Source organism: Apium graveolens, chromosome 6 (assembly GCF_009905375.1).
Source record: "Apium graveolens cultivar Ventura chromosome 6, ASM990537v1, whole genome shotgun sequence".
Classification (NCBI taxonomy): Eukaryota; Viridiplantae; Streptophyta; class Magnoliopsida; order Apiales; family Apiaceae; genus Apium; species Apium graveolens.
The window spans coordinates 11698119-11820014 of record NC_133652.1 but is presented as its reverse complement, the minus strand read 5'-3'; the positions used below and the strand labels follow the sequence as shown (position 1 = coordinate 11820014).

Sequence of the window (121896 nt, the reverse complement as noted above, 5' to 3'; positions counted from 1 at the left end):
GAATTTCGAGATTTTTGTTTTGATACCTGAATAAAGTTAGTGGCCGGATAGGATAATAAAATGAAGGGAAATAATAGAGAAAAAATGAATAAACAGAGCAAAAGAGATAAGAAATAACTGTAAATTCGAGATAGGAGTCAACTGTGTGTGCCTGAAAAAAGAAAAGAATTAAACGCAATGCTTTCTTGTCTTGTTGCTGTTCTCTTTCTCTCTCTTCTCTTTTCCCTTTTTTTTTGAAGACATATATATCCGTTCATGTGCGTTTTTGAATTTGTTTTTACAGGTTTCTTTGCAGATTGGCGGACTAACCTCTTCGGCTTCCTCCCAGGATACCTAAAAGGCGTTTGTTGTACGTCCTTGGTTCACATTGTAAGTTATCCTCTCTCTCTCCCTTCTTTTTCCTTTTTTATCTGCGGGTCGGTCGTGTTTGTCTATAGTTTACGAATTTAGAATGGCAGATTTTCCTTCATCGTCGTCATCGCATAATGCCTCCAATCGAGACCCCGTGAAGCGACCATTAGAGGAGGGTGATGAAGAGTCTGTTTTAAACTTGGATAATCTAGAGATCCCGGATCTAGGTCAGTGTGGACCTTTTGAATTCTTAGGGAGCGATGAGTTTTTGAAGGGGATTCCTACCGGACCTTTGCCTTCTCCTCCCCTAAGCCCTCGTACCCTGGAATTCAGAAACATAACGGTCGAGGAAAGTCTTCGGTTAGGTAGGATCGAATTTGAGAGCAAACCTAGTCTAAATTATCTTAGTTACTATATCACCGTCGACCCCCCCGTGAGTAAGTTGGAGAGTTACATCGACTTATCTAACGGTTACCGGTATCGAGTGCCGACCGCAGATGAGAGGGTTTGGATGATGCCCGAGTTCGGGATGTATGGGGTTGCGATGATTATGTTTCAGTTTGGTCTTTGTTTGCTGATGCATCCTTTCTTCCTGACGATGTATGAGGCTATCGGTTGTGGCCTAGGGCAGTTGACACTGAATTCCATTGCTCAATTAAGTGGTTTTGTGGTGTTGTGCTGTGATAAGGGTCGATCGCCGACTCTGAAATTGTTTTTCTCTATTTATGGTGTGCGGTATTATGGTGGTCAAGTATATTTCGACTCACGACATAGAAGGATGAAGATTGTTAGCGTTAGTTCATCGAACTCCGGTTACCACTCCCAATGGCTGTTCGTTGGGGGTCCTGATTTGGAATTTGTAAAGCCTTGCGGGAAAGTTAGTCAGGGCATGATTGATTATTTAAATAACTTGGAGAAGCACGATACTGCTTATCTCGATGAGTTTCATGGGTCGAGGACGTGGTATACGCATTTAGATTTGAAGGACTCTGGTTTTTTAGAGATGCACGATCGTAAGGGGGATGTTTTATTTGTTATTGCCCTTATTTTGTTTATGTACTTAATTTTTGTAGCTGTCATTGTTGACTCTTGTCTATCTATTTTCGTATGTGTCTATATATAGGGTGACTGACTTGTTATTTTTTTTATCTTTGTGTTGTAGTGGGAGGCGCTTCTCTGAAAAAGGTTTTAGACGACGGGGTTCGAAGAAGGATGGATAAGGCAATGATGCTGCTGTTGCAACGTGCCTCGAGGAAGCCTTCCGATGCGGCCAGGCCTGGACCGTCGGGGGTCCCTCATTCGATTTCAATTGAGTTGCTCGATGATCAGGGGAACAAGGTGATTGAAGACAATGAGAGGGTTGGGTCAGACCTCGTCCGCGTGGAAGGTAACCCTCGAAAGCGACTTCGGAGGGAAGATGATGAGGTAGTTGTTGGTGGACGTGAGGCTGATGTCGAGGGAGTGAACAAGACTGTGACCGTTGCTGAGAATAGGGTTTATATGGGAAACACTATCGACCCTCGTTCTAAGAAAGAGGTGGTGAGGGTTGAGATTCAGCCTACGGAGCGATGGACGGGGGGATCCACCGTGCCCTTGAGAGCACTTAATCTTTTTAATCTACCTCAGGATTTAGTTGCTTATGATGGTCGGAGGCGTGAGGATCTTGTTGACCGATGTAAAAGCCGTGTTGGGCGAGTATGTGCATTCCCTTCTCTCTCTTTTCTATGTGCATATATTTTTGCCTTCATGTTCATTCATCGTCATTCATTCACCCCCCCTTTTTTTTGAAGTTTCTTTCCGATTTTATGCACATATTGGAGGATTACAAGGCTGATGTCGATGGTGAGGCTTGTTCTAAGCTCGAAGCTGAGGTTGCTGCCCTGAAGGGGGAAAAGAAGAAAATTGCGGCGGGTTTTGCAGAACTCGAGCATAGGGTGGGTGATTTGGCTAAGGCAAATTCTGCGTTTTCAAGGAAGATTGCTGAGATGGAAGTTGCTGAGAAGGCATCGAGTGGCAGGGTGCAGGAACTCGAGGGTCGACTTCTCGAGGTTGAAAAAGAGCTTGATGAGGAGAAGAGCAAGCGACAAGGCTTGGATCGACAGGTTGAGGGAATGGATAGCTCTTACAAGTTGATAGTGAAGGAAAATGAAGACTTGAAAAAAGAAGTAGAGAAAGCTGTTGAAGATATCGCTGATGCTTTGGGCGATGGTTACGGACGATGTCTCCGAAGGATGGAAGAGGCTGGTTTTGCCGTCGAGGGTCATGCCTTCGACGACTATCTTCGGGATCTATCGTCGAAGGGTGATAATGCATGAAGGCGGGGTATGCCCTGTGGATCTTTGTAACTGGATTTGAATGTTTCTATGTACTTAAGAATTTTATTGATAACACCGGATGATGGATTTGTAGCAAGTTTTGGATACGCGATCCATGGTTAAGTTTACTTCCATATTTTAAGTAGTTGCATATTGGCTGGTTTTATCATCTACTTGTCTCGAGTCTAAAATATTAAGCCGTTTATTAAGTTTGTGGTCGAGTGTTTACACTATGAGAGAGATTTTATAGCCCAGCTCGTCGACGTGATGAGGCTGTATAAATATTTGCCTAGAGATGAATGGTTTCGAGTCTCCGATTGTTTGTTTGGGTATTTTCAGATTAATCTGTGAGCCAAAGCTTATTTTTAATCTCTTTTTTGAAATGTTTATGTCGATGAAAGTTTTCGAAGGTTATCCTTTTGTTTTTGCCGATTATGTAAGGAATGAAGAAAGCGAAAGTCTATGTTCCTTACTTGGACTAAATTAAAGAAATTTGTTCATCATAACTTGATCACCCCTCGATGGGGGTCTCATAACGACCCTCATTGCATCGAGGGTTTGTCTTTGGTATGGCATTTGCTGCCTCAAGATAACAGGTTACAACTGAGATCAAATTACTGATAGAACTTTTTGAGATGAATCCCATTCCAGGCATTTTTGATGGGTTTCCCGTCGAGGTGTGCAAGCTCATAGGTCCCCGTACTTACAAGTCTCGAGATCCGATAAGGGCCTTCCCATGCTGGTTTGAATTTTCCTGAAACAGTGGGTTACGATGCCGCGGAATCTCTTAAGACGAGGTCATTGACCTTGAAGTTTTTGGGTTTGACCTTTTTGTTGAAGTACCTTGCGGTTTTCTCTTGCTGGGTGATCATCCGCATTCGGGCTTCTTCCCTTGTTTCTTCTAACAAATCATTGTGAAGACGAAGGCCTTTGAGAGAAAGAGCAGTATCAAATACATCGACACGTGGTAAAGTGAGACTTATCTCAACAGATATGACAACATCAACCCCATAAGCCAGACGAAAAGGAGTTTCACCCGTCGCGCTTCGGGGGAGTCGTCCTATATGACCACAACACGTTTGGGAGTTCATCGACCCAGCACCGGGGTATTTCTTCAATTCTTTTCTTCAAGCCTTGTAGGATGGTTCTATTTGTTACTTCTGCTAGACCATTAGCTTGGGGGTATGCTACAGATGCTTTGATGTGCTGGACTTTTAATTCAAGCAGGGTTTTCTCAAACCGTTTTCCTACGAACTGAGTGCCGTTATCAGAAACTAAGATTCTGGGGATCCCAAAGTGAAAGACGATGTATTCCATAAAGAATTTTGTCATCTCTTTTTCTTGAATTTTAGCAAGGGGTTTTGCTTCGACCCATTTGGTTGCGTAATCCACGGCGACTACGATGTATTGGCACTGATTCTTGGATTTTGGAAAGGGACCCACAATATCTATTCCCCATTGGAAAAAGGGGCACGGGCTGAGAATAGAGTTTAGCTCAGTCGTGGGTCGACGGTTTACATTTCCATGAAGGTGACATGCTTGACATTTTTTGACGTAATCTTCACAATCCTTTCGAATTGTGGGCCAGAATAGACCTTGTCGGATAATTTTGAGGGCTAAGGTTTTCCCTCCTAGATGCTCACCACAGATTCCCGTATGTATTTCCACGATCGCTTGGAGGGCCTCTTCTGGAGACAAGCAACGGAGTAGAGGCTCAGAGAGGGCACGTCGATATAACTCCGAACCCACAACACAGTAGTTCCTGGCTTTGAACATAAGAGTGCGGGCTTCGGACTTATGCTCAGGCAACTTGTTGTCGATAATGTATTCAAGGAAGGGTTGGCGCCAATCGATCCTAGCCTGGATTTGATTAACTGACACTTCGTCGATGGAGGGGGTCTCCAAAATGTCGACGTATGTTGGGCTGAGATTAGTAGGGAGGTTGGAAGAGGCCAGTTTGGCTAGAGAGTCGGCCCACTGGTTCTCCTCCCTGTCGACGTTTGACATTTTCCATGAAGGAAATTTACTAAGAAGCTCTTGTGTTCTTGTTAAATATCGGGCCATCCTTTCATTATGCGTCTTAAATTCGCCACTTATCTGTTTGGAAACCAACTGAGAATCCCCAAATATGTCAATGACCTCTGCCTCGAGATCGAATGCGAACTTTAGTCCGGCGATGAGTGCCTCGTACTCGGCCACGTTGTTTGTGGCAGAGAACCCGAACTTGAGAGCCTGTTGGATTTTGAATCCTCCCGGACTGATTAGTATGACCCCTGCTCCTTCAGAGTTGGATGTCGAGGAGCCATCAACAAACAAAAGCCACGAGCGAGACCGGTCATCTTCAGGTTTATGTGTCTTGGACTTGAACTGACATTCAGCGACGAAATCCGAGAGAACTTGGGCCTTGATCGCCGTTCGAGGTTTGTACTCGATGTAGAACTGGCTTAACTCGATGGTCCAAGCTGCGAGCCTGCCTGTTATGTCGGGCTTGTACAGGATTCTTTTCAGAGGTAGATTGGTGAGAACATGGATTTCTCTCGCTTGAAAATAATGACGGAGCTTACGACTCGCGACAACGAGAGCGTATACGAGTTTCTCGACTTGTGGGTATCTTGTTTCCGCATCTCGGAGTGAGTGGCTGATGTAATATACAAGGACATCTTTTCCCTCATCGACACGAACCAACACTACCGCGACGGTTTCATCGGAAGCTGAGAGATATACTCGTAGCGGTTCGCCTGTCAAGGGCCGAGTTAAAACTGGAGGATTTGTCAAAAATATCTTTAACTCCGTGAATTTTTTTTCACAATCTTCGTTCCATTCAAACTGTGATGATTTGGAAGCTTTCTTCATTGCAGAAGTAAAATGGGAGGCACCTCTTTGAAGATTGAGGAATGAACCTTCGAAGATCAGCTATACACCCTGTGAGCTTTTGTAAGTCTTTAATGGATCTTGGTTTGCTCATTTCTAGAATAGCTTTTGTCTGAGCTGGATCGGCCTCGATGTCTTTCTGGGTGACCAGGAACCCCAAGAATTTACCTGCAGTAAGGCCGAATGAGCACTTTGCAGGGTTCAGTCGCATGTTATTTGCCCTTGCGTTGGTGAACGTTTCTCGAAGGTCTATCACATGGTCGGAGGCAACTTTTGACTTTGTAATCATGTCATCGACGTATATTAGCATGTTTCTTCCTATCTGCGAGGAGAATATTTTATCCATCGTCTGCTGAAAAGTAGCGCCCGCATTGATTAATCCGAAGGACATTACTTTGTAACCAAAGACTCCCCTGTGTGTGATGAAAGCGGTTTGTTGCCAGTCATGGGAATCCATTTTAATTTGATTATACCCCGAAAAGGCGTCCATAAAGGACAGGAGTTCATTTCCCGCTGTGGCGTCGATGAGTTGGTCGATATTGGGCAAAGGGTAAAATCTTTGGGGCACGCCCTATTAACATCTGAATAATCAATGCACATTCTCCACTTCCCATTGCTTTTCTTAACCATAACCACGTTCGATATCCATGTGGGGAATTGCACAGGCTCGATGAAGCCGGCATCGAGGAGTCTGTCGACCTCTTGGTCGATGGCTGCTCTTTTCTCGGCCGAGAATATGCGTTGTTTCTGTCGCACAGGCCTGGTGTCCTTACTGATGTGCAGCGAATGTCGAGCAATGGCCTCTGGGATGCCGTGCATGTCCCTCGGGACCCAAGCAAAAATATCGGAGAATTCCTGGACGAGGTTCGTGATTTCTTTTTTGAGATCTGATGAGAGATTCTTGCCAATTCTTGTTGTTTTATCGGGGTTTCCTTCAAATACTTCTATATCTTCTGTTTCCTCGAGAGGGGAGCATGAATTGCTTGTGGATGTGTCGATCAATTCTCTTGGGTCGATGTCAAATACTTGATTGACTTCTAACTCTTCATCTGTCTTTTTCCTTGGAGAAACAGTGGTTAGGTAACACTGCCTAGCCGTCGCTTGATCACCAATCATTTCTCCTACACCAAAGTCTGTGGGGAACTTCATTTTCAAATGGGAGATGGAAGTAATGGCCCGAAGGGCGGTGATCGTTGTTCGTCCCAATATGGCGTTGAAACTCGAAGATGCACTGATCACATGAAACTTGACCATCTTCCAAATCTGACATGGGGGAGAACCAAAAAGCACCGGCATGTCGACTGTCCCCACTACATGTACCTCGTTCCCAGTAAAACCATACAGAGGCGTTCGGGCATTCTCCAGGCGTCGATCTCCGAGGTCCATTCGGGAGAAGGCATGATGGTAAAGGACGTCGACGGAGCTGCCATTGTCGACCAGCATTTTTTTTACCGTGTTGTTTCCCACCCGGGTCGTGATGACAAGGGCGTCCTGATGGCCTTCGATGAGACCAGGGCGGTAGTCATCATCTGAGAAGGAAATGACAAGGGACGGATTTGTCCGGGTGCGTTTGTATGTCGGTGGGTTGACATTAAAAACCTCACGAGCATAACTTTTTCGGGAGTTATGAGAGAGTCCCCCGGCTGCCACACCACCAAAAATAACGTCAATTACCCGATCTTCTTCAACTCGTCTATGGCGTCGAGGAGAATCCTCCCGCTGTACATAATGCACTAGCTGTCCTCGGTGAATTTTGCCCTCGATGAGGTTGCTTAGTTGAAAGCATTGTTCAATTGTGTGGCATGTATCCTCATGGTAATCGCAGTATCTAGAGCTTGGAGGACGACCCGGTTTCATGGGTCTTGGAGGACGATAGTCCGGCTCTGTCTTTAGGACCGCTAAGATGGTCGTTTTCTCGGTGTTAAGCTTAGTAAATTCTTTTTCTGGACGACTGCGGGGTTGTCAGTCTCTCTCTCTTCTGTCCCTTGGTTGATGCTCGACGGTATGACTAGGCGGTGAACGACGACGTTCTTGACGTCTGTCACGCGCGGGAGATCACGGACTGTAGCTGCGTCGTCGTTCATACCTGGAGGAGCGTTTGGGGGATTGTATGCAGCTTACTGCCTCTTGGAGCATCATGCGATGTTCTATAATTTGGAATGCTGCTTGTAAGGTTTTGGGTCTTTTCTCAAAGATCTCCTCTAAGAGCAAACCATGGCGAGATTTATCAATGCCTGCTGTCAGAAAATTGACTGCCATTTGCTCGATTAAATCCGGAATCTCTGCTATTTCTTCTCTGAATCGTGTTAGAAAACTTCGGAGACTTTCTCCTGAGCGTTGGTGCATTGTCATAAGGGAAGCTGTGACCTTTATTCCTTTGTAGTTACTGGAAAAACGAGCTTGAAACTTGCTTTTTAGGGCCGCCCATGAGTCGATAGACCGGGGGGGCAAGTTGTTGTACCATCGAAGGGCGGTACCCTGGAGGCAAGTAGAGAAGAATTGACATCGAGCGACCTCTGAGTGGACTTTTAGCCTTTCTTTCCTTTAGCCTTTCTTTCCTTTCCAAATGTAGTCGAATGTCGCTCGAGAGGACTTTCTTTCCTTTAGATGTTTGAACTCTAAAACGCTGATCTGAAATAGTTTTTCTTTTTCTGTCCCTTTGAAGTGTGTCTTTCAAGCCCAGAGATTGATCTTCCGGAGGAGCCTCGGGGGGAGGAAACAAACACTTCGGCTTCAAGGCCGGTAGTTTAGGAAGCTCGCGATCGCCGTGGGTCGAGGGGTCGGCGGCAACTTCTGCCGTCAACTCCTTTACCTGAGTCGGTCCGGCGGTTCCCGGATCAAGCTCTTCTACAATCATCTTCTGGTTGGATCTTGTTAAAGCAAAGCTCCTAATAGCGCCAAATGATGATCCAATAATATTATTAGACTCTAATTTTAGGAGATTGTCTCTTTACTATAATTTGTCAACCCCTTCAAATGGGATTGTTGTCTTTTATTTATACTAAGTCCCAAATGAGCTTTTTTTCTTACAAAGTGAGCATTTTTGGGCTTTACATAATGTGTTATAATTATTCTAACTATAATTCTTTTGGGCCGTTTTGTACTGGTCCAACGGAACAGATCCCAGGGATCATCGATTATTAACGGACGCCTTGATTCTCTTGGATCCAGTAAACCAAATGTCTGTGTTATTAAGGATACGAAATTGCATCATATTCCCAAATGAAAGGAAAGGCCTCTAGGTTTCACAATTCTGGAATGCTGATGATTGTTATTGTTCTTTATGATGCATGCTATGATCAGATCTTTTTACTTTCGAACAATTATAAATTGCTTATCTTGCAGCAGACCAACTGAATGTAAGGCACTGAGATGGCAATGCTATGGAGATCAATCATTGAGTTTTGATTTGAGCTACTGGGACTTGACTGCAATTCTAGAAATCTAAAAGCCTAATCCTTCAGCTAAGAGATGTAAAATATAGACTCTAATCTATACAAAAGATGTAAAGATGACACTATCTTTGGAATAATTTTTTTATAGGACTTCTACACAAGTGTAGCTGAATAGGTCATGTTGATTGTTTTCTTGTTATTCCATTATCTTTTATTTTTGGACCATTTCCTTTTATGATTCCTTTTCTACCAGGAAAACAGATGCACCAGGTTGTGCTGGGCATTTTTCTTGGCGTGTGCACTATTTTGTGAGTAAGGAATCTTCTCCACATATTTGATCAAACACAAAATATACATCAATTTTACGACCAAATTCAATATTCAGATGCTCAGACCTGCATACCTCCACCAGAACCCGTGCACTCGATCTTTTGTTGGCTTGTTGCAGAGATGAAGAATATCCGCTAGGCTAGAACCAGGGATTGTACATCAAGTATCTTGCTTTTTATGCAATCTACTTCCAAGGATTATCCATATGCGCAATAATTCATTAGATTGATTACACTTTCTGGTAAACATCTATGTTGTTACCATCCATCAAATCTTGTTTTAGTTGCATCAAGCCAATTATGTACTGCATATTTTGGAGGGTGAAGATGCACCAGAGTAATCTATGAGACATAAGTTGCAAATTAGGCTACATGGATTGGATTATTCATTTACTTTTCTTTTTTGTAAAGTAGTTCTAGATAACATGAATAAGGCAAGTTTGTCCTAAAATCTATTGTTGGATTCTTTGATTCCTCCATCCCTACAAACAACAAAAAGAATCTGCCAATCCCACCACACCCTGCTCAAAGAGAAGGCATTTCAAAAATTGAAGCTTAAATGAAAAATAATGCATGTTTGGCTATACCTTTCAATTTTCAAAAAGAAATATCCACTAAAGCATCCCCCACTATTATAATCTTTTCCCATCAAAGACTTCTCACAGTTCAGAAAGTTGATCCCATTATACATCATGGTAGGGCTGGCTTATTCATCAGGAATCAAACACATATATGCATACATTCATATACATTTTTATGTGTGTGCATTGAGAGAGGAGGGTGGGGATAGCAGAACAGGAGGATACAAACAAACCATACACTTTTTTCCTCATTTCTCTCCTTTTGAGACTCAAATTCAAGTGTGTTGCTTTTACTGTTTTTGCTACATCACAGATTCTCTTCACTCTCTCCTCTTAAGTCAAAGATCAGAAACAAATTTTATAAAACTGAAAGAAAATGTGATATACATTGTGAGAAAAGTATATTAAAAAAATTAGCCACAGCTAATAGCATATATTCCAATCCAAACATAACCCCACTCATGTTTCCAGATATGGTGGTGAGAACATAGGACATTCCAACAACTCCCATTTATAAAGAGAACTCCAGCTGCCAACACCAACTCACCTCATAATTTTATGAACCATTAACTCAAAAAAGATATCTCCTTGCATTTTCATTATCCACATAAAAGAAACACAATGGCTCTACAGAATATGCAACAAGATCAAGACATGAACTTGGTTTTATCAAGTGATGCAAAGCCCAGGCTCAAATGGAATCCAGAACTTCACCAAAAGTTTGTCCATGCTGTGGCTCAGCTCGGTGGCGCAGACAGTAAGTATCACTAATTCTGTAAATCAAGTCAATCATACGTAAGACATTATGCATGTCAGTGATCAACTGTGTTACTGATTAATTTTCTTGATTCTATCTTGATTGGCCAGAGGCAACTCCAAAATCTTTGATGAGGGTGATGGGAATTCGTGGACTTACTTTGTACCACCTAAAGAGTCACTTACAGGCATTTCTCTTTTTAGGTTCCAAGTATACTCTCTTGATCATATATACAAATATAGTAACTGGAAAAGAATCAAACTTATTTTCGATATTCTTTGCTGCAGAAATATAGACTCGGTAAAAGTCAACAATCACAACCTTGCGTGGACAATGATCAAGCCGGTGAGTAGTCATCACATAATGCACATTGATGATGAAACTAATAGAACTATCCGTGAAATTTCAAATTTGGACTAATTGACAATTCATCGATGCAGAGTATGAAGAGAGGCAGATAAGTCACCCCAGTAGGGAGTATCACGATGGAACCCCGAACCAAATTGATGAGTAAGAGTACTTGAAAATTTAATTGTTGTTTGTATATGTTGATTAGGTATAAATAGATCATTGTTAATAGAGATTATGTTTCATTCAGGAGCTTGCAAATAGCTCAGACTCTACAGATGCAAATCGAGGCGCAGAGTAAACTTCACGAGCAGATTGAAGTAAAAACTTTTTGTGATCATGACATTCTCTTTTTAATTTCATTCTTATGGTGATCAAAATAATCTTATCAACAACTCTCATCTAGGTACAGAGGCATTTGCAACTGCGGATTGAGGCGCAAGGAAAGTACTTACATTCTGTGTTAAAGAAAGCACAGGACACACTCTCTGGATGTAATGCATCTTCTGCAGAAGTGGAACTTGCTAAAACTGAACTTTCTCAATTAGTATCAATGGTTGACAATAGACGTCCTAGTTCTTCATTGTCTATGTTAACAGAAATTCAAGGCTCTGTCTTAAAAGATAGTGAGAACAAGCCATCAAGGGAAACTAGAAGTTCTCTAGAAAGTTCTTTAACATCATCTGAAAGCTCTGGTAGAAAGGAAGATCATTGTCAAAAACACGAAACTGTTGACATTACAGACAACAGAAATGCAAATTCTGTAGTGCTTTCTCTAATGGAAATGCATTCTCATGAAAACAGTGGTTCAGTAGAGCAAGTGAATGCAAGAAAAAGAAGTAAATGCACTCTTTCTGAAGGTGACAGTGTCGAACAACCATTATGGAAAAGATCAAAAGCTATGAGAAGTAATGATCAGTTGAGAAAGTTTAATTTTCTGGATGCATTAGATTTGAACATCCGTTATTCTGGTCCGAAGGAAATAGATTTGAACTCCAAGGAAGTCGAGCAATTCAGCGAAATTTATAGTTCATTTTGACATGCTTCCTATGGTATATGAATATCTTATATCTATAATAAAAATGCTTCAAATAGAAAATATGAATGTTGCTCTGTATGGACCATCCTCAGAGAATTTATCAATGTGCACATATCAATACTCTTATCTAAATAGGAATAGTTCATTGTAATTTATACCAATTCAACACTCACCATTGAAGCATAGAGAATGATTATGGAACCTGTCTATACGACAAAGTAAAATCACATACTATGAACAAACTGCAGGGCACAGTGCACACATATCTACACCAGTACACCACAAGTACAAAACATAGTTGGAAGCAAAACTCATTGGCTATGGCATTTTGCAATGGAAGTGGTAGACAGAACAAGAAGTACCATTGAGTAAAGCATGCGCACTAGGAATATTGGCATGAACTTTCTTTATCTGTTACAGTTGCTGATTCTTTAAATCAAGTATTATGGTGCATATACTATACATTCAGATTGCGATCACCTGGAAAGGTACATAACATCATACCACTAAAAAAGCATAAACAAGGATATACCTATACCTATATAAATCTTATAACTATAATTTCAAAGGAGAAAATTTTGTTATCCTACATTGAATCTTATCATGTTAATAGGGGTAGTTCTTTACCAATTCAAGGCACACCATTGAAGCCACCAGTATCATAGAAGCTAGTGCCGGCTAAAACCCTTACTAGATCAGCTGGCGAAGTGGCAAATGCTGCCCCAGGCTCAAAAACAACATATTTTGTAGGAGCGGATCCAGAAAGGGGCTCAAGGTCAAGTGGCTTAGCCCATCTCTGACCTTTATAGAGTTTTATTTTAATTACCCTCTAATTTCTTGGATCCGCCACCGAGTGTTTTATATTTCTCTGCTACAATGTGTTTATCAAAAACAAGTTCATGATCGCCAAAATGCGACAACATAAACCCGTATACGCACACGGAGCTACACCAGTACACCACAAAGTACAAAAGAAGCAAAACTCATTGGCTGTGGCATTTGCAAATTGCAATGGCAGAGTGGTAGACAGAACCAAAAGTACCAGCATGCGCACTAGGAATAAGCAAGGCCTTTTTTCTCAAAAGTTGATAATTCTTCAAACCAAGTCTTATAATGTCTACTACACATCCAGTTTATTAGCATCTTGTCAGAAAAAGACATATCATACCACTCAAAAGGAACAAACAACTATATACACAAACCAAATTAAATTAAATTAATTATAATAAACATAAATTTAAAAAAACTTAAATATACTAATTATCTAACTAATCTAATCCTTGCATCTCACTATCATGTCCATCATGTCCATGTCCATGTCCATCAGAATCATTTGTAGCCATTTGATTTGGGTCCCCCACAAATGTACCAACACTATACCAAAGCTCACTTCTCCTTCTCTCTTCACTCTCAAACACATTCTTGTGATTCAAATCATTATCATCTTCCACAGGCATCTTATATCTACAAACAGGACAAGAACCATTGATTTTCAACCACTTTTCAACACACTCTCCATGAAACTTATGCTTACAAGGCATCTCTTTAGCCAATCCACCCAAAAATTCATCCAAACATATCACACACTCATCATTCTCTTTGGTTTCCACACTAGGCATAGCTTCAATTGATGCTTTAGAGGCTGGTGGTGGGCCATCAGGAGAACTAATTAGCTCATTCACCAGTCTGTTCACACCCCACGCGCTGCCTTCGATGACCAACACGCGCCGGGACAAAGGGTTCATAATGATGATCCGATCACGTGGGTCGGATCTTTCTGGTGAATCTTGATCTGGGTCGGTGTTGGTTTGTGAATCCGTGGACTCTGTTGTGATGGGTGGAGACTCGGTTCTTGAATCATTAATGTTCTCATCCACAGTTATCTGGGGCATCTCTGTTTGATTCAAAGCAGGTGGGTCGGATCCATTTGATGAATCTTGATCTGGGTTGGTGATGTTTTGCGAGTCTGAGTAAAATTGAAATCGAGAAATACCTCTGCTTCTTAAAATGGACACAAAGTCATGAAGTGTCATCTCACCTCGATCAGAAGCCATGGATTATAATTATGATTGATGAGACTGGAGAGGTGGAGAGATATTTATGTATGCATACAATTGATTTGTATGTATAGGATAAGGATAGTAAAAGCTGCGAGATTGGGGGTTTAAAAAGGTGAGAAAGGTGGAAGAAAAGTGTGGAAGGGTCTGGAAGCATCTGGGGAGGGTTGTTAACTTGATGAAGAAGTATTAAATTTGTAATTGAATAGGGATAGAGATAAAGAGTGGTTGGTAGATTAGTGTTGTGGATGTGTTGTCGGCAGTAGCTGGACATAATAGCTGATGGATTCAGTTGTTAGCCAGCACCAGCATGGACTTGAGCTCAAGTAGGAGCCAAATGTGCCGTCTTGTGGGCGTTATGGTTTTCGCCTACCATTTTTTCCGACCCGGCTTACAATAGTTCATAAATTGAACAAAAATATTTGATTTTTTTAATAATTTATTAATAAATTATTTGATTTTTAAAAAACTTAATGATAAATCGCGAATAGATATTTTAATCGATTAATTTTGAATTTTTGAAAGTTGTAATCATAAAATTAATATATATTTTTATTCTGTTACTTTTTTCTCATTATATTAATAAACATTACGGGGTCTAAAATTTAAATAATTGTAATTTTCGTTGAGAACTAAGCATATATATATATATGAAAATTATATAGAAATACTTAATAAACTGATATAAAAATTGAGAAAACAAATTGCTATAATCTAAAAATTCATAAAAATAATTTTTTTAGTTTTAATTATTTACAAAGACTTTTACTCTTTTAGGATGTAACAATCTGTAACCATTTGAAAAAGTTAATATTATCATTTTGAAATAAATATTAGTTATTTTTTTCTAATTTTGTAATTTATTGTTGAGAATTTAGAATTTAGAAATAAATCAATACTGTAATTTGTGATGCATTGCTATTGCTAGTTTAGATAGGGTACCGCGTTATGCCCCTTTAATATTCATGGGCCATAATTGGGATTTTTATAATTCACTTAGGAGTAATTTTCAAGTTTTAAGTTATAGGTGTTTTTAATTTTCAAGTCAATTATAACTTACTAGTAGGAGTAGGGATGACAAAATAATCCGATCCGACGGATACGCGATCCGAAACCCGGATTTTTGGATTTATCGAACCCGATTTTTTGAATTTAGATTTGGATTTGGATATGGATTTAATTTTTAAACCCGAAAATTTATGGATTTGGATTTGGATATTAGGTATACCGATATGAAACCCGATCCGAAATCCGAAACTCTATCTGAACCCGAAATCCGAAAAAAACCCGAATTATTATTTATATATATAATATTAGAATTTTATATATTACAAATTATAATATTGTATATATATATTTTATTTTATATAATATACATTATACATATTATTATATAATTTTTAGAACATATATTTTTATATTTATGTTAAAAAATAAATAATTATAAAGTTCAATGAAATATAATTATTCAATCATTTAAACCGGTGATAAGGTTTATAAGGTTAACAAAACATCTTCTAATGATAAATCTAAAAAATTGGGTATCAATTTAGTTGATTTTTTAAATATTTAATAATACAATTAATGATGTGGTGAAGTGGTTGAAAATGACATGGTAAAACTCTTTCTCTGTAAGTCGCATGTTTGATCTCAAACACGTGCAATATCAATAATTATACAAATTTTCAGATTTCGGGTTCGAGTTTGGGTTTCGGGTTCGGGTATGAATATCTAATTCAAAAAAATTCCGGGTGTCGGGTATACCCGAATCCGATCCGAAATCCAATGGATCGGGTATTCATTTTTGGGTATTTTTCGGGTTCGGGTTGAGTTCGGGTATGGATTAAAATTTTCGGGTTTGGATATGGATTCTGTAATATCCGACCCGATTGTCATCCCTAAGTAGGAGGTAAACATGCCCTAGAGTTTAAGGACCGCATTACTTGTAAAGTGTTTATTTATTATAAATTATATCTTATATATAATTAGTGTAAGACACTTAAAATAGTACGGTCAAATGGTTTCGTTAGGGTTAATCATAAGTTCAATGTACATTAAGAAAAACTAATGATTTTTTTTTAAAAATAGTTTTCCTAATGAACTCATATAATAAATATGTAGTTTTTTTTTAAATAAACTCATTCTAATCATTTATAATATGTAATTATTTTAGATAAAAACCTTACATAAATATCAAAAAGCTATAGAACCAAATGAACAAATAAAAAACAAATATATAAACAAAAAAATCTAAAAAAAAGTAAAAATAAATTACGTTAAATATTTAATACATAAGATATTTACAACAAACAAATATTCAATTAAAAGAAAACCAAATTAAAAAAATCATAATAGGTATGAAAATACTACCAAATGAACAAATACACAAACAAAAAACCTAAAAAATATAAAAATGAATTACAATAATTATTTAATACATTAGAACATTCAATTAAAAATTAAAAAGAAAAAGCAAAAAACCAATTTAAAAAAATCGTAATAGGTGTGAAAACACTATAGCAAAATTTTATATTATTTACATAAGACATGACATGTTAAAATATATTTTGCATTGTATTAATATAAAATTAAGTTTTATGAAAATTATATCATATTGAAGGTTACGCGTGAAATTTTTATATTATAAATTTTAGAACACATATGTTCTTAATATTTATATTAAAATATTAATCAAAAATCAAAATATCTAACAAAATCATATAAAATGTATATTTTTAGATATATTCAAATCATTATTTTGGTAAAAGTCATAAATGAAATAATTTAGTTGTAAATAAGTTTAAAAATAGTTTATTTAGAAAAAATAAAAGAATTATCATGTGTAATATACCACTATATTGAGTAAAATAATAAAAATTTAATATTTGTTAATTATAAATTACTAACAAGAACGAGATGTCTAATAAATACAATACAAGTTAAAATAATAAAAAAACCAATACTTAAATATATAACATCATTAGAAATTATTTTCATTATAGTATTACTAATACTAAAATTAAATTATTAAATCATAATGCTAACTTAAAAAATATAACTTTTTTTAAAAAAAAGTTTAAAATTTCAAAAAGAATTATATATATAATTTTTATAAATTAGCCTCGTGCATCGCACGGGTACAAAGCTAGTTTGTAATAACTTATTGATGAGTTCTTAACCCAACTTATAAGTTAAATATTTAATTTATAAGTTAAAATTTTAAAATTTTAACTTATAAGTGGATAACTTAAATGTTAGTAACGACATATTTTTTCAATTTATTTTGATATTTCTCCCTTTTATTAACTTTAATTTTAAAATACATATTTTTAAATGTTAATATAATTTAAATTTCATGAATTAAAATAATTATATTCGAAAATTATTTATTTTATTTTATTTAAATAAAAAATTCTAACCTTATTAGTAAAATTATCTAAACACTTATATAACTTATAAATCACGTATTCATTATTTTAAGGATAAGTTATATTTACCAGAAGGACACTAAGTGCCCATTGAAGAAATCTTAAAATAAATAACTTATGACTTAAAATGAATAAGTGTCTTATAAGCGATAAGTAGATAAATGCTTATAAATTATATAAGTGTTTGGATAAAAGTCAGAATTTTCTACTTAATTGAACAAAAATAAATAAATTATAAATATAGTTATTATAATTCGTTATTATTATATTTGAAAATTAGTTTAGAAAAGATTTTTTGAAACTAAAGTTAATAAAAAAAACAAAAATTCAAAATAAGTTGAGAAAAAGTATGTTGTTACCAACATTTAACTTATCGGTTTATAAGCTATAAATTCAACTTATAAGTTTGGTCGACAAACACTCCGACATAAGTCATTATGAACTTATAAGCTATAAGTAACTTGTAAGTTGGTACATGCCAAGTGCTTTGACAAATTTCAAAATAAGTAACTTATAATCTATATAATGTTAAAGGCTATTATTGACCATATAAGATTTACCCATAAAATTTACCCATGACCCATTTTAATTTTTTACATATAAAACTTTATATTATACACATATCCATGAATCTTTCACATTTACATTAATTATAATCCATTTTAGAAACTACTCTAATATACACTTAACTCACTCCTTGATTGTAGCAACTGAATCGTACGTTTGAATTTTTTTTGAATTGTTTCTCTCAGGCTGCTGCATAACTCCATCCTCCTCTTATCTTTTCATTCGTTCAAAGCTCCGTTGATCTGTTGTTAATCATGGATCCACGCTCTCTAACAACCTTTTCAAGGACTTCATTTATAGGTTTGTTTTCATCATGAAGTCCTGTTAATCATTATGCACGTTCAATATTATCTGATTTGGTTGGTTTGTGTCTTTATCCATAGGTTTGAAATGTTTGATTCGTAGTCGAGATTCATCAAATGAGGATACAAATCAATCTTCTGTGTTGCAGCCCATCCCGAGTTTGAATGTTCCTGACTTTTCCGGTATTGTATCTTTGTTTATCTTTCTGTTCGTATGTAGATTTGAATATAAATCATGTTCTTATATTCGTTTCATGAACTTAGTTGTGAAGCGTAGAATTATTTGTGTTGGCCAAGAAAAACTCAATCCCAATGTTACAGTTTCAAATCAACAGACAACAGGTTCTGTAGTATCGTCTGGTAAGTTTTCCATATCATACATATCTTATATGTTACATAAATTAATTTTGAAACTCATGTGTAGCATATGCATTTTGTAGTGGAAATTAGGTCTACTTTACGGCCTTTATCAAATGAGACAAATGTTTTGCGTGATTGCCCCCCCACAAACCTTCTAACTTTGTTGTTGATGTATCGTCCAATAGAAGTAGCAGATATTCCTTCACAGGTATGTGTAGTTTTTTTTTTAAAATGTTCTGTGCAGATGTTCACTTTCTTGGCCAATGTTCCTTGCAGATGTATGTTGTTGTGTATAATTTTATTGTATGTGATATTTGTTGATTGCTAGATTTGAAACGTATGAGCAGAAGTGTGGGATTGAGACCTGTTGGTGGATCAAATAACACTCCTTGCAGTGTAGCAATTTCACCTATTTCGGGTATTACACTTGAAAAAAATAACACTCCAACAACCAAGAACATGGAAGGAGCTGCTGCATTGTCAGATATTTCCAATGCGTCGTGTACGTTATATTATAACTTGATATTGAAATTACGAAGTTTGTATGTTCTGTTGCCTTTGCTATATGTTTAACATTATATTGTATTATTGGTTGCAGCTGTGAAACGTAGAATACGTGGTCGCAATATTGAGAAGATTTATACAAACCCCATATGTATGTTGTCTTTTAATAATTCTATTTTAAATAAGTTGTTATGATTTCATATTTCATTATTGCCCCTAATCAGTTACTTCCATTACTAAAAATGTATATTAATAAATCTGTATTTTATTTTTATTTTTGTTCATCAATCATCTTTATCGGGAATTACAGGTGTAGAAAATAATAATGTAGCGGTGAAGAACACAAAACCATCTTCCACGCCTTCAGACATGAACAGTACCATGTGTGCGTTACCTATTAATAAAATTGTAAGATTTTATGTTTGTTTTGATGGGAAAACAATTAATTTCATTGTTGTATTCTGTTGCAGATAAGAAATGTAGAGTACGTGGTCCTAATATTGAGAAGATGTATACAAATGCCATGAGTATGTTTTTTTTAGAATATGTTGTTTTCAAAATTTTTTTAAAACTTTACAGAATGTAAATGATTAATCCCACTTTCTCCAACAACGGAGATGTGTAGTCAAGTATTTGTTTGCTATGCGGCTGTGAAACGTAAAGGACTTGGTAATACCTCTGTGAATAGCGGTGACGCATCTTCAAACTCTAATCCCATCTTCGAACATGGGCGAATGAGCCAACCTGGGACGTCTCATTTACGTAGAAGTTTTCATAATCCCCATGAACGAAAGTTAAGAAACAGTGCATGAAAGAATAAATGTCAAGCATCTCCTGAGAAAAGGAATTTGATTTCAGATTTTGAAAATATGGTTGAAATTGACAATTCAGAGTCCAGTGATTCAGATGTTGGAATTGATGATATGTACCATGATGACCTGGATGGTGTGATTTTGAATCACAATTTGTGGCGTGGATATATGGATCTTGGTCCTCCGTCAAAGTTGTGCAATAAATGTGGTGCTACTATGTGGAACAAAGAGCGTAATAATAAATCATGTCCGCGTAAAGAGCCCACATTTTCTATGTGCTGTCGGAATGGTCAGATACATTTGCCAAAAGAAAGACCGCCACCAGAACCACTAGCTTCTTTGTTACTTGGTGGTGAGAAATCGAGGCATTTTAAACAGTACATAAGAGTGTACAACTGCATGTTCCAATTCACTTCCACCGGTGGTAAGATTAATAACTCAATAAACAGAGGTAGCTCACCATATTGTTTTTGCTTACAAGGTCAAAACTATCATTTGGTTGGGAGTTTAGTACCGCTGGATGGATCTTCCCCCAAAATTTTCCAACTCTACACATACGACATGCAGAATGAGGTTGAGAATATAATCAATGCAATGGGAGGTGCTTCTGACAATGTTGATCCAGATATTGTCGAGGAACTTTAGGTATGTTAGACAAGAACAATGAGTTAGTCAAAGCTTTTCGGATGGCTCAGAATCGGTTTGAAAATGAAGATCTGGATGAGTTTAAGCTAGTCCTCATATCATCTCAATCTTCTAGCGGTAGACCAAACCATATTACTCCATCTGATGAAGTTGTTGCTTTCATTGTTAGTGATGATACGGATACCGGTGGTTCAAGAGACACGGTTGTGAATTCCAAACAAGAAGGATTGAAGAGAAAATATGAAACAGATCCACATTTCATGTAGTTGCAATATCCACTACTGTTTCCTTAGGGAACCGATGGTTATCATAAACGTATACCTCTGATAAGCAATAAATACTCTGAAATAGAGAATTTAGATGATGGAAACCTTGATCCTGACTCAACACAGAGGCGACATGTTTCACTAAGAGAGTATTATTGTTACAAGATTATGATACGCACCTCGAAGATATTTATTAGAAGTAAGCAATGTGATTAGAATATAAAATGTGTAATGAGTTAGTGCATATTCTCACCATCGTCTCATTAATTTCAAGTTTAACGCCACACCTTGCTGGACGTTTGTGGCAACAATACGTTGTGGATCAGTTTGCTGCCATTGAACAATATAGATTAGACTGGGTTCAACGCATCAATCTACCATCATGCTGATTTGTATAATTATGTGCGTGATGCTCTCAGTAAAGGAGACCAAGCTCCAATGCATGTTGGAAAAGCTGTTATACTGCCTGCTTCATTCACTGGATCTCAACGATACATGTCTCAATACTTTAAGGATTCCTTGGCGATATGTCGTGCAATTGGTCATCCATCCTTATTTCTCACCATGACTTGCAACTCAAAGTGGCCAGAGATACAAGAAATACTTAAATTGTTGCCCAATGTTGATCCTGTTGATGCACCAGATATTATTTCTCGCGTGTTTAAACTGAAGCTTGATCAGCTATTAGATTTGATTAAAAAGAAGAACTACTTTGGAAAGTGTACAGGAGGTAAATTTATTCTATTGGACACCGACAATTTTACATTTAATTTTTGAATCATATCTACACATATGCATAGATTTAATATTTTCTTTACTTATGTTTTGCACAGTTATGCATGTAATTGAATTCCAGAAGCGTGGTTTGCCACACGTGCATATGCTAATCTGGCTGAGCCCTGAAAGCAGACCTAATTTTATTGAAAAGGTTGACCAGTTGGTTTCTGCTGAAATACCAGATAAGAATTATGATCCAATAGCATATGAAGCTATTAAAAATTATATGATGCATGGACCCTGTAGTAAAGACTTATACACATGAAAGGCATATGTCATAGCCTATTTGTTTATTCAAGGATTTAACTCAACTCAAATAAGAATGTAATAAGTAAATAGTGGATCTATCGTCAGAGAAATCTCACAGAGTAACATATGTCAAAGGATTAAGTAACATTGTTCTTCTACAAACTTGATGACTTAATTCACTGGAAGAAACTCAAGCAATTGATCAAGCCTCAGTGATATAAATCAAGATTGTGGATTTAATCAAGTGACAGAGATCTCGTCAGGGTATCAATTAATTACAAGGATTTAGTCTGAAGAAAATCAAGAGTATCAAGGTCAAGGCATGAAAAAATGTCACGGAAGTTAGTCACTCATGAACCAGACAGTACATCGAGTGTCAACATTGAAGTGGTGGAATTGATTCATAATTTTCAGTGATTTTCAGAAGATATTCAGAAGAATGGTTGCTGCTCAAGATCAGTATTAATTCTCTATTAATTAATTAAGTCATATAATTTAATTAAGAAAATAAATTATATCTGCAAAGATTAATTTATTGATTAATTGAATTAATTGATTAATTAATTCAGAATTAATATTAAGGATTTTCAGAATTTAAATTGGATTAAAATCTATTTAAATTCAACAAGACAATCTGATTGTACTAATATGACAATCGGTATGACAATTGATAGTCCTACCGAAAGTCATGCTAGTACAAACAATGGTCTTGCCGAAAGTTCTACTGGAAATTTGATAGTCCTACCGAAAGTCTTTCTAGTTCAAATGGATTGTCTTGCTGAGCTAATTGGATTGTCATTGCAGTTCATTCTATTCGGCTGTTTGATAAAAAGAAGCAGAAGCAACATAATTCATTATCAGAGCATAGCATTGAATATCTTTTAGCAGAACACGGAACAAAAGAAACCTGCAGAGAAATTATTGCAAATTCACAGATCATTTATTTCTAGTATTTATTGTTAAATCCAATCCACTAGAAATACTTTTCTTGTTCTTGTGTAACTATCTAGCGGATCGAAATCCCTAGAACTTAATCTCAAATCGCTTTTAGCATTTGATCTTTTTATTGCAAAAATAGAAAAAGTTCATGTCGAATTTATTCAAGATTTGTAATAATTGATTTGAGATTAATTCCTTGTAAACGATACCGTTGTTGTAACACCTTTCAAGTTTAATAATAATTTTATTTAACTTGAATTTTGTTTCACCTTTTTTATTCCGTATTTTATTCGATTAAACGGTATTGTTTGTATTCAATCCCCCTTCTACAAACATATTGAGACCTAACAATTGGTATCAGAGCCTTCTGATTAACGTACAAATCAAGATCCTAGACTTTTGTGTTTCTTTCACTCCTTGAATTTTTTATTCACTTAAAAATTCATAATGACTACACAAAAAGTTGGAACCGTTAAAATTCCATTATTCGAGAAAGAAAATTATGTTATGTGGAAGAAGAAGATGCTATTGTTTTTATAAGTTGCAAATTCCAAATATCTGGAAGTGTTAAAGAAGGGTCCTAAAATTCCGATGGTTATTGAACCAGAGGTAATAGAAAATGATGTGGTGATTACCAAAGCAAGAACTTATGTGAAAGATCCTGAGGATTTTTCTCCTGCTGAAAAAGAAGAAGCCTCCCTGGATGCTAGCCTTCAATTAATTTTAGTAGATTTCCTTGATCCCTTGATGAATAGACATGTGATGAACTGTAAAGATTTCAAACATATCTGGGAAACTATTGAGGTTATTAATGAAGGCACAGAGGAAGTTAGGGAGAACAAGTTAGAAATACTAACCTCTGAGTATGAATACTTTAAATCCAATCCAGGAGAAGGAATCACTGAAGTGTTTGAGAGGTACAATGCATTGATCAACAACCTGAACATTAATGGTAAATACTATTCCATCAGGGAGGTCAACAAAAAGTTCCTTTTAACACTACCAACTCATCTCGAACATAGAATCACTGCCATAAGAGAAGCAAGAGATCTGAGTGAGATTTCTTTGGAAAGGCTCTATGGTGTGTTAAAGACTTATGAGTTGGAGCAGATTCAGCAGAAGGAAGTTTACGGGAAAGGAAGAGTGGTCAGCACGTCTACTGCTCTAGTAGCTGATGAACAACAACAACAACCACAATATCAACAACAATCTCAACAGTCAGAAAGAATGGTACAGTCTTCCAAGGTTGAAGAAAATGTGATAGTAGCAGAATTTGATCCTCCTACTACAAATCAATCAGGAGATGATTTTTATTCCTTGGAAGAACTGGAGCAATTGGAGGATGAGTCAATGGCCCTGATTGTCAAGAGATTCTCAAATGTCAGATTCAAAAGGAATCCCAAGTTCAAGTACAAGTCCAACTACAACAGATTCCAGAAAGGTGGATCTTCATCCTCTAACACCAGCAGTGGTGGGTACAAAACAGGGATGGTTGATCGAAGCACCATTCGATGCTTCAACTGCAATGAGTTGGGACACTTTGCCACAGAATGCAGGAAGCCAAAACAAGTTAGGAAGAACTCTTACGATTCTAATCAGAAGAGTAAATCTGAAAGGGCTTACCTGGCAAAGGGAAGAAGCTGGGATGATACTGACAGTGAAGATGAAGAAGTTGGGAATCTTGCTCTCATGGCTAGTGATGCAAACACCTCATCGTCAAGAAAAGAGGTAAAATTTACTGATGCTGAATTAGTTTATCATCTAGGAGGTTCCTTAGATTGTGCTCGTCGTGATAATGAATTGTTAAATCAACAAATCAAAGACCTTGAGAAAGAGGTCAATGAATTAAGACTTGTGCACATTAATCAAGATAAATTAAAAGAAAAAGTATCTTTTCTAGAGAATAGAGTTGACTGTTATAGACAACTCGAAACTATTCTCAAAGACAAGATCACCGGTCTTGAGGCTAAGGTTAAAGCTTACTTTAATTCTTGTTCGAAGTCCAAAGAGTTTTATAATAAGCAAGCTGTTAATCAAACATCTGGAATAGGTTATGATTATAATGTTGCTATTGGAAAATTAGGCATAAACTCCCCTCCTCATGTCTGTGCTAAAGGTAGGGAAGTACCACATGTGCTTAAGGGTGTTGATGAACTTCTCTATAAAGAATCAATTGTTGAACCATTTGATGAGACCTCATTTATTATTCAAGAAGAAATTCGTGCTGAAGATCATGCTAATGAGAAAGCTGTCTCCAAGTCAAGTGTGTCAAAGGTTCCAGTCAAAGTTGTGAAAGCAACTGAGACTAACTCAGACACGCATGAGTTGGATAACACAAATGCCATGTCTACCATGCATAAGTTGCCTATTGTTAATCCCTCTCATAAAGCATGTGGTGTTCCTGATTGTATGTCTTGTGCTTTTAATTTGATGTATGCTTATTTTAATGGTAAGCATGTTTCTAATGATAAGACTACTCCTCGTCAGCATGTGAATAATAGAAAGCATAATAGGTCTAAGACTGCTAGTCCTCCTAAAGCTAGAAAGGAGACATTCGTGCCTAAGCCTAAACAGAAATTTGTCAAGGATGTTCACAAGGTCAATTGTCCAGTCATTGAGAAAGTTGAGAACATTAAAATTAAGAATGTTGTTTTGCCTGATAAAGGCCAATTTTACAAGTATGTCGGGCCCAACCAAGCTTGGGTTCCGAAGAAGGTCTAATCCATTTATATTACAGGGCATTAAACAGGTACAACCGGTAGTGTGGATTCTTGACAGCGGATCGTCAAGACATATGACCGGAGATAGAGCCCTGCTATCAAATGTGGTTGAGAAAGCTGGCCCAGTGGTTACCTTTGGAGATAACAGCAAAGGTTTAACGGAGGGATATGGCTGTTTGATAGCTGAAAATGTTATCATTGAAAATGTGTATGTTGTGCAAGGACTTGAACACAATCTGCTTAGCATTAGTCAGTTCTGTGACAACGGCTACAATGTTTTATTCGACAAGCTGAAGTGTTAGATTCTGCACAAGAAAAATGAAAAACCCTTCTTGATGGGAATCCGGAAAGGAAATCTGTTCGTAGCTGACATGAACTCTGGAAGCAATCCTGAAGTCAATTGTTTCTATGCAAAGGCATCGTCAGATGAGAGTTGGCTATAGCACAAGAGACTTTCTCATCTCAATTTCAAAATAATGAATTCTATTGTCAAAAGAGAATTGGTCAAAGGTCTGCCTCAGCTGGAATTATCCCCAGAAGGACTATGTAAGGCTTGCCAGAAAGGAAAGTCAAAGAAAGCAAGTCACAGAGGCACTGACACATCTTCCATAACTGGTGTTCTGCAATTATTGCACATGGATTTATTTGGACCAGTTAATGTCCTTTCGATGTCAAAGAAGTGTTACTGTCTAGTGATAGTTGATGACTATTCCAAGTATACGTGGGTTTTATTCCTTCACTCTAAGGATGAAACACCACAGGTTGTGATTGATCATATCAAGTTGATCGAGTTAGATTCTAATGTCCCTGTTAGAGCAATAAGGTCAGATAATGGAACAGAATTCAAGAATTCACTTCTCAATGGATTTTGTACAGACAAAGGGATTACCATACAATTTTCAGCTCCTAGTATCCCTCAGCAAAATGGAGTGGTAGAAAGGAAGAATCGTACATTGATTGAAGCTGCAAGAACGATGTTAAGTGAATCAGGTCTTCCAATGTACTTTTGGGCTGAAGCTGTCAATACTGCATGTTATACTCAGAATCGAACTATAATCAACAAAGACTTCATGAAAACTCCTTATGAGATTTTGAATGAACAGAAACCTTTTATCAAATACTTTCATGTATTTGGTGCCAGATGCTTCGTGCTCAAGGATGGAGATGATCGTCGTGGTAAATTCGAGGCAAAGGCATATGAGGGTATTTTTGTTGGATATGGAAGAAGATCATACAGAGTGTATATCATTGATCAACACAAAGTAACAGAAAGTGTCAATGTTACATTTGATGACACTAAACTCCCTAGTATCCAAACTGAAGATCCTTCTGAGAAACTGAAGTTTGATGATATGTCAGATTCAGAATCAGAACATGGTCAAGAACCTGAGGTTGTTGCTGGTGAAGAACCTGTTAATGATGATGATACTCAAGGTAATGGTGATGGAAACTTTGGCAACAATGGAGATACCACTGCTACTGACGGAGAATCTTCAAGTCAACATGGCAACAACTCAGGGGGAGATGCTGAAGGATCAACTAGTAGGACACAACATCCCAATAAATTTCAAGGCGAATCATCAAGATCAAATCTTCCAAGACAGACTGTCTAGAATAAAGCTCATCCTTTTGAGTTGATTATTGGTGATCCAGATGTTGGAGTCAGAACTAGACGTGCTACTCAAAATGAGTGTCTGTTCTCAGGATTTCTTTCTGAGATGGAACCTAAGAAAATTGAGGAAGCACTGACTGATCCAGATTGGGTGATTGCTATGCAAGATGAACTCAATCAGTTTGAACATCAACAAGTCTGGAAACTGGTACCTAGACCTATACACAAGAAAGTTGTTGGTACTAGGTGGGTATTCAGGAATAAACTAGATGAAGATGGTGTGGTTACAAGAAATAAAGCAAGACTGGTAGGTAAAGGGTATTCTCAAGCTGAAGGCATTGATTATGATAAAACCTATGCTCCAGTGGCAAGACCAGAGGCCATCAGGATATTTCTGGCATTTGCAGCATTCTCTAACTTTAAAGTTTATCAAATGGATGTCAAGAGTGCCTTTCTGAATGGAAAGCTGGATGAAGAGGTATTTGTAGAGCAACCTCCTGGTTTTGAAGATCCAGATCATTTGGATTTTGTCTACTTTCTGTTCAAGGCTATCTATGGACTCAAACAGTCTCTGAGAAAATGGTATGACACTCTTTCTGAATTTCTTATTGAAAATAGCTTTATTAGAGGTGTCATAGACAAAACTCTCTTTTCTAAAAGGCATAAAAATGATACTATATTAGTCCAAGTCTATGTGGATGATATAATATTTGGGTCTACTAATGATAATCTCTGTAAGAGATTTGCTAAGTTAATGCACAACAAATTTGAAATGAGCATGATGGGAGAGCTGAAGTTCTTTCTTGGATTACAAGTAAATCAAAGGTTAGATGGAACTTTTATTTGTCAATCCAAGTATCTCAAAGAACTCCTCAAAAAGTACAATCTAGAGGAGGACTCCGTCAACTACAGCTGTCAAGCTTGGACTATGTGAAAACTCCATTAAGGTAGATGTCACAAGCTACAGAGGTATGATTGGCTCGTTACTCTATCTTACTACAAGTAGACCAGATATTATGTATGCTACATGCTTATGTGCAAGGTTCCAAGCGGGTCCTAGAGATATTCATCTCGTTGCTGTTAAACGAATCTTAAGATATCTTAAGGGAACACCAAATCTAGGTATTTGGTACCCTAAAGAATCTGGTTTTAACCTCGTTGGATATACAGATTTAGATTACGCAGGAAGTGTTGTTGATAGGAAAAGCACCTCAGGGAGTTGTCAATTCCTAGGTAGCAGACTAGTCTCATGGTACAGCAAGAAACAACAAACAGTTTCAAATTCATCGGCCGAGGCTGAATATATTGTTGCGGGAAGCTGCTGTGCTCAGATCTTGTGGATTAGGAATCAACTACGGGACTATGGCTCTATATTGAACAAAATACCTATTCTATGTGACAATACAAGTGCAATAGCCATCACCAACAACCCTGTGCAGCATACAAGGACCAAGCACATTGACATCAGGTATCATTTTATTAGAGAGCACGTCATGAATGGTACTGTTGAACTATTTTTTATTCCAACTGAAGAACAAATAGCAGATTTTTTCACTAAACCTCTTGATGAATCCACATTTACCAAATTAGTTGGTAAATTGGGTATGTTGAATAGCTTTAGTGATTAAACTTGTGAATATCTGAAATATGTTCTTGAGTGAATTTACAAATGAATTTTTCATAAATGAAAAATTCATTTGCAAAAATTCATTTTATCAGTTTCCAAAATTTCTTGCTTATTTCTATGTAATTTTTATTATCTTATCTTATTTATTTACTCAACTTGTTAATTTTAATGTCTCAGAATATTTTATTTTCTCTAAAAATATTTTTCTATGAATTTTATTTGCTAAAATTCAAAAGAAATCTATTTTTGGACTGAAAATATTATTATCTCTGAAATATTTTATTTATATAAATATTTTCTGCCATATTCATTTCAGTTTTCTGTAATTATAATATTTTCTATATTCTGTTTTTTTATGTGTTTTTAACAGTTTTTATGTTAATTATTTAGTATATTTAAATACTTAATTTATTTTATACTAGAATGACAATCTGCAAGACAATTGAAATTGTCTTGCTGAAAGTCATTCTAGTACAAATACATGTTTATTTTTAAGTCAGTTTAATTTTATAACTGGCAAGACAATCGGTATGACTATTGATTGTCATGCCAGTAATAAAATTAATATCAGATATATTATGTTTTATTTTGTACTGGTATGACAATCGGTATGACTATCAGAGTGTCATACCAGTTATATATATTATTATTTGTTTTGTTTGTTTGTTTTGTTTTTTGTTTTCTCAAATTTGCCTTGTATGATTATCGGTATGACAATCGGTAAGACTATCCCGAATTGTCATACCAGTTGTCTACTTAACAGTTTTTGTTTGTCTTGTTTTATAATTCATTCACTTCAGTTTTTTCTTTCAAATTCTATCAGTTTTTTCTCTCGTTTTTCTCTCTCTCTCTCTCTACTCGATCTTAATCAAACTGCCTCCATTGTCTTATTGCTCGAGTTTTTACTCAGCTTCTCAAAAAATCATCACTCCTGTGATATATATACATAACGTATATACATACAGAAGTGCTGTCGATTTTTTGTTAAAAAAAAAATCAGTTTGTGATTGTTTGATTTTGGGTATTTTTATTTTAATTTCTGTTTTGTGTCTTGTGGTTTTTCAAATCTGCTTTTGTGAGTTAAGAATTTTAACGAGATACATTTCTTTCTAAATTTTTCGATTATAATTGATTTAATTCGAATTATTAAATTAATTTAATTAATTCGAATTTCCTTAATATTATTCTTAAAATTCTAAAAGTGTGTGTCTTATCATTATTTTTAAATGGCTCTCAATTTCCAAATTGTTTCGCATAATCTTGTTGGTTATTTTAATCCAGATAAATGTGATGTAGAAAAATTTAAGCCGTGGATTAGATTTTTAAATGACCATTCGATTGTTAGCTCTGCTATTAAATCAAATGTGATTTTAAATGTTGATCTGCTAAGACTGATTTGCACAACCTCTACTGTGGCCGATGATTTTAAATCTTTTTCATTCACCGTGGCAAACACACAGTATGTGGTTGATGAAACAGTCGTCAATCGAGCTTTAAATTTTCCTATGGACAATTTCTGTAATTTGCCCTCTGAAAATGATATTTCAAACTTTTTCCATGCTATTCACTATCAGGGGGTAATTAATTTAACCAAGTTATCAAAATCCAATTTGGTGTCTGAATGGGACATTTTCTTCGATATACTTTCTAAAGTGTTTGCCAACTGCACTAAATCCAACTTTCACAACATCACTTCCACTCTGCAGTATATTGGTCTTGCGGTTGTTTTCAATCAAAGAATCAATTTTGGCAAACTACTTTTACCCATTCTTTTGAGACGTCTCACTACTGCTTTACGTGATCATTCTACAAATCGTAGGGTCTCGTGTTACTATGCTCGTTTTCTCATGCTCATAGCAGAATATATTCTCTCACCTGAGCATAAAACCCTTTTTGCTAACTCCGCAGTAACCGAACCCCCTCCTGTAAGCAAAAAGATTTACACCCGCCAAAACACAACTTTCAAATTCATGCAAGTTCCAGTACTTGTATCTGCTTTCATGGCCACTTATATTCCCTTACCTATCTTCAATCTTCCCGGTCATGAACAGCAAGCTCAACCTCCAGTGGTTCAAACCACCCAGGCTCAAGCATCAGATGCTCTTCCTCTACAGGTAATAGTTCCTCAAACTCAACCTATTCCTACTTCTGTTGAAAGACCCCCAGTGGTTGATAGGACTGACCATGAAGTTGTAGAACCACAGTTTTAATCCCAGGTCATAGAGCCAAACACAGAGTCACAACATATCTCAACCTCTCCCCCACTGTCTAAAATGTTGCCTAGAAGGTTAATAGGAAGTAGTTTGTTGGTGGATGTGAATGAATCCTCAGCTCTGCCTCCTCCGAAGAAAAGAAGAACATTTACTGAGGCATCTGAAAGCCCATCCTTGTCCTCCCAACAGGACATGGACTTTGAAATGGCCACTGAACAGTTACTAGAAAAATTCTCTCAACAGGATGAATCTATTGAAATTCGCCATAGGGCCATGGCATCCTGTACTGAGTCAAGCACAATTCCATTACTCACAATGGAAGCATACAGACCAGTAGATGATACTCAGGACACGGAGCGAGGAGTGCACATAGAGTCGGTTACAGTGCCTGCCATAGTTACGGCAGAAGAGCAGTCACATGTTTCTGAGGGAAAATCTGACTCTCAGCCACCTTTAATAGAGTCATTTTCTCCCCTCCCAGATCCAACACCTCTGGCTCCCTCACGGGATTCTCCACTCGCAGATTTATCTGGAGAAAGTGGAGGGCAACTCGGTCAATCTATCCCTGAAACAATTCAGACATCTATTTCACATGAAATGATAGGTTTGACTGAGGATCGGGACTCGCGAATTCCCATTGCACCACCACTGACCTCTCTTGAAGAGACTAGGGTGATTTTAAATGCAGGTACAGAAGATCAGCCTCAGGAAGACTCCTCACGAGCAATTATATTGAGAGATACACATGCACGTGAGTTGAGTGAATTAAACAGGAGAGATATTCAGGTGAGTGCACACACAGACACAAACACTGAAAATCTGTTAGCTCAAATTGCTGATCTCAAGGAACAACTTGCAAAAAGTCAGGCTGAAGCTCAATCATTCAAAGCACAAGTGGTTGAACGGTCTTCTTCTTCCACCTCTGTTAATAATCAGCTGGCTCTTATCAGGACTGAAATATCAGATTTGAAGACATCTGTTGTACCGAAGCTAAACTCAATCCAGGCATCTCCAACGTTATCAGCTGACGACATTTTAAACTTCTGCTCTCTACATACAAGAATGACTTCTCTTGAAGACTTGGTTGAAATGAATCATTCACCGGATTCCTCCAGATTTCTGAAGATAGAGACGGGTATGGAACATCTGAATGAAGGGATGAAGCACCTGTACTACATGATCAAAAATTCTCACTGTCCCAATGAAGAACAAAGGACTTTCTTTGAAAGGCCTTCTGGTGGAGGCTCAGGCTCGGGAGGTGATGGAAGTCATGAAGGATCTAAGGGAAAGTCTGTAGAGGATTCATCAACTAAGGGGGAGAAGAAAGGGAGAAGTGAAAAGGGAAAAGAAAAAGAGTCGTCTGCTGGAGGCACAGGGAAGCCTGATGATATCTACTATAGTGGAGAACAGGATGACTTTGATATTTGTGTCCCACTGAACCAGTCTTGGAAGATAAAGATAGTTTCTTTGAAGCTGAGGAGGAAAGTGATTTTGGAGAATGGGAAGAGGAAGCTCCAGTGGATCCTCTGTCTGAGAAAGAGTTTCAGCAGCAGTAGTCAGAGATGAAAAGAAAAGAAGCTGAACTCAAAAAGGTATCCCAGATCATTGACATGAGGAAAGACATAAAAATAACAGAAACTCTTCAAAAGCAACGTCTTCATGACATTAAGGCTCAAGAAAGGAGAAGAGATTTCAGACTGAAGATGGGTGAAAAATGGGATGAAGCTAGGAGAGTACTTGATATGCCTCAGCTGAGCACAAACAATGATAGACAGTTTCTACATCTTCTGGACAAGCTGGAGATCTCTAATCCAAACAATGACATGTACATGAATGCTATAAAGACTGAAGTCTCAAGGATCACAGCTGCCTTTGACAGATCACTAAATGAGATGAGCATATTTGTATATTGTCAGAGCGAAGGATCTTTCAAGGTGTCACTTCATCTGTTTGAGAATCGTTCTTTGTCAGAGATTTGGGTTCTTCTCAACAAAGTCAAAAGAAGCTCAGAATTGAATGAAGTTCTTAGAGAAAGACTCAAAGAGTTTGCCAGCAGGGCTAGTCCTCAAGTGGTCAACAATCCTCATCAGGTAAGATTCTTTAAGTCTGACTGTCTTCAAATCTGCCAGCTCGATTCACAATCTCTTAAAGACTACTCAGCTAAGCATCTGGTCTGGATGGAACATCACCTAAGAACTGCTGGATATTCATCCATGTTGAAAACTCAAGCAGCTGATTTGATTCAAGCTTATTGTGAAAAGAATATTAAAAGGTACAATCAACTCAAGAATAAACTAAAGACAGTTGGAGTTCAACCAGTAAGGCCAGACATCTTCACTTCAGAAAATGATCGTGTCTTTGACAAGGAGTTGCTTCAAGATTTGGAAGAAGGTGATGAGTTGGAAGAAGGTGAAGTCGGAAGAGAAGACAACTGAATTCAATTAGCTCAAAACTCAATGTAATATGATTAGAGCTTTATGAATCAAGATAGACTAATGTAGTTACATGTTCAGGCTAGAGGAACATCTATCTTGTATTCACTTGTAAATTTCGTTTGGAATCTGGAAAATGTTAAATATAATCCAGAACTTTTCTGCTATTTACTTTGCATTACTGTTTATATCTTTTTCTTATTTGTTAGTTGAGTTATCCTCTAGGTATTTGTTGTTATTGTCTAACAAACAAATAGGGGGAGATTGAAAGGCATATGTCATAGCCTATTTGTTTATTCGAGGATTTAACTCAACTCAAATAAGAATATAATAAGTAAATAGTGGATCTATCATCAGAGAGATCTCACAGAGTAACATATGTCAAAGGATTAAGTAACATTGTTCTTCTACAGACTTGATGACTTAATTCACTGGAAGAAGCTCAAGCAATTGATCAAGCCTCAGTGATATAAATCAAGATTGTGGATTTAATCAAGTGACGGAGATCTCGTCAGGGTATCAATTAATTACAAGGATTTAGTCTGAAGAAAATCAAGAGTATCAAGGTCAAGGCATGAAGAAACGTCACGGAAGTTAGTCACTCATGAACCAGACAGTACATCGAGTGTCAACATTGAAGTGGTGGAATTGATTCATAATTTTCAGTGATTTTCAAAAGATATTCAGAAGAATGGTTGCTGCTCAAGATCAGTATTAATTCTCTATTAATTAATTAAGTCATATAATTTAATTAAGAAAATAAATTATATATGCAAAGATTAATTTATTGATTAATTGAATTAATTGATTAATTAATTCAGAAATAATATTAAGGATTTTCAGAATTTAAATTGGATTAAAATCTATTTAAATTCAACAAGATAATCTGATTGTACTAATATGACAATCGGTATGACAATTGATAGTCCTACCGAAAGTCATGCTAGTACAAATAATGGTCTTGCCGAAAGTTCTACTGGAAATTTGATAGTCCTACCGAAAGTCTTTCTAGTTCAAATGGATTGTCTTGCTGAGCTAATTGGATTGTCATTGCAGTTCATTCTATTCGGCTGTTTGATAAAAAGAAGCAGAAGCAACATAATTCATTATCAGAGCATAGCATTGAATATCTTTCAGCAGAACACAGAACAAAAGAAACCTGCAGAGAAATTATTGTAAATTCACAGATCATTTATTTCTAGTATTTATTGTTAAATCCAATCCACTAGAAATACTTTTCTTGTTCTTGTGTAACTATCTAGCGGATCGAAATCCCTAGAACTTAATCTCAAATCGCTTTTAGCATTTGATCTTTTTATTACAACAATAGAAAAAGTTCATGTCAAATTTATTCTAGATTTGTAATAATTGATTTGAGATTAATCCCTTGTAAACGATACCGTTGTTGTAACACCTTTCAAGTTTAATAATAATTTTATTTAACTTGAATTTTGTTTCACCTTTTTTATTCCGTATTTTATTCGATTAAACGGTATTGTTTATATTCAACCCCCCTTCTACAAACATATTGAGACCTAACAACACATCTCTATGTATGGTGAAAGGAAAATGCATGCGTCATTTTCCAAAGAGGTGTGAATAAATAGAATGATACATATGTTCCGTAATAAGTCTATTTTATTAATAATGTCGACGCATGTAATTTTTTATTTTGCAGGTTTAATGGTAATACCTATTTTGACGATTGTGGTTTTCCTGTTTATTGGAGGCGTAACACTGGTAGAGTTATCAACAAAAAAGGGATCAACCTTGACAATCAATATGTAGTTCCATACAATCGAGATCTTTTGTTGCGGTTTCAGTGTCATATAAATCTGGAAATTTGCAACAGTTCAAGATCGTTGAAATATCTCTTCAAGTACTGTTTGAAGAGTCATGACACTGCTATAATGTTGTTGAAGAAGAAAATTAACAAATCAGGGAATGAACAAACTGCAAGATCCGTGAAGAATTTGGATGAGGTAAAGAATTTTCTTGATGGTAGATATGTTTGTGCATCTGAGGCATCCTGGAGGATATTGGGTTTGACTTTCACCATCGTTCCCCAAGTGTTGAACGCTTACCAATACATTTGCCCGGTCAGAAGTACTTGAATTTTCAGATTTCCGCAGATTTGGAGAATGTGTGCAATAACGCGACTTCCAAAAAAAGTAAACTAGAGGCTTGGTTTGTAGCTAACAGTGAATTTCCATAAGCTCGAAATTTTACGTATTCTGACTTTCCCACCCATTTTACATGGATAAAGAAAACTGCTAAATGGAAGATTAGACAAAGAGGTGATGTGGTTGGGAGGTCAGCAGAGGTTCATGTAACAACTGGGGAATTATTGTATCTTCGAATGCCGTTACTTAGATATAAAGGTGCTTTATCTTTCACTCAGTTGCGCACTATTGATAGAACTACATATGATACATTTAAGGAATCATGTGGTGCTCTTGGTCTGTTGAATAATGACTAGTAGTGGCATGATGCTTTGGAAGAAAATGCATTCTCAGCTATGCCAACCAAAATTCGGGCTATGTTTGTTAACATACTGGCAAATTATTTTGTGTCTGGTCCGCTTGCGCTATGGGAAAAATACTGACCAGCATTGTCAGACGATATTCTTTATATTAGGCGCAAGATTTCAGATAACATTCATTTAACATTGTCCGAGTATGAAATCCAGAACTATGCTTTAGCAGGTGTGTGATCAGTATTAAATACATGATACGTTTATTACTTTGTAGTATTATATTTATTGTTTTTAATTAGATGTCGGAACATTTACCAATGTTTTTTTTGTGCAGAGATTGAAAAGTTATTAAATGATGTTGGTAAGTCCTTAAGAGATTTTCATATGATATCATTTCCTGACGAACGATTTTCCACACTTTTGTCAATCGTCTCATTGTTGAGGAAACTAGCTACAATATAGAAGAATTGAGACTTAATCATGAAAAAGCTCATAAAAATCTGAACTCAAGGCAGCTGGATGTATATAATGCAGTTGTTGATAATGTAAACAAACATAAAGGTGGAATGTTTTTTTATTTACGGAAGCGGTGGATGCGGTAAAACGTTTATTTGGTAAACTCTATGTTCACGTTTTCGATCAGAAGGAAAGATTGTTCTTCCTGTTGCAGGCTCATGAATTGCTGCTACACTTCTTCCTAGTGGCCGAATAGCTCATTATAGGTTTAAAATACCGCTTAATTAGATCAGAGTTTTATTGCTGGAATAAAACATGGTACATACATTGCAGAGTTGATGCAGCACACAAGTCTTATAATATGGGATGAAGCTCCAATGCAGCATCGCTATGCATTTGAAGCCATGGACAGAAGCTTGTGAGACATAATGGATGTCGTTGATGTAGAACGAGGAAAAAGACCCTTTGGTGGTATTATAGTTGTTTTTTGTGGCGATTTTTGACAGATATTACCTGTTCTGCCTAAGGCTGGAAGGGCTGAAATAGTGAATGCACCATTTAACAAATACTGGCTTTGGAAATCTTGCAAGGTCTTTCTTCTCAGTCAGAACATGAGATTACATTCAGGTAATTCTGAACCTAGAAATAAAGTAATAGCTGACTTTAGTAAATGGCAACTTGAGATTGGAGACGGAAGGGTTGAATGTATTGTTACTCATCGTGCAGATGTTGAAACTGAGTTTGTAACCCTGATGAATATGTTGTCAAGAGTCCCTTGAAAAATACCATTAAAACCCTAATTGACATTATATATCCAGATTTTCAGAATAACTTGCATTCACATGAGTATCTGAGACCGAGATCTATTTTGACTCCAACAAACGTTGTAGTTGATGACATCAATGCGCAGATTCTTGAAAGAGTTCCGGGTAATGTGCATACTTATCTCAGCCAAGATTCAATTGAAGATAGGGGTGTTGACGATAATGACTTTGATTCGTCATTTCCAGTTGAGTATCTGAACTCCATAAATATGCCATGTATGCCTAAACATGAGTTGAAAGTAAAGGTTGGAGCTGTTGTTTGTTGATGAGGAATTTAAATCAGATTATGGGTCTATGCAATGGTACAAGGATGATAGCTATTGGCTGCAAAAAAAACAGTAGAGAATGTCAAATTCTATGTGGATCTCAAGTTGGTACGAAACATCTAATTCCAAGAATCGATATGGTCCCAACAGACACGAATTGGCCATTTAAATTTAAAAGAACACAATTTTCTCTCCAAATATGTTTTACCATGATTGTGAACAAGAGCCAAGGTCAATCATTGGACACAGTTGGATTGTATCTTCCTCGGCCCGTATTCTCTCATGGTCAGTTATAATTTACAATATCACGTGTTACATCTCCAGAAGGACTACATATTCTTATTGATGACGATAATGGGAAAAGCACAAATATAACATCAAATGTTGTGTTTGAAGAAGTTTTCTACAACCTTCCTAAATTGTAATCATATTTGATTTAACTAACTTATTGTAATTGTTTGACCATGAATATTTTGTACTTGAAGTCCTTATTTCGTGGTATGTGATTTGTTTAACAGTTGAATGTTTTTTTATTATTATAATTTTATGTCATTGAGTTTCGTTTGGAAAAACAATTTATAGTATTTAAAATAATAAAAAAAGAATGGCATGTATATAACAAAGCTGTATAATTAGTTCCCACTAATCCATCTAACTAATTTGATGCTGAGCCAATCACATTATCCTCATCGTATCAAATAATAATTCATTCAATCAAAGGATATGTTTATGATTCAGTTAAAGGCTGATTGGATTATCCTTTTACAGGCCTTATGTCACGTATTAAAAGGGAAAGATCAAGTCCGCAATATATGTTTGTCGTGCACTTCATTCAACAGCATGTCATCAATTATCATTCCCGTTAATGTAGGGTGATGGACTACAAAAAGACCACCACATCGGTGTGATATTCTAAGTTCAATACCTCCATTAAGAATAGAACATGTAAGCTCTCTCAAGAGTTGTGACTTTTAAATTCTAATAATAGATCATCCTGTTTAATTTAAATTACAAATTATTTTCACAGAATCTTGCAGAGATGGAAGCCCTCATGTTTGAACACATTTTAAGTCTTGACAAATCTAGGTCAGATTGGAAGATCAAGGCAAGAGTTACAAGAATGTGGCCTACTGTGTCTTCTGAATCAGGAATAACGAAAGGCTGGAATCTCATTCTTCTTGATGATGATGTAACTACCTAATCTGTTGATTTCGTTTTATATTGATTATGTTTACATTTTTAGAATGGAAATTTATAATTATACTTTGCCACTTTATACTATGTGCAGAATACTCATATTCATGCATTTGCTTTTACTGATACTTGGAAATTGATTGGGAAGAATTTTGTTGAAGGAGTTGTTTATATTATTGACACGTTTATGGTTAGGAGTTGTATTAATTTTTAATTCATCATTTTTTAGTTTGAAAATATATCAAAAAAAATTTAGGCATGTTTACATACGTTGAATTTCAAAAATTAATATTTTCATTAAAATCAACTTTAATATTAACAATAATAATGTAAATTTTTCATTCGGACTTCAGTTATGTATTTTTTATCTTTTTAAATTGAGTAAGTTAATTGTAAGTTAGTAGTGAACTCAGTAATAATATAAAGCAGTACATATAGTTTATTTAAGTAAAATTCAAGATTTGGGTCAACTCTGTATTCAACATATATGTTAATTTTTAGTTTTTTATTTGTAAACATACTAACGGCATTCTACAAATTAAATTTAATCGTTTCGTTTTAAACGTACACTTACTAGCCTGTTTATATTCATTCATTAAATATAAAATAACAGGTAAGAAAAATATAATATAATAATAGTTGAGGGGATATTCATTCCTAAAAATGAGTAAGCATTCGAAGCTCCTAATGTAATATATAGAGGGGGACATTGAGTTTGTTGGAGAGAAATTTTATCTCCATTTCTTCAAAATTTGACTCGAGAACCTATATAAGGATATTGTTGGAGTTGCTCTACATATATTATAATTGCATAATGCATAAAAAAAATCTAGAAAATGACTCGTGCCTCGCACGGGTTATTAGGCTAGTAATGATTATACATGTACATAAATCAGATATTTAGCATATAAATAATTGAAACCATCGTAATTTCCTAAGAAATTTAACATACGATAATTCACATGCTAACATAGACACATATAACCTAATCTTATTTTGTTAAGAGTGGTGTAAAAATACTAACATTTTTCCAAACATACATACGTTAAATTACAAAAACTAACATTTTTCATTAAAATCAACTTTAATATTAACAGTAGTGTAAATTTTATATTATTTTATATTATGATTGCAAGTAATTCTGAATTCAGTTATTCATTTTTTATCTTTTTAAATTGAGTAAGTTAATTGTAAGTTAGTAGAGAACTCAGTAATAATATATACCAGTTATATAGTTTATTTAAATAAAATTCAAAAATTTTGGTCAACTTTGTATTCAACATATATGTTAATTTTTAACTTTTTCTTTGTAAACATATCAACGACATTCTACATATTAAGTTTATTTGTTTCATTTTAAACGTACACTGACTACCCTGTTTATATTCATTCATTAAATACAATTATACAACACAAACAAGAATATATAAATTTTTCTTCATGAGCTATATTGGAAACGTTGTTTAATTTAGTAATGTCTTGTACGAAAATGGTACACAGATAAATACGTTAGAGATTATACAACATTTACAAATAAGAATATAACTAAAAATATTATAATTGCATGCATAAAAAACTCTAGAAAATAACCCGTGCCTCGCACGGGTTATTATGCTAGTTATTAATTAATAAGGAAATAATCTTTTAAGGGATACTTTGGTGTCACCTTTTTTCGGTTTTACAAACTTTTGGTTTCACCCTTTTTTTAAATCTTGCTATAACTCTAAATATACCATTTTTATTCTTTTTTATTCATATATGACTTATAATTCTATATGTGATACTTTACCCGTTTTTTGATTCTTATATACCACACATTTATATTGTTTTTATATAAACAAAATCGTATATACATTGTAATTTCTAGATTCATACTATAAAATGCTATTTTAGCACCAAATACAAACTAGCCTAATAACCCGTGCGAGGCACGGGTCATTTTCTAGAATTTTTTTATGCATCATGCAATTATAATATATGTAGAGCAACTCCAACAATATCCTTATATAGACTCTTGAGTCAAATTTTGAAGAAATGGAGATAAAATTTCTCTCCAACAAGCTCTATGTCCCCCTCTATATATAACATTAAGAGTTTCGAATGCTTCCTCATTTTTAGGAGTGAATATTCCCTCAACTATTATTATATTATATTTTTTTTCTTACCCGTTATTTTATATCTAATGAAAGAAAATAAACAGGATAATAAATGTACGTTTTAAACGAAACGATTAAATTTAATCTGTAGAATGCTGTTAGTATGTTTATAAATAAAAAACTAAAAATTAATATATATGTTGAATACAGAGTTGACCAAAATCTTGAATTTTATTTAAATAAACTATATGTACTGCTTTATATTATTACTGAGTTCACTACTAACTTACAATTAACTTACTCAATTTAAAAAGATAAAAAATACATAACTGAAGTCCGAATGAAAAATTTGCATTATTATTGTTAATATTAAAGTTGATTTTAATGAAAAATATTAATTTTTGAAATTTAACGTATGTATGTATGGGAAAATGTTAGTTTTTTATTTACACCACTGTTAATAAAGTAATATTAAGTTATATGTATATGTGTGTGTTAGCATGTAAATTATTGTATGTTACATCTCTTAGTAAATTATGATGGTTTCAATTATTTATATGTTAAATATCTGATTTATGTACATGTATAATCATTATTAACATCTAGTGATAATTGATTACTTAAATAACATGCATTTATAATTATTCAAAAATTAAAATTATGTAATAAATAAATTACTATTATTTATATATGGTATTCACATTATCACTAGCAAACAATCCATATCTATTTTTTACACAGCTGGGTATCAATCATGGTTGTAACATAAAAATGATTTATATATTTTTAAGACTAATTATTGATATTCATGATTTTTTTCAAGATTTTGAAAGAAAATTTGTATTTATATCGTTATTTAAACTGTTTTTAAGTGTCTTTCATTACGACTCTAATATTTATTCATATAATAATTTGATAACATTTTATACTATTTTTCTAAAATTAAAAATTTTCAGTTTGACAAAGTTTTATAAATATCAGTTGAAATGGTTAATTCCTTCAAATTATTGAACAATATATGTTTTTTTCTTAAATAATATAAAAATGCATTGAATCAAATGCTACAATATAGTATAGATATAACTTTTATTTGAATAATTTAAAATAAATAATTTAAAATATTTGTACAATATTATCTTGATCAATGAATAATACTGATCTAAAAGAATTCTTTTTAAAAATTTAGTTTTTTTAAAGTGAAAAATGAAAAATAAATCGATTTAATATATCATCATAGTTTTAACAAATCTCATGAGACCCCATTTCAAATTTCAAATATTCTTAAAATTCGGACAAATCCCAAGAATAATAATGCCTTACCAGTGTAGTTAGTTATTTTAATATAAATAATCAATTGACTTGATCATATAAAGACCTCAAACACATTAATTTATATTAATATAAGATATTAAAAAAATTCACATTATTGGTAAGATAGTCTCGCCGAGCTTGTAATTGAAATTTACTAAACGTAGAATGTGACAATATTTTTCGGCCGGGTCATGTAGTCAAATTTTGAGTATTTTTTGAACAATGGGTCAAGTTCTAAAATACATTGACCCATTATAATTCGAACTTATCTAAATATGTAATACCAATATAAATTATTTATATATAAGCGATTCTATTTTCAATATTTTTTTAAAAATTATATATGTACATTTTAATTACTTTTTATAAAAAAAATATGTTAAAAATATATGAGATATATTTTCAAACTAAAAAATGATTAATAAATAAGATAATAATCCATTTATGTACTATGCCTAATTTTATTTCTGGAATTCAAATCTTTAAAATTAACTGTACAAATATTCAACTAACTATCTTTTTTTGCGAAATTCAAGTAAGTGTCTTTAAAGTTAAATAAAATATTCATTTAGGACACTTACAGTGTATGATAAAAAGAACATGTAATAATGTGGTGTAATGGCAAGAGGCTGTATAGTTGAATGAAATAACTTGAGTTTGATTACCAATAAACACATCTTTTATATAAATATTAAAAACAAGCGTAATTTAGCGTTTTCAATAAGACTTTTTAATTTTATGATATTATACATTTGTTCATCTATTATATATAGAAGAGATTTATACATATATAATGAATATTTTATCAGAAAAAATTATGCAATCACAAACTATATAAAAACACAAATTCAGCTAACAATAAGAAATTTAATATGCAATTACTTAGTGATGTTGATTTAATTTTTTGTTAAATTATCCATCAATCGTGTCGCGACTAAAGTTTTGATGTAAAATATTAGTTATGTCTTTTGAACAATAGATACACAATAACGTTGAGTTTGTTGTTATAATAAGATTTGAATTAATGAAAGTTACATATAATTTAAAAATGAAAATTGCAATAATCGTACAATTTTATTTATTATATATTTTAATAAAAAAATTAAAATAAATTTTTATAATCATTATTAAATATTGATATTTTGATCTCGGTAAATTTCTGGTACAATCTTGCCCCTAGCTCTTTGAATACAATGTGACATATATAGTAGATTAATGGCACACACACAAAGACAGCCATGGTGTACCACACGAGTTCTGCAGCTGAACACTAAAATGATGGAGTCTCGACGTTTTAAAATGTTGGAAACTGAATCTGTGATTCACACTTCCCACGAGGAAATATCGGACACTCGATAAGGTCAGAGCCAGAGGTGTCAACACACATATAAACTTCATACAATTGACTATTACCCCACGCATTGACATTGCACTCAATGTGAGGAGTATATCCAGTCCCTTGTTTAATAGCCCCCTTTATGCTTTCTAAGCTGTAGAACTCACCATCTGGATATATTCCCGCATATGCAAGGTTCTGCAGAAGGTTTACTTGACTCTTGAGGCTAAGTGTTGTAGCAAAGTAGTTGTGCTGATCTAGAACAGACTCGGAGCAAGTTCCATGTGTATTCCATTCATGACCCCAAATGTTCAAGCCATCGTTACCTGGGCATGAAAGCGTCGTCCACTCCTTTTGCATATTGCTCCTCAAGTCTGTAATCTATGTGGATCAAAAATTAAAAAACATTCATTTATTAGTAGGAACATGGGAGAGTTGTCAAGTACCACTGCTGATTTACCTGTGATCTCAGCTGATTATGTTTTCATTTGTAAATGACTTGATTGTTAGCCAATTCCTTATTGCCCGGATCATCATTATTACAAACAAAAGTGAGATGCATGCATTGTCTTAATTTCTTTTCTTAGTGTACCTATATTGACTTTTATTCTCCAAAGGACAAATATTTTGGAGTTCCAAAAATATTTTAAAAATATTTTGGTGAACCAGACAGTTCTACATGACTGCAATAGTTGATAAATATATGATCCGCAAAGTTATATCGATGATTATTTAAATTATGGGATGATTCTCCTTGAATTCTGAATCTTCGGGTTTTTATCAATTTTTTGCGAAGGAATAAACTGATTGTAAAATTTCATGAGAACTCTCTTTCTCATTTCACCTGAATGTTGAAAATGTTCTTTTGCTTGTCTATTCGGCGCACATTGAGCTAAAATAAAAACCCAAAATCCAACTATTTTAGAACTAACATCATCGGAGATGATTTTAAAACATGTGACTATGATTTCACCAAGTAACATACGTTGTTATCGTCTTAGGTAATACATAATGACAATTTAGTCTTTAAATACTAGTACTAATCTAACTCGCAAATGTAAACAGTTCATGTGCAAAGATAATTTATGTTTACACAGGCATTTTTAAAAGATGAGAAGAGCTTCCTCTGGTTATACGAAAAATTCTGGCACAATTCTTGCCCCTGGCTCTTTTAATACAATGTTACATAGCAGATTAGTGGTACACACACAGACAGCCTGAGCCATAGTGTACCACACGAGTTCTGCAAATGAATTTGACAGATTTATTAGAATGCAAAGACACTGACACCCTTACTTTCTTACCCCTTGTGCAAAGACTAATATTCTTATTCAAATTGCACTAAGAAATGAGGGAGTCTCGACGTTTGAAAAACTTGGAAACTGAATCTGTGATTTACACCTCTCACGAGGAAATATCGGACACTTAATAAGGTTGGAGCCAGAGGTGTCAACACACATATAAACTTCATACAATTGACTATTACCCCACGCATTGACATTGCACTCGATGTGAGGAGTATATCCAGTCCCTTGTTTAATAGCCCCCTTTATGCTTTCTAAGCTGTAGAACTCACCATCTGGATATATTCCCGCATTTGCAAGGGTCTGCAGAAGGTTTACTTGACTCTTCAGGTTAAGTGTCGTCGCAAAGTAGTCGTGCTGATCTAGAACAGACTCAGAGCAAGTTCCATGTTTCTTCCATTCATGACCCCAGAATTCTGTGCCATTGGCACTTGGGCATGAAAGTGTTGGCCACTCCTTTTGCATTTTGCTCCTCAAATCCGAAATCTATGTAAATCAAAAATTAAAAAACATTCATGTATGACTTGATTTACTGGTGATCTCAGCTGATTATGTTTTCATTTGTAATGACTTGATTGTTAGCCAATCCTTAATGCTCAAATCATCATACTTTATCACAAACAAATATGAGATGCATTGTCTAAATAACTTTTCTTCGTGTACCTATATTAACTTATTATTCTCACTAGGACAAATATTTGGAGTTTTAAAAAAAAATTGGTGAACCGGACAGTTCTGCATATACTAGTATAAGAGTCTGTGGATGTAGTATATATCATCTGCATATTTTATAAAAGGTTTTGGATATACCATGGATTCATTGAAGGAGGAATCAGGATCGCAGTTAGAGGGGTAAGAGCCGTCGATATAATTAGGCCATAATCCATGAATCCCAAAATCTGAAGCTGGCTTCCCTGTGCTCGGATAACAACAACTTCGCTTCAAATCACAATATGATCCAGGCCACTGCATTTATTTATTTTTTAAAATAACAAGAACTTGGTTAGTAACTAAATTGTTGCCAACTAGAATCCCAAATATTTTCAGAAGAGAAGAGCTAGTAAAGATAAAAAGAGAAATTCTTGGCAAGTAAAATACCTGCAGAGAAAAGTAAAAGAAATCAAACTCCTGAGCAAAGCACACAACAGCCAGGCATTGAATTATGAGGACTCTGATAATCAAGTTCTTGCTATGCATGGATTTCATAGAGAGGAACTTTAGGATGATTATATATGTGAAATGAGGGTGATGGATTAACATTAGTGTCAACGAACATCTTTATATAGGCATAAGAATAATTCTTAGTAAACAATGCTTCTTGTAGCATACATTTAATTTGCTAATAATTGCCTAATATTATATGCATAATGAGAATTTATTCTTCATATAAATTTAACTCACCCCCCTTGAGGAAAAATGTAAACAAGTTTAAGCTTGGTTTGGTTATGTCCTAAAATAAATGTATTAAAACATTTTAAACTTTTCTATGTAATAATAAATATTTAGCAACTACTAATTACTTATTGACTAACTTTATACACGTGCAATGCAGGGAAATTTTTAATAATATTTTTAATGTGTTTGTTACATATTTATTTTATTATTATATTTTGTTTTGAATTTTTATTTAAATTTTTATATAAATTTTCATTACACAAATATTATTTTTTTTGTCATAAATGGTGTTATGTATTACTTATATAAATTATCTTTGCCTGTATTTACTATATAGTAGCATAAATCTCGTGCATCGCACGAGTTTTCATTAATATTTTAAATCTTTATTTATCAAGTTATATTATATTTTTAAAATATTTATATAAATATATAATGATTATAAATTTATAATAAAAATAATAGAATAACATGTGGTCGTAATTTATTAGAATAAATAGACTATTTCTAGTATTTTAACAATAGATAAGTTGTATTCGTAGTTTAGTAGGATAAGTATACTATATTTAGTAGTAGTTTAATAATTTAGTAGTTTATTAGATATATAACACTATTTATCTATTTTTGTAACAACCAAAATTAGTATCGTTGATTCAAACCGTTGAACCAAATTATGCTATTATAATATAGTATAGATTTTATTGAATATAGTGTTATTATTTCTTTATGTTAATTGATTAGAGGCACATGTTGGTGACACTCCTATCACCACCGCACCAATTTTTTAAATTGTTGTCTAACTTTTATACAAATTTATAGTTACAATTCTATTTACATGAAATTTAATGAAATTTAATTATGTGCTTGTATTATTATCCAATTTTCATATACATATAAAAATAAAGTCATATAATTTATATTGGTGTAACTTTTATGTATTCCATATTTAATATAAATAGTATTATTATTTTAATTTTTAAAATTGTTTGCCAACTTTTATATAAATTTCTAGTTGCATTTCTATTTACATGAAATTTGATTATGTGCTATTTCTTTTACTTGTATTATAATCCCAATTTTCATACACATATAAAAATAAAGTCATATAATTTATATTGTTGTAACTTTTATGTATTTCAAATGATGTCCTTTTTTTATTTTTTTAAATTTAATAAAAAATTCTTTCTTTGTTTTTATTTATACAAAATATATCTTCCTATTATTTTTCCTTTATTATAAAAATTTCTAGTTACATTTCTATTTACATGAAATTTAATTATGTGCTATTTGTTTTACTTGTATTATTATCCCAATTTTCATACACATATAAAAATAAAGTCATATAATTTATATTGTTGTAAGTTTTATGTATTCCATATTTAATATAAATAGTATTATTATTTCAATTTTTAAAATTGTTTGCCAACTTTTATATAAATTTCTAATTGCATTTTTGTTTACATGAAATTTGATTATGTGCTATTTTTTTACTTGTATTATAATCCCTATTTCCATACACATATAAAATAAAGTCATATAATTTATATTGTTGTAACTTTTATGTATTATTATTTTTTAAAAGAGAAATTCTTGGCAAGTAAAATACCTGCTGAGAAAAGTAAAAGAAATCAAAATCCTGAGCAAAGCACACAACAGCCAGGCATTGTATTATGAGGACTCTGATAATCAACTTCTTGCTATGCATGGATTTCATAGAGAGGAACTTTAGGATGATTATATATGTGAAATGAGGGTGATGGATTAACATTAGTGTCAATGAACACCTTTATATAGGCATAAGAATAATTCTTAGTAAACAATGCTTCTTGTAGCATACATTTAATTTGCTAATAATTGCCTAATATTATATGCATAATGAGAATTTAGTCTTCATATAAATTTAACTCACCCCCTTGAGGAAAAATGTAAACAAGTTTAAGCTTGGTTTGGTTATGTCCTAAAATAAATGTATTAAAACATTTTAAACTTTTCTATGTAATAATAAATATTCAGCAACTACTAATTACTTATTGACTAACTTTATACACCACGGGAAATTTTTAATAATATTTTTAATGTGTTTGTTACATATTTATTTTATTATTATATTTTGTTTTGAATTTTTATTTAAATTTTTATATAAATTTTCATTACACAAATATTATTTTTGTCATAAATGGTGTTATGTATTACTTATATAAATTATCTTTGCCTGTATTTACTATATACTAGCATAAATTCTGTGCATCGCACGGTTTTTATTAATATTTTAAATCTTTATTTATCAAGTTATATTATATTTTTAAAATATTTATATAAATATATAATGATTATAAATTTATAATAAAAATAATAGAATAACATGTGCTCGTAATTTAGTAGAATAAATAGACTATTTCTAGAATTTTAACAATTTAGTAGTATCTTTTAATAATATGATAAGTTGTATTCGTAGTTTAGTAGGATAAGTATAAAGCACACTGGTTACGGCTAATGCAGCTAATCTAACAATATAGGTAAACACTGGCATCTAGGCAATACCTTGGACGATAAAACTTGTTATCTCACTTCCAAGCTCTTGTAGTAATTTAATAATTTAGTAGTTTATTAGATATATAACACTATTTATCTATTTTTATAATAACCAAAATTAGTATAGTTGAATCAAACCGTTGAACAAATTATGTTATTATAATATAATATAGATTTTATTGAATATAGTGTTATTATTTCTTTATGTTAATTGATTACAGGCACATGTTGGTGACACTCCTATCACCACCGCACCAATTTTTTAAATTGTTGTCTAACTTTTATACAAATTTCTAGTTACAATTCTATTTACATGAAATTTAATTATGTGTTATTTGTTTTACTTGTATTATTATCACAATTTTCATATACATATAAAAATAAAGTCATATAATTTATATTGGTGTAACTTTTATGTATTCCATATTTAATATAAATAGTATTATTATTTCAATTTTTAAAATTTTTTGCCAACTTTTATATAAATTTCTAGTTGCATTTCTATTTACATGAAATTTGATTATATGTTATTTCTTTTAGTTGTATTATAATCCCAATTTTCATACACATATAAAAATAAAGTCATATAATTTATATTGTTGTAACTTTTATGTATTTCAAGTGATGTCCTTTTTTTCATTTTTTTAAATTTAATAAAAAATTCTTTCCTAGTTTTTATTTATACAAAATATATCTTTTTATTATTTTTCCTTTATTATAAAAATTTCTAGTTACATTTCTATTTACATGAAATTTAATTATGTGCTATTTGTTTTACTTGTATTATTATCCCAATTTTCATACACATATAAAAATAAAGTCATATAATTTATATTGTTGTAAGTTCTATGTATTCCATATTTAATATAAATAGTATTATTATTTCAATTTTTTAAATTGTTTGCCAACTTTTATATAAATTTCTAATTGCATTTCTGTTTACATGAAATTTGATTATGTGCTATTTTTTTACTTGTATTATAATCCATATTTCCATACACATATAAAATAAAGTCATATAATTTATATTGTTGTAACTTTTATGTATTTCAAGTGATGTCCTTTTTTCATTTTTTTAATTTAATAAAAAATTCTTTCTTTGTTTTTATTTATACAAAATATATCTTCCTATTATTTTTCCTTTATTATAAAAATTTCTAGTTACATTTCTATTTACATGAAATTTAATTATGTGCTATTTGTTTTACTTGTATTATTATCCTAATTTTCATGCACATATAAAAATAAAGTCATATAATTTGTATTATTGTATCTTTTATGTATTCCATATCTAATATAAATAGTATTATTATTTCAATTTTTAAAATTATTTGCCAACTTTTATATAAATATCTAGTTGCATTTCTATTTACATGAAATTTGATCATGTGTTATTTCTTTTACTTGTATTATAATACCAATTTCCATACACATATAAAATAAAGTCATATAATTTATATTGTTGTAACTTTATGTATTTCAAGTGGTGTCCTTTTTTTCATTTTTTTAAATTTAATAAAAAATTCTTTCTTTATTTTTATTTATACAAAATATATCTTCCTATTATTTTTCCTTTATAACCAAATATTAAAAAACACCCTTGACCAAATTATAACTTTTATCTAAGTTGTTATATTATAATTATTATTATTTCAATTTTTAAAATTGTTTGCCAACTTTTATATAAATTTCTAGTTGCATTTCTATTTACATGAAATTTGATTATGTGCTATTTCTTTATACTTGTATTATAATCCCAATTTCCATACACATATAATTTATATTGTTGTATCTTTTATGTATTTCAAGTGATGTCTTTTTTTTCAATTTTTTAAATTTAATAAAAAATTATCTTCCTATTATTTTTCCTTTATTATACAAATTTCTAGTTAGAATTATATTTACATGAAATTTAATTATGTGCTATTTGTTTTACTTGTATTATTATCCCAATTTTCATACACATATAAAAATAAAGTCATATAATTTATATTGTTGTAACTTTTATGTATTCCATATCTAATATAAATAGTATTATTATTTCAATTTTTAAAATTGTTTGCCAACTTTTATATAAATTTCTAGTTGCATTTCTATTTACATGAAATTTGATTATGTGCTATTTCTTTTACTTACAATCTCAATTTTTATACACATATAAAAATAAAATCATATAATTTATATTGTTGTAACTTTTATGTATTTCAAGTGGTGTCCTTTTTTTTCATTTTTTTAAATTTAATAAAAAATTCTTTCTTTATTTTTATTTATACAAAATATATCTTCCTATTATTTTTCCTTTATAACCAAATATTAAAAAAATACCCTTGACCAAATTATAACTTTTATCTAAGTTGTTATATTATAATTTTTCGTATAAGTTAATTGCATACATTAAACATATTAGGGAATTAGTTTTATTATTTTAAAAGAGTGTTAATAAATTTATAAAAATTTAAAGATACATGTGGTGAGTCTTTCCTAGATGTTAGATAAGTTTAGTTGTTTAGTTAATGTGAGACTGTGAGACTTTGACGACCAAACCATCACACACTGTACCATATGATCACCTTTACTCTAATTATATATAAGAATATAATTACCAAATTTTTGAAACTTATTAGCACAAAATAATTCCTTGGCATGAGTAGTGTTGGGGGTATTTTTATACACATTAGTATGTAAGTTTCTAATAATGCATAATAGCATATTCTCAAATTTTCTATATATGTAATATAATTGTTAGTAAAGCATTGTTGTAAAGCTATATTGAGACAAACATTTGTATTTTATGCTAGTGAAATATTTTTTATTTTTTATTATAACACTTGAATTTATGTGGCCTTATATTTAAACATGTGGCCATTTATTTAAACTGATAATTTGCCTTGACATTCATGGATAGTGGATACAGATTTGATATCACACACTATCTCATTGTTTAGGATTAAAATGAACCTCATGTCTCACGGGCTTTAAATTAAATGTGAGTATTGCATTGCCTGACAGCTGCAAGATTCCAATGAATAATTAAAATTCATTTATGATTGTAATATGCCTGTAATCTTTAACGTAAAAAGATTGAGTATCCCAAAACAATCCAATGTATGTGGATTGTGAACAACGGCATGCTAGAACTAGAAGATTAACACTACTATACATCCACTAGACAGAAAAAAATTAAAATTTTTGCAGAGACTCATGAAGGAAGACTCCCGTTCCTTTCTTGAATGTTCAATCTGTATAAACAAGTAAAATTTATACACATTCGAGAAACAGATGTTTATATATGATGATCACCGGCACGGGTTTAATCAAAACATCAATTAGCTAGCTAATAGAAGGTTTTGTGCTCTCCTGGAGATCTGCACTGATCATGTAATATCTTCCGAGATGTACTCTCCTCAACTTATTTCACAGTTCTCCTGCATGTTATTCACCGCAAAATTGTCAAAAAGCGGAATAATTGGCAAATAAAATATGATTTGCATACCAGTAAGCAAGCCTTGAAATCAACATGAGTTCATTAAATGTTCATACTTGACTACATAATGCTTCACCGCTATCTTTAGTTTTTTTTCCCTGAGGAAAGACCAAGAAATATAGTATATCTAACCAAAAAAATTCACCCAGCAAAATTTCTTGTTAAGTGATGTGTTTTAATAAAAACCAAGACACTATGAGACTATCTTGTTGGGGTTTCGGTGATTGGTGAATCAACCTTATCTTCTCTTAAATTTAGTTACCGATCCGGTGAACAGATTGTTGAAGTGCAGAGGTTTGGCTCCAAATTGGAGTTTTTAATTTTTAACTCAAAAATTTTGCATAAAAAAATTCTCCTTCTAACTGCAACTTTCACCCAGCGGGAGCTGGGCAAGCTTCCCTTTAGATCCGCCTCTGCACGTACGACGATAATTTATCACAGTAATAATCATTTGTCCTGATCACCTGCCTCACAAAAAAAGTTTTGATCTAGCATTTGATGGATTAATGAGCTATACCCATTGAACTTGGTATCAGCTGCAATTAAATCTTTCAAAGTCAACTCCTCGTAGTAAAAAATTTAATTACAAGTTCAATTATGTCAAAGAGAGTTTTGTCAAAAAAAGGGTTAAATATTAAAGTGATTACTCAACTAAAATCATATATCAATTTCATCATCAAATTTAACGGAATATTAACTGAATCACTAAAATCATATATCAATTTCATCATCAAATTTAACGGAATATTAACTGAATCACTAAAATCATTATAAACTAGATTAGTCCCCAAGTAGCTGTCAAAAAAAATCAAAAAATCCGATATTCGTCCAAAAAATTAGCATTTGTATCCGAAATAAAGCGGATATTATCCATATCCGAAACAAAGCGGATATTATCCGTATTCGAATTCGACGATTGCGGATACGGATACATGCATATCCGTATTCCATAGCATCCGTATATATGTATTCGATAATATCCGTATCTGAATAAATATATTTTTTATTTTTAAATATTTAAATAATTTAAAAATATATTATATTAAATTTATAGTGTGTTTATGTGTCGTAAATACGGATATATTATGTTTATAAAATTTTATAGACATTTAGAAAAAAAATCATTTGAGTTCAACAATTTAAAGATAACGATTATATTGAAAAGATAAATAAAATTATTTTTTTGAAAAATTAAAAAATGATTAAATCACTTTATCTCTTATTTTAATTTTTTAAAATGAATTTTTAATTTTTATTATTTTTTTAATAATTTTTCATTTTTTTTTAATTTTTAATATAAAATAAAAAATCTGATTGAAAATCGGATTCAGATCCGGATATTATCCATATCCGGATAGTATCCGTCGGATTCGGATTCCGATATTATTCTTTATATATTTTCGGATTCAGATACGGATATGGATTATCGGATTCGGATCCGGATACGGATATAGAAAGATCTGTATCCGAATTATCCGTTTGACAGCCCTATCCCCAAGTAAATGCCAGTTAATATATAATTTTTTTGAAATGAACGTGTTAGTTTAGTAAAAAATTATTTTAAGTATATATTTAAAAAGTTATATATTAACATTTTTATAATATTGTAAAAATAATTTCATGTTTATGTTATACAAAGATCATAGAAAGATTTTATTTTGTAAATTTTACTTAAAATTTTATAATATTGTGAATCAGTCAAAAAATAAAAAAAAATGTGTGAGTAATTAGAATTAGAGGGGATGAAAAATGGGGAAGAAAAGCTCGCAAGGGTTGTCTTAGTTGGTTAAAGAGGGGATAATTATCCTCTTGATCACGAGTTCGAATCCTACGAAAGGAGAATTTATGATTATGCCTCGTGAGTCATGTCGCTTAAATACGGTTTACCTTGGTTCATGTGGTTTGCTGGCTATTGTACGCATCCAAAGGAAAAAAACGAGGAGGAGAGAGAATTCGTGGAGATTGATGAGTGAAAAATGAAGGATGAGAATTAATGAATAGAGAGAATTAGAGAATATGAAATAAGAGATTTTAAAGCAAAATAAAAAATGAGATTAACTAAGAAATTATAGCATAATAACTTGACACATTAGTTAGGATGACATCAGCTCTAATTTGTTTTAGTGTATTGTAGATATCAAACGGATACCTCAAAATAGGTGCTCAAGAATTAAAAATTATTTTATGGAGTTTTAAACATATTTCTTGAATTCTATTACAACTAGATAAACAATTATGAATTCCTATTATTTTAGATGATAAAGTAAGATTTTTGAAAATTTATCTACCAATTATTTTTATTTAAATCAAAAAATTTAACTACAAAATTAAAAATAAAATAGTAGATCAATTTTTAAATATCTCACTATATTATCAAAACTACTAAAATTCATATATTTTCATTTGGTTATAATAGGATTTAAGAAAAATATATAGAACTGCATAAAATAATTTTTAATTCTCGGACGCCTATATTTAAACTGATAATTTCAGATCACCCCGGGATCCTCTCTTACTCGTACCCGGATTCAACCTCCATTTATGCGAAAATGATAGTGTTTGTGGTGTGGCTGTAGGATGGGCTCCTGCAAAATAGAACCGGAGGGGGTTGGTGTCCCCGCGGCACCTCCGGTCTGAGAATGAGATGGTGTCGGAGAAGAAAGGGTAATATAAGAATTAAACAGATAGATAGTGGTGTGTGTATATGTGTGTAGATAGTAAAGATTCAGTAACCCCCAATTCGCCTTTTGATCAGCCTTTTATAGGCTACCCATTAGGATTTAGGGGTTTGTGATGGAGAGAACAAGAAGAAACGAGTTTATGCTAGTACACATTCAATCCTTGCGTTCAAGCATTCGTGTGGATATCGATAGAGCGTAGATCGCGAGAGCGGGATGCGTGGTGATTGAACAAGCTTTGGATCTCCATTAGTTAACCAATTGGTAAAGTTTTTTAAGATAAACAATCTAATCCACGAATTAAATATATGTTTTTCACATGGATCCTGCGGTGGGTTTCGAAAATTCTGATTTTTACATTTTTAATTACTGTTTCCGTTGCGTTTATGTGCTTGAAACCCTTCAATGACATCAGAGCTACTTGCGAAAAGTGTTTAATTTTCTTATGTGTTAACTGGTTTTATGATGATAACATGTATACAATATTACATGACTGTTATGTATGCGATTTTGTATGTTTTACATGTTATGTTTATATATACGTATGTATATATATGTTTTGAATATATGATATTCATGAGAGTTGTATAATCATATGATGATTATATAATCTGTATATATACTGATATATACATGTTTTGTGTTTGTTCTTATTATAAGAATCGTATTTGATACGATTCTGAATCGGATGTAGCGGATTTGCTGAAATCTGTATCTGGTATCCGATTTTTGCGAACGAATACACTATTTCATATGGAATCGAGCGTCTGGACGTAACTGATAGCTAAAGCTATGATCGACTGGTCTGTAAGGCGTTTGACGTCGTTTAGGCCCTGTAATCTGCGATTTAATGTTATCAGATTTAGTTTCGAATTTTTTGATTTTTTCAATATTTGGTTTTTATGATTAGATCATGATGGTTATGATATGTTAAGATCAGATTATGTGTTTTAACATGTTATTTTGTGTTAATTGAGCATGGTGGATGGTTATGGCTTATGACCTTAGGTTAATGGTTTTGGTTTTTCAAATACAGCTTGCATGTCGTTTAAGCTTGTAATTATTAAATCTCGAATGTAACTCGAGTTCTTCTTGTAAGTTAATTAGATTAGTTTTCATATTTCATTCTTGTAATGTACATGAAGACATGAAGTTTTGAAGATCAAGGGTAATCCCAAACGGAGGCCATCCAAGGAAGCAATACAAGAAAGAATTACATGTAATAGTTAGCCTGTATATATTTTCCACCTTAGATTGACCTAGATCTTTGTCATTAGCTTGATAAAGATCACATAGGATGAAGCCATAACCAACCACGTTTATTTATTGCACTTTACATATATATGCGCATATGATGAATGTATGTGTAGAGTAGTTTATAAAGATGCATGTTTAATTAGATTAAGGATGTATGTATTAGATACGACACCCATGCCATGCTTGCTAAATAAGATAAAATATGTAACGATTCAAGATTTTAAAATGAACAAACGATTATGAGATTCTCGTGTTTATGAAACACGAAATAAAATACAAATTTTCTTTGTTTCTGATATGGGGTGATTTTGTCAAAAACGAGTTCATTGAACTTGTAAGGTTGTGGGTTTTAAGCGAGACCGTTGTGACTCCCTCGCTACCTGGAAATCAAACCATTGACGAATATTGATTTGAAGTATTTTATTCAAGGAAAAATTGGGAATCTCTTTATGATGGGATCATGATCGTTTTAAAATTAACAAAACCCTAAAGTTAATATTAAGTTGATCGGATGCCTTCCAATGAGTCCAATGCATTAACCCCAAGATCGAAAAGGAGTGGGTTCGCCAAAGCGAAGTACTCCTATCTATCGTGGGAGATGTGTTGAAGTATATTGATATTTTTTGACTATTGGGTTTGACTTAACTAAGTTACCACAATAGAATTGTGAACTTAGAGGCATAGAGTTTGGCGAGATTTATTAGATAAATATGAACAAATGTTGTTCCACCAAGCTATCCAAGAGTTATATAGTTGATATAATTGACAAATGTTGTCTACCTAAATAATTATGTTTTAGAAGAAAAGCCAAAGTTGATCTAACGCGTGGTGAAATATGGATCTTGGCTCACTAGAAAGGATATAGAAGATATTTTTTCCGATTTAATAGTTAGGGCTATTGATTTGATAAAAATAGTAGGAGATATATATTGTGAATATATATATATGAATAATCACTTGAACATAATTTAATGATCATCCTTAGACTAAGTCATTTTATGCACTTTAATATTGTAGATATCAAATGACAAATAACACAAATAACTTCTCTATGTAATAGTCCTTGAGAAGGACAAGCTGACATGAAATAATTTCCTCGATTGACATGGGAACTTGAGGATTGTCCTCGGGTTCAAGGATGTCACTCAAACCCCTCCCTTATTTCTTCTAGCTGAGAATGAAACATGTGCAGAATAAAATGCTTACCAGAAGCAAATTAATTATGCAACTGATGTTTCCTGTCTCATGCTTGTAATTATGAGTTCTGAGCTTTAGAAGCAACAAGAGCATAATGATGCTTATGATATGATTGAGCACCTTCAAAAGATGTTTGAAGGATAGGCTCGTCAGAAAGATTTGACAATAATAAGGCACCATACTTTTGCATTAATTGGAGAATCATATCCGGTTGGATCACATGTTCTAAAGGTGATAGACATATGTACCTTGATATTTTAGGTTTCAAGAATGGTCTAGAGACTCGGCTTGATTTGATCAAACAATCTTTGAACAACTTCTATTCTCAGTTTGTTAAGAATAAAAGGAATGAGATAGACAGAACACTCACTGAGTTGTTAAATATATGTTTTTCGCATGGATCCTGCGGTGGGTTTCGAAAATTCTGATTTTTACGTTTTTAATTTATGTTTCTGTTGCATTTATGTGCTTGAAACCCAACAGTTTGTACCTTAGATCTGTATCGTTGGTGAGTTTTGGATTGAGGAACATGTGGGCGATTGTGATGGGTCAACATGTCCCCGGATCCGGACCGTTGGAAGGTTCCAGATCCAAGCCATCTGGACGGCGGGGATGTTGCCACGTGTTTGGAAGCCCACAATTCATTTGTTAATTGGGCCCTGGGCTACTTTCATCGGGCCTAAACTAATATGGGCTATCATTTGCCTCCCACTCCTTTATGCGGGTTTCCCGGATGGGGGAATAAATTTGTTTGCCTTGTACTACTTAGAAGAAAATTTTGGGTTTTTTTTGATTTGTTGCCCCAAACTCCGGGGTCTTATGAATATGAGACTCCCGGGTTGACTTTGTTAGTCTCTTTAATTTATGTCCAAAGTGGGGTTCCTTGAACTACTTAGAAGAAAATTTTGGGGTTTTTTTATTTATTGCCCCTAACTCCGGGGTCTTATGAATATGAGACTCCGGGGTTGACTTGGTTAGTCGCTTTGATTTATGTCCAAGGTAAGGTTCCTTAAATTACTTAGAAGAAAATTTTAGGGTTTTTGTTTGATTTGCTGCCCCTAACTCCGGGGTCTTATGAATAGGACATTTCGGGGTTGACTTGGTTAGTCTCTTTTATTTGAAACTTAAATTTGGGATAAGGATGGATGAATAAGGACAGGTTGTCCTTGATTTGACCGGACTCTGAAAAGCAACGGATAAAAATTCGTGGTGTTAGAAGTCTGTTAGAATTCCAAACGGTCTCACAGATGTGTATGTATATATATACATACTTGAGTGTACGAAACATTTCTCTTCCCATCTTCTTCCTGAAAAGTCGTGCCACGACATGATTACCTTGTGGTAATTATTTGAATTTACAGCGGGGTAATAACTGCTATGGCAGTTGCATATACCGAGGCGAATAAGGGGTTGCCATGTGGCCACACTGCCCCTCCTCTTTATAAAAAAGACTCTTTGCCTTTTTCCCTTCCTTTACTTCTCCTATAAATACTTACACCATCTTATTGTTTTTTTTACGCACACACGAAATTGAGAGCAAAAGCTGAGATTTTGTCGAAGATTCTGAAGCTTTTTGTTCGAAGCCTCCACATTTCTCTTGTTCCTTTGTAAGTTCCTTCATTTTTCTTCTACTTTTCTCGTGATTTTCATTTTGCGTGCCTTCCTTTTGCGTGAGTTTGCTTCTATATGCTAGCTTTTGTTCAAGTTTTTGTAAACGACGTGTAGTCTTGAACTTGAGTTTGTATGGTCGTGGGGTTTTGTATTTTTTTTGCGGTGTTTTTATGTTTGATTTGTGAGTAAAACACCGATTTTGCGTGAGTTATTTGCGAAAAAATGGGTTTTTAGCTGTTCAAATTTAGATTGAATCCGAGGTCAATTCTTGGTTTATGTTTTTGATGATAATCATGTGTACAGTGTATAGATCTTGTTTTTTATCTTTGATCTGCATTATACATGTTTCTGAATTTCTCTTGTTCTTGTTTTTTTTTTTTGGGTTCGGGTGTGGCATTGACTCCGGGGTGCATATATATATATATATGTGTGTGTGTGTGTGTGTGTGTGTGTGTGTGTATGTATAGTATATGCAAAGTAGGAGATTTAAGCAAACATCAAACCTTAAAAAGCGTAACTCGGACAGACCTGAATTTATAGGTGAGATAAAACCTAGCTCTTCTACTTCCTCTAGCGATTTTATGGAGATGCCTCCACGTGTAGAGAGACATGTTCAAATGTTAGCCGAGACCTTAATTCTGGGGCCCGGGGGTACTCTATCCAACGATGATGGTTCCTGGAAGGATGTAGATCACTAATTCGTACAGTGCAAGAGAGATCCTAGGCCCCTGGGTTTTTATTACAGGGATTTATCCGAGGTATATGGGGGCTCGTAGGGCTTAGATGAGAGAGCCATAGGATGAGGCGGCCATGGACAGGAAATTTTTTAATGCCCTGGAGACTAGATATGAGTGTGGCCCCATGCACAAAGAGATTGGGAGAAACATACTGACGCCGAGGTAGATAGTGCACTCTGGCTCACATTTAACCTGGGGGACGAGTATGAGTGGAGGTGGCCTGAGGCCCATGAGAGGGTTTGTCACAGACCGGCGGGGGTTATGTCGGGATTCCCTTAGAGCATCTCCGGGTTATGCGTCTAGGCTTGCACCAGTTCACTAAGTCCCTCTACCGGGATGTGTATGGGATTCCCTTCACTCAGTTGGCCCCGAACTCTGTGAAGTGGATTAGTTGATTCCTGGCTTGCTGTCATGCCAAAGATTATCTTCCCACCTTTAGACTTTTCCACCATATCTTTAGAATCAAAAAATCTACAAGTAGGCCGATATATGAGCTATTGTTCCAGATAGAGGATTGTGAGTATCCGTCCGACAAGATGGTGCTTCCGGTCAGCATGTTAAACTCCCTTAAGGGTTGGCACCGGGAGTTCATATTTTTCCGGGGTGGGGATTTGGAGTTCATGCCACTCCATAAATTTAATTTGAAAACAGATAAATTTCCGGTCCAGAGGCTCGGGCAAGGCGCCCTCACGATGGTGTATGCTTTTTGTAGGGCACTCGGAGGGCAGTGGACCCACGACACATTTAACAATAATGTAAATATGCATGATGCCGGATGTAAGTAGCATTTCCTTAACTTTTCCTTTGCTTTTTTATTATTATTGTCTTCTTTTATGCAGGCCTAACATTTGATCTATTGCTATTTCAGGTATTCTGAAGCTGATATTGTATCCTAACAACATGTCTGCTCAATTGAAAGACTTGCCTGCACGATATAGGAGGATCAGGGCTCTGAACAGCTTGGATGCTGGTAAGAAGAAGGTTGGTGAAGGTGAATCTGGTGATGCTGGGTCCGGATCTGGACAAACCATGGCTTCTCGCCTGGGGAGGACGACCATCTAAATCAACGAGCCTCGGGCAGAGGTGGTGAAGGAAAAGGAGAAGGACAAGGACAAGGTTCCAAGGAAGAGGAAGAATGCACCTGTAGAGACCGGGGAGGAGGATGCTGAGGGGTCCGGGAGCAGGACTTCGAAGAAGGCTGCTACTGAGTTGGCTCCGGATACTCCGGAGACCCTTAAAGCATTGTTGGCTAGTTTTACTTCGGAGACTCGCCGGAAGGAGCTGTTTGAAAACTACGCCACGAATGCCGAGAGGAGGCAGTACCGAAGGGAGCCTCTCGAGGACTTTCTTGTTTTTATGTAGGAGGATATTATTGCTGTAAGTATTTTCCTTGTTTTTTGTACTTGTCTTTTTCTGTGTTTGTATTTTTCAGTTTTGACGCGTATTTGTTTGCAGGCCAACTCTTGGATTGCTGGCTTGGTGGCCATTGCCCGAACTCTGAAAGCGAAGGCTGACGTTGGGGATGTTGCTAAGATTGAAGCTGAGAATTTGGGTCGGGAGATCAAGGAGTTGAAAGAGACCAATGTTAAGGAGAATGAAGCCCATAAGAAGATCTTGGTTGATATCAGGGTGAGGCAGGATCAGGCTGAGGCCTCTGTCCGGGAGATAAGGGAGGAGAACCGGAAACTGAAAGAAGATTTGGCTGCAAGGCCTACTCCGGATGAGGTTTTGGCCAGCTTCCGGGGTACTCCGGCTTATTTCGAGAAGCTGAACGAGAAAGCGTTGGAGAAGATCCAGATCTGCTGGAGAGTTTCCTCCCGGTATCTTGCAGACAGCCCCATGGGGGACCATCGATGTCTTCCTGGAGAAGTACATTGAGGAGGAGACCCGTCTTGAAAATGAGGTTAATATCATCTTGGCACGAGAGTCCGGGGTTGGACCGTCTAATGTTCCTCCTCCTGTGCCCGAGTCTCTCTTAGCCCAGCAGCCACCGCTTCCTCAGGAAGATCTGGAGCAGCCTCCTTCTCCTCCCTCCGAGCCGGCAGCTGAAGACTAAGATATTTGTCCCTTGTGGAATGTAATTTGAATTTGATGTTTTAAGTAATTCTGAACTAAGCCATCTGGCTTTTTAAATTTGTATGTAGGTTGGATTCTCCCAGGGTTGATTTCCCCGGATTAGTTTATAATATGCTTTGTTTTCTCGCATTTGCCTTGTAAGGATAAATTTTAATGTATTTGGAAATTTTTCCAAGTACACGTTGTTTGTGTTTCTTTTTGACCCCGGGTTGGGGTAAAATTTCAGGTTTTTTGGAAATTTTTCCAAGTACACATGGGTTGTGACTTCTTTTAACCCTGAGTTGGGGTGTAAGATTTCAATTTTTTTAGAATTTTTTCCAAGTACACATGGATTGTGTTTATTTTTTACCCTGGGTTGGGGTAAAATTTTAGGTTTTTGGAAATTTTTCGAAGTACACATTTGTTGTGTTTTGTGACCCCGGGCAGGGATTAAAATTTAAGTTTGAGAAATTGTTCTAAGTCATGCATTTGGGTGTGCATGCAATAATAGTAATCAAACAGGAGAATAAAATTATTCTAAGCTATGGGACGCTCAAAATAAGGTTTTTCATTTAAATAGAAATAAGGTAGAGATTACAAGACGGGTCGAATAGATACTGATTTAAAATCACTTAACTGGGAAATAAAGATGTAATAGTTCTAAGATAGAGATGGTCCCGGAATGAGCACATTTTAATCATTGGTAGAATTTTCTTAACCGGGCTCTCTGCCAAGTGTTCGAGACCTCGGTTTTATTGAGAGAACATAGTTTGTATGTCACAGGGCGCAACACCTCTTTGATCTTATAAGGCCCTTCCCAATTAGGCTGCAATTTGCCTTGATTTGTTGGATCTGAAGCTTCAGTGTCCCGTAGTACCAGATATCCCACTCCATACTCTCTGATTTTGGCCTTCTTTGCGAAATAGAGTTTTGTCTTTTCTTTGTAGTTTTTCATCTTTTGCACAGCCCGGTCTCTTACCTCATATAGAAGCTCCAGGTTAGATTTAAGGCCTTCGACATTTGAGACCTCATCGAAATTGACAACTTTGTGTGAGGGTGATCTAGTTTCGACTGGTAGTTGAGCTTCAGTGCTGTATGCAAGTTTGAAAGGAGTCTCCCCGGTTCCTGTCCTAGGGGTAGTCCTGTAGAACCATAAGACCTTCGGGAGTTCATCTGGCCAGGTCTTCTTGGACTCTTCCAATCTTTTCTCTAGGCCCCGGTGTATGGTCCTGTTGGTTACTTCTACTTGTCCGTTCCCTAGGGGTGGGCCACGGATGCTCTTTTATGCTTATTGCCGAGCTCTTTTAAGCATGCTTCGAAATCATATACAACAAACTGTGGTCCGTTATCCGAGATCAAAACCATCGGGATCCCGAACCTCATCACGATTGAATTCGTGAATTTTATGCAATCATGTTGATTGATGATTCGCAAAGCTTTAGCCTCTGCCCAATTAGTCATGTAGTCGATTGCCACTATGACGTAGCGTAAATCTCCTTTGGCCCGAGGAAAAGGACCCATGATGTTTATCCCCCAAACATCGAAGGGAACCGGGGAGAGTACTGACCTTGGAAGGCTTGGGCTCTGCTTTGGCACATTGCTGAACTTTTGGCATTTGCTGCACTTCTTCACATATGCCACTGCATCTGCATGGATAGTCGACCAGTAATATCCTTGTATGATGACTTTGTAGGCTAGGGCTTTGGAAGCTAAGTGATCTCCGCAAATTCCTTCCTAAGCCTCCCGGAGACAATAATCAGCTTCATCTGGATCAACACATTTGAGAGTGGGTGCTGAGAAGGTTCGCCTATAAAGTTGATTATCTTCAAGGAAGAAACGGGCAACTTTATGCTTGAGGTAACGTGCCTTGTTCTAATCTTCTGGTAGGGTCCCGTCTTTCAAGTAGGCTATATAGGGAGTCATCCAGTTATCCGGGCTGCTGATGTTGGGAACCACGGACTTAGGGTGTTACTACGTTTTACGATAAAGATTACGAAAAGAGGATTACCTTGTTAATGGTTGATTCCACGCTCTTCTATTGTATTCCCAAATTCCCTTGAGCGAAGTGTGGCCTCCGTCTTCTCAAGTTATCCTCTCTTCTTGCTCCTTGGTGGCTACAATATGTTTTCACACAATTCCAAGCAAGAAGAGAATAAGAATATATATAGGCTACAATAGGGACCATGGATAATTAGGTTGGGCCTTCTAATTACATCTTGAGCCTAGCCCAATGTAATTAAATATTAATTCAATCCACTAAAGAATTAATATTTGCACTACCTTTCCTAATATCGTAATTTAATTAATTCGGTTCCAATATTATTTGCTTATTAAATTCCCCATGTTTAAAATATCATATGTCCATTAATTAAATAAATTACTGATAATTTATTTAATTAATATCTTTTATCCTTGATCATCCACTCAACCTTTATTTAATTATGCCAGAATAAATTCCACCTACAGGGTTTCACATAATTAAATCTTTTTGAGCTTTCAAGGGGACATCATTAACCCGAATATTATCAGGACATGGATTCCTTCAATAAATAATATCCACCATGTATATAATTCCATCACCCAAAATATAATGATATAATTCAAAAGAATTATTTCATATATAAATCAAAGCATGTAAATAATATACACGTGTCAATTACTATTTCCGGACTAAGAACCTAAGCATTAATAATAACATAGAATCTTAGTTCTCCTTCTTAATCAGTATTAAGGGAACAATTCTAAATTTGATCCTGTTCAATATACACAAAGTATACTAGTATTATTTATTAGTCAATATAAACTAATCTAGATAATACTACAGCCATACCAGTGGATTGTCCAACACCACCTGTGCTGTGAACCTTATTATATTATATAACCGTATTTAACAATCTAATATTCTGTATCCCATTTGATACTAGATTGTTCACAATATATAATATTAGACAGCATGTAAACATTCAAATGATTCTCAAATAAACTGGCCAGAAATAAATGTACATACTTCAAATAAATATTTTCAGTATACACTAACAATCTCCCACTTATACTCAAAATATTCTATGTGTACATCAGTGTTTATTTAATCCACTATTACATAAAAATCTATGTGTCCATCCATCTGACTCCTATCACTTCCACATGCTTGTCAAAAACCTTGGTTGGCAAGCTATTTGTGAAAGGATCTGCTCGGTTGTCTTCTGATGATATGTGAGCCACAACTATATCCCCTCGCTTTACGATTCCTCGTATGAGATGATACTTATGTTCAATATGTTTAGCTGCTTTGTGGTCTCACGGTTCCTTTGAATTTGCCACAGCACCAGTGTTATCACAATACACCGTCAAGCTCCTAGGCAAATTAGGTACCACATCTAAGTCCAAAAGGAAGTTACTGAACCATACAGCCTCCTTGGCAGCCTCAGAGGCCGCCACGTACTCGGCCTCCATGGTGAAGTCTGCAATGCATTTCTGCTTTACACTCCTCCATATAACGGCTCCACCTTCCAAAATAAAAACATATCCCGAGGTTGATTTCCTCTTATCCCTATCTGATTGGAAATCTGAATCAGTATATCCCAAAGGAAATAGATCTGAGGCCTTGTAAATTAACATATACTCCTTAGTCCTTCTCAGGTACTTGAGTATAGTTTTTACAGCACTCCAATGTTCCTGACCTGGGTTCGACTGATATCTACTAACCATGCCTACAGCAAAGCAGATGTCAGGCCTCGTACATAACATAGCATACATTAAGCTTCCACATGCTGAAGCATAAGGAACTGCTTTCATGCTCTCTATATCCTTAGGTGTCGAAGGACACTGCTTCTTAGATAGAGCAACTCCATGCTTAAAAGGTAGAAAACCTTTCTTGGAGTTCTGCATGTAAAAACGAGCTAATACTTCATCAATGTAGGGCTCTCGAGATAAAGCCAACATCCTTTTCTTGCGATCCCTTATAACTTTGATCCCAAGGATGTATGCCGCTTCACCTAAGTCCTTCATGTCAAATTGTTTGAACAACCATGCCTTTACTGATAACAACATATCAACATTGTTTCCAATGAGTAAAATATCATCTACATATAGTACTAGAAAAACCACTGCATTACCTTCACTTCTCTTATACACGCACGATTCGCTTGGACTTTGATCAAATCCATATGACTAGACTGCCTGATTAAAACGAATATTCCCGTCTCTAGAAGCTTGTTTAAGTCCATAAATAGACCTCTTAAGCTTACATACCAGATGCTCTTGGCCTTCCTTAATGAATCCTTTTGGTTGCTGCATATAGATGGTTTCTTCAAGACTTCCATTAAGAAAAGCCGCCTTTTGCCAAAGATCTGCATCTTTGTCTTGTGCTGCCTCTTCGTATGTACGGGGATCATCATCATGTTCACCAGAGACCAAGTCTGAAGACTCACCCAAAAATATGAATCCATCAGGCTGTTGAACAACCCTCCCACTACGACGAGGCACTGGTGCGGTATTAGTGACAGATTGTACATTATGTTGTGGTTGTTCTACTTGTACTACAGCTTCATGGGTATTATTTGTCCCTCCCACTAGTTCCTCTAAAACGACACTACTCATGGGTTTGTGATTCATTATATATTCCTCCTCTAAGAATCTTGCATTGGTGCTAACAATGACATCCTGATTCTTCGGACTATAAAATAAATATCCTTTCGTTCCCATGGGGTAGCCTACAAACAACCTTACTTCTGTACGAGATTCTAACTTAGTCGCGTTCTTGTTCAGCACATGTGCTGGACAACCCCATATTCGAATATGTCTTAGACTCGGTTTATCCCCAGTCCACAATTCTAAGGGGGTTTTAGGAACCGACTTAGAAGGTACTAAGTTTAGAAGATAAGCTGCTGTCTCTAAGGCATGTCCCCAAAACGACTTGGGTAAATCCGAATAACTCATCATTGATCTAACACTCTCTAAAAGAGTCTGGTTCCTTCTCTCTGCTACACCGTTCTGCTGGGGTGTGCCTGGTGCAGTTAACTGGGATTCTATCCCATTTTCTGATAAATATTCCCTAAATTCTCCAAGAAAGTATTCGCCACCACGATCTGATCGTAGTGACTTGATACTTTTATTAAATCGCTTCTCCGTTTTAGCTTTGTACTCTTTGAACTTATCAAAGCACTCAGACTTACGGTGCAACAAATAAACGTACCCATATCTAGAATAATCATCAATGAAAGTGACAAAATATTCATAACCACCTCTTGCTTGGATATTCATGGGTCCACATAAATCAGAGTGAACCAATTCTAACAGTTGTTTGGCTCTATTCCCTTTTGCCTTGAAAGGCCTATTAGTCATTTTACCTTCCAAGCAGGATTCACAAACTGGAAATGGCTCCACTGCCAATGAGCTTAAAGGCCCGTCTACTACCAGTCTTTGAATCCTCCTCAAGTTAATATGACCTAATCTCAAGTGCCAAAAATATGTTTGGTTCAAACTAGAAGGTTCCTTTCTTTTAGTAGAGTTAGAAGATGTGTTGTTCAATTCCCTAAATTACAGTTGCAGTGCAGGTTGACTAGGATTAATTATATACAAATTGTCTTGTAATGTACCAGAACATATAATTCGTTTATTCATCATAATAGAAACATTACGATCCAAACAAACATTATAACCATCCAAAGTAAGTTTAGAAACCGAAATTAAATTCCTTCTAAAAGAAGGTACATAAAGACAATTGTTCAAAACCAAAATCCTGTCAGAACCAAAAGATAAATGAATAACTCCTACTGCAACTACTGCTACTTTTGTAGCATCTCCCATGAACACGTATATCTCACCATCTCTAAGCATTCTGGATAGTTGGAACCCCTGCATAGAATTACAAACATGATCAGTGGCTCCTGTATCTACACACCAAGTGCTCGTAGATATAGCCATTATAAATGTTTCTGTAACTAGAGAAAGAGACATACCAGTATTGTTTGTCTTCTTAGGAAGAGGACAATCCTGTTTCCAGTGACCTGACTGTTTGCATCTGAAGCACTTTCCCTTAGGCTTTTTCACACCACCCTGAACTCCCACTGCCTTCACAGCTTTCTGTGTCTGAGCCTTTTTCTTCTTCTTCTTAATACCTTTCGGCTTAGACGAAGAACCTTTCTCAGCCACATTCACTTGAACACTCTGCCGAAATAATCCTTCAGCTGCCTGAAGTTCTGTCAGCAGTTCTGCGAGACTATACTGCCTCTTGTTCATGTTGTAATTCAAGCGGAACTGCTCAAAACTCTTGGACAAGCTCATAAGGATAATGTCAATCTGGGTTTCCCCGTCAAGTTCAGCACCAAGGATCTCTATCTCATTCAGATGCGACATCATCTTGAGAACGTGATCCCTTACAGGTGTGCCTTCAGCCATCTGAGTGTTTATTAAAGCCTTCATGGCTACTTGCCTAGCAGCCCTATTCTGATCTCCAAAAAGTTCCTTGAGATTAAAGAGCATATCCGAAGCAGTGGCCATAGACTGATGCTAATGCTGCAAAACACCCGACATTGCTGCCAGAATGTAACATCGCGACATCTCATCAGCCTTAATCCACCATTTATAATACTCTTTCTCATCTTCAGGAGCATCAACAGCAGGCTGTTCAGGCTTGGGTTCATAAGTGCAAAACGTGTACTCCTCAGCAGTCAACACAATGTCCAAATTTCGTTTCCATTCAATATAGTTAGGTCCGGTAAGTTTGTTATCCTTAAGTATAGTGAATAGTGGATTAAAGCCCATTTTATCCTGAGAATCATGCATAAAAACATTACATAAATAAGGGTGCATTAATTATTAAGATCTAAATTATTAAAATTTAATGCACTAACATCTAAACACCATAAGCTTCTGGTACGCCACGATGTGTGACATGTATACCACCTAATTTTGTTTAAATATTATTTCGGTCCTATTACTAAATAGTATACCACGTTGGGGTGGACTATATTATTTTTCATAGCTAAGTGTATACCATCATCAAATCTTAAATTATTCGAAATATATGGAACTTGGTACGCCACGATGGGTGGCGTGTATACCTTCCAATATTCGTAATTTTGCCTTGAATAGAATACTTCAATTCAATATTCATCAATGGTTTGATTTCTAGGTAGTGGAGGAGTCACATCGGTCTCGCTTAAAACCCACAGCCTTACAAGTTCGATGAACCCGTTTTTGATAAAATCACCCCAAATCAGAAATAAAGAAAATCCGTATTTATTCCTTTCAAAATTTATTAATTTAAGAAGTTTGTTCTAGTAATTTCTATAACATTCTAGACACCACAAATTACATGCCACGATGGGTGACGTATATATAATTTATATTCGTCTTTATGTTAAATTACCTACAACCAATAATGGAGACCATGGGATTTAATTAGGACTGTCAAACGGATAATTCGGATACGGATCTGCCTATATCCGTATCCGGATCCGAATCCGAAAATCCATATTCGTATCCGTATCCGAATCCGAAAATATTTAATGAATTATATCCGAATCCGGATCCGACGAATACTATCCGGATACGGATAATATCCGGATCCGAATCCGATTTTTAATCAGATTTGTTATTTTTTATTAAAAATTAAAAAAAATAAAAAAAAAATTAGAAAAAATATAGTAAAAATTAAAAATTAATTTTTAAAAGTTAAAATAAGAGATAAAGTGATTTAATCATATTTTAATTTTTCAAAAAATTAATTTTTTATTTATCTTTTCAATATAATCGTTATCTTTAAATTGTTGAACTCAAATGATTTCTTTTCTCCATGTCTATAAAATTTTATAAACATAATATATCTGTATATATATATATATGTGTATATATATACACATAAATATACTATAAATTTAATAAAATATATTTTTAAATTATTTAAATATTTATATATAAAATATATTTATTCGGATACAGATATTATCGGATACGAATATGCCTATATCTGTATCCGTATCCGCAGTCGTCGGATTCGAATACGGATAATATCCGTTTTATTTGGGATACGGATAATATCCGCTTTATTTCGGATACGAATGCGGATTTTTCGGACGAATATCGGATTTTTCGAATTTTTTTGACAGCCCTAGATTTAATTTCATATTAATTCCCTCTCCCACTTAGAATTTTTTTTTATTAAAATTGTAAAATTAAATGGGGCCCTATGTTGTTATAATTATGTCTAATCATGCATTCAAAATACACACATAATTTTAGCAACATATAACATTTAATTAAAGCAATAAATAAATTTTATGTCCATGTCGTCCTAATTAAGTTAAACATGCAATTTTAAAAGAATTACACACATAATTAACGACACACATAATCAATAAATTAAAGCAATAATTAAAATTTAATGGAAAAAATTAAAATAAATTTTCCACTATTATGGCCCTTGAAAAAAAAAACCAGCTCTAAAATAAAATCTGCCCCAAGCGAGCCCCGACGCCCCCAGCAGCCCCAGCAGCCCCCGCAGTCCCAGCTGCCGCGGCAGCCCCAGCAGTCCCCGCTGCCGCATCGGCCGCAGCGCGCGCGCCTGTTGCTTTTATGTGAGTTTTGTTTTGATTTTGTTCGATCCAAACATCAACAGCAGCCCCTTGTAATCGCACAACGGAACAAAAAACTACCGGAATTGATTTCCGATCGCACATAACTATTACAAAATACCCTGAATAATTACAAAAAAATAGATCTAATACAAAACTAACTTTGTAAAATCTATTCTAACACGATCAACCCTCGTGTAAATTACAACCACGATTAAACCACGTGGAAACCAAAACAAAAATTAACCACGATTAAACCACGTGGGATCCAAACACATAATTAAAATATACATGGCCATAATAGTGGATTAACAACCTGCATCAAAACCAATACAAGCAAAACACTATATACACGCATATATAATTACGACATGGACATTATATCATAAAACTTAGAACCCATTACCAGGCTTTTGATACCAATTGTTGGGAACCACGGACTTAGGGTGTTACTACGTTTTACGATAAAGATTACGAAAAGAGGATTACCTTGTTAATGGTTGATTCCACGCTCTTCTATTGTATTCCCAAATTCCCTTGAGCGAAGTGTGGCCTCCGTCTTCTCAAGTTATCCTCTCTTCTTGCTCCTTGGTGGCTACAATATGTTTTCACACAATTCCAAGTAAAAAGAGAATAAGAATATATATAGGCTACAATAGGGACCATGGATAATTAGGTTGGGCCTTCTAATTACATCTTGAGCCTAGCCCAATGTAATTAAATATTAATTCAATCCACTAAAGAATTAATATTTGCACTACCTTTCCTAATACCGTAATTTAATTAATTCGGTTCCAATATTATTTGCTTATTAAATTCCCCATGTTTAAAATATCATATGTCCATTAATTAAATAAATTACTGATAATTTATTTAATTAATATCTTTTATCCTTGATCATCCACTCAACCTTTATTTAATTATGCCAGAATAAATTCCACCTGCAGGGTTTCACATAATTAAATCTTTTTTAGCTTTCAAGGGGACATCATTAACCCGAATATTATCAGGACATGGATTCCTTCAATAAATAATATCCACCATGTATATAATTCCATCACCCAAAATATAATGATATAATTCAAAAGAATTATTTCATATATAAATCAAAGTATGTAAATAATATACACGTGTCAATTACTATTTCCGGATTAAGAACCTAAGCATTAATAATAACATAGAATCTTAGTTCTCCTTCTTAATCAGTATTAAGGGAACAATTCTAAATTTGATCCTGTTCAATATACACAAAGTATATTAGTATTATTTATTAGTCAATATAAACTAATCTAAATAATACTACAGCCATACCAGTGGATTGTCCAACACCACATGTGCTGTGAACCTTATTATATTATATAACCATATTTAACAATCTAATATTCTATATCTCATTTGATACTAGATTGTTCACAATATATAATATTAGACAACATGTAAACATTCAAATGATTCTCAAATAAACTGGCCAGAAATAAATGTACATACTTCAAATAAATATTTTCAGTATACACTAACAGCTGATGCATAAGATTTTAGTTCGATCTGTGCTCGGTGCCCCGGGCTCTTCAAAGTACACCGAACTGCATAGATCTGAAGTGTTCTGTACAAGCTTGGAGAGCTCATCTGCCTTGAAGTTTTCCTCTCTATTTATCTGTTGAATTGTCATATCCGGGATGGTTTCCATGATACTTCGCACCATTGCTTGGTATTGTGCCAGCTTTGGGTCTTTTCCGATGTATTCTCCATTGGTATGTTTGACCACAATCTGGGAATCACTGTGGATGATCAAGTTTGTTACCCCAAGATATTTTGCTAGCCTGAGTCTGGAGAGTAATGCTTCATATTCATCTTGATTGTTTATTGCTTTGAGTGTGAAAGTTATCGTTTATTGGATTATAAAACCGTTCGGGCTTGACAGGATTAAACCCGCCCCGGATCTGTCCGATGTTGCCGATCCATCGATATATATTGTGTTCTCATCAGAAGTTTCTCGTTCACCCTTGGATTGGTTTGTTGAGGCTAGAGGGGTTTCAGGGGAAGTGCATTCCATGACGAACTCAGCTAAAGTTTGGGCTTTTATCACCGTTCGGGGGACAAATTTGATATTGGATTGACTAAACTCTACTGTCCAGTTGACCAGCCTTCCGGATGTGTCTGGTTTATGAATAATTCTCCGAAGTGGCTGATCTATGATCACCTTGATCTCTCAGCCTTGGAAATATTGCCTTAGCTTCCTGCTCGAGTGTACAAGAGCTAAAGCGAATTTTTCCAAGTTTGGGTACCAGGTTTCTGCGTCCTTGAGGACCTGACTTACATAATAGACCGGGCTCTGGCATCCATTTTCTTCCCGAATGAGGGCCAAAGAGACTGCTCTTGGTCCGGCCGTGATGTAAATAGATAGGGGTTCTCTAGGCTTAACTTTTGATAGTATTGGTGGATTCATCATATGTTGTTTGACTTTTTTGAAAGCTGAGCTACATTCCGGGGTCCATTCTATTAGCTTTTTGTTCCAGGCTCCTTTCAGAAACTCGAAGAAAGGCAGGCACCTTTCTGCAAATTTTGGGATAAACCTGCGAAATGCTGCAAGGCATCATGCCAACTTTTGAATGTCTTTTTGGGTTCGGGGAATCAACATTTCCATTATTGCATTAATTTTTTCCGGGTTCGCCTCGATCCCTCGTTCGCTGACCAAGAAACCCAGGAACTTCCCGGATGGGACTCCAAAAGCACACTTTTCCGGGTTCAGCTTCATGTTGTAGTTCCTCAAGTTGTCAAAACACTCCTTAAGGTCTTTGATGTGATCTGGGACTGTGATTGATTTAGATATCATGTTGTCGATATAGGATTCCATGTTCTCCCCATTTGACTCTTGAAAATGGTGTTCATCATATTTTTGATAGGTGGCCCCGGCGTTGATAAGCCGGAATGGCATCATAATGAAGGCATAGACAGCCTGGTGCGTGATGAAGGCCATCTTCGTAATATCCTCCGAATTCATTTTGACTTGGTTATATCCGGAAAAGGCATCCATAAAGCTTAGCATAATGTGTCCTGAAGTTACATCAATTAGTTGATTGATGTTGGGGAGGGGGTAAGAGTCTTTTGGGCAGTCTGAATTTAGACTTGTGTAATAAACGCACATTACCCACTTTCCGTTGGGCTTTTTGACCAGCACAACATTGGCGAGCCAATCCGGGTATTTAATTTCACAGATAATGTTAGCCTTTAGTAGTTTTTATACTTCTTCATCAATTGCTTTTTGTCGTTCCGGGGCGAAATTTCTTCGTTTCTGCTTGATCGACTTTGTTTTGGGTCTACATCCAGGCTATGCATCGCAACTGATTCGTCGATCCCGGGCATGTCTTCCGATGTTCAAGCGAACATGTCGGCATATTCCTTTAATAGTTCGACGAGTTCTTTCTGGAAAGCTGATTCGAGGCCCTCACCAATTTTTATCTTTCGGGTGGGGTTCCTGGGGTCGAGCTCTACCTTATTTATCTGTTGCGCAGGCTCAACCTTTATCTTTTCTTTTGTTTCTATAAACTTCTGGATCTGGGCATCAACATTGGTTATGCTGTATCCCGAATCCTTGATCATTTTCACATATAACTTGGGCCTCTTGCTGAGATGTTCCCGATGTTTTTTTCTACTTTTTCCCTTAGGGAGGGATATTGTTCTCTTCCAATTTTCTGGTTCTATTTCTGCCATGATCAAAGCCTGACCATAACATCTCCCCGCCATGTCTTTGTCCCCTTTTAGATCTCCTATACCTCCCGGGGAGGGGAATTTGAGCTTTAAATGAATCGTCGATGGGATGGCCCGGAGTTTGGTGATTGTGGGCCTGCCGAGGATCATATTGTATGATGATATCGTGCTTTTTAAATAGAACTTCATGTTGTGAGAAACCTGCTGGGGTGCAGTTTTGAAAGTTATGGGGAGATAGATGACTTCCCGGATTGGTATCATTGTGTTTCTGAACCCATATAGGGGGTCTTCGAGGCAGGGGTCCATGCGTAAGTACCCAAACTCCATCTTGTTGAGTGTGTGCTCGAATACTATGTTAGCAGAAGAACCATTATCAACTAAAATTCTTTTTACCTCATTTCTAGCCACGTTGAGGGTCACCACTAAAGCCTGTTTTTGATCCGGATTTAGTCCTTCATAATCAGCATAGGAGAAGTATATTGGCTCGTCCTGAAAAGGCTGGATCATCATTACATCATTATCCATGTCTGGGCTCCGGGTTGGAGAGTTTATTCCGCTAAAGACGATATTAACCACATTCTTGCTACTGCCCGGGGCCTTGTCTTTGTCATTCAGCTTTCTCCGGAGATACTGGTTCATGTTTCCCTTTTTTATTTGATCATCAATTAACATTTTTAAGGAGAAACAGTTCTCGGTCGTGTGGCCATGATCTTCATGGTACCCGTAATGCTTATCTCGGACCCTGTTCTCCGGGGGTGCAAGTAAGGATTTTACGGGATAATAAAATGGCTTACCTTTGACTTCGCATAAGATATCAGCCCGGGGTCTGTTCAGGGGTATCCACTCCGGTTCTGGCTTGGGTTTCCTTTTAGCTTTCGGTTTTCTTTCACCTTTCTAAGATCCATAGTAGCTGTCCCGGGGTGGGGTTCCCTGGGGCTGTTGAATGTAATTTGACTGTCTGTCGGCCTTGAACCTTTTATCCTTCCTGTACGAAGAGCGACGTTCTGGGGACTCGTCGTCGTCGTGGATTCTCCTATTCATTTTCATTGATTTGAGGAAATCATTTTCCTTTATGAACTTGGATGCCAAGGCATAGGCAGATGCTAGGTTTTGGGGTTCTCTGTAGATCAGGCCTTTGATGTAACCTTCACAGGACACCAGATGCAGGTTTCTTCGAAAAATATTCACAGCCTCCTTCTCTTCCAGAGAGCTGGTTAACCGCTTCTTGTAATCTTTTGATGAACTCGGGGAGGGACTCTTTGCTCCTCTGTTGGATTGTTTCCAAATGACACATTTGCAGTTCATTCATTCGATTAGCCCAGAATCTTTTTAAGAATATTTCTCGAAAATCCTTCCAAGAATCAACACTCCGAGGGCGTCCCCGCGGCACCTCCGGTGTGAGAATGAGATGGTGTCGGAGAAGAAAGGGTAATATAAGAATTAAACAGATAGATAGTGGTGTGTGTATATGAGTGTAGATAGTAAAGATTCAGTAACCCCCAATACGCCTTTTGATCAGCCTTTTATAGGCTTTCCATTAGGGTTTAGGGGTTTGTACCTTAGATCTGGACCATTGGTGAGTTTTGGATTGAGGAACATTTGGGCGATTGTGATGGGCCAACGTGTCCCTGGATCCGGACCATTGGAAGGTTCCAGATCCAGGCCACATTGTAACGACCGAGAATTTTGCGTCGTAATTAAGGAAATAAAGAATATGTTATGTGGTGAGATTATAATTATGTGATTAAGTGGTGATGATTTGTCTTACCTGTATACTAGAGTTAAGGAGCGTGGATAAAAACGTTCCAATTTAAAGAGTCAGCTTAGAAGTCGAGCTGTGGTGTCGGGCCGTCAGGTAGAACGGAACCCGTCCTAATATGGAATTAAATAATATAAAATGTGAATTATATGTGAAGTGAATGAATAAAGTATTTCGTCTTAAGAGACGTGTTGATTGGCAAATATAATGAGAAGCGTAATCGAAATGCTGAGCGTCGGGCCGTCAGGTTGAACGTGACCCGGTACGCGTAAAAGATGATAAAGATTAAAGAGGGATAGATTCTATGATCAGACCTGAGTCGTTATGTGACTATATGTGTGTGATTGTTTGACTGTGTGCATGACTAGATGTTCTGTGTCAATTTTGTGAATTTTAAAGGAATTATGTGATTTAAGTAAAGGTTTAATTAACCTTCGTGCATTTTTATAAAATCGTCTGAGATGGATAAAAACATGGGATTTGTTATCTTATCTTCATAGAGGTCCTAGAGACTTTTTAAAAATGATAAGTGAATTTGATTGTTGATCTTTGCATTTTTAAATTGATTTTATGTGGAAAATGTATTTATTAAAGCGAGTTTACGAAATTCATATAAAATCAACCGTTCGCTCAAATTCTTATTATGAGTAATGGTTAAAAAGCTAATTTCGAGGCCTACGTATTAAAATTGTCATTTTCTATAATTCTCGACTTCCCGAGAGAGATATATTTTATATTTAAATTTTGTTGCATATGAGTAAAAAGAAAATGGATAATGAGCATAAAAGAGGATTAGTAGATTACAAATTTGCCCTTGTTTTTAGTGGTATATAAACCCACTTCTCTTTCTTTTTCTTTCTTTCCTCCCGTGCACTCATTCTCTCTTTTCTCTTTTTCTTTCTTTCTCTCGAACCCTCTCACTCTCTCTCTCTCTCTCTCGGATTTTTCTCTCCCTCTCGGTACTCTCTCTTTCTTCACTCTCTCTCACTTGTTCTTCACTCATTCTCGAGTATAGAACCCTAATTGTGGGAGAAATAGAGATATCCACTTGTATTCATTCATGCATGTTGTTATTTTTTTAAGTTTTTGTGAAGGATCAAAGTTGAGTTTGGTGGTTTTTGAGTTCGGTTTTCATGAAAATAAAAAGGGGTTTTGTGTTTTGAATAATGGATTGTTATTAGCTTGAAAAAGGGTTTTGTTTCTTTTGTTGAAAATTGAGTATGTGATTGGTAAAATTATTTCTTTGATTGTAAAATGAATGTGTGCATATGATTGTTGCTTAGAAAATCAAAATTTATGATTTGCATGTGAGTTTTTGCTTCGGCTTTATGCTAATAAAAAGGGAAATTGAATTTTGTGACTTGATCTTGGTATGAACTAAGCTTAATTAGTAGGAAATAGAGTTGCATGTTGATTTAAAAGAGGAGTTAGTGATGCATGTCAATGTTTGGTTTTTGGATTGTGAATTTTGAATGTTTGCCGAATGGAAAATGGGTTTAAAAGAGATTGATTTGTGATTAAGTGAATGCATGCATTGAATAATTTGATTAAGGTTGAGTCATTAGGTGATGTTTGGCTTTGTGCTTCGGAAATCTTGATGAAAATGAGTTAAATGACTAAGTTAAGGCTTAAAACAAGTTGAAAATGTGATATAGGACTTTGCATGTCAAGATTGATCTTTGTATGTGTGTTTTCTTGATAAACCCGAATGGGTTGAATCTTTAAAGTGGTTTGTTATGAGTAGACTTGATTAAAGTAATGATGGATGGTGATTAGATTAATAAGGAATGAATTATTGTTGCATGCTAAGTTTAGGTTCGAATTTTTGAGTTAATAAGAAAGGAAATTCACTTTTGTGAGATAATCTTGGTAAACACTAAGTGTGAATAGCCTAAAAGTGATTGCATGTTAGTTTTAAAAAAAAGATCAAGATGTGCATGTCATTGATTTGTCCTTGAGATGTGAATTTGAGTTATTGCCGAATGAAATAGAGTTAAAATGGATTAATTTGATGAATGAATGGATGCATGTTGTAATTTAGGTGAAAATCAATTGTGTTAAGGAACTTAGTTGGCTTACTTGATAAAGATAAAGTGTTTGATATCGTGATAAGTTGAAATTGAATTGCATGTGAGCATGTATGTATGTTTTGGTTCGAATGGTTGTTGATCAAGAAAATGGTGCTAGTTTAAATGTGGAATCATGCTAGAACTAAAGTTGTATGGTATGATTTTTGAGAAATTTGATTGTATATGTATGATTATGGTTCGAATTTTTATAATTAAAAGAAAAGGAGAATGATTCTTTAATGGTTTAGAATAAGCTATGTGTTTATATGAATTAAAATATGTATTTGGTTGATTTTAAAAGATATAAGTGATAGTTGTGGACGTAAATGTTTGGTTGTAAATGGGTCTAGTACTCGTAAAAGAGTCGTGTTAGTGTGATTTGAGAAATAGCCTAGGTCAAGCGAGTACGCTTTGATTGCTAGGTATATAAGGATATAAAAACTTCGAGAAAGGATTGTGCTATGTGCTATGTGCTGTGTGCTTATTTGTATAAGCTATATTCGTATGCTCGAGTCAAAGATATAATCGAGTTATCTTATAGAGAGATCGTTCCGGGAACGAGAGTTGGGAATCTAATTAAGATTTTTGGTTTTTATTGTAGATTCGGAGCGTGAGGGCATTCGGGCTAGGAAAGGGAAAAGTTACTAGGTGGCAGTAGTTCAACCCTCAGGAAAGCAATTTCAGGCAAGTAACTCTGATTACTTGTGTAAATAATTATAAAGGAAATGTTGTTCATACCATGTAGAGTATTGAACTGTTAAAGTATAAAACCCTTGCTTTATGAAACCCTGATATTGATTTGAAGTACCCTTGTTCTTGATAACATGTTATTGATAATCCTATTAATTTCACCCTTTGATAATCTGCCTTTCTCTTCCAGTTTCCTATAATGCCATGAATCATATTGAACCTTTAATTATCTTGGATAACTCTGTTAATGATACCCTGTTTCTCTTGATCGCCCTAATGATCCCTAAGTTATTACTGATCCTTCAAATTTAGTACCTTATTATCCTTGATACAGAATTCTTGAGAATTGTTCCTTGCGTATCTTTGATTCACTCCCTGAACTTTGTTTCTTTAAAATCTGAATTAAGAATGAGTTTCGACTTGAAAGAGTCCGAATGATTTCAAATGCTTGGCAATGATAGAATGGATTTTAGAAAACCTATTTGTTTTTCCAACTCAAGGTTTTCCGAATGAATTCCTGATGGATTGGATTGAGACGTAAGAGGCTAGTGGGACTAGTCCAGTCATGGTAAGAGGCTAGTGGGACTAGTCCAATTTAAGGCTGAAATTATGCCGAATGGTACCTTAAAGACCGGAATGGAGGTCGATACGGGCTGATCACCCGTATATAATGAAATGGAAAGATAAGTGATCCAATCAAGGGTTCTAAATGATTATTTAAAAAGGGAACTGAAACTTTTATTCAGTAAATTGATTTTTGGAAATGAAAATGGTTTATACTGCTTTGAAAAAAGTTGATTATGTTAATGTGGAGCTTAAAGCTCAGAACCCTGATTCCTGAAATTATTGATCATATGAATGATTCTATATCTTGAAATACCGTTGTTTTCCTCTACCGAAAGATCTATTTTGATCCTATAATGAATTGTGATGAATGTCGGCTTTCGCCCTGTTTCGAGCTTTGTTTCTTGAAAGCCCAACTATTCTTCGGATACCTTTTCCTTATCCCAAAGAAAACAAAAAAAAATATATGGAAATCTGCCACCTAGATTAGCTAAAGTAGAATGCCCTAGTTTGTTCAAAGTATATTGAGATTTGATATTGTAGAACTGCTATTTAGTTACTTGCTGAGTTTTATACTCATTTGTTTTGTCTTAATCTAACCATGGCAGTTAAGCAAGAAGATGGCCAGGCTTAGGCGCACTGCTCGTAAGAGCGTACCTGGTGGTCCCTACCGTGTTGAGGGCTTCCAGTTGCCAGAGCAGGTAGTACAGGTTATGAGTGAACTCGCGCCTAGAAAGAGGTGTTTAAAGATACAACGGGTTATCTGTCGGTTCCCAGCCGGAATCGATATTGATTATTTAATAATATTTTGGGTTTGTAAGTTATATTTTATGATTGGTAGTTGTAATCTTGTCTCATACTTTATCATGTTGATCCTGTTAGTAGTTAATCGGGGTTTATGCATATTTTATTATTAGAATAGAGGTGTGTGAGTCCTCATTTCCTAACCCCGAGATTGAGGGCGTCACACACATGGACTGCGGGGATGTTGTCATGTGTCCGAAGCCCACAATTTATTTGTTAATTGGGCCCTGGGCTCCTCTCATCGAGCCTAAACTAATATGCGCTATCAGTATCCGTTTGATATTTATTTTAACTTTGGTGATTTAAATGATACCGATAAATTTGATGATCAAATTGATATATGGTCTTTAGTGACGTGATATTTAACCTACAATAAAATATAACAAAGAGGTACAAAAATATGAGTTGGATAGCTGACAGTTGATCTGTAATAATTTTGAGGTAATTTAGAGTATCTCCAATAACCTCTTTATTCTAACTCTTAACTAAAAATTTGAGGAGTAAGAACAAAATTGTTGCTACAAGTGACTTTTAGTGGCTCTTTATATCAGTAAGAACATCTTGTCTCTTCTCAACTTTAATAGCATAGTTAGAGCAAATCCAACAATGTCTTAGTTGAAGCCTTAAATATAATATAAAATATTATGTTCCAGTAACTTAGGACATATTTATCTTACTTCAACTCCAACAATGTGCCTTATTCTCATTATATATTTAATATTTTATTCTTAAAAGTTTATTTTCATTATTAAAGTACAATATATAGTATAGAGAGAAAGAGAGAGTGTAGAATAATATATAATAAAATATAAAATAGGCCAATGAGAGAAGTGACTTAAAAATAAGGCAAAAAGAGGTTGTCCTAGTGATATAAGGCATCACTAGGACACTGTTGGAACTACTTTTCTTATCAAATGCCCTAAATTTTGATTTAGGATATCATATAAGGCACATGTTTGACTTGCTCTTACACTCTTGACTATTATTAGAGCAAGTCCAAGAGTGTCCTAAGGGATGCCTTAAAAATATTATAAAATATGATGTCCTAGTAATTTATGACAATATTCTCATGTATGCATTCCAACAACAATGTCTTATAGTTGTGTCTTATCATTAAAATAATATTATATTTGAATTATATTTGGAGGGAATGGAAAAGATGAGAGAGAAGATATGTGTAAAAAATAGGGAAGCAAATTTTTTATTGAAAAAATTCAAATAAGGCATCCCTAATAGAGCCTTAAAAATGAGGCATTTGATGGATGTCCTAGTATTTTAAGGCACCACTAGGACATTGTTGGAGTATCTAATTAATCAAAATACCTCAAATTATAGTTTAGGACAACAATTTAAGGCACTATTGGACTTGCTCTTATATTATTTTTTTTAACCCCGCTATCTTTCTCTTATCATTGATTTTTGTTCTTTTATGAATTCAAAATATTTTTAATAATAAAATATAGATTAAGGAGTTAATTTAAGGAGTATTATTGGATATGAGTACATATTAAATCACTAAAAATCAGTAATTTATATTATTTGTAAAAAATGAGTGATGGCCCTTAGTATCATAATTTGAAGAGAGAAGACCCAAAATCTCACGGGAGCGGGAAATTGGCCCTTTCTATCACTCAGAAACGCAAAAAAAAAAAAAAAAAAAAAACATATTAATTAATACGAAAATGCATGCACCTTCCCTCGCCTTCCCTCTTTAGGGTTGTGTAGATATATAAACGATCCATAATAATAACCCCCAGAAATTGGTATCAGAGCTAGTAATAGGCGGGAAATGAACAGTAAAATACTGTAGCAAAAGTAGCCGTGAATAGTAGACAGTGAATAGTAACTAATGAATAGTAAAAGGTACATGAATAGTAAAAAGGAAATAAAATTTGATGGTTAAATGAGACCTCCGGCAAGAATAAATAGAGAAAGGAATAAAAGATATAAATCTAAAATAATAGCAACTCTATTAATTTTATTTATAGTAGAAAACAAAGTAACACAACAAATGTGTAAGAAAATTTTATACAGACAATTAATCTGACTTATGGAAGATTTAAGGATACGATCAATTCAGTATATAGCTGATAAAGAACCAACATATAATAGGCTAATAAATCAACATATTGAAAGTTGTAAGATAAGCATGCAAATAATAAATGAAAAATTAGATATTATAGCTATATTACAAACAATGTTGGAAGAAAGAGATGAAAAAATTAGGAGACTAGAGGAAGAAAAACTTTTATTAAAACAAGAAAAATTTATTAAAGAAACTAATTTAGAAATCGAAATAAAAGACTTAAAAGAAGTATTAACTGAACAATATAAATTAATAGACGATTTAAGACAAAAAATTAAAAAATGAATTGGACAGATCCAAATGCAATAACTAGAAATAATAGAAAACTAAAGCAATTAATAAAAAATCAATAAAAATTAGAAATAGATCTGGAAAAATTACTAGAAAGAAAAAATAAAATAACATGGACAAGAGAGAATAACGAAGAAATTATGAGAATTTACCAACAACTTGGAAATATGATAATAACATTTAGAAATGATAAACTAAGAATACAAGGACTTAAAAGAATAATTTTAACAAATAATATAACTGGATAAAATATAGATGGATAAAATGTCATTAGAAGAAATAAGTGAAAAACAAGATATGTATTATCAAATGGATGAATACGAAGGAGGAACATCACAAACCCTAAGTTTTAAACCAGAGATATATAATCAAATTCAAAGTGAAACAGAAGAATTAACAATAAAAAAGATATTCAAGACATCATATTTTGAAAGAAATAAGGAAGTTAGGTATATAGCCCAAAAACATGAGAATGTAATAGATATAGATACAATAAATGGAAAAACAAGAATAAATTTAATAACAGATGGATTAATAAAAAGAGAATTATCCAAATTAAAACAAAAGGAAGCAAATAAACTAAAAAACATATATTTTGGAGCAATAGAATTTACAATAAAAGCATATTTTCAGAAAAATATCGATACTCCTATACAGATATATGTATTGGATGATAGAATAATAGGAAATATACAAGATTCATTAATAGCAGTAATAAAAGGAAACTTGATATATCAGAAATTAAAATTTATAATACAACCCGATTTCAGTATATCACTAAGGGATGAAAATAAAGAAAGATCTTTAACATTATACTATAAGTTAGATGGAATAAAAATGCAAAAAGGAAGTAAAGTTATTAGTATAGAAACCAAAATGGTTTATGCTATGACTGGAAACCATCACGTAAAGAAACAAACGGAATTAGGAATAATAGTACCAAAGTTATATAATGATATATTAGAAAAAATTGAACATAAAGAAGAATCTCAAATAACAATCCCAGAAGAAATTACAATAGATTTTAGTAATAGGCAAATGATTCCAAGGCAAAGAATTAAACCAATATTAGAAGGATCTAGATTAAGTTTTAGAAAAGAACAAAATCCTATAAGATTAATTAGATCAATGAGTATGACGAGTAGAAAGATAGATTTAATAAAAATAGATACTGATAGTTTGAAAATAAAAATAATAATATTTGACGAAACAATAACAAGAGACTGTATAGCAGAAATTAATACAGGAGCTACCAAAAGTTTTATTCATATAAGCAAGTTAAATGAAGAAAATTGTAAGTGGATAGAACCTCAGACTTACAGATATGCAGAAAATGATAGAGAAATATTTATTACTAAATGTACTAATTTAAAGTTTAAAATATTAGACTTGGAATATAATATAAATATAGGAGTAATAGAATATGATAGTTCGAGTGAATTATTATTAGGAAGCGACTTCTTAAAAATGATAAATTATAAAATTAATAATAATGGAATAAAGATAGTAGATCAAGGAAAAGAAAGATTTATAGAAAAACTATGAATATACAAGAAAAATTAAGGAATAAGAAAGAAAAGTTAAAGAAAATACAGAGTATGTTAGAAAGCGAAATAGATTCACAAATAAAATACTTAGAATATAAGGAAAGACAAACAAAGTTAGAAAATGATATTAAGAAATTAGAAGAACAGAGTAAAAATACTAGTAAATATTGGATAGATGTTGGAAATGGTTGGAAGAAGCGAATCAACAAATAATAAAATGTCAGACTCAGAATTTATAAAAAATTTATGGGAAGAAATAATAGTTAAGGAAAAACTAAATGCAATAATGAGATTGGTAGAAAAACAAGATAATCAAAAAAATTTGAGACAAATAATAAGAGAAGAGTTAACAAGCTTATGGAATAATTCTGAAATACCTACTTTAAAAATGATACTAGACAAGTTAATAAAATTAGAAGAAGGAAAATAAAAAGTATGAACCATTAAAAAAGGAAACAACTAGTGAAAGCAAAGCTGAGTTTAAGATTGATACAACTGTGATAGAATATTTAAAGTCAAAATTAGAACAACAAAAGGAAGAAATAGAAGAAATAAGGATGGAGAATAAAAAATTACGATTAAATACTAATGAAGAATGGTTAGAAAAATATAAAAAATATAAAAATAAATATAAAGAAACTAAAAAGGAACTAAAAGATGTAAAAAGAGATTTAAGACAAACAAAAAAGGAATTAAATGAAAAAATAGAAGAAAATAAAAAAGAAATAGAAATATTGAAAAGGCAATTAAATAAGTTAAAAGGAAAAAAAAAGATACAAGTGAAGTTTCTAGTACTGTATCTACAAATAATAATACAAGTACTAGTGAATTGGAACAAGATAATTTAGGAAAAACGGTGAATATAATAGAAGAATATAACAGTAGTTATGATGAAAATTCTGAAATGGAAATAGAAAATAAAAATATAATAGAAGCTTTAGAAAGAATGAAAAATGTAAATGCAGTAATAAAACAAGAATCGAATAGTGACCAAGAAGATAAAAATAATTATACTGATATAGAAACTGAAGGAATAAAAAATGAGGAGATGGATAACTACCCAGAAGAAGAAGTAACCGACCATAATATGGAAGTTATAACAAGATATAGGAACACGATACCAAAACACATACCAACAGGACAACATAATGAATTTAAAGAATTTATAGGATCAATGTCACAAGGCGTAAACTTGAATGGATACTTTTTAGACTTAGATAATGTATATGAAGAACAAGAAATTAGCAGGAGAATTACTGATTGGAATTTAGGAATGTATATAGCATTAATGAATTCTACTCATACAGATGAGTTAGAATATACTTATAACTTGATCTCAAAAACGTTAATTGGAAAGGTAGCATATTGGATAGAATCCATAGAATATCAGTTAAAAACTGAAGTACTAAGGTATGCAACGGATTGGAAATCAATGTTACAAATATTTGATATGATATTAAAAAGAGAATTCTTAGGAGAACCTTGGATAGTAGCTAGAGACCAAGTTTTAATAGAAAGAAAAATAGAAATAATAATGAATCTAAATAACATGAAATGCTGTAAAATTAACAAGTTACCAGAATATACTATAAGTTTTACTAAATTCTTTTATGAAGCTAGATTCTTACCCGAAGAAGGACATATATATCAACAATTATATTATGATCATTTACCAGAACCTTATAATACTGAGATAACTAAGGAATATAATAAGTTAGAACCTCGTGAGAACACTCTGGGTGAAAGAATAAGAGTACTAAGAGGATATCTAATGAGAAAATGTGAAGAATATAGGGTACAGCAGAAGGTTAAAAGGGATAAAAAACTAGGATTAAGAGAAATATGTGGATTCACTGAAAGAAGATTAGTATTTGGATGTGAAGATAAAAAACCCTATAGGAACTATAAGAAGAGGTATAATAAGAAAAAATCATATGATAAGTACAGAAGCAAACAAAATAGAAATAATTATCCTTATAAATACAACAGATATAAGAGAAAAAGATTTAGGAAATTTAGAAATACACCAGAAAATAGGAGAAGATATAAAAATAAGAGAAAGTTTAGAAGAAAACCTTTTAAAAAGAAAGATATAAGTGAATGTAAATGTTGGAATTGTAATGAAAAAGGACATTATGCTAATAAATGTCCTAAACTGAAAGAAAAGAAAGTAAAATATATAAATACATCACAATTCATAATGAAAATAGAACAAATTAAAGAAGATGACAATAGATGGTATGAATATGAAGAGTTTTATATTAGTGAAACTGATAATGAAATAAACTTTATAAATTATGAATCATCTAGTGAAAGCAATTGGGAGGAATGGTAGCAATATACATAGAAGCAGATGTAGAATATAAAAAATATAAATTCCTAAAACAAAAAATATTTATAGATAGTGGAGCAGATCTATGTCTAGTAAAAAAGGAAGTTTTAGCTTCATATAGATGGGAAAAATCTAATGCACATAGAACTAGGGTATCAGGATTTAATGAACAAAAGAAGGAATTAGATGTAATAGCAAAAAACATGAGAATAAAGCTAAATAAAACATTATTCAGTTTACCTATTGTATATCAGAATAAGATGAAGCAATCTATATTATTAGGAAATAACTTTTTAGATTATTTTAAAACACATATAGTAACTTCAAATACCCTATCATTACAAACTCCGTGTAATAAGTGGATAGTATTAAAAAGAATTATGCCAATAAGTACTATAAATACTATAAGAATAAACAATCTAAAAATAGAAAGAAATAATAATCTACAAGAATTAACTGAAAAATATAATAATTTATTAAAATCCAACTTCGGAGAAAATCCTATGAGGTTATGGGATAAGGAAAAGATATATGCTGAAATAAAATTATTAAACCCTAATGATATAATAAGATCTAAACCTATAAGGTATAGCCCTTCAGACCAAAAAGAATTTGATAATCAAATCAATGAATTATTAAAACTAAAATTAATACAAGAAAGTAAAAGTCCACATAGTAGCCCGGCTTTCCTTGTAAGAAAACATAATGAACAGAAAAGGGGAAAAGCCCGTATGGTAATAGACTATAGAGAATTAAATAAGAAAACTATATTTGATGGATATTTCTTACCATACAAAAGAAATCTTATAAATAGACTAGGAAATAAGAAATGGTTTAGTAAATTTGATTGTAAAAGTGGATTTTGGCAAATAAAATTAACCAAAGAATCAAGGCCTTTAACAGCCTTTAGTGCTCCGCAAGGACATTATGAATGGATAGTATTACCCTTTGGATTAAAAAATGCGCCACAAATATTTCAACGAAGAATGGACCAAATCTTTAGGAAATTAAAAGATTTCTGTATAGTATATGTAGACGATATATTAATATATAGTGAAACTCTAGAAGAGCATATAAAATATTTAGAGCAATTTATAAAAACAATAGACCAGCATGGAATATTACTGTCTGAAAAGAAATCTGAAATATTTAAGAATAAGATAGAATATTTAGGATACAAAATAGATAAAGAAGGTATACAATTACAAGATCATATAATAACAAAGATTGTAAATTTTCAGGACAAATTAGAAAATAAAAAAGAGGTACAACAATTTTTAGGAATAATAAATTATGCCTCAGATCATATTAAAGACTTACCTAAATTAAGAAAACCATTACAGGAACTAACAAAAAATAAACCTTTTGGATGGACAAAATAACATGAAAACTGTATAAAAATTCTTAAGAAAAAGGTGAAAGATTTACCAAAACATAGAATACCCATAGAAACAGATCATTTAGAATTATATACTGATGCTAGTGATATAGGATGGGGAGCAGTCCTAATAGCATATGAGAAGGATGACATAGATAAAGAAAATACACATATATGTGGATATGCAGGAGGAACTTGGAAACCTAATTAATCAAACTACCACATAAATGAAAAAGAACTATTAGCTGTAAAATATGGGATTAAAAAGTTTCATTATCATTTATTACCTGTTAAATTTGTAGTAAGAACAGATAATACTCAAGTAAAAGCCTTTATTACTAATAAAATAGAATTAGTGATAATTCTATTTAACAGGAATTAAATAATAGTATTATTGATGGATATTTCTTACCATACAAAAGAAATCTTATAAATAGACTAGGAAATAAGAAATGGTTTAGTAAATTTGATTGTAAAAGTGGATTTTGGCAAATAAAATTAACCAAAGAATCAAGGCCTTTAACAGCCTTTAGTGCTCCGCAAGGACATTATGAATGGATAGTATTACCCTTTGGATTAAAAAATGCGCCACAAATATTTCAACGAAGAATGGACCAAATCTTTAGGAAATTAAAAGATTTCTGTATAGTATATGTAGACGATATATTAATATATAGTGAAACTCTAGAAGAGCTGTTATTCCTAGAGGACTAACAATGAGATTTACAGAAGGGGGGTTGAATGTAAATCTCAAAACTTTTTCAGGTTTTGAGAAGTTTATTAAAGCAGTGTGTTCTAGATGAACAAGTGTATGAATTGCTTTGAGCTAATGCAGACAGATATATATTCAAACACAAAATGTAAAGAACACAACAAACTTTAAAAACTTTTCTGGTGGATTTGTTGTTCCACCAGAGATGGTATATTAGAAAATCTGTGTTCAACAATGTTGATCACAGCTGCATCCTAGTACAAACTAGATGAATTTTCTCTCAAGATATTTCTTAACAGCTCTGGAAAATCACTATCTAATTACTAGCTTCTTCTTGGTTTATATATTACCAAGTGTACAAGTGAAAAACAATATAAAATTACAATAGTAAAATAAGTTCTTCACTTGCTTCTTTTCCTGTTCACTCCAGTACTTTGTTGACTATTGCATCTTTGTACTAAAGAAGAACGGCTGCTTTTTCTGTTGATCCTGAAATTCGGCTGCCACATCTCAGTTTTCTCTGTCAACCCATGTGCCTCTGTCTGTAGGTACAACTACCACTTATCAACGGCTAATTAGCAGAACATCCGTTGAAGCTTTCATCCGTTGATGACTTCATCCGTTGAAGGATGTTATCCGTTGAAGCTTTCATCCGTTGATGCATTTATCCGTTGATGCTCTCATCCGTTGAAGGATGTTATCCGTTGAAGCTTTAGAGACATCCGTTGAAGCTTAGCTTCTCATCCGTTGAAGGTCTTTAAGTCATCCGTTGATACCACTTCATTTATACAAAATTACAAGGCATGAAATATTTACAATTGGCCTTCCTATCTGCATATCATCTAGTAGTCAACATGACTTATAGTTTCTCTCAACTTCTAAGAATTACATTTTAAATACAGAGACTGAAATATGCTACAATACTAGACTTATTTCTAAGTAAAGCTACACCATCAACGGATAGCCAAAGTGGTCTTATCCGTTGAGGCTACTGACACTAAATTTCTACTTAAGTGTTTTGTTAAACATATCATCAAACTAATGCACATATATTCCTAACAATCTCCCCCTATTTATGTCTATAAGAATTGTAGGCATAAATTCAGGGTTAACTTGATGATAACAAAACACTTAACAAATATTTGAATTGAAACTAAGTAGAAATATAAAAGTGCTGCAAAAGTGTATGTACTAGGAGGTAATTGAAGATTTACAGTATTTCCAAGGGTGCTCCTCTAGCCTGAGCAAATCATTATTTTCTTCTTTGTTCCCTGGTTTTCTTTCCTAGCCCTTTGTCATTTTCCTCAAATTGGAGTTGGAGTTGTCTGAAGAATTCAGCTTCATCTTCATCACTGATATCCAACTTAGATTGCATTTCACTGAGAGTTTCATTGCTGGCAATCTTGAGTTGGTCTTCAAGTCTGAAAAATCTTCTGACTCCTTTGTCATCTCTAAATTCCATCAACCAATGAGGTGATTTGTGAATTTTAGTTCCCCTTTCTTGTATGAGTAAGGTTCTGGGCAAAGCATTTGGTTCCCTCCAAGTCTTCCTTATGTTGGCAATCTTGTTGAGAATTTCAGTCTTGGCTGTTCTGGTAAAGCCAGAATCCTTTTTGATGGCTGAAAAGACTCTGATCAAGGTAGAGTAGCCTTCATTTAGAATCCTGTAGAGAGGCCATGTTCTTTCCCCAGCTCCCTTATATCTGAAAACCAATCTCTCTGGTAGCTGTCTGTAGGCAGCTATTCCCCTTACTTCCTCCAGCTCATCCAGATAGAGATTAATGTCTGAAGCTTCTTTTATGTCACAGATGTGAACATAATCATCTTTAGAAATGGGTGGCTTAGGGTTAGGTTTTTGTTTTTGAGTGAATTTCTTAGAGGTTAGGGGAGGTGTTGATTTAGATTTTCTTTTCTGTTTCTTTGGTAGTGGTAGAGTGGTTAAAAAGGTAGGCAATGTGATGTTGTCCCAATCAATAGGTTCCTCTTTTGGAATGATTGGTTCACCATGGATATTTATAGAGGGATCAGCAACAAAAGGTTTAGGTATGGAAGGTAGTGGTTTAGATATAGATTTGGTATCTTCAGGGTTATCTTCACTCCTTCTGTGTGCCTTGGCCTTTCTTCTGTTTCCCTTCTGCCATTCCTCTCTTTCTTCCATATTTTCACCAAATATGCTCCCAAGAACCTCATCTAAGTTAGCAATCTTTTCTTCACCCCTGACTTCAATTCCTTTCATTTCTTCAACTTGGCTTGACTTTAGCTGTTTTTCAAGCTTTGCTTGTGCTCTTTTGTCAGCCTTGAGTTTTACAGCTTCTTTCTTCAACCTTCTGGTTTCTTCCCTTTTGGCCTTTAGAAATTTGGGATGTCCTTGCATCACACAGATACTCTTTCCCTCTCTATAGATAAAGGCCATGTCCATTCTCTCACCCTTGTCCTTGGTCTCCTTCTTCTTTATGATGCTTGCACTTAGAACTTTGTCTCCATCAGGTTTTGGAAGAGGAAAGTCTACTTCCTGCATCTGAGCAAAGTCTAGGGGATTCTTTGTGGAGTCCATACTGGATCTAGTGTTAGGCTTTAGAACCATAGGTTTTAAATTCTTGAAAGAAGTCTCTCCAACCTTATTTCTCCCTACTGGCTTGAGCTCCATGTTGATTGGTTCAATCTTTGTGCTAAATTTCACAGATGTTGATTTATTTTGTGTAGAACCAAACACCAATTGCAACCTTTCATCAATTCTCCTCCATTGTTCTTTCATTTGTATTTCAGCTGCTGCTAGCTGAATCAAATCAATTCCATCAGGTTTTCCCTTGATTTGAATGATTGGAGAGGTAGTGATGGCAGGAACTAGCACTTTAGATATCTGAATCTTTGTAGAGGGCTCTCCTTCCCCTTCCCTTTTATTCTCCCCCTTTTTGTTATCATCAAGGAGAGGGGTCAAGCCTTGTGCTTTTGCCAGCTGCATTAGGAGATTGGTTTGAGATTGTTGGTTGAGAAGAAGGGTGGCCACAGAATCTTCAATTCCTTGAACTCTGTCTTCCAACTTGGCCAGCCTTTGTTCAGTAACTGATTCCTTTTTCAATCTCGAAACCAAGTCCTGCAAAGTACCATAGGGCATGACTGAATCCAATTTTTCTGAAGTGAAGGATTTCAAGTCAGCAATATCTTTCCTGAGATCATCTAGACTCATATCTTGCTTTACTTTCTGCAACTTCATGAGATGCAGTGAGTCCAGGTGAGCTTGGAGGATAGCCTTGATATTTGCATTTGAAGTGTTCTGAATGGCCTGTTGAATAGTGATGATTTGTTTGACCAAGTGGACATTGAATTCACCTGTTCTATGCTTCTTAGTCAGGGCCCATTCAGGTAGATTAGGAATGGAACTAGGGTCTTCATCTCCCCCTATGTTCATGCTTCCATCAGAAGAAATAGAGTCATCATCATCAGAATTTACTCCAAATTCCTCAGATGGCTCACCAGCTGTAGAAGGCATCCTGTTAATAGCAGCTTTATCCCTTTGAAGAGATTCTGTTGAGTGCACTAGATGTAGTGTCCTCTCTGCCTCCTCATTGCCCTGAGCAGCCAACAGTTGATAGGCTGTCACAGGATGAGTAAAAGTGTCAGCATCCAAGGAAATGTTATCAATTACAGCTTTGTAATGTTGCTGAAATTGTCTTTCCTTTTCAGCATCATCCACAATCATTGACTCATGAGCAATGGCTGGTTCCACCCTTGTATCAACTGTACCTGCTTTTCTCTCTTTTTCTCTATGTTCTTGCATCAGGGGCTCCCCCTGGCTCACACATCTCACTCCCTCACCTTCACCTTCTAAGGTGGTACTCCACTCACTGACTTTTGCCATGCTGGAAGAAATAGCATGCATTTTTGTGCTCTCAATCTCTCCTTTTGCCTGGGAGCAACCCAGCCTCTCACTCAAATTTTCACTCCCTGCCCTCAATCCTAAAAGTGATTGCACAGTATTCATGTCTTCTACACTTGGAATCATTTCAGTTATTTGTGTAGAGACTATCAACGGATGTGGAATATCCGTTGAAGTTGAAACTGTTGTTATCAACGGATAACTGCTGTTAAGCTTATCCGTTGAAGAGCAACCACTTGTCAACGGATGAGTGATATCCGTTGAAGAAGGAAAAGAAGATGAAATTGAAAGTGATATAATTGTTGAATCTGTATAGATTGATTTGATATGTGTTGATACAGATCCTTCAATTATATCTGAAAGAATTTGCGGGTGATCCAACAAATCATCTAAAAGATGATGATCACCTGTATTTGAGTGGGGCTCCTCCCTGAGTTGTAAAGAGGGAGAATCAGGAATTGATGGGAATAACATATCCACATCCAGAGATGGTGAAGAAGTATTTGGTGATTGATGTGTAGTTATTGTGAGAGAATGGGGCTGTGACTCCACATTTATTGGAGTCACATCAAACTGAGTTTGAGAAGGCACAGAGACAGATGGATGTAACTGTGCAGTGTGTGCACCCTGTGTAGAAGATTGGGTTCTAGCCTTCTTCCTTCTAATAAAAGCTTTTGTAGGTGAGTGTTTGGCTTTAGTGTCCCTCCCTCTTTTGTTCTGTGTTCCTGGTTGGGAACTCTTTTCAATAGTAACATCCTTTTGGGAGGATGCTACTAGGGATGTGCTAGAAACCTTTTCAACCACCACAGCTTTTTGAGAAACTGGGGCTTGGCTAGCTTGGGAAGCACTCAACTCTCCTTCCTTATCCTGGGGGTTTCTTTGATGTTCACCCCTCCCCTCACCACTCACACCCTGTTCACTTCCCTCAGGGTTAATGGTTGTTGTTACAACTGTTGTCTTTTGAGAAACAACAGAGGTGGTTTTCTTTGTCTTGGATTTTGAAAGTTTAGATTTGGTGACCTTGGTAGAAATCTGTTGGGGCATTGACACAGATTTCATGGCCACACTAGAAGATAAAGAAATAGAGGGGTTGGAAGAAGTTGGAGTTGTAGAAGCAATTACCTCACCTACCTGGGGTGCATTCATGATTGGTAAATATACCAATTGCACACTGCTGTTTAGATCCATTCTCTTCAAGTCTGCAAGAACTCTTTTCTCTTGTGCCCAGCACTTGAGTTTATTATTCTCATTGATTATGACTAAACCTTCAGCAACATGGTTAGCCAATAACATAAAGAATCTAGCATAATAGATGTTATTAGGTCTATTAGCTTTGTTACCTAATCTAGTACCTAATTCTAGCATCACATAGTTGCTAAAGTTAAAGTACCTATCAGAAACAAGCATATAGAACATATTAACAAGAGATGAAGTTATGGCATCAAAATTACTAATTTTCCCAGAGAAAACCTTTATGAAGGCATCCCCAAGAAAACTCCATTCTTTCCTAAGGCCTTTTCGTCTAATACCCCCTAAATTAGCAGAGTTAAGAGAGTAACCTATGGAATCTAACATGCTGGATACATCACCATCAGTGTGTGGTGTCATGGCATTGTTCTCAGGTAATTTAAAACATGCTTGTAAGTCATCACAGTTAATACAGTGATTTTTACCTTTGAGAGTGAAGGAGATAGTCATATCCATGGAGTTGAACTCAGTAGTTGTCCAAATCTCCTCAACTACTTCACAGAAAATCGTTGGGGCTTCCAGCATTGCATAGCTAAGTTTACAGTTTTTGATGAAGTCCATCATTTTGTGATAATCTGAGTGGGCTTCATTCTTTTCTACCAGAGCTATGAAATTGTTCTTCTCGTAGATGAACCCAGATTGAGACATAATCTTCACGACTGGTGCCATTGTTGTGAGTAGAAATTGCAGAGAATAACTTGAAGGTTTTGCAGAGAGAAAATGGTAAATGCTTGAAATTCTAAGAAAGCGTAAAGTAATAATGAACAATCAGAAGGGCTTATATGCTTTCAAAGAAAAAGAAATAAATAAAGGATTAATCAATAAATAGGTGTTAGTGAATTTCAGCCGTTTAAGAATAAACTGTAAGTATTCTAATAACTACCTTTAAAACCAATACATACAGATGTATGTATGGTATCAACGGTTAAGAAAATAGAATCAACGGCTGTGAAACACCTCAAACGTCTGATGTGACATTTCAACGGATAATGTAAATTGTCATCCGTTGAAAGGTACTTCAGCTTTATCCGTTGACGGATAAAAGTTCCAGAGATATACTTGTCTTTCAACGGATAATGAATATCCGTTGATAGAGCAATTTTGACTTTCAACGGATAGGGAACATCCGTTGATGGAATAAACTTTGTTAAAAGTCAAATTTGTTCTAGCAACTAATATATTTCAGGCTTCTCATCAAATTGCAAAGAAGACATGAATTTTAAGAGTAATTAAGCATACCTAGCTCACTTACCAATCTTGTGAATGTTGATTCATCAAGTGGCTTGGTAAATATGTCAGCAATTTGTTGTTCACTTGGAACAAAATGTAGTTCCACTGTACCATTCATGACATGCTCCCTGATGAAGTGGTACTTAATATCAATGTGCTTGGTCCTTGAGTGCTGCACAGGATTCTCTGTTATGGCTATGGCACTTGTGTTGTCACAAAAGATAGGTATTCTATCAACATGAAGTCCATAATCAAGGAGTTGATTCCTCATCCATAACATTTGAGAACAGCAACTTCCAGCAGCAATGTATTCAGCCTCAGCTGTAGAAGTAGAGACTGAATTTTGCTTTTTGCTAAACCATGATACAAGCTTGTTTCCCAGGAATTGGCAGGAGCCTGTTGTACTTTTCCTGTCTATTTTGCAACCTGCATAGTCTGCATCTGAATAACCAATTAGATCAAAGCCAGATTCTCTAGGATACCAAATTCCTAAATTTGGTGTACCCTTGAGATATCTGAAAATTCTCTTGATAGCAATTAAGTGAGACTCCCTAGGATCAGCTTGAAATCTAGCACACAGACATGTAGCAAACATTATATCTGGTCTGCTAGCAGTTAAATATAAAAGTGAACCAACCATGCCTCTATAACTTGTAATGTCCACAGACCTTTCAGTCTTATTTAATTCAAGTTTGGTGGCAGTGGCCATGGGAGTTTTTGCAGATGAGCATTCCATTAAGTCAAACTTCTTTAAAAGATCATAAATATATTTAGTTTGACTAATGAAAATTCCATCACTAACTTGTTTAACTTGTAAACCAAGAAAATAGGTTAGTTCTCCCATTAGGCTCATTTCATATTTACTTTGCATTAGCTTAGCAAACTTTTTGCAAAGTTTATCATCTATAGAGCCAAATATTATGTCATCTACATAAATTTGAACAAGTATACTAGAGCCATTAACATCCCTAAAGAAGAGAGTTTTATCAACAGTACCTCTAGTGAAGTGATTCTCCAAAAGAAATTTTGATAAGGTTTCATACCAGGCTCTAGGTGCTTGCTTCAGTCCATAGAGTGCTTTCAACAGATAATACACATAGTCTGGAAAATTTGGATCTTCAAATCCTGGAGGTTGACTTACATAGACTTCTTCCTCTAATTTCCCATTTAGAAATGCACTCTTGACATCCATTTGATAGACTTTGAAATTGGCATGGGCTGCATGGGCTAGAAATATTCTGATGGCTTCAAGTCTTGCAACAGGAGCATATGTTTCATCAAAATCTATTCCCTCTTGCTGAGAATAGCCTTTAGCAACCAGTCTGGCTTTATTCTTTATGATAATGCCATTTTCATCCATCTTGTTTCTGAATACCCACTTTGTGTCAATAGGACTCTTGTTCTTTGGTTTGGGTACCAGCTTCCAAACTTGGTTTCTCTCAAATTGGTTTAGCTCTTCCTGCATAGCTAATATCCAATCTGGATCCAATAGAGCTTCTTCCACTTTCTTAGGTTCCTCCTGAGATAGAAAACTACTGTACAGACATTCATCTTGAGTAGCTCTTCTTGTTTGCACTTTAGATGATGCATCACCAATGATCAGTTCAAAGGGATGATTCTTGGTCCATTTCCTTTGTGGTGGAAGATGTGCTCTAGATGAGGTGGCCTCAGTATTGTCATGATGTGAGACAGAGTGTTGACTAGTTGAAACTCCCCCTGAGTTGTTGGTCCTTTGCAGGGAACTTGGAGTTCTATCAACTGATGATGTAAATCGATTATCCGTTGATGAACTATGATCAACGGATGCTTCATTTTGTACTTCAACGGATGGTGCACTATGTCTTTCAACGGATACTGCATTGCTTCTTTCAATGGATGCAGTATTTTGTGCATTATCCAGGGGCATGTTTTGAATCCCTTTTGAAGTGTCATCTCCATCAGTCTCCTCTTCACTATCATCACAATATATCTCAATATTGTCAAATTTGAGTCTCTCATTATGTCCCTCATCTGTTAGTCCATCAATCTTTTTATCATCAAACACAACATGCACAGATTCCATAACAATGTTGGTTCTTAGATTGTAGACCCTATAAGATTTTCCAGCTGAATAACCAACAAATATTCCTTCATCAGCCTTTGCATCAAACTTCCCTTTATGGTCAGATTGATTCCTCAGTATAAAGCATTTACATCCAAAGACATGAAGAAAGTTTAGAGTTGGTTTTCTTCTCTTGAACAACTGATAGGGAGTCATGCCTTTAGCTTGATTGATCAAAGAAATATTCTGAGTGAAGCAGGCACAATTAACAGCTTCAGCCCAGAAATATGTTGGTAACTTTGATTCTTCAAGCATTGTTCTGGCAGCTTCAATTAAAGATCTGTTCTTTCTTTCAACAACCCCATTTTGCTGAGGTGTTCTTGGAGCTGAGAACTCATGCATGATTCCATTTTCTTCACAGAACAGCCTTAATGTCAAATTCTTGAACTCAGTTCCATTGTCACTCCTGATATTTCTAACCTTCAAGTCAGGATGATTGTTGACTTGCCTGATGTGATTGATAATGATTTCACTTGCTTCATCCTTTGATCCAAGAAAACAGACCCATGAGAACTTAGAGAAATCATCTACAATCACTAAGCAATATCTTTTTCTTGCTATTGACAATACATTGACTGGTCCAAACAAATCCATATGTAGCAGCTGTAATGGTTCATCAATTGTTGTTTCAAGCTTCTTCTGAAATGATGCTTTCCTTTGTTTGCCTTTCTGAAAAGCATCACACAGACCATCCCTTGAGAATTCAACAAGAGGAATTCCTCTTACTAAGTCCTTTTTGACTAGATCATTCATTGTTTTGAAATTCAAATGGGATAGCTTCTTGTGCCATAGCCAACTCTCAACTGAACTTGCTTTGCTGAAGAGACAAGTAATAGATTCTGCATCTGTAGAGTTGAAGTCAGCTAAGTACACATTTCCTTTTCTAACTCCAGTTAGAACCACTTTGTTGTCTTCCTTACTAGTGACAACACAGGCTTCAGAATTGAAGGAAACTGTATTCCCTCTATCACATAGTTGACTGATACTCAGTAAGTTGTGCTTGAGACCATCAACTAATGCAACTTCTTCAATGATGACATTCCTTGTTGAAATCAAGCCATATCCCATAGTAAACCCTTTGCTGTCATCTCCAAAGGTTATGCTGGGGCCAGCTCTCTCTTTAAACTCTGTGAGCAGGGAGAAATCTCCAGTCATGTGTCTTGAACAGCCACTGTCCAAGTACCATAGATTTCTTCTATTTTCCTGCACACCACAAAATCAATCAATTTGATTTTGGTACCCAAGTTTCCTTGGGTCCATTCTTGTTAGCCTTTCTCCTAGACTTCATTCCTCCTGCATCTTTAGACTTAGGTGAGTTTGAGTCAACCTTGGTCTTAGATGTGGTTGGTTGAGGTGTAGGGTTAGTCACAACATTATCCATCACATTTATAGAATTATTAGGCATGGATTGTGCATACATGTTATTCCACATTGGCATATTGTATGGCATTTGAGGCATACTGAATGCAGCAAGATAAGGATTGTTAAAATATGGCATGTTTGCAAAATGTGCATAAGGATTTTGTTGAGACATAACAGGCATAGCATGTAGAGGTGATACAGACATGTTAGGCATGGAAGAGGGTACAGTTATGGGAGATTTCTTAATAGATTTACAGTTAGCAGATAGATGATTAACACTACTACAATGCACACAGCTTTTTCTAGGAGCATACTTGTCAGGTGTGTAATTGTTATGTTTGTTAACTCCTACCTTCCCATTTCTGTTGGATTTCCTTTTGGATTCCTTTTTATCCTCAACCATCTTGAGCCTATTGTTTAACTGTTCTAAGGTCATGTGCCCTACATTCACCTTTCTGACATCTTTGGATGTGCTTGCTCCTTCTTTGACAAAGTTCTTTGAAGTTGAACCAAACTTTTTGTTGAGTTTCTTTAGATTTTCTCTTTTAGAAACATCTGCCTGTTTTAATTGAGGAACCTTCAACGGATGTTCCTTTTCTTCCTTCAACGGATAACTTTCATCATCCGTTGATTCCACATCCGTTGACAGTCCATCAATTAATTCCAGTTTCTTTTTATTTTTATCCCAGGCAGTTTCACAGAATGATTCAATTCCTTGGACTTTGGCAATTTGAGCACTTACATCCCTAGATGTTTTCCAGGCTTTAATCACCTCTTGCTCTTTCTCTAATTGATTGGAAAGTATTTCTACTTTCTTAACAGATTCAGCTAGTTCATTTTCAACAGATATACAATGCAATTTGGTTTTCTCTAGGTCAATCAACTTATTTTCTAACACAGTATTTCTATTACTTAAAAACAGATTGTTCTCTTTGATCCTACTATTTTCTTTAGCAAGAGATTTAAGAGACACACGCAAATGATACAATTCAGTAGACATGTCATTGAAAGCATCATTGCACTCTTCTTTAGTAAGCTGTGTTAAATCAGTAGTGATTACCTGATTGCTTGATGAACTAACTTCGTTTTCTTCAGAATCAGCCATGAGAGCAAGGTTGACATAATCCACATCTTCATCCTCTTCATCTCCATCAGCTGCCCAGTCCTTTTCTTGAGTAATGAAAGCCCTTTCCTTCTGTTTGAGTAGATCAAAATATTTCTTTTTGTAATCTACTTGTTCAAATTTCTTCTTTTCAGAGGTTGGCTTTCTGCACTCACTTGCAAAGTGTCCACTTATACCACAATTAAAACACTTGAACTTGGATTTGTCCACCATGTTCTTATAGGGTTTAGTGGCTCTAGTGTTTTTCCTGAACTTCATCTTTGCAAATCTCCTGGACAGAAATGCAAGATGCTCATCAATACCATCAGAGTCATCTTGACTGGAGTTGTCTTCATTTTCAGCAACTTGCTCTTTACCCTTGTCTGATTCTGGATTTCTTACACCATCTTTGGAGCTTGATGTAGATCTCACAGTTTCTTTTCTGCATTCTTTCTCATTTTCAGCTACCAATGCAACTGAACCTCCTTTCTTTCTCCCCCTCTCCAATACCTCATCCTGTTCCAACTCTAGTTCATAAGTCTTCAAGATTCCATATAATCTTTCAAGAGTAAAGTCCTTATAATCCTGAGAGTTTCTTAAGGAAACAGTCATGGGTTTCCATTCCTTTGGTAAGGATCTCAAAAATTTGAGATTTGAATCCTTCACCTGGTACACTCTACCATACAGCTTCAGTCCATTCAACAGCTTTTGGAATCTATTAAATGTGTCATTTAAAGATTCATTCTCTTCAAAATGAAAGTACTCATACTGTTGAATGAGAAGCTGCATTTTGTTCTCTTTTACTTGTTCTGTACCTTCACACAGCAACTGAACTGTGTCCCAAACCTCTTTGGCAGTTGAACAATTTATCACATTATCAAACATATCCTTGTCAAGACCATTAAACAAAATATTCATAGCCTTCTTATCCTTGTGGACTTCTTCTGTGTCTTCCATTGTCCATTCTGCTCTAGGTTTTGGAATGGATTGACCAACAGCAATTGTGGCCGTAGCAACTGTGGCTACTTTGTGGGGAATGTGAGGACCATTCTCAATGCAGTTTACATAACCTTCATCTTGGGAGAGTAGATGAAGGTGCATTTTCACCTTCCAGTGGTGATAACTGTCTTTGTCAAGAACTGGGATCTTTACTCCAATATCCTTCTTACTCATCTTTGTTAGATTCCAAGATCTTTAAACTCTTTGTGTGTCAAGAGCTTGCTCTGATACCAATTGTTATTCCTAGAGGACTAACAATGAGATTTACAGAAGGGGGGTTGAATGTAAATCTCAAAACTTTTTCAGGTTTTGAGAAGTTTATTAAAGCAGTGTGTTCTAGATGAACAAGTGTATGAATTGCTTTGAGCTAATGCAGACAGATATATATTCAAACACAAAATGTAAAGAACACAACAAACTTTAAAAACTTTTCTGGTGGATTTGTTGTTCCACCAGAGATGGTATATTAGAAAATCTGTGTTCAACAATGTTGATCACAGCTGCATCCTAGTACAAACTAGATGAATTTTCTCTCAAGATATTTCTTAACAGCTCTGGAAAATCTCTCTCTAATTACTAGCTTCTTCTTGGTTTATATATTACCAAGTGTACAAGTGAAAAACAATATAAAATTACAATAGTAAAATAAGTTCTTCACTTGCTTCTTTTCCTGTTCACTCCAGTACTTTGTTGACTATTGCATCTTTGTACTAAAGAAGAACGACTGCTTTTTCTGTTGATCCTGAAATTCGGCTGCCACATCTCAGTTTTCTCTGTCAACCCATGTGCCTCTGTCTGTAGGTACAACTACCACTTATCAACGGCTAATTAGCAGAACATCCGTTGAAGCTTTCATCCGTTAATGACTTCATCCGTTGAAGGATGTTATCCGTTGAAGCTTTCATCCGTTGATGCATTTATCCGTTGATGCTCTCATCCGTTGAAGGATGTTATCCGTTGAAGCTTTAGAGACATCCGTTGAAGCTTAGCTTCTCATCCGTTGAAGGTCTTTAAGTCATCCGTTGATACCACTTCATTTATACAAAATTACAAGGCATGAAATATTTACAATTGGCCTTCCTATCTGCATATCATCTAGTAGTCAACATGACTTATAGTTTCTCTCAACTTCTAAGAATTACATTTTAAATACAGAGACTGAAATATGCTACAATACTAGACTTATTTCTAAGTAAAGCTACACCATCAACGGATAGCCAAAGTGGTCTTATCCGTTGAGGCTACTGACACTAAATTTCTACTTAAGTATTTTGTTAAACATATCATCAAACTAATGCACATATATTCCTAACATATCTAATACATTTCCTATTGGTTCAGATATATTAGGTTTCATTTTACTTATATCTATCATCATTGGCTCATTAACTCTTCTCCATACATTTATGGCTTTTAGTTCTGGCTTATTTGTAATTTCTTTTTCTGGTATAATTTTTTGTTTTCCTTCTTCTAATTTTATTAACTTGTCTAGTATCATTTTTAAAGTAGGTATTTCAGAATTATTCCATAAGCTTGTTAACTCTTCTCTTATTATTTGTCTCAAATTTTCTTGATTATCTTGTTTTTCTACCAATCTCATTATTGCATTTAGTTTTTCCTTAACTATTATTTCTTCCCATAAATTTTTTATAAATTCTGAGTCTGACATTTTATTATTTGTTGATTCGCTTCTTCCAACCATTTCCAACATCTATCCAATATTTACTAGTATTTTTACTCTGTTCTTCTAATTTCTTAATATCATTTTCTAGCTTTGTTTGTCTTTCCTTATATTCTAAGTATTTTATTTGTGAATCTATTTCGCTTTCTAACATACTCTGTATTTTCTTTAACTTTTCTTTCTTATTCCTTAATTTTTCTTGTATATTCATAGTTTTTCTATAAATCTTTCTTTTCCTTGATCTACTATCTTTATTCCATTATTATTAATTTTATAATTTATCATTTTTAAGAAGTCGCTTCCTAATAATAATTCACTCGAACTATCATATTCTATTACTCCTATATTTATATTATATTCCAAGTCTAATATTTTAAACTTTAAATTAGTACATTTAGTAATAAATATTTCTCTATCATTTTCTGCATATCTGTAAGTCTGAGGTTCTATCCACTTACAATTTTCTTCATTTACCTTGCTTATATGAATAAAACTTTTGGTAGCTCCTGTATTAATTTCTGCTATACAGTCTCTTGTTATTGTTTCATCAAATATTATTATTTTTATTTTCAAACTATCAGTATCTATTTTTATTAAATCTATCTTTCTACTCGTCATACTCATTGATCTAATTAATCTTATAGGATTTTGTTCTTTTCTAAAACTTAATCTAGATCCTTCTAATATTGGTTTAATTCTTTGCCTTGGAATCATTTGTCTATTACTAAAATCTATTGTAATTTCTTCTGGGATTGTTATTTGAGATTCTTCTTTATGTTCAATTTTTTCTAATATATCATTATATAACTTTGGTACTATTATTCCTAATTCCGTTTGTTTCTTTACGTGATGGTTTCCAGTCATAGCATAAACCATTTTGGTTTCTATACTAATAACTTTACTTCCTTTTTGCATTTTTATTCCATCTAACTTATAGTTTAATGTTAAAGATCTTTCTTTATTTTCATCCCTTAGTGATATACTGAAATCGGGTTGTATTATAAATTTTAATTTCTGATATATCAAGTTTCCTTTTATTACTGCTATTAATGAATCTTGTATATTTCCTATTATTCTATCATCCAATACATATATCTGTATAGGAGTATCGATATTTTTCTGAAAATATGCTTTTATTGTAAATTCTATTACTCCAAAATATATGTTTTTTAGTTTATTTGCTTCCTTTTGTTTTAATTTGGATAATTCTCTTTTTATTAATCCATCTGTTATTAAATTTATTCTTGTTTTTCCATTTATTGTATCTATATCTATTACATTCTCATGTTTTTGGGCTATATACGTAACTTCCTTATTTCTTTCAAAATATGATGTCTTGAATATCTTTTTTATTGTTAATTCTTCTGTTTCACTTTGAATTTGATTATATATCTCTGGTTTAAAACTTAGGGTTTGTGATGTTCCTCCTTCGTATTCATCCATTTGATAATACATATCTTGCTTTTCACTTATTTCTTCTAATGACATTTTATCCATCTATATTTTATCCAGTTATATTATTTGTTAAAATTATTCTTTTAAGTCCTTGTATTCTTAGTTTATCATTTCTAAATGTTATTATCATATTTCCTAGTTGTTGGTAAATTCTCATAATTTCTTCGTTATTCTCTCTTGTCCATGTTATTTTATTTTTTCTTTCTAGTAATTTTTCCAGATCTATTTCTAATTTTTCTTGATTTTTTATTAATTGCTTTAGTTTTCTATTATTTCTAGTTATTGCATTTGGATCTGTCCAATTCATTTTTTAATTTTTTGTCTTAAATCGTCTATTAATCTATATTGTTCAGTTAATACTTCTTTTAAGTCTTTTATTTCGATTTCTAAATTAGTTTCTTTAATAAATTTTTCTTGTTTTAATAAAAGTTTTTCTTCCTCTAGTCTCCTAATTTTTTCATCTCTTTCTTCCAACATTGTTTGTAATATAGCTATAATATCTAATTTTTCATTTATTATTTGCATGCTTATCTTACAACTTTCAATATGTTGATTTATTAGCCTATTATATGTTGGTTCTTTATCAGCTATATACTGAATTGATCGTATCCTTAAATCTTCCATAAGTCAGATTAATTGTCTGTATAAAATTTTCTTACACATCTGTTGTGTTACTTTGTTTTCTACTATAAATAAAATTAATAGAGTTGCTATTATTTTAGATTTATATCTTTTATTCCTTTCTCTATTTATTCTTGTCGGAGGTCTCATTTAACCATCAAATTTTATTTCCTTTTTACTATTCATGTACCTTTTACTATTCATTAGTTACTATTCACTGTCTACTATTCACGTCTACTTTTGCTACAGTATTTTACTGTTCATTTCCCGCCTATTACTAGCTCTGATACCAATTTCTGGGGGTTATTATTATGGATCGTTTATTTATCTACACAACCCTAAAGAGGGAAGGCGAGGGAAGGTGCATGCATTTTCGTATTAATTAATATGGTTATTTTTTGCATGTAGTAAGCAATAGACAAAAACAAATTCATTATTTTAAATGAAATCATCTCTATAACCTCATACTAATTATACATCATAATCTCAGAAAACATTATTTTATAATGCTATCATACACAATCAAATTTAAATCAGAATTTTTTACCTCTTACAATAGCTTTCTGGTCACCGGAAGTCTCAACTCACCCTTGCCCTATTATCCATAACGCTCTCCAAGCTCCTTTGGATATTCTTTGGCTGGATGCAGGAGTCCTCACACGGTCTCTTCCATATCGCTATTCTTCAAGATATTATTTTTCTGAACCAATTCTGATTGTATATAATACTTATAAAATAATCTGTTTCTATTATTATGATATATTCCTAGTAGAGTTTATAGAGAGTGAAGAAGTTTAGCCAGACATATTCAGAGAGAGAGAGAATTGAACTTCAGAAATTTTTCAGATATCTTTTCCATTTCATGTATGGACTTATTTATAGTAGTCTTTCTATATGGTTACAGATTACCGGGATAACCGGTTTCTTTTACATAATTACTAATAATTCAGGAATCTTTTCTTTTCTTTGTCTGCCATTTCTTCTTTTGTCGTCTCTTCATATTTTCTTCATCTTTATCTTTTGTGTCTGCCATGATATCTTGCAGGATCTGTCATCTTTTTCCAGGGAATCTGCTTTTCTTTTCTTCTTTCTCCATCTTTGTCTGCCATGATATTTTTGGAATCTCCTGGTAATATAACCTTTTCATATTTATTTTTTTTTGGTTTTCACCATTCAATTTGCAGTGTTCTGGTGTATTACACCATTTTTGTATTATGCAAAGGGATCAGAATTCATCCCTTTGTCATCATCTTTTAGACTGATAATAGGTCTCTTTCGAGGACCTGTTATTCTTTGATAATATTCAGTAGTATGTTTTGCATGATTATATTTCAGGTTTTCTATTTTATCAAGCATTATCTCTAATGCCATAGTTCCTGAATTTTGTATAATATTATCATAATATAAGGTTATTATACTTTCGGTGAAACCTCCACCATGGCTTTCAGAAATGATTATAGTTTTCCGAGCTCGTAGTATATCTTGTATTTTGGACGTGAGGGTAGCTAGTCCAATGGCTCGTTTTTCACATAACCATTCCTGGAATTTGTTAATATCACAGGGATTTGGCAATTTCAAGCTTTTGGTTTCTCCCACAATATCTGCCATAATCCTTCCCAATTTAAATAGTTGACATATTATTATGGGTTTTCCAACTAGATCGGTTGATGCATCAAAAACTTGTATTCCATATGAGCCTGCTCCCATTTCCCGTATCATAGCTTCCACGGATTTGACAATTATACTTGGTAGCTTTGATATACAATACATGGTTTCATTTGTTAAGATTTTGTCAACAAAACCATGTATAAGCAGGTTATAGACTATGTCAGGTTTTGCATTTTCACAACAAATATATCTGGGATATTTTGTAGATTTTGTCAGTCTGCAAACATCAGGGTTAGATTTATAATCATAATATTTTATCATTTGCTCATATGTTTTCACTATCTCAGGTGAATGTTTCAGCCTATCACTCATTGATAAATTTGACAGAGTAGTTGATATGTTGGTTGAAGGTGATGGCATGCTTACAAGCTTTGATGAAAATGTTATAGGTTTTATTGTAGGGATTGCAACTGAAGCTTGTAGAGTTGTTTTGTCTTTTATAGCTTCCATAATTTGTTTCAGAAAATGTTGGTTCTCCTGAACCAGGGTTTCTATCTCCTTTTGGAGTTTGGTGATTTTCTCATTATTGGTTGAGATATGAGAAGTGACATCAGTGATATTTTTCTCAAAATTTTCCATATCCTGCTAAGAGCAACAAACAATTAAATTTTCCCTTTACAAAAACAAAATGCATGACATTCAATGACATTTAATTTTCTAATAATTGATATTAATAATTCATCAATATACCTTCTATTAGGAGTGAAATAATAACCAATGTGTTTTTCTATTTCTAGAAATCCTTTGTATGCTTCTTCTAGTTTTTCTGTATTATTTTCATCTAATCCTTCGAGAGCAAAATTTTTTATAAATTCTACAGCTTCTGTAGTAGTAGTCCATATTATTAAAGATCCCGATATGATTTTCCATGGTTGAGCTTGTCTTCTTGTATATTCTATTTTCATTGTTTATTTTCTCTGCTAAGATAGTCAGCTAACACATTTTTTGTTCCTGATATATTTTTTATTACAAAATCATAACAACAGAAAAAAGATTGCCATTTTCTTCTTTTATTTAATTCTGGTAATAATTCTATTTTATTAGTAATAAAGGCTTTTACTTGAGTATTATCTGTTCTTACTACAAATTTAACAGGTAATAAATGATAATGAAACTTTTTAATCCCATATTTTACAGCTAATAGTTCTTTTTCATTTATGTGGTAGTTTGATTCATTAGGTTTCCAAGTTCCTCCTACATATCCACATATATGTGTATTTTCTTTATCTATGTCATCCTTCTCATATGCTATTAGGACTGCTCCCCATCCTATATCACTAGCATCAGTATATAATTCTAAATGATCTGTTTCTATGTTTTGGTAAATCTTTCACCTTTTCCTTAAGAATTTTTATACAGTTTTCATGTTCTTTTGTCCATCCAAAAGGTTTATTTTTTGTTAGTTCCTGTAATGGTTTTCTTAATTTAGGTAAGTCTTTAATATGATCTGAGGCATAATTTATTATTCCTAAAAATTGTTGTACCTCTTTTTTATTTTCTAATTTGTCCTTAAAATTTACAATCTTTGTTACTATATGATCTTGTAATTGTATACCTTCTTTATCTATTTTGTATCCTAAATATTCTATCTTATTCTTAAATATTTCAGATTTCTTTTCAGACAGTAATATTCCATGCTGGTCTATTGTTTTTATAAATTGCTTTAAATGTTTTATATGCTCTTCTAGAGTTTCACTATATATTAATATATCGTCTACATATACTATACAGAAATCTTTTAATTTCCTAAAGATTTGGTCCATTCTTCGTTGAAATATTTGTGGCGCATTTTTTAATCCAAAGGGTAATACTATCCATTCATAATGTCCTTGCGGAGCACTAAAGGCTGTTAAAGACCTTGATTCTTTGGTTAATTTTATTTGCCAAAATCCACTTTTACAATCAAATTTACTAAACCATTTCTTATTTCCTAGTCTATTTATAAGATTTCTTTTGTATGGTAAGAAATATCCATCAAATATAGTTTTCTTATTTAATTCTCTATAGTCTATTACCATACGGGCTTTTCCCCTTTTCTGTTCATTATGTTTTCTTACAAGGAAAGCCGGGCTACTATGTGGACTTTTACTTTCTTGTATTAATTTTAGTTTTAATAATTCATTGATTTGATTATCAAATTCTTTTTGGTCTGAAGGGCTATACCTTATAGGTTTAGATCTTATTATATCATTAGGGTTTAATAATTTTATTTCAGCATATATCTTTTCCTTATCCCATAACCTCATAGGATTTTCTCCGAAGTTGGATTTTAATAAATTATTATATTTTTCAGTTAATTCTTGTAGATTATTATTTCTTTCTATTTTTAGATTGTTTATTCTTATAGTATTTATAGTACTTATTGGCATAATTCTTTTTAATACTATCCACTTATTACACGGAGTTTGTAATGATAGGGTATTTGAAGTTACTATATGTGTTTTAAAATAATCTAAAAAGTTATTTCCTAATAATATAGATTGCTTCATCTTATTCTGATATACAATAGGTAAACTGAATAATATTTTATTTAGCTTTATTCTCATGTTTTTTGCTATTACATCTAATTCCTTCTTTTGTTCATTAAATCCTGATACCCTAGTTCTATGTGCATTAGATTTTTCCCATCTATATGAAACTAAAACTTCCTTTTTTACTAGACATAGATCTGCTCCACTATCTATAAATATTTTTTGTTTTAGGAATTTATATTTTTTATATTCTACATCTGCTTCTATGTATATTGCTACCATTCCTCCCAATTGCTTTCACTAGATGATTCATAATTTATAAAGTTTATTTCATTATCAGTTTCACTAATATAAAACTCTTCATATTCATACCATCTATTGTCATCTTCTTTAATTTGTTCTATTTCCATTATGAATTGTGATGTATTTATATATTTTACTTTCTTTTCTTTCAGTTTAGGACATTTATTAGCATAATGTCCTTTTTCATTACAATTCCAACATTTACATTCACTTATATCTTTCTTTTTAAAAGGTTTTCTTCTAAACTTTCTCTTATTTTTATATCTTCTCCTATTTTCTGGTGTATTTCTAAATTTCCTAAATCTTTTTCTCTTATATCTGTTGTATTTATAAGGATAATTATTTCTATTTTGTTTGCTTCTGTACTTATCATATGATTTTTTCTTATTATACCTCTTCTTATAGTTCCTATAGGGTTTTTTATCTTCACATCCAAATACTAATCTTCTTTCAGTGAATCCACATATTTCTCTTAATCCTAGTTTTTTATCCCTTTTAACCTTCTGTTGTACCCTATATTCTTCACATTTTCTCATTAGATATCCTCTTAGTACTCTTATTCTTTCACCCAGAGTGTTCTCACGAGGTTCTAACTTATTATATTCCTTAGTTATCTCAGTATTATAAGGTTCTGGTAAATGATCATAATATAATTGTTGATATATATGTCCTTCTTCGGGTAAGAATCTAGCTTCATAAAAGAATTTAGTAAAACTTATAGTATATTCTGGTAACTTGTTAATTTTACAGCATTTCATGTTATTTAGATTCATTATTATTTCTATTTTTCTTTCTATTAAAACTTGGTCTCTAGCTACTATCCAAGGTTCTCCTAAGAATTCTCTTTTTAATATCATATCAAATATTTGTAACATTGATTTCCAATCCGTTGCATACCTTAGTACTTCAGTTTTTAACTGATATTCTATGGATTCTATCCAATATGCTACCTTTCCAATTAACGTTTTTGAGATCAAGTTATAAGTATATTCTAACTCATCTGTATGAGTAGAATTCATTAATGCTATATACATTCCTAAATTCCAATCAGTAATTCTCCTGCTAATTTCTTGTTCTTCATATACATTATCTAAGTCTAAAAAGTATCCATTCAAGTTTACGCCTTGTGACATTGATCCTATAAATTCTTTAAATTCATTATGTTGTCCTATTGGTATGTGTTTTGGTATCGTGTTCCTATATCTTGTTATAACTTCCATATTATGGTCGGTTACTTCTTCTTCTGGGTAGTTATCCATCTCCTCATTTTTTATTCCTTCAGTTTCTATATCAGTATAATTATTTTTATCTTCTTGGTCACTATTCGATTCTTGTTTTATTACTGCATTTACATTTTTCATTCTTTCTAAAGCTTCTATTATATTTTTATTTTCTATTTCCATTTCAGAATTTTCATCATAACTACTGTTATATTCTTCTATTATATTCACCGTTTTTCCTAAATTATCTTGTTCCAATTCACTAGTACTTGTATTATTATTTGTAGATACAGTACTAGAAACTTCACTTGTATCTTTTTTTTTCCTTTTAACTTATTTAATTGTCTTTTCAATATTTCTATTTCTTTTTTATTTTCTTCTGTTTTTTCATTTAATTCCTTTTTTGTTTGTCTTAAATCTCTTTTTACATCTTTTAGTTCCTTTTTAGTTTCTTTATATTTATTTTTATATTTTTTATATTTTTCTAACCATTCTTCATTAGTATTTAATCGTAATTTTTTATTCTCCATCCTTATTTCTTCTATTTCTTCCTTTTGTTGTTCTAATTTTGACTTTAAATATTCTATCACAGTTGTATCAATCTTAAACTCAGCTTTGCTTTCACTAGTTGTTTCCTTTTTTAATGGTTCATACTTATATTTTTCTCTTTCTAAAATTTCTTTTCCATGATTCTTTAAAAATGTTATCACGTTATATTCTTTTTGTTCTTTAGTTTCCATTAGAACTTTCCTTTTTTACTAAGTTGTCCCAAATTATCTAATACCTTTCCTATTGGTTCAGATATATTAGGTTTCATTTTACTTATATCTATCATCATTGGCTCATTAACTCTTCTCCATACATTTATGGCTTTTAGTTCTGGCTTATTTGTAATTTCTTTTTCTGGTATAATTTTTTGTTTTCCTTCTTCTAATTTTATTAACTTGTCTAGTATCATTTTTAAAGTAGGTATTTCAGAATTATTCCATAAGCTTGTTAACTCTTCTCTTATTATTTGTCTCAAATTTTCTTGATTATCTTGTTTTTCTACCAATCTCATTATTGCATTTAGTTTTTCCTTAACTATTATTTCTTCCCATAAATTTTTTATAAATTCTGAGTCTGACATTTTATTATTTGTTGATTCGCTTCTTCCAACCATTTCCAACATCTATCCAATATTTACTAGTATTTTTACTCTGTTCTTCTAATTTCTTAATATCATTTTCTAGCTTTGTTTGTCTTTCCTTATATTCTAAGTATTTTATTTGTGAATCTATTTCGCTTTCTAACATACTCTGTATTTTCTTTAACTTTTCTTTCTTATTCCTTAATTTTTCTTGTATATTCATAGTTTTTCTATAAATCTTTCTTTTCCTTGATCTACTATCTTTATTCCATTATTATTAATTTTATAATTTATCATTTTTAAGAAGTCGCTTCCTAATAATAATTCACTTGAACTATCATATTCTATTACTCCTATATTTATATTATATTCCAAGTCTAATATTTTAAACTTTAAATTAGTACATTTAGTAATAAATATTTCTCTATCATTTTCTGCATATCTGTAAGTCTGAGGTTCTATCCACTTACAATTTTCTTCATTTACCTTGCTTATATGAATAAAACTTTTGGTAGCTCCTGTATTAATTTCTGCTATACAGTCTCTTGTTATTGTTTCGTCAAATATTATTATTTTTATTTTCAAACTATCAGTATCTATTTTTATTAAATCTATCTTTCTACTCGTCATACTCATTGATCTAATTAATCTTATAGGATTTTGTTCTTTTCTAAAACTTAATCTAGATCCTTCTAATATTGGTTTAATTCTTTGCCTTGGAATCATTTGCCTATTACTAAAATCTATTGTAATTTCTTCTGGGATTGTTATTTGAGATTCTTCTTTATGTTCAATTTTTTCTAATATATCATTATATAACTTTGGTACTATTATTCCTAATTTCGTTTGTTTCTTTACGTGATGGTTTCCAGTCATAGCATAAACCATTTTAGTTTCTATACTAATAACTTTACTTCCTTTTTGCATTTTTATTCCATCTAACTTATAGTATAATGTTAAAGATCTTTCTTTATTTTCATCCCTTAGTGATATACTGAAATCGGGTTGTATTATAAATTTTAATTTCTGATATATCAAGTTTCCTTTTATTACTGCTATTAATGAATCTTGTATATTTCCTATTATTCTATCATCCAATACATATATCTGTATAGGAGTATCGATATTTTTTCTGAAAATATGCTTTTATTGTAAATTTTATTGCTCCAAAATATATGTTTTTTAGTTTATTTGCTTCCTTTTGTTTTAATTTGGATAATTCTCTTTTTATTAATCCATCTGTTATTAAATTTATTCTTGTTTTTATGCGTTTTTATAAAATAAAATGGTGCAGAGGAAATTCGATCCCCCGTCTCCACACTTGCGCGTAAGCTTCAAACCTGAGTAACTCTTGTGTTGAATTCATAAACGAATTTATTTATTGCGTTAGTCTCTAATACCTAAGGCCATCTTCTCCAACTTGTGAGTATTTGGGCCATTCACCTCAAAATGAGATTAAGGGCCATTATTCGTAAAAAATGAACTAGAAATCTTTTTGGAGACGCTCTTACTCACTATTTTGTGTCAACTTCAGATATTACATAACTTGTTATTTTTTTTATAAACAATAAAAAATCCTAGAGAGTTTGGATATGGGCAAGACAAATTTAACTGTCAAGATGGTTGTCTCAAACAATAAAAACGACTGTAGGTTTACGAACTAGTTCTGAGTAGCCCAGAGGAAAATTCTAGCATTTCAGGCCATTTTGTTATTTCTTCTATTTGGATAGTATTACTAGTTATTTCTAAGGTCCTATTTATTTTATCAGTTTTTCTATGATGTGTCCATAAGCACGTGGTGGACTTCCTTGCATTCATATCAATTATACCAATTAAAATGCTACGAATTTATAAATGTTAACCTTATTTCATTGTTGGTGTTGGCCAGAGGCACGATGTTTCACCCATGAACTGTTTGATGAAATGCCTCTAAGAAACATTTCACGTAAATTACTATATCATCATTTAAAATGCATCATGATCTTGAATTATTGATGTTTTGATTACTTCTTCCTGTAAGATAGTGTTTGTGGTTTTAAGCTTGAGCTCAAAAAATTACTCCTACCTGTTTGATGATATTACTGAAAGAGTGATTTTTCTTTTATTTTTTCAGAGACTATTTGGCGCGCGTTTTGTCTAAGTTGAATTCTGGGGAACAGTTAGAACTTAGAACTTTGTGTTATGGCTCTTGGGATGTTTCAGGCTCTACAATTTAATTCTTGCAATGTATTCGGGACTCGTATATTATATCCTTCAAAGTTTCATTCCATACATACTAGTAAGTGAATGATTTTAATGTTTCTTTTTCTGATTTCATTCTTATTTTAGGGGAGAATGTGTATATATGTACTGAATTTGGCACTAATATGATGCTTTTAGATGTACATTTGAAGCCGATGAAGATTGAGGCAAGGAACAATACTCGAACTGAAAGTCCTAAAATACGCAATAGACGAATGAGGAAAAAGGTACTTATTCTTTTCTCATCCATTTTTTCCTCAGTGCAAACAACATGAAGACATCTCTAGTGATCTGCATGTGTATGTTCAACCATATGAATTGTGGAGTTATAACTTAAAATGATATCATGGCACAGAGTTCTTGTTTTGACATAGTTTTTTGAAACTTTAAATTTGTTGGTGCTTATTGCTGAATTCGAGATAATTTTAACTTTAGGTTGTACTGGTAATCCTTTTTAGCTTGATTTGTCGATTGTACTTCATTGTCTGATTTATTGTTTTGGTCGGGAGCTTATCTTTACTACTGCTTAGTTTACGAATGGTGGCTTTTTTTGGTTTGAGCAGTTTAATGGCACGCCTACAAGACCAAGACTTTCAGTGTTCTGCTCCGATAAGCAGTTATATGCTATGCTGGTTGATGATCATAACAAGAAAAATTTGTTTTATGGCAGTACTCTGCAGAAAGCAATGCGTGAAGATCCCGCCTGTAGCACTGTTGTAAGTACACATTCTACATAAATTGATGACAAGAGAGTAGATCATATCTTTTAGAAGGTGCTTACTTTAAAGAACTGAGATTTTTTGTCTACTTATCACTTGGACAAATCTTGTGGTTGAGTTTCTTGATATTGAACTGCTGTTTAGATTAGCATTTTTCACATTTCATAATCTCAGGAAGCTGCAAAACGAATTGGTGAAGAGCTTGTCAAGGTTTGTATTGATCTTAACATCAATGAAATATCTTCTTATGATCGTAATGGATTCGTCCGTGGTGCAAAGATGGAAGCCTTTGAGATTGCGATTTCACGTCATGGATTCTTGCCTGAGTAGGTCTGTATCTAGTTCTATTCAGTTGTGTTCATATTAAAATGTAAACATGTGTAAAACCCAGCTATATGTAAAAGTTACATTTGCAGTTTCTAGGAGCTGGAATATTTCTGAATATGTGAACACGGGTTAACAGGAATCTATATGTATTATCTGAATCTTTAATCACATTCATGGTTTATTCCCAGTCCAGCACCTTATTAGCAAATTCATGCATTAAAAATACTAGGAGATTATAATTGCCGGGACTGGTTTTACTAACAAACCCTCGTGGACTGTGGTATGGTTGAGTGATTGACTTTGCCAGATGGGTAAACACTTTAGTCTGTATATGGAGTACTATAGCCAGTTCCTAGTTTATAGCACTCTTTCTGCTATCTAAGCTGCAGAGTCCACCATCTGGATGTATTACTGTAGTTTCAAGGCTTTGCAGAAGCTGCATTTTTGGTGTCAATGCAAAGTAGTTGTGTTAATCTAAAAAGGATATGGAGTGTATTCCATGTTTAGTCCATTTGTAAATTGTAACCCCAAAATTCCAAGCCATTTTCACTTGGGCATGTAAGTGTTGGCTCAACGCCGAATGCTCACTTGCAGATGTGATTAGCCTTAATACATTACTTTCCTTTTCCTTTCTTTATAGTTTTGTTTCAGGGTAACACTCTCTGATGAAAGACAGTAAGTAGATTTTAGATACAACTTGCATCAAAGTGAATTAGCTTTTAACTTGGCATAAACTAAAAGTTGTATTGATTGAATATCCAAATAACAATGAAATCCCAAATTTAAAACAATGAAAGTTACAAGTTTAAAAAGTTGGAAACTCAATCTGTGAGCCACATTTCCCATGAGGAAATACTGGACAGGCAATGAGGTTAGAGCCAGAAGTGTCAACACACATATAAACTTGGTACAACTGACTATTGCCAGAACTATCGACATTGCATTCTATAAATGGGGTAAAGCCAGTTCCTTGCTCTATAGCACTCTTTATGCTTTGTAAGCTGTAGGATCCACCATCTGGATGTATTCCTGCATTCTCAAGGGTTTGCAGAAGGTTTACCTGGTTCTTCAGACTGAGCGTCGTTGCGAAGTAGTCGTGCTGATCTAGAACAGACTCTGAGCATGTTCCATGTTTAGTCCATTCGTGACCCCAAAACTCCAAGCCATTACCACTTGGGCATGCAAGTGTTGGCCACTCTTTTTGCATATTGCTCCTCAGGTCCGAGATCTATAAATAAATTGTTAATCAATTTTTTTATAAATATTTAATTATCCCTGTTTAGGACCAAATCAAGTAACCGTCCCTTTGTAATAGTTAGGTGTTTGCATCTAAAGCTACATTTTGTTGAAACGAATCTACCATTTTAGCGGAATAGTTGAGACGGTCATGCATATATAAATATGGGTAGAAATATTATAGGAGCAATGTTTGGTATCCCAAAATTATCCCTGATTGTCAAACGTCGTGTTTTAATTCGTGGAGCGCATTTATTTACATATGATGCTCTTCATTTTTAAAATATACATCAATAAACTCATGTCAACTAAGAATTTGAAAACGATTTTAGGAATGTTTTGGGAATTCTGTCATTTCCCGTACAAATAATGCTAGATAACCCAAAACGTGTACCAAAATTGTTACAAAATGACGTGACATGACACAACACATGTCGAAATTTAATTTATGAGCACATATGAATGCACGCGGGATCACATATTATTACGAGGAAAATTAACATTTATAAAGCATTTGGAAAAAAAAATTATAACAATATTTAGAAGCTCTAGCATTCTCCTTTGTCGTACACGACAAGGTGATAAGTAAGATTCTATAAAGAGTGTTAGAACTTAGAATAAGTAGTACCTTGGAGGGATCGAAGGGGGCATCGGGATCACAGTTGGAGGGGTAAGAGCCGTCCTTGTAATTAGGCCATAATCCATGAACCCCAAAATCTGACGCCGGCTTCCCTGTACTTGGATAACAACAGCTTTGTTTCGAATCACAGTACGATCCCGGCCACTGCATCAATCCATACATCATTTTTCTATAATTAAAACATATTTATAGCCTAGTGACATTCTTCGATTCCAATATAAACTGTTAATTACGGAAAACCAAAGAATACCTGTTGAACAAAGTAGAAGAAATCGAAATCTTGAGCGATACAAACAAATGCTAGGCATTGTATGATCAGCAGTTTGATGATCATCAAGTTTGCACTCTTTGTGGACTCCATGTGTAGTTTAAATTGGTTTTGATGGAGAGAGGGTTGTATGTTTATATATGTGAAATGAGGGTGATGAGATAACAATACTGTCAGTTTATGTCCAATATATATATATATATAGGCAAGAATAATAATACAAGGATATGCTTCCAATAATATTACTCCTATACGTTGTTTAAATTTTATATTTCAAATCAATAAATTAAGATTAATGCAATCAATCTGTAGGATTTATTTATTACATAACATCACTAATTTGTCTCAATTGATTCTCATGTGGAAAGATGTGAACACATTTATGTACTACTCATGGTATTGTGTTACAACCATTTCAGGCTCTTTTTGGTTCTATCTCACCTGTAAATTTGTTTTTGCCTGTCTATGATTGCGTGTTTATTTTCTATTTTGCTGTTTTTAGATGTAAAAGCTATGTTCCTCAGTATGCAGTTACTAATGCACTTCAAACCTAAATGCTTACGTTTCTTATTATGGATTTTAGGAAAAAGTAGTAATAATGGATACATGGATATTAAATATTACAAAATATTCCCTCAATCTAATAAAATATTAATCATATTTTGACCTTTTTGTTAAATTGGTCAAAATTTAATTATATGATTCAAATAAATTACATTATTTGTAAGTATATCAAATTCACTTTATTGAGTAATACTTAATTTATGTTAATTATTAGTTTATAAAGTTATTACAAAAGAATTTGTATTTAAAAATAAATAAATATATGAGATTATAATTTTTCTGAAATTGTCTCAAGTAAATTTTTTTTGAAATTGTAAAATTTCTTAGGTAAAAATATCATGACGTTATTATTGTAATAACGTAAGATTATTAATAATTACAACTACACACTATAACAAATCAGGTCATTTACAACAAATAATCAACTTACGACAAACAATGTTTTTTTTATCGTTGATAACCCGCAGCCGCTAACCTTCGGGTGCGCACTGGGTAAACCTACGGGCTCACGTATTAGCCTGCAAACCACGTGGACCAAAGTAAATAATATTTAAGCTATAAGCTCTAACGTCAGGAGCGACAGACAATGTTTTTCGTCGTAAATAATTATGATGAAAGTATTTCCGTCATAAATTAGGCGCACATTTTTTCCCGAATTTGTTGTAGTGACCTGTATTAGTTAAGTTCCCTGCACACGCTATCCGGTTAATCAGCGTTGCCGTTATGCTACATACCTTGTTTTGCCTAATCATTTATCTGCAGTCTCTAACTATTATTCTATGTGCATTCACAACTTTTTGTTTAGAAAATGTTTTCGCGGTGGACTTAGAGTGCAACTTTTAAAAATAATGACTTTGAGTGAATAATCATAGAATCAACGTTAAAACTAGCATCAGAAAGGAAAAAATGGGATTAATAGCAGTAATCATTTTGTACTCATAAGCAAGCAACACACACCAATATTTTATGAAGTGGACTGGACCACTTGAAGTGACCACCTCGCAACACAATACATAATTCAACGATGTAAATGCTTTCATACTGTATTATATTTCCTGCTTCTATTTGTTTGTATATTCACACGTTAAGAGACAAAATCAACTCAGGCACAACCTTAGTCATTATACACAAGAATGTTCCTACTTGGAAAGAACAACTATTACTGTTTTTATAAAATTTTAAAGTGATAGAGGAAGACCCGAATCCTCTCAATCATACGATATTTTTTATTATGATTAAAAATAATAAATATTAACAATACCAATACTCATACCGATAACAAGTATTTAAATTAAATAAATAGGGGTGAGACGACTCAAACCCCAGACCACTCCATAAACCGAACTCTTACTAGTGTTAAGTAACCGGTTCGTCTAAAAACTTAAGACGGTAAAGGAAGCGACGAACAAGATCTTATACTCTTTAACGGGAACAAATGTTATATAAGTGTTTGATAAATACAAAAACTCATTTTTTTCAATTATATTTTATCTCGATAAATAACAATTTTTTAAATAAAATTTAGTGTACTTTTTAGGAGTTATCATCATCGAGGTTTATTGGTTCTCGGCTATTTTTATAATTTCTCTTGGATTAGTAAATTATTATCCATTAAATTTGATTAGTTGAGAAATTAGAGATTTGTACCACTGTCAACAAACAAATCTCAAAATATTGCTCAATTAATTAGTACAGTTAGATTTCAAACTATATGAGGGGTAGATACAGAAGAAAGGACGAGTATTTAATATCACGGTAGTGTTATGAAAGTCGTCATGCCAAAATTTAAAGAATCACGGGAATATCTGAAATTGATACGAGTATATCCCTTCTTTCAAATCCCCGGTTATTATCTCCATAAAATGGATGTTCACACTTCACACGGTCACAAACACAGGTGCGTAGCTATGTCGATAATCTAAAAAATCTACTAAGAGAAATATTATAGTACCCAGAATCGTTCTCGAAATACTTAGTAAATATTGAATTGTCATGTTGTTATCGACTACTTTCCCATAAATGAAATGAGTCTCTCGTGTATTAGTATGAATCACATAAATAGAATATTGACACATATCATTTGGAAAAAGTTTTGAGATCAACAATGATTGATAATCTTATATTAGGGTCCCAAATATTATCTTGGACTTCTTTTCTCTTCCCCTAGATTTGCAAAAGCCCAGCAAGAATAAAAGCCTACTTAATACACTGGCTATCTATTATGTTTAGACTATCAACACTGTAAGGCCTTGATGAAAAATTGTAGCACTTGCCTATGGGCTGTTAGTAGAGCCGGCCAAACGTGCGGGTTCGAACCGCTCATTCGGGATCGGCTCGTCCGGAAACCGTAAAATATTCGGCCCGAATAGTGCCGGTTCTAACCCGCACAATCCGCCAAAAGAAGCGAACCGAATACGAATTAAGTTTTAAAAAACCGGGACCGACACTAACCCGCACGAGCCCGCACAAGCGAAGCCCGCACGAGCCGTACGCACTATGCAGACCGCACAGCCCGCACAGGCCCGGACAATACAAAGTGATGCGTTTGAAGTTTTCACGTAAGTTTTTACTTTATTTCCCCCTTTTTTGTAGGTTTTTATAGTTTTCATGTAATTTTTTTGATTAATAAAATTTATAAGAGGTACCGTCTCTTTTTAATAAAAAACTTAAAATAATAAAATTATTAAGTGTTACATTTTATTAATTATATTATGAGCTTATATTTTAATAAATATTGATATACTAATTTCGAATTTTAAATAGTAAATAATATTTATTATACATCTTCAATACATGAATTTAAAAATAAATTATAATATTTTCAATAAATTATGTAAATAATTTCGAGTTTTCTCACACATTTAATTAAAAAAATAGATTATGTGACATAATAAAGGCAACAATATTATTTGATTAAATGATTGTTGAAGATTGCAATAAATGTATATGTCTACTGGGGAAGTGGGGAGGGATGGATGGGGCCGGGGAGATTATGGCACAAAATGACAAAATAATACAAAGGGTATGTAAAAATTAATAAATACTAAACATGAGATTATACATGCACATGACGGCTGTCACTTGTCACATATAAATAAAATCAATTCAAGTTGCAAGCCCGTGAACCTGTGATCTTTCACCCCGTGAACCGAGTAGCCCGTGAACCCGCAACAACCCATGAACCGCCTGGCACGCACACGAATTCAGTGCCGAATCCGAGTTACTTTCTTTAAGTTCAAGCACAGCCCGGCCCGATTTACATAGTTCAAGTACCGGTTTAGTGCTCAGTTTTTTCGGTTTCAACCCGCTTCCAACCCGGCCCGAACCGCACGACCCGCACGGTTGGCCACCTCTAGCTGTTACAAAGTCCATGATCACATTTTATAAACTACCTGGGTACATGTGCTGCCATGCTGGCCTTGTAAGTTTTAAAGCACAAATCGAACTCCTTTTAAAATAAGCTTAACAACATTCAAGTAACATAAATATGCAGCTATTGCGTGAACCCACTGCGCACCCGAAAGGTAACGGCTGCGGGTTCCTTATTATTAAAAAAAAAAAAATATGTAGCAAATCAACCTGAACATAACGAAAACTTTCAGGGAACAAACTCTCTTGCTGATTTACATATACAACCAGAAAAGCTTCCAACCGTCTTAAATCAAGAAACCAAACTACATTATGGATGCACAAATACTACGAGGCGTCTAACATTTTTCTTAAGAGTGATAGTTAGAAACAATCTCATGATGACAGCGAATAAGTACAAGCTTTATAGAGAGCCCGCCATGTTCTGTTGATGGTCTATCGTAAAAAGAAGAAACACAAATAAACATGGTGCCTAAAGCCTAGAAGGCTGCAAACTTGATGTTGGAAGTGCACCTAAAATTTGGTAGTCCCGGACATTCAATAAATCTTGTTGCTGAAGTGTCAACGCAAATATATATCTGATGAAGCTGTAGCTTTCCAGATTTATCAGAATTGCATTTCACCCCAGGATAGTATCCAATCTCTGCTCTTATAGCTTCCATCACGCTATCCATGCTATATATTTTCCCATCTGGTTTGATCCCTGTAACAATTTTTCTGATAATTAAAATTCAAATTTCTACTTCATAAGTTCAAATTGATGCTGATATTAATAGTTGACTACCTGCATTACGGAGTTTTTGGAGGAGCTTCACTTTATCCTTGAGATTCAAAGCAGATTTGAAGTAACTATGTTGGTCGAGAACAGACTCTGAGCATGTGCCGTGTTGTTTCCATTCACTAGACCATAGCGAGAAGCCATTGTTGCTTGGGCAAGACAGTGATGGCCAGCTCTTTTGCATTCTGCTTATTAGGTCAGTGATCTGTTCATTTGCATAATTTATACAAGGACTTGTATTAACTATTAACAAAGAAACCAGAATCAACTTATAAAAATGGTCATGTAAAACATACATTGACACCGGTCTGTACACTATTGTCTGCTGACTGTTTTTTTATTTTAAAGAGGCACATCAAGTCCTGCCGTGCATTTTACTTGAAATTCCAATTGGAGTAACAAAATTGCATCGCAATAAGAAATTATGCTGCATCTTGATTTTTATTTTATTTTTTGGTCAAGAACAAAGAAACGCATGTACAGATCCAACTGATTCAATATCTACTCCAAATTATAACTACATATAGAAATGTCTCAGTTTCGCTAATTATGTTCGAGTGTCATAGACAATAAGATAAGCTTAAAATAGTGTCTACCTTGGATTGATCATAGGGGACATTTGTGGTGCAGTTTGATGGGAAAGAGCCATCGATATAATAAGGCTGGAGTCCAGCAATCACAAAGTCAGCCGCAGGTTTTCCTCCTGTTGGGTAGCAGAAGTTTTGATTTGTGTCGAAAAAAGATCCCGGCCACTGCATATCAGAAGCATCAATAGAATAACTTACAAAACCAAAAGAATAAGCTAGTTGATAACAGTAACGCACATATGCATAAAAGCTTATTACTAACCTGTTGGATGAAGTAAAAAAAATCTGGATTTCTTGCAGCAAATACAAATGATAGACAGTGTATTGCCAATAGCTTGATAAACACTGATTTATTGAGTTTCATATCGCTCTCTCTACTTGTTTTCTGTTAGTACTATCTACTATAAATGATTTGTTGAAGCCTTTATAGATTATAAAACGTAGATATGATAGTCGTCTGCAAATCATTGAAGCTCCAG

General features: G+C 33.9%; 8 protein-coding genes across 13 annotated transcripts in view; 3 read left to right on the top strand and 5 right to left on the bottom strand.

Annotated features, from left to right (window-relative positions):
* Window positions 1–10249: 10249 nt before the first annotated feature.
* LOC141666732 (myb family transcription factor PHL8-like) lies at window positions 10250–12086 on the top strand. The gene is made up of 6 exons (XM_074472894.1): window positions 10250–10599; window positions 10710–10786; window positions 10887–10944; window positions 11040–11109; window positions 11198–11267; window positions 11354–12086. Exons 1-6 carry the CDS (start codon window positions 10464–10466, stop codon window positions 11984–11986), a joined length of 1044 nt encoding a protein of 347 aa, XP_074328995.1. The 5' UTR covers window positions 10250–10463; the 3' UTR covers window positions 11987–12086.
* A 1035-nt stretch (window positions 12087–13121) lies between these two features.
* Window positions 13122–14344, bottom strand: LOC141666733 (uncharacterized). Its single transcript, XM_074472895.1, has one exon. It carries the CDS (start codon window positions 14038–14040, stop codon window positions 13255–13257), a length of 786 nt encoding a protein of 261 aa, XP_074328996.1. The 5' UTR covers window positions 14041–14344; the 3' UTR covers window positions 13122–13254.
* Window positions 14345–20663: 6319 nt separating this feature from the next.
* Window positions 20664–38719, top strand: LOC141664585 (uncharacterized). Its single transcript, XM_074470544.1, has 11 exons — window positions 20664–20864; window positions 20955–21076; window positions 21347–21657; window positions 21761–21863; window positions 35175–35595; window positions 35763–35955; window positions 36106–36201; window positions 36307–36329; window positions 36935–37171; window positions 37255–37497; window positions 38546–38719. Exons 1-11 carry the CDS (start codon window positions 20664–20666, stop codon window positions 38717–38719), a joined length of 2124 nt encoding a protein of 707 aa, XP_074326645.1.
* Window positions 38720–43413: 4694 nt separating this feature from the next.
* LOC141664584 (ribonuclease 1-like) lies at window positions 43414–43815 on the bottom strand. Its single transcript, XM_074470543.1, has one exon. The coding sequence runs from the start codon at window positions 43813–43815 to the stop codon at window positions 43414–43416; it is 402 nt and encodes a 133-aa protein (XP_074326644.1).
* A 765-nt stretch (window positions 43816–44580) lies between these two features.
* LOC141663883 (extracellular ribonuclease LE-like) lies at window positions 44581–47868 on the bottom strand. 2 transcript variants are annotated; one of them, XM_074469731.1, is made up of 3 exons: window positions 47761–47868; window positions 45570–45725; window positions 44581–45245 (listed from the first exon to the last, which is right to left on the bottom strand). In XM_074469731.1, the coding sequence occupies exons 1-3, from the start codon at window positions 47866–47868 to the stop codon at window positions 44787–44789; spliced, it is 723 nt and encodes a 240-aa protein (XP_074325832.1). In that variant the 3' UTR covers window positions 44581–44786. The 2 variants fall into 2 exon arrangements, with proteins under 2 accessions (XP_074325832.1, XP_074325833.1); XM_074469732.1 differs by lacking the exon at window positions 47761–47868 and adding an exon at window positions 45858–45993.
* A 64179-nt stretch (window positions 47869–112047) lies between these two features.
* Window positions 112048–114162, top strand: LOC141663928 (uncharacterized). Of its 5 annotated transcripts, none has more exons than XM_074469775.1 (5): window positions 112048–112110; window positions 112802–112966; window positions 113068–113156; window positions 113493–113645; window positions 113823–114162. In XM_074469775.1, exons 2-5 carry the CDS (start codon window positions 112870–112872, stop codon window positions 113976–113978), a joined length of 495 nt encoding a protein of 164 aa, XP_074325876.1. In that variant the 5' UTR covers window positions 112048–112110; window positions 112802–112869; the 3' UTR covers window positions 113979–114162. The 5 variants fall into 5 exon arrangements, with proteins under 5 accessions (XP_074325876.1, XP_074325874.1, XP_074325873.1 ...); XM_074469773.1 differs by lacking the exon at window positions 112048–112110 and adding an exon at window positions 112162–112438; XM_074469772.1 differs by lacking the exon at window positions 112048–112110 and adding an exon at window positions 112162–112703.
* A 525-nt stretch (window positions 114163–114687) lies between these two features.
* LOC141666730 (extracellular ribonuclease LE-like) lies at window positions 114688–116281 on the bottom strand. The gene is made up of 3 exons (XM_074472891.1): window positions 116102–116281; window positions 115840–115995; window positions 114688–115203 (listed from the first exon to the last, which is right to left on the bottom strand). The coding sequence occupies exons 1-3, from the start codon at window positions 116210–116212 to the stop codon at window positions 114781–114783; spliced, it is 690 nt and encodes a 229-aa protein (XP_074328992.1). The 5' UTR covers window positions 116213–116281; the 3' UTR covers window positions 114688–114780.
* Window positions 116282–120263: 3982 nt separating this feature from the next.
* The window catches only part of LOC141666731 (extracellular ribonuclease LE-like), a 1685-nt gene continuing 52 nt past the window's right edge, over window positions 120264–121896 (bottom strand). Inside the window, exons 1-4 of the mRNA XM_074472892.1 lie at window positions 121680–121896; window positions 121427–121582; window positions 120837–121035; window positions 120264–120755 (exon numbers count right to left, since the gene is read on the bottom strand). The exon at window positions 121680–121896 is cut by the window's right edge and continues 52 nt beyond it. Of these exons, the coding sequence (XP_074328993.1) occupies window positions 120532–120755; window positions 120837–121035; window positions 121427–121582; window positions 121680–121781 (681 nt within the window). The 5' untranslated portion in view covers window positions 121782–121896 and the 3' untranslated portion in view covers window positions 120264–120531. The remainder of the gene's footprint in view (window positions 120756–120836; window positions 121036–121426; window positions 121583–121679) is intronic.

What these genes read in the sequence shown, in the direction of transcription:
- LOC141666732 (XM_074472894.1), top strand. Translation starts at nt 10,464, where the DNA reads ATGGCTCTACAGAATATGCAACAAGATCAAGACATGAACTTGGTTTTA. An exon ending in TCAGCTCGGTGGCGCAGACA is followed by an intron (nt 10,600 to 10,709) that starts GTAAGTATCACT and finishes TTGATTGGCCAG; the next exon opens with AGGCAACTCCAAAATCTTTG. An exon ending in ACCCCGAACCAAATTGATGA is followed by an intron (nt 11,110 to 11,197) that starts GTAAGAGTACTT and finishes TGTTTCATTCAG; the next exon opens with GAGCTTGCAAATAGCTCAGA.
- LOC141666733 (XM_074472895.1), bottom strand. Translation starts at nt 14,040, where the DNA reads ATGGCTTCTGATCGAGGTGAGATGACACTTCATGACTTTGTGTCCATT.
- LOC141664585 (XM_074470544.1), top strand. Translation starts at nt 20,664, where the DNA reads ATGTTAGACAAGAACAATGAGTTAGTCAAAGCTTTTCGGATGGCTCAG. An exon ending in TTTATTGAAAAGGTTGACCA is followed by an intron (nt 21,864 to 35,174) that starts GTTGGTTTCTGC and finishes TTTATTTTGCAG; the next exon opens with GTTTAATGGTAATACCTATT. An exon ending in CAGATGTTGAAACTGAGTTT is followed by an intron (nt 37,172 to 37,254) that starts GTAACCCTGATG and finishes CCAGATTTTCAG; the next exon opens with AATAACTTGCATTCACATGA.
- LOC141664584 (XM_074470543.1), bottom strand. Translation starts at nt 43,815, where the DNA reads ATGCAAAAGGAGTGGACGACGCTTTCATGCCCAGGTAACGATGGCTTG.
- LOC141663883 (XM_074469731.1), bottom strand. Translation starts at nt 47,868, where the DNA reads ATGAAATCCATGCATAGCAAGAAGTTGATTATCAGAGTCCTCATAATA. An exon ending in TCTTTTACTTTTCTCAGCAG is followed by an intron (nt 45,726 to 47,760) that starts GTATTTTACTTG and finishes AAATAAATGCAG; the next exon opens with TGGCCTGGATCATATTGTGA. An exon ending in CCTCCTTCAATGAATCCATG is followed by an intron (nt 45,246 to 45,569) that starts GTATATCCAAAA and finishes TGATTTACATAG; the next exon opens with ATTTCGGATTTGAGGAGCAA.
- LOC141663928 (XM_074469775.1), top strand. Translation starts at nt 112,870, where the DNA reads ATGGCTCTTGGGATGTTTCAGGCTCTACAATTTAATTCTTGCAATGTA. An exon ending in GTTTCATTCCATACATACTA is followed by an intron (nt 112,967 to 113,067) that starts GTAAGTGAATGA and finishes TGATGCTTTTAG; the next exon opens with ATGTACATTTGAAGCCGATG. An exon ending in ATAGACGAATGAGGAAAAAG is followed by an intron (nt 113,157 to 113,492) that starts GTACTTATTCTT and finishes TGGTTTGAGCAG; the next exon opens with TTTAATGGCACGCCTACAAG.
- LOC141666730 (XM_074472891.1), bottom strand. Translation starts at nt 116,212, where the DNA reads ATGGAGTCCACAAAGAGTGCAAACTTGATGATCATCAAACTGCTGATC. An exon ending in TCTTCTACTTTGTTCAACAG is followed by an intron (nt 115,996 to 116,101) that starts GTATTCTTTGGT and finishes GGATTGATGCAG; the next exon opens with TGGCCGGGATCGTACTGTGA. An exon ending in CCCCCTTCGATCCCTCCAAG is followed by an intron (nt 115,204 to 115,839) that starts GTACTACTTATT and finishes ATTTATTTATAG; the next exon opens with ATCTCGGACCTGAGGAGCAA.